The 144179-nt window shown below is 39.5% G+C and overlaps 2 protein-coding genes across 4 annotated transcripts; both read left to right on the top strand.

Moving 5' to 3' along the window:
* The first annotated feature begins 29483 nt into the window (after positions 1–29483).
* On the top strand, positions 29484–111378 carry nxph4 (neurexophilin 4). Of its 3 annotated transcripts, none has more exons than XR_009120057.2 (3): positions 29484–29560; positions 37474–37655; positions 38345–38638. XR_009120057.2 is itself a non-coding variant. In XM_058055125.2 (3 exons), the coding sequence occupies exon 3, from the start codon at positions 107752–107754 to the stop codon at positions 108514–108516; it is 765 nt and encodes a 254-aa protein (XP_057911108.2). In that variant the 5' UTR covers positions 29484–29560; positions 37474–37655; positions 107695–107751; the 3' UTR covers positions 108517–111378. The 3 variants fall into 3 exon arrangements, 2 of the variants coding, with proteins under 2 accessions (XP_057911108.2, XP_057911107.2); XM_058055125.2 differs by lacking the exon at positions 38345–38638 and adding an exon at positions 107695–111378; XM_058055124.2 differs by lacking the exons at positions 29484–29560; positions 37474–37655; positions 38345–38638 and adding exons at positions 46028–46468; positions 107695–111378.
* A 1722-nt stretch (positions 111379–113100) lies between these two features.
* On the top strand, positions 113101–139509 carry shmt2 (serine hydroxymethyltransferase 2 (mitochondrial)). Its single transcript, XM_058055301.2, has 12 exons — positions 113101–113265; positions 122577–122768; positions 125442–125521; positions 125850–126050; positions 129358–129439; positions 130300–130422; positions 132984–133123; positions 133210–133372; positions 133486–133585; positions 134668–134823; positions 137723–137830; positions 138475–139509. The coding sequence occupies exons 1-12, from the start codon at positions 113233–113235 to the stop codon at positions 138600–138602; spliced, it is 1506 nt and encodes a 501-aa protein (XP_057911284.2). The 5' UTR covers positions 113101–113232; the 3' UTR covers positions 138603–139509.
* Positions 139510–144179: the final 4670 nt, after the last annotated feature.

Here is a 144179-nt window from a genome sequence, read left to right as displayed (position 1 = left end):
GCACCACAACATTTGTGACTTTATTCACTTTGTCTAAGGAAGCTTCAACAGTTCATGCTCAAAGACTAGATAGGAAAGCTCCAGCGCTAGACTAGACAGCTTCAATGCCCTGAGAATAAAACGACCTCAATGATTATTGACAGGCATTTTTATTTCATAATTGTATTTATTGGAGGATTACTTACTGCAGTGATTTTCAACCTTTTTTGAGCCATGGAAAGTTTTTTATATTGGAAAAATCTTGTGGCATACCACTAACCAAAAATGTTACAAAATGTCACCACGACCTCACACGTGCATCAATAAATCTATGGGAGGAACAAGGTAGGTGTTGCCACACGGACCAATATTACATTGCTCTGCCAGTCTTTACACCACAGACACTCCACAGTAGCCACGTTTACATGATACAAGTTTTTCTCTTTCCGAATGACCTTTCGGGAAACAATGGTATCCACGGAAAGGAATATTCCAATCTCTTGTCTACATGCACCGTGAAAATCCAACAGAATAGTCAATAGGGCATGCCCAGTAAAACGTAAACATCAACATCACGTGATACCGACTTCCCCAAGTTTTTCTTTCACTTGTTGGAATAACTCCGTATTGACAGTTTTTCGTCTGTCCAGTCTTGAAATTTAGTTTGAATCAAAAACAAACTTTGCTTAGTCCAGTGCCGATTGCTGGCCTCCATTTTTAAAAGTGAAGAACGTCTGGATCTGCGTGTTACGTCATATCTGAGCATGTGCTGAAAGAACGCACCCGGGATCAATTTAAACAGGAAAGGATCAAATTCAATCTTGCTAATATTTTATAATTAAACTCAGGACATGTTTTATATAGTAGATATATATTTTCTTTTTTAATAAAACTGGACTTGTGCATAAAGTATGGAAGGGTTTAGATTCTGTTTCACAGATGGCGCTAATGCATATGAAAGCTGCTTGCCAACCGCCAATAAACAACAGAAGAAGAACACACCCTGACAACTTTCCGTTTGAGCGGGTACAAGATACCTCAATCTGATTGGTTAAAGGAATATTCCATCCCTGTTCAATTTTTTCCGTTTGAGCAAATAAATCAAATGCAATTGGAATATTTGGGTCCATGTATACTATTGACAAAATGGCTATTGACATCATATTTGCAAATGATGATTAATAAATGTTAATTATAAAAAGTGATATTAGATAATTCCTCACGGCACACCTGACGGTTTCTCAAGGTACACTAGTGTGCCGCGGCACAGTGCTTGAAAATCACTGACCTACTGAACCATGATTATGGCGTACCGTTCAACCTCTATGTAAAGCCGATTTCTTGCAGTTTCACTCTCGTGACAGGTGATATTCCAAGAATGCCGCCTGGCAAACAAATATTGTTATGAGCAATGCGATTTTCTAATATAAAACTTGACATTTTAATGCATAGCGGGCTTTTAAATGGGCGTTCCATCACCATCAGCACCCCCCTCCAATATAGATGGATCGTGCCTCTTGCTTTTGGGACAGGGCCTCATCAATCTCACCAGTGGCGCCCCGATACAACAAAAAGGAGAGGAAAGCAAATTGCTGTATTTTTAATTAATGCACTACACTCGCCTCTTTGGCTCAGCATCTTTTCAGTGTAGATGGAGGATGCTGGTTTCCAAAAAATGAAAAAGAAGGAGCTTGCGTCTGTCTGCAAACTTTCAAATGAACGTCAAAGTGAGTCCGGTGTGATGGATGACATGCGTCAACAGCTTTCTTTCAGTTATTCCGCTCTCGGGTCGAGGGTGAGGGCGAGGCCTTGTGTTGAAGCAGCCGTAAGCGCCATAATCACATCATTAATGAGGCCGTAATTAACTTGATGCCAGCCCGCAATGACACATTTCTCATGCCAGCGTGTGTGTAAATGTTAATCTCTTTAAACCAGCAAACATATTTGGTTAGCTTTGAGTGATGAGCTTGGAAGTCATGTAATCGTGTGATGTTTTGCAAATGGGATATAGTCACTAATGTGACTTGTGTGGCACATACCGCGATTTGGATGATCAAACGAACCGTACCAACATTTCCTTTTAAGAGTGTGAACGCACCATTCAGTTTCTGTATTCTACCCATAACTTTCTTCATAACAGAAAAATAATACTGATTTTGATAAGGATCGGATAAACTTCACAAGCGTGGGTGTCCCCTCTCATCAATAGCATGAAAGTATGTTGCTGTGAGCCACCATGCATGTCTCCTAAGCCCCGATCAATAGCACCATCAAACTGTAACCCTCATCACCCGCTGGCATGGATTCTCTGAGGGATTATTGTGTGCCTCTTCAACATCATTATCATACACGATGCAGTGTATCCCCCTGTATGAAAGGCCACCGTCAGCAACTCAATTCATAGGATTTGATCACAAACATGTAGCAGGACACATAGTAGCGTTAATAATGTAGAGTGTTAATAATGGTGATTTTTTTTTATAGGATTTGTTCATATTTCAAACTAATGTTCCCAGCTGAATTAATGGTCGGAGAAACAATACATAGTTACCCTAAAAAAAAAAAACATTGACTGTACAGCAGTGGGTCGCAATTATTTTCTGTCATGCCTCCCCAAGGGACAGAAATTTGTTCACACCCCCCGATTAGAAATACTAGCTGATAATATCTATTCATTTATCTGTACTGTAAAGACTGATGCTGGTGATTGTGAGTGTGTGTGTGTGTGGGGTGGGGGGGGGGCGCAGGAAGTGTTCAGTGTTTTGAAATCATTCAAACTTGCAAAGTCTATTTCCTTGATCAGACGATCAAGTCTGGTGCTTGTGTGTCACAAATTACAATAACATTACTGACACCTAGTGACCAGTGTAGAATACTACATATCATCACATCTTTGAATGTGTCTTGTGAATGCCTTATGTGCACATTTGTAACAACAAATTAGCTATATTCAACTATAAAACATTATGATTTATGAAGGATTGAATTTGTGAAGCAAGATAGAGTCAAGCTATGAAATTCGAAGTACAAAGGAGTAGCGAGGGATTACTGTATAGTCAGTGCTTTAAAGGAAAACCGCACTATGTTTTTGAATTTTGCCCATTTTGCCCACAGTCCTGAGGTAAGACACGAAAACATATCTTTCTCAACTCTGGGCACACCTATGCCACCTACAAGGACCGCTATTGAAACACCTTCAAAAACCTCTATCCATGTTTTATGGTTTTATAGACCTGCTGTAACTATGTAGTAACAGGTACATTCATGATAACATGTAATACTTACAGTATTTAGTCCTTCTTTGGTCCTTTTATGGCAATGGTAATGTTTCTTTTTCATTTGAACATGCATCAGATTACAATTGAATGCATCCCATAATCAGTTCACAGTTCCACATGTCCAAAAGGAGTAGGAAGAAGCAAAGCTTATTAAATCCTACCCTCCATCTGGTACTTTTGCAATCAGTAACTGTTACATTTGTTCACTTCCTGCTTTCCTAATATAGTTTAAATTGTTGTTTTTTTTATTATTTTCGTCCCGTACCGAAGTACGAGGTGATATGACCATACAATGACATGTTGACATGTTGTGCCATGAGGTCATTGCACTCCTCACTACATAAAGAATTATTGCAACCAAAGATTGTCTCATTCCAACCTATTGTTATGCACACGCATACACATAAATAGTAAGTTGAAGAGATTAATTCAATAAACATTGCAATCAAATTAATTCATGTGCATTTCATTAAACTAGTTAGGTATTTGATAAATTTTTTTTTACATCAAAATGTAAATATCTTCTGACTACAGTTTCTCAAATAAAAGAAACTATAGAACTACACACTTTGGAGTAGTCAGTGTACAGCTTGCATAGCAGTGTAGATTTACAATACGCTGAAAATGTGTCAACACACTGCCATTCATGTCTTAATAGCTTAGCTGGGAACACAGGTGAGTAGCAAGATAATTGTGTCATGGTCTGGTATTGCATGAGTGCTGCCGGCAATATGGAGCTGTGGTTCATCAAAACATTTTCCGTGTTTCAAACATATACAGTGATACTCTGAAGAAGAATAAGTTATGGTAGTATAATGTGTGTAGAAACAGCATACGGTTTTTAAGGCCAGCTAAAGCAGAAAAGAAAAGCTCTGTGTGGGATGAAGAAGGAAGCGAGGAAGGAGAGGTGTTAACCTTGAGAGCGGCCATCCATTACAAAAAAAGGCTAAAGCTCTGTCACACTGTCAGTGAGACGCCACCTTCTCGCCACCTGAAAGGTCACCTAGTGCTTCACTGCATGCGCGCGCACACACACACACACATACACAATTTTTGCATTTACAGAAACACACATAGACATGCTCCCATCTGTCGCCCTATCGCTGTACTTTATATGCAACAGCAAGACACTATGTTCATTTTTGTTCAATTCAACCAGAAGACTTTTTGCCCATTATATCTTACATTTTTAGCTCTATTACCATGTATTTTTTTATTTTTCAGTATGTGGCCTGACATAAACAAACACAAAGGGTGATTCTGGGTCTTCTAGGATCACTAGATCAAAGTGCGTGGACAGAATTTTACCGTTTTCCATTGAAGTGGTTAATCGATTTTACACTTTTGCATCTTCACATCACACACAGTACGTTCATCTGTGGACACCATTTTTAGTTTACTTCTATTTCTAATTTAAGGCAAGGAATTTGCTACTCTTGCAAAGAAGAGTAGAAGGTCAAAGATGGAGAACAGGTGGTGTTCATCATAGCACAGAATCATCCATCCTGTGTTTCTGCATATGAACATTAGCCTAATCACTTTTGTTTCAAAACTCTCTTGTAAGTCGGCATTCACAGACTGGTTGACTTCTTCAAAACGTGTAAGTAGCGTGTGTGTGTGTGTGTGTGTGTGTGTGTGTGTGTGTATATATATGTGCAGTGAATCACATTTCACACCGCAATTACATTTTCACTTCAGTGATATGAGAAAGCACTCAGTAGTTAGCATACCACTCATTTGGCCCCTTAATTAGGAGTCGCCATGGTGACCATTGAATCTACACAACAAGGAGGTCTGCTTGGCACAGAATTGACTTTGAACAATGTAATTGCTCAGGTCGGAAGCGGTAGGGAACTTGAAAAAAAAAACATGTTTCGACATTGTGTCATTTGTTTAATTTGCACTCATGTACTGTATAAAGCCATGTTTTATATTGTATAATACTCCTCGAGGATTATGTTTTCCATTCCAGAATTTGTGATATTAATGTATATCATACAAATTTCCCCACTGAGGGACAAATAAAGGCATATCTTAAATCTCTTAATCATATTTTATGGAATAGGCTATTTTCCATTTGAATATTATACTATAATCAGTGTCATCATATCATATTGGATATGTCATAGCTTTCCATTTAGTTATTTAGTAATTTTTAAAGAATATTTTACATATATTCATTCATTCATTCATTCATTCATTTTCTACCGCTTTTCCTCACGAGGGTCGCGGGGGGTGCTGGAGCCTATCCCAGCTGTCTTTGGGCGCGAGGCGGGGTACACCCTGGACTGGTCGCCAGCCAATCACAGGGCACATATAGACAAACAACCATTCACACTCACATTCATACCTATGGACAATTTGGAGTCGCCAATTAACCTAGCATGTTTTTGGAATGTGGGAGGAAACCGGAGTACCCGGAGAAAACCCACGCATGCACGGGGAGAACATGCAAACTCCACACAGACATGACCGAGGGTGGAATTGAACCCTGGTCTCCTAGCTGTGAGGTCTGCACGCTAACCACTCGACCGCCGTGCCGCCATTTTACATATATTATTATATTTAATTTAATATTTTAATACATTTAATGCAGACATTATTTTATTATTACTTTATTGAAAAGTAAAGAACATACAAAAAAATGAAATAAAATATCTAATTTCTCTTATTGCAGGCTATTTTGGGAAAATATAAATATAATACAAATTATTATTACTATTATGATTATTATGATTACGATAATTGAGATTATTATGATTATTATGATTACTATGATGGTTATGATGGTTATGATTATTATGATTATTATGATTATTATGATTATTATGATTATTATGATTATTATTATGGTCATTATTATGATTATTATTATGATTATTATGATTATTATGATTATTATGATTGTGATTATGATTATTATTATGATTATTATTATGATTATTATGATTATTATGATTATTATTCTGATATATGTGTACTGTGTATTTGTGTAAGTGATCCCTAAGACATATTGTGTAATTATTTTTGAATGATCTGTGTTGGTGAGGACTGTGGTCTTCTCCACTTCCATGGACCCACAGCGTGTCCGACATGGCTTCAGCAACAGTTATTATACAGCAGGTATTTCGCGTTCATGTTCACAAAAACAGTCCCCGTGTTTGACTGTTAGCTGAGTGCTAGCAACAGGTTAGCAGTGTAGAGAGTGACTGACAACAGAGTTGTGAGTTGTGAGAATACAACTGAAACATGCAACAAGTGGTCTCTTGGTGTCAGTAACATTACATTGATGAGACAATAGGCACCAGGAAGTACGCTGTCAACTAGTGCTGGGCTGATATTGATCCCAACATTGGTATGAGTATTGACACCAGTGGAAAAAGATCGATATTTAGGCTTCAGTTGGTTTTCTGTGTGTGAGTGCGGTGGTTTCATTCAATATGTTACCTGGCTGTGTGTCTCTGCTGTCGGTCACAGGGCAGAGAAAGCTCATTTTGCTTTGCTTTAATATACCGTCACGTGACTCAGCAGCCACAGGCAACCAAACACCGCTCACCTCTGCTGTTCAGCCCGGCTGGCAGGCAGACAAGCCCAGACACGGAGAGAGCAGGTAGGATGGCAGAAAGAAAGAGGAGCCTGTTCGGTTATAAAATAAGACCACGGCAAGTTGTATAACTTGTAGTAAGGCTGTAAGACAAAAACTTTTATTGGCCTAATAAAGTATTTTATACTTACTTATGAACTGAATTTTACTTGATAAATAATAGAAAAGGCAAATCACATTGATAATGCATCTACCTTCATTTTTAAAAAGTACCGATATCAATATTGGCAATACTGGCCGTGTAGTGACTTGGTATCGGATCAATTTTACTTGATTAATAATCTAAAAAGCAAATCACAAAAAAGGCCCTAAAATTCATTCAGACTTAGTAGATCGATTCACATTGATAATGCATCTACCTTCATTTTTAAAAAGCACCGATATCAATATTGGCAATACTGGCCCTGTAGTGACTTGGTATCGGATCAATTTTACTTGATTAATAATCTAAAAGGCAAATCCCCAAAAAATATATAAAATTCATTCAGACTTAGTAGATCGATTCACATTGATAATGCATCTACCTTAATTTTTAAAAAGTACCGGTATCAATATTGGCAATACTGGCCCTGTAGTGACTTGGTATCGGATCAATTTTCCTTGATTAATAATAGAAAAGGCAAATCACAAAAAAGGCCATAAAATTCATTCAGACTTAGTAGATCGATTCACATTGATAATGCATCTACCTTCATTTTTAAAAAGTACCGGTATCAATATTGGCAATACTGGCCCTGTAGTGACTTGGTATCGGATCAATTTTACTTGATTAATAATAGAAAAGGCAAATCACAAAAAAATATATAAAAGTCATTCAGACTTAGTAGATCGATTCACATTGATAATGCATCTACCTTCATTTTTAAAAAGTACCGATATCAATATTGGCAATACTGGCCCTGTAGTGACTTGGTATCGGATCAATTTTACTTGATTAATAATCTAAAAGGCAAATCACAAAAAAATATATAAAATTCATTCAGACTTAGTAGATCGATTCACATTGATAATGCATCTACCTTCATTTTTAAAAAGTACCGATATCAATATTGGCAATACTGGCCCTGTAGTGACTTGGTATCGGATCAATTTTACTTGATTAATAATAGAAAAGGCAAATCACAAAAAAGGGCATGAAATTCATTCAGACTTAGTAGATCGATTCACATTGATAATGCATCTACCTTCATTTTTAAAAAGTACCGATATCAATATTGGCAATACTGGCCGTGTAGTGACTTGGTATCGGATCAATTTTACTTGATTAATAATCTAAAAGGCAAATCACAAAAAAAACATAAAATTCATTCAGACTTAGTAGATCGATTCACATTGATAATGCATCTACCTTCATTTTTAAAAAGTACCGATATCAATATTGGCAATACTGGCCGTGTAGTGACTTGGTATCGGATCAATTTTACTTGATTAATAATCTAAAAGGCAAATCACAAAAAAAACATAAAATTCATTCAGACTTAGTAGATCGATTCACATTGATAATGCATCTACCTTCATTTTTAAAAAGTACCGGTATCAATATTGGCAATACTGGCCCTGTAGTGACTTGGTATCGGATCAATTTTACTTGATTAATAATAGAAAAGGCAAATCACAAAAAAATATATAAAATTCATTCAGACTTAGTAGATCGATTCACATTGATAATGCATCTACCTTCATTTTTAAAAAGTACCGGTATCAATATTGGCAATACTGGCCCTGTAGTGACTTGGTATCGGATCAATTTTACTTGATTAATAATCTAAAAGGCAAATCACAAAAAAATATATAAAATTCTTTCAGACTTAGTAGATCGATTCACATTGATAATGCATCTACCTTCATTTTTAAAAAGTACCGGTATCAATATTGGCAATACTGGCCCTGTAGTGACTTGGTATCGGATCAATTTTACTTGATTAATAATAGAAAAGGCAAATCACAAAAAAGGGCATGAAATTCATTCAGACTTAGTAGATCGATTCACATTGATAATGCATCTACCTTCATTTTTAAAAAGTACCGATATCAATATTGGCAATACTGGCCGTGTAGTGACTTGGTATCGGATCAATTTTACTTGATTAATAATCTAAAAGGCAAATCACAAAAAAAACATAAAATTCATTCAGACTTAGTAGATCGATTCACATTGATAATGCATCTACCTTCATTTTTAAAAAGTACCGGTATCAATATTGGCAATACTGGCCCTGTAGTGACTTGGTATCGGATCAATTTTACTTGATTAATAATAGAAAAGGCAAATCACAAAAAAATATATAAAATTCATTCAGACTTAGTAGATCGATTCACATTGATAATGCATCTACCTTCATTTTTAAAAAGTACCGATATCAATATTGGCAATACTGGCCCTGTAGTGACTTGGTATCGGATCAATTTTACTTGATTAATAATCTAAAAGGCAAATCACAAAAAAATATATAAAATTCATTCAGACTTAGTAGATCGATTCACATTGATAATGCATCTACCTTCATTTTTAAAAAGTACCGGTATCAATATTGGCAATACTGGCCGTGTAGTGACTTGGTATCGGATCAATTTTACTTGATTAATAATCTAAAAGGCAAATCACAAAAAAAACATAAAATTCATTCAGACTTAGTAGATCGATTCACATTGATAATGCATCTACCTTCATTTTTAAAAAGTACCGGTATCAATATTGGCAATACTGGCCCTGTAGTGACTTGGTATCGGATCAATTTTACTTGATTAATAATAGAAAAGGCAAATCACAAAAAAATATATAAAATTCATTCAGACTTAGTAGATCGATTCACATTGATAATGCATCTACCTTCATTTTTAAAAAGTACCGATATCAATATTGGCAATACTGGCCCTGTAGTGACTTGGTATCGGATCAATTTTACTTGATTAATAATCTAAAAGGCAAATCACAAAAAAATATATAAAATTCATTCAGACTTAGTAGATCGATTCACATTGATAATGCATCTACCTTCATTTTTAAAAAGTACCGGTATCAATATTGGCAATACTGGCCCTGTAGTGACTTGGTATCGGATCAATTTTACTTGATTAATAATCTAAAAGGCAAATCACAAAAAAATATATAAAATTCATTCAGACTTAGTAGATCGATTCACATTGATAATGCATCTACCTTCATTTTTAAAAAGTACCGGTATCAATATTGGCAATACTGGCCCTGTAGTGACTTGGTATCGGATCAATTTTACTTGATTAATAATAGAAAAGGCAAATCACAAAAAAGGGCATGAAATTCATTCAGACTTAGTAGATCGATTCACATTGATAATGCATCTACCTTCATTTTTAAAAAGTACCGGTATCAATATTGGCAATACTGGCCCTGTAGTGACTTGGTATCGGATCAATTTTACTTGATTAATAATCTAAAAGGCAAATCACAAAAAAATATATAAAATTCATTCAGACTTAGTAGATCGATTCACATTGATAATGCATCTACCTTCATTTTTAAAAAGTACCGGTATCAATATTGGCAATACTGGCCCTGTAGTGACTTGGTATCGGATCAATTTTACTTGATTAATAATAGAAAAGGCAAATCACAAAAAAGGGCATGAAATTCATTCAGACTTAGTAGATCGATTCACATTGATAATGCATCTACCTTCATTTTTAAAAAGTACCGATATCAATATTGGCAATACTGGCCGTGTAGTGACTTGGTATCGGATCAATTTTACTTGATTAATAATCTAAAAGGCAAATCACAAAAAAAACATAAAATTCATTCAGACTTAGTAGATCGATTCACATTGATAATGCATCTACCTTCATTTTTAAAAAGTACCGGTATCAATATTGGCAATACTGGCCCTGTAGTGACTTGGTATCGGATCAATTTTACTTGATTAATAATAGAAAAGGCAAATCACAAAAAAATATATAAAATTCTTTCAGACTTAGTAGATCGATTCACATTGATAATGCATCTACCTTCATTTTTAAAAAGTACCGGTATCAATATTGGCAATACTGGCCCTGTAGTGACTTGGTATCGGATCAATTTTACTTGATTAATAATAGAAAAGGCAAATCACAAAAAAGGGCATGAAATTCATTCAGACTTAGTAGATCGATTCACATTGATAATGCATCTACCTTCATTTTTAAAAAGTACCGATATCAATATTGGCAATACTGGCCGTGTAGTGACTTGGTATCGGATCAATTTTACTTGATTAATAATCTAAAAGGCAAATCACAAAAAAAACATAAAATTCATTCAGACTTAGTAGATCGATTCACATTGATAATGCATCTACCTTCATTTTTAAAAAGTACCGGTATCAATATTGGCAATACTGGCCCTGTAGTGACTTGGTATCGGATCAATTTTACTTGATTAATAATAGAAAAGGCAAATCACAAAAAAATATATAAAATTCATTCAGACTTAGTAGATCGATTCACATTGATAATGCATCTACCTTCATTTTTAAAAAGTACCGATATCAATATTGGCAATACTGGCCCTGTAGTGACTTGGTATCGGATCAATTTTACTTGATTAATAATCTAAAAGGCAAATCACAAAAAAATATATAAAATTCATTCAGACTTAGTAGATCGATTCACATTGATAATGCATCTACCTTCATTTTTAAAAAGTACCGGTATCAATATTGGCAATACTGGCCCTGTAGTGACTTGGTATCGGATCAATTTTACTTGATTAATAATAGAAAAGGCAAATCACAAAAAAATATATAAAATTCATTCAGACTTAGTAGATCGATTCACATTGATAATGCATCTACCTTCATTTTTAAAAAGTACCGATATCAATATTGGCAATACTGGCCCTGTAGTGACTTGGTATCGGATCAATTTTACTTGATTAATAATCTAAAAGGCAAATCACAAAAAAATATATAAAATTCATTCAGACTTAGTAGATCGATTCACATTGATAATGCATCTACCTTCATTTTTAAAAAGTACCGGTATCAATATTGGCAATACTGGCCCTGTAGTGACTTGGTATCGGATCAATTTTACTTGATTAATAATCTAAAAGGCAAATCACAAAAAAATATATAAAATTCATTCAGACTTAGTAGATCGATTCACATTGATAATGCATCTACCTTCATTTTTAAAAAGTACCGGTATCAATATTGGCAATACTGGCCCTGTAGTGACTTGGTATCGGATCAATTTTACTTGATTAATAATAGAAAAGGCAAATCACAAAAAAGGGCATGAAATTCATTCAGACTTAGTAGATCGATTCACATTGATAATGCATCTACCTTCATTTTTAAAAAGTACCGGTATCAATATTGGCAATACTGGCCCTGTAGTGACTTGGTATCGGATCAATTTTACTTGATTAATAATAGAAAAGGCAAATCACAAAAAAGGCCATAAAATTCATTCAGACTTAGTAGATCGATTCACATTGATAATGCATCTACCTTCATTTTTAAAAAGTACCGATATCAATATTGGCAATACTGGCCCTGTAGTGACTTGGTATCGGATCAATTTTACTTGATTAATAATCTAAAAAGCAAATCACAAAAAAAACATAAAATTCATTCAGACTTAGTAGATCGATTCACATTGATAATGCATCTACCTTCATTTTTAAAAAGTACCGATATCAATATTGGCAATACTGGCCCTGTAGTGACTTGGTATCGGATCAATTTTACTTGATTAATAATAGAAAAGGCAAATCACAAAAAAGGCCATAAAATTCATTCAGATTTAGTAGATCGATTCACATTGATAATGCATCTACATTCATTTTTAAAAAGCACCAATATCAATATTGGCAATACTGGCCCTGTAGTGACTTGGTATCGGATCAATTTTACTTGATTAATAATCTAAAAGGCAAATCCCCAAAAAATATATAAAATTCATTCAGACTTAGTAGATCGATTCACATTGATAATGCATCTACCTTCATTTTTAAAAAGTACCGATATCAATATTGGCAATACTGGCCCTGTAGTGACTTGGTATCGGATCAATTTTACTTGATTAATAATCTAAAAAGCAAATCACAAAAAAAACATAAAATTCATTCAGACTTAGTAGATCGATTCACATTGATAATGCATCTACCTTCATTTTTAAAAAGTACCGATATCAATATTGGCAATACCGGCCCTGTAGTGACTTGGTATCGGATCAATTTTACTTGATTAATAATAGAAAAGGCAAATCACAAAAAAGGGCATGAAATTCATTCAGACTTAGTAGATCGATTCACATTGATAATGCATCTACCTTCATTTTTAAAAAGTACCGATATCAATATTGGCAATACTGGTCGTGTAGTGACTTGGTATCGGATCAATTTTACTTGATTAATAATCTAAAAGGCAAATCACAAAAAAAACATAAAATTCATTCAGACTTAGTAGATCGATTCACATTGATAATGCATCTACCTTCATTTTTAAAAAGTACCGGTATCAATATTGGCAATACTGGCCCTGTAGTGACTTGGTATCGGATCAATTTTACTTGATTAATAATAGAAAAGGCAAATCACAAAAAAATATATAAAATTCATTCAGACTTAGTAGATCGATTCACATTGATAATGCATCTACCTTCATTTTTAAAAAGTACCGATATCAATATTGGCAATACTGGCCCTGTAGTGACTTGGTATCGGATCAATTTTACTTGATTAATAATCTAAAAGGCAAATCACAAAAAAATATATAAAATTCATTCAGACTTAGTAGATCGATTCACATTGATAATGCATCTACCTTCATTTTTAAAAAGTACCGGTATCAATATTGGCAATACTGGCCCTGTAGTGACTTGGTATCGGATCAATTTTACTTGATTAATAATAGAAAAGGCAAATCACAAAAAAGGGCATGAAATTCATTCAGACTTAGTAGATCGATTCACATTGATAATGCATCTACCTTCATTTTTAAAAAGTACCGGTATCAATATTGGCAATACTGGCCCTGTAGTGACTTGGTATCGGATCAATTTTACTTGATTAATAATAGAAAAGGCAAATCACAAAAAAGGCCATAAAATTCATTCAGACTTAGTAGATCGATTCACATTGATAATGCATCTACCTTCATTTTTAAAAAGTACCGATATCAATATTGGCAATACTGGCCCTGTAGTGACTTGGTATCGGATCAATTTTACTTGATTAATAATAGAAAAGGCAAATCACAAAAAAGGCCATAAAATTCATTCAGACTTAGTAGATCGATTCACATTGATAATGCATCTACCTTCATTTTTAAAAAGTACCGATATCAATATCAATATTGGCAATACTGGCCCTGTAGTGACTTGGTATCGGATCAATACCAATACTGTCAATGCTCATATGTGAGTCTTATATATGACTAAAAAGGTTTATTTTCTATTACTACGTATATCTACTTCATTAGGTAATACAAGTATAAAGATGACTATAGGGGTGTTTTTCATGTTTACAGGGCTCTAATAATGCTACAAAATATATTTAGAATGTCATAACCAGTTTTTCTATGCTGTAGCTACAAAAATATTCCATTTATCAATATTGATTCCGACTTGGCGGAGTCTTGACAGTAGGACATCACATGATGTTTACAAGACATGATGATGAGCGGGAATTAGAGTGCCATTGTCGCAGCTTGAGGAATATGTCTGCGAATCCATGAGCGCGTAATAAGTGTCTGACGGCAAGACATTGGTGCAGCTTGAGAGCGAGCAAGAGAAAGAGAGGGAAAGGTTAATTGTGTCTAAGAATACTTAGGACCGTTTGCATTTTCTGTCACGGTCCACCTTATGCTGCCCTGACCTTTTTGTTTGGCGCCTAATGAAATCATGTAATGCATCAAAGGCAAAGACACACCTTTTCTCTCTCTATCTTCCCCCTCGTACTCGTATATAGTATTCTCGTCTTGGAACTCTGGATGCCAGATTGGTGTGTGGCTGCACTCCTTCTTGTCTCTCTTACTGTTTGCCTCCCTCTTTTGTGGCCCTGCATTAATAACCCTGACACTCACAACAGTGGAGATAAAGGGAAATGAAGATGGGAACCACAGTGTCTCAATATGTGCACTTCATCATATGTCACACTGAAACAAGAGGAGGGAACAAATGAGAAGGGGAGGGTTTGTGTTGAAGTTGTGAGAGAACAAGAGGCGGGAATGTGGCTGTGGCTGTTAGGGGATACAAGAACAGTGATCCATTAAACACAACATCTTAAAGCTTAGAACATATGGACATACGTATGTGCCTTAAATAACTATTAATCAGGGGTCTCAAACTCAATTTAACTGGCGGCCACTGGAGCTAGGGTCTGGGCAAGGCTGGGCCTTTCCAAAAAAAAAAAAAGCATTTATTAAAAACAGAAAAATATACAAACTTTTTCAGTGGTTTGGTTCCGATTTTCTACAATAAAAGCTCTGATAAAACATTCCACTGTTCTCAAATATCTTAATTTTTATTGTTCTGCACAAAATAAGATGAAAAATAAATAAACAAATCAAGAATAAAGAAAATCAATCAATCTGTAATAAATAAATATAATAATAATAATAAAACGGCAAATAATAAAAACTTAAGAAACCACATATAGTTGGTGGGTAGACAAATTATTTTTTTTCAGATTAAAATGAACAAAGCATTATTAGAGCCCTGTAGACATGACAAAACACGACTATAGTCACATTTATACTTTTTTTTAAACATATTACAACTGCAGGGTCTTGAGACACATGCTAACTCGCAAACTAGAGAGCTAGCGACCTAAACGGTAGCCTTCAAGTTATTTCCTTTAAACTTAAATAGCCAAAAACTTACCACTTCCACACGGATAGGGAGGATAACTATTAACAGTTATTTAACCTTTAACATGAACATTAATCAAACGTAATATTTTTTTTATGGATACATGATACCATACAGCATCCATATCAAACTTGCGCGGGCCGCAATAACATTAAACTTTCATATCAAGGCGGGGGCCTCAAAATAGTGTCCTGCGGGCCACATTTGGCCCACGACCCGCGTGTTAGAGACCCCTGCTTTAAATGATCATTTATTATCTCTATCAAGCATTGCATTTTTCTGGGGTTATGTTTATGTATGGTCAACATTCTGATCTAATGCATAACTTTTTCTGTGTCCTTGTGTGGATTGATAGGACTCTTAGCCAGTGTCAAGCACTATAAGTCTAATATAAAGATTTAAATTTGACAGTTAATTGATCCTTCTGTGCGGGGTCTAGTTGTATGCATGGTCAGAATTAATTACTTCCATCTAAAATATTGCATATTTCATGTAAAAAGTCCTTGTCCCATGTGATTCATGTTTTTTTTTTTTCGGTTTGTCGGTTTGTGCTTCTTGACACTCAATACTGTTATGACTAACTGATTGTTGACATATTGTACTGAGGAGCCTGGACAGCCTGTACTTGTCACATGGATGCTGGAGCCTATCCCAACTGTCTTCGGTGAGAGGTCGGGTACACCCACCCTGGACTGGTGGCCAGCCAATCACAGGGCACATATAGACAAACAACCATTCACACTCACATTCATACCTATGGACAATTTGTCGCAAATTAACCTAGCATGTTTTTTTTGGAATGTGGGAGGAAACCGGAGTACCCGGAGAAAACCCACGCATGCACGGGGAGAACATGCAAACTCCACACAGAGATGGCTGAGGGTGGAATTGAACTAACCACTCGTCCGCCGTGCAGTCCATTTTATACTTGTGACAGTGAAAGAGATCTGCAATGTTTATTGTCATCCTCATTAACTTTCAGCAAGTGTTTCATGTACTACTCTTAGATAAGTTACCTTATTTCGACACTTTTGGAGACTTGCATTACAAATTCTTGTTAAAGTTGAAGACACTATGATATTTTATAACCGATAAATCACGATGGGACTTTTTGTTATTTTTGCAAGCGTGTGAAGGAAGTGAAGTTTTATTTTGTAGACATTGTCCATATTCCAGAAGCTGTGTTTCACACTCACAGCGTGAAACATATTATATTGGCTGTTTGTTTTGAAATGTAATTACCGTCCACACTGCTGCTTGTTCGCCTCATTTTAACATCTTCTCGTGGAAGTGGAGAAAAATGAAGGCGGCTAACTGCTAAGAACATGACTCTGATGACTTCCATCTACTGCACTCGAGAAATCAACCAAATAATGCAATTGTCACCTTAATCAGCGTGGTTGTCTTTCATTTGCACGGAGGTGTGCTTGTTTAAATGTCTCATTTCATAGCCACCACGCCCCCCCCCCCAACCCCACAGGAATTGATGTTCCCAGAAAATAGCAGATCGACTATTGTCACAAGCAGATCGTACAGAACTCCTTGCGGTAATTAACAAGCAGAAGCAAACAGGAAGGACACATCCTCAGTGGCTTTTAATTGGAGCAGCATCTCACACCATACGGAGGTGTCGTAGCCAACACCCCCCCCCCCACCCCACCTCCACCCCACACACTTGTTCACTCTTCAGAGCTTGCCTTCAATTAGCAGCGGCCAATCACTAGCCCAATTAAGTGTTTGCTTTGACTTGCTGCCTTGCCAGCTCAGGCTGAGGAATATTCAGTAATGTCCCAATTATATTGACTGTTTGGGGAGGAATGAGGTGGTGGTGGTGGTGTGGGGGGGGGGGCATTAGAAGTACTTTCATCCCATGTAACATTGGAAACATTGCACCATAAGCCAGTATTGAGCAAAATGACAGACCACGCATTTGTTTATATTTCATAACATTGTTTCCTCAGCCTCCCTGCTCGAGTCTATTCCCGAATGCTGGGGAGAAACGTAAAACTGTTAGTGGAACCTCAGCTTGAGTAAATAAAACATTTTTAAATACATCTATTTATCTACTCCTAAGTCAGTCAAACTGGTTATCTTGTTGACCAGTTTTGCTCTGATCAACCAATCAGAACTTTTGGGCTGAGAGGCAACTCTGAAATCTGATTCCCAGCATGTTATAATAACAATAATAATAATAATAATAATAGGCGGCACAGCGGTCGAGTGGTTAGCGCGCAGACCTCACAGCTAGGAGCTAGGAAAAGCGGTAGAAAATGAATGAATAATAATAATAATACATTTTATTTGTATAGCACTTTTCAGAATACTCAAAGAACCTTTACAGTATCAAATATAGAAATAAAATAAAGCTGAATAAAAAACAGAGTACAAAACACATTAAAACACAACATTCAGAACTAAAAGCAAAACGAAAAGCAGGGCACAGCAGTCAGGTCTAAAAAGTCAGACATTGAAAACAGATTTAAACAGGTGGGTTATGAGTTGTTGCAAGGAATTCCAGAGGGTGGGGGCAGCGATAGAGAAGGCTCTGTCTCTCCAGGTTTGGAGCTTGGTCCTACTGGAGGTCCTAGGAGGTTGGAGTCTGAGGAGTGAAGGGGACGCGGGGGATTGTGTGGATGGAGGAGGTCTGTGAGGTATGGGGGGGTCAAATTATGGAGAGCTTTGTAGGTAATGGGAAGGACTTTGAAATGGATACGTTGGGGGACGGGAAGCCAGTGGAGGTTTTTAAGGACAGGGGTAATGTGTTCATGGAATCGGATGGAGGTGAGGAGGCGGGCGGCGGAGTTCTGAATATATTGTAGTCTGTTGAGGGTTTTGGACCGTAGAGAATACTGTTGCAGTAGTCGATTCTGGATGTGATGAATGCATGGATCAGGGATTCAGCGGCAGAGAATATAAGTGATGGACGGAGTGATGAAACAAATGCAGTCTGTTGTTTGTCTAATTGTTTGACATGGAGTTCAAATGAAAGAATAGAGTCTAGGAGGATGCCAAGATTGCGGATGAGGGGGGCCTAGAAGGAGGGTGGCGTTGTCAAGTTGGAGACAGAAGTCATGGGTGGATTTTTGGAAGAGGTTGGATGGAAGATTCGACTAGCTAGCTTGCTAGGATGGAGGCCGTCGGTATGAAAAAAGGATTTTCTACCCCCAAAAAAGTTGAAATAGCCAATGTAGTGAAGAGAAGGAGAGCTTGTGAAGGGTGAGAATGCGACTAATCAAAATGGCCTTGCCGGTTTTGCCAAGGAACTGAAAGAGATTATTGAACTGTACTTTCATGGCATTGATGCAACCTACGTGTATGATTATTCTACGGCTGGATGGGGTGAGAGATCCCTCAACAATGTCAACAAGCTTTGAGTGGATGACGGGGACGGTGGCTCCGGGAAAGCAGTGTTATGGCGTTGAAGAAGCGAATGCTCCTCGTCATGGAGTCCTCCATATCAGGGTGGTCGGTGGAAACAGAGGGCGAGGTGAGGCCGGGCAAGTGTGAACAGATAACAATGGCGGGGCCACTCAGGGTGGCGGTGACACAGCAGCTGGACGGGTAGAAGTTAATGAAGGAGGATGGCGCCGTGGTGCAGGGGTGAAAGTTGCGACGGAGAGGCAACAAGAAGCTTGGGGCCAGGATGGCAGTTTAGCTGGAGTGGAGGTCATCAAGGACTTGGGTGTATCCCCCTGCATCAGGAGTTGGCGGAGGGACAGCGGGAGGGGCATCTGCTCGATCAGGGATGGCGTCACGCAATGTATGTGATATGGGCCAGCACTGCTTATTCCAAAAACGCCCTGGGCAGGTTACATTCACATGGTAACACATACAAACTGAAATGTGACAAAAATGGACAAAGAAATCGAACATACACTACTAGAAGCACTGCAGCCAAGAGACACGTTACAACATGGAGGTAATAGACTCTTGGGAATAAATTCATATAGATGAATGGAACAAATGCTGCTTCTCCTCACTGGAACAGATACTACTTTTTAAAATTTGTAATGTAGGTGAGTACATGTGGTCATGCTTAGGCCAGCAGAGAAGGCCTTGCTGGCTCTGGCTTCCACACCACTGATAATTCATCCATTCATTCATTTTCTACTGCCCTCATGAGGGTCGCGGGGGTTGCTGGAGCCTATCCCAGCTGTCTTCGGGCGAGAGGCAGGGTACACCCTGGACTGGTGGCCAGCCAATCACAGGGCACATATAGACAAACAACCATTCACACTCACATTCATACCTATGGACAATTTGGAGTCGCCAATTAACCTAGCATGTTTTTGGAATGTGGGAGGAAACCGGAGTACCCGGAGAAAACCCACGCATGCACGGGGAGAACATGCAAACTCCACACAGAGATGGCCGAGGGTGGAATTGAACTCGGGTCTCCTAGCTGTGAGGCCTGCATGCGAATCCCTTTTTTACACCGTGCAGCCCACTCCTACAATAATATTCATAACTTTATACTGGATTTTATTTTTATTCATTCATTCATTTTCTACCGCTTATACTCATGAGGGTCGCCGGGGTTGCTGGAGCCTATCCCAGCTGTCTTCGGGCGAGCGATGGGGTACACCCTGGACTGGTCGCCAGCCAGTCACAGGGCACATATATAGACAAACAACCATTCACACTCACATTCATACCTATGGACAATTTGGAGTCGCTAATTAACCTAGCATGTTTTTGGAATGTGGGAGGAAACCGGAATACCGGAGGAAACCCATGTACGCACGGGGAGAACATGCAAACTCCACACAAAGATGGCAGAGGGTGGGATTGAACCCTGGTCTCCTAGCTGCTCTCCCACCCGACCACCTTGCAGCCCCACTGATTATTATAATTATTAAATGTATTGCTATGTATACATATATTGTATATCATACCCCATGTTATATACTACACATATGTAATTTTTACCATTAGTATGCTAATATATGTCCAATATATCCTTTTATACGGCACATATGACATCGCATACCATGCCTCCCTCTCCTCTCCGTTCCTCCGCCAGGCAAAATCAATGAGTCGAGGCCACCGCCATGTGTGAGCTTTGTTTTAGCCCGCCGATGCTCAATGAGACAGAGAGTGTCATTTCTCAGGTCCATCCCACAGGCTCGCTCAAGAGGGAGTGAGTGTGAGGTAATGGAAGTAACAAACAGGCTGTTCAATTAGGGGCGGAACGGTGTGAAATTGCCTCCAAATGATAAAACTCTATCATGGTTGCACACTGGCCTGCATGCTTGCTTTGTACACAAGTATTATTTCCAGTTATACTTGATATTCATGTTTTATACACATATTTTTATTTTCAGTTTTCAAAAACTACCGAACTGATTTTCCTCAAAAATTGGACAAACTCATGGATAAAAAGTGAATCTATGATATTTTAGCTGGTGCAGTCTGCATGCATCTAGACCAGGTGGGGCTGTGCCCCACCATACACATACATTGTCTGTAATGCTGTAAACCTACATGACTGAAGTGGAATAGTCGTAGTATGACAGTTTGTCAGCTGAATCAGCTTTTCGCTTTAAGTTTTTACAGTCTGCGTGTATTTAGGCCAGGTGGGGCAGTGACCCACCAGACATATCCAGCAGATGGCGCAGCAGTGAAACAATATGTGTAATGCATATGATTTCCACGGACAGGAACAATATTCAAGTGTGACACGACCTGGCTGGCAACACCTGAACAAACAATGGCAACATTTATTGCCAACAAGTGTACAACATTGGTTTAAACCAGGGGTCTCAAACACACGGCCCGGGGGCCAAATGTGGCCCGCAGGACACTAGTTTCAGGCCCCCGCCTTGATATGAAAGTTTAATGTTAGTGCGGCCCGCGCAAGTTTAATATGGATGCTGTATGGTATCATGTACCCAGAAAAAATTATTACGTTTGATTAATGTTCATGTTAAAGGTTAAATAACTGTTAATATTTATCCTCCCTATCCGTGTGGAAGTGGTAGGTTTTGGGTTTTTAAGTTTAAAGAAAATAACTTGGAGGCTACTGTTTAGGTTGCTAGCTCTGTAGTTTGCGAGTTAGCATGTGTCACAAGACTCTGCAGTTGCGCAATATGTTGTAAATAAAAAGAGTATAAATATGACTACAGTCGTGTTTTGTCATGTCTACTTTGTTCATTTTAATCTGAAAAAAATAATTTGTCTACCCACCAACTATATGTGGTTTCTTAAGTTTTTATTATTTGCCGTTTTATTATTATTATTACTATATTTATTTATTTATTACTGATTGATTGATTTTCTTTATTCTTGATTTGTTTATTTATTTTTCATCTTATTTTGTGTAGAAAAATAAAAATTAAGATATATGAGAACAGTGGAATGTTTTATCAGAGCTTTTATTGTAGAAAATCGGAACCAAAGCAAAGTTTATTAATTTTTCTGTTTTTAATAAATGTGTGTTTTTTGTTTTTTTTTTGAAAACCTGATGCAGCCCAGCCTCGCCCAGACCCTAGCTCTAGTGGCCCCCAGGTAAATTGAGTTTGAGACCCCTGGTTTAAACCAAGACCAAGCTCTGTCCATTTGTGTCTCTCCTCAATGTGTGATCAGGCTGAGGCTTTTAAGGTCCCAAGGTTTCACTCGGGCCCAGCTTTAGGGAGTTGACGTGATTACCCACTACTTTAGGTCCTGCAGTAACCTGGAGAGAGAGAGGACAAGATTGAGAGAGAGAGGGCTGGAGAGCAGCAACCCAACCTGGCAGTAGCGGCCAAGTGTTAAAATTGTTAGACCTTTATGGAGGTCCGCAATGTACAGAACAATGTTTGGTGAACTGCTACTTCAGATGTTAAAAAATAGTTTTAGAGATGTATCTTAAATAATTTAAAATCCAAGTAAAAAGCTAACTGTGCAGTTTAAAGCTATTTCCCATCCTGACTGTCAGGACTCCTCTGTTGGCCTAATGGATTCAGTGCCCTGCAGGCACTGCCCCCGCTCAGCTCATACATCACTGGATAAAGGTCAAGGAGCAGAATCAGGCCTAGCAAAGGGCGCAAGGATGATAGAAGTAAGTGTGGAAACTTTGTAACTGGCTGAAGAACCACAGCAGAATTTCCAGTCCTGAAGTTGATTAAAGGACTTGCAGACGTGCCAGGGGGCGTGGGGGGTGGGGGGGTTCAATCTTGTCTGTAACACTCATGCACTGAGGTGCAACCAACAGGAGAGAGTTATGTTGGGGGGGAGACAATTTAGAGAGTGAAGTGCTAATTAAGTGACGCTTCGTGACATGACAGCATTATTTAGGCAAGCCTGTAACAAGACAAGGGAGGCATTGAAAGTAGGGCTTTATTGACAATGTCATGTATTTACTTAGTAATCACACAACCAATTTCCGCTTTAATACTTTACGGTGGTGTGACGGATGGTTGGTGGCTGGTGAAAGATGGTTCATGAGATTAAAGCTGATGGCTGAACTTGTGACCTGCAATTCGCTACCAAAACACTAGAAGGAAGTGTTTTTTCGGAGAGTGAGGACCCACAACCTTGTTGACTAGATCTTTAGCTTTTTGTGTTTGGTGCTCTTGTGCAAATTTTTTTGGCATTGAAAGGATACAAAGTCTTTGAAAACGTTTTTTTGTTCAAACCCCTCTGTCACAGATGCTGTTTGATGGTTATTGGACTGCACTTCATACCTTCATATATAAATAGTAGTGTCTTGACAGACAGCCAATCGGACGTTTCAAATGACTATCTTACTGCATCCAACCTCAGCAGCAACGACTCGCTACAAGAGGCCTTGTTTATGCAGTGCAACAGTCTTACCGTGCAGAACAGGGGTCTCAAACTCAATTTACCTGGGGGCCACTGGAGCTAGGGTCTGGGCAAGGCTGAGCCGCATCAGCCCCCCCCCCCCAAAAAAAATACACATTTATTAAAAACAGAAAAATATACAAACTTTTTCAGTGCTTTGGTTCCAATTTTCTACAATAAAAGCTCTGATAAAACATTCCACTGTTCTCAAATATCTTAATTTTTATTTTTCTGCACAAAATATGATGAAAAATAAATAAACAAATCAAGAATGAAGAAAATCAATCAATCAGTAATAAATAAATATAATAATAATAATAAAACGGCAAATAATTAAAAATTAAGAAACCACATATAGTTGGTGGGTAGACAAATTATTTTTTTCAGATTAAAATGAACAAAGCATTATTAGAGCCCTGTAGACATGACAAAACACGACTATAGTCACATTTATACTCTTTTTATTTACAACATATTGCGCAACTGCAGGGTCTTGAGACACATGCTAACTCGCAAACTAGAGAGCTAGCGACCTAAACGGTAGCCTTCAAGTTATTTCCTTTAAACTTAAATAGCCAAAAACTTACCACTTCCACACGGATAGGGAGGATAACTATGAACAGTTATTTAACCTTTAACATGAACATTAATCAAACGTAATAATTTTTTCTGGGTACATGATACCATACAGCATCAATATCAAACTTGCGCGGGCCGCAGGCGGAGGCCTCAAACTAGTGTCCTGCGGGCCACATTTGGCCCGTGGGCCGCGTGTTTGAGACCCCTGGTGTAGAAAGAGGGAAAGCTTTTTGCCTTTGTCATCAAGAGATCATGACTGAATACCTGACAGTAAATAGTTGGGCCCTCTAATTTTCGGAATGAACTGAATCGCGGAAAAGGCCAATAAAAATGTAATCTGCCTTTAAACACAGAATATTGCAGATATTGATATATTGAGAATTAATAGCCGGTATAAACTAGCTTGGTTAGCTTAGTTTACTAGTGCATGCTGGGGCAGCTGTGTGTGTATTTTAGGTAATGTAAACCCAGCATTTTAGAGACGATAATGGATAATAGAGACAATAGCCATAATAAAAAAAGGTGCCTTTAGAAGTAGCTTACATTAATAAAACGATGCGGCCATCCGATATATGCGAGGGAAATTTAATGGAAATGCATTGGGACGGGACTGGATATTTTGTCCGAAATAGGCGAAATCCGTTATAAAAAATCCGATATATGCAATGAATTTTTATTGGAAATGCATTACAGAAAAATTGGTTCTTTTTTTATTTGTCCGTTGTGAGCGAATTTCCGATATATCTGAGTCCGATATATCCGAGGTTTACTGTATACTGTGTATACAGTATATAGTATTGCCTATGAATGACTTTATTGAACAGGGTAAAGGCTATAAGACTAACAAAGCCAAGCAGGTATGATGTTTAAATCCCTATTCTGCTGAAATCAGCACTTTACCGCGGCTGTTCTTCCTCAAGTACATTCCTGACAATGAAAAATGTCTTTATTCTGTGAGTGTGTGTGTGTGTGTGAGAGAGAGAGACAGAGAGAGAAAAAAGAAAGCAAGTGGGCTGCTTCAAGAGTGTTTGCTGCTGCTTACTCGGCCGTAAAGGCCTTGCGCTGTTAGCTTCCTGTCTGCGCTCCTTGATCAATAACCGGAGGCAACAACAAGATGGCTCCCTGCATATTGGGAAAACATTGAGGGGGGGGGGTCTCCATCGTCCCCCTCTATACATCCACCAGCTGGTTCTGCAGTTTGGAACCGTGCACACGTACATCAGCTCCACTTGCATCTGTGGCCACGTATCCACAGACAGCAGGCTGGCAGCAGATGGGATGGAAGGGTTAAAGCCCCCCTGCACCCATTCAGCAGCCACTCACTTGTTAAGATTTATGACTTTGGTGGGGTTTTTTTAATGCATCTATTCAACATTTTCCCCCCGCTGTAGTTTTTCTCATGCTGATGTAAGCTAAAAATGTTAGTGTTTTAAAATACAGGCTAAAGGAAGAAGAGCTGTGATGTTTAGTTGTGTCATATACTGTAGACATACACTATATCCTCATGTATAGTATATATACTAGTGTGGTGTCCCACAATATCGTTTAGAGCAGGGGTCTCAAACTCACCTCAACTTTACCTGGGGGCCACTGGAGCTAGGGTCTGGGCAAGGCTGGGCCGCATCAGGTCCCCCCCCCCCCCCCCCCCCCGCCCCCCCCCCCCCAAAAAAGGCATTTATTAATTCATTTATTAATTCATTTATAATAATAATTTACATGAGTATCACTACTGAAATAAATACTGTATATCGACATACAGCACATGCGGTGCTTCACATATTACTATTTGTTTACAGTATGGAATCACAACTTTACATTGCATCAGTTTGTACGAAAGGTGCAAAAATAACGACAAAGTAAAAGGAAAGATGCACAAAAATGAAATGCCGGCAGGAAAGGTATGGTAGACGGAAGACAGAAGTATGAAGAGGAAAGCTCAGAAAGCCCAAAGGGCTAAAAGAAGAACAGGACAGAATGAGGAAGGAGGGGGGAAACAAAAAGATGGACAAAAAAAATGAAGGAAGATAGCAGGAAGGAATGACAAAAACATGAAGGGAAGGCCAAATGAAAGGTAGGACAAATTAGGGCAGGCAGAAGGAAGAAAAAAAATTGAAGGATAATAAAATGGAAGACAGACAGAAGAAAGAACCAAAGCAAGAAAATAAAAAAGAGAAGAAACTGCAAGAAGTAAGAGGAAGGAAGGTAGGAAAGAAGGGAGTACCAAAAGGTCAAGGGAAGGACATTCAGAAGAATAAAGAGAGGGAGGACAAAAAGAAGAACATACTAAAAGTCTGAAGGTTGAAAGTATAAAGAACATCTGGAAGAAAGACAAAAACAAGGTGAAAAAGAAGCAGGGAAGGACAGAATAATTAGAGACTAGAAGCAGCAAAGAAGTACAAAAGACGGAATATGGGAAGTACCCAAAGTGGGGTACGCGTACCACCAGGCGTACGTCAATTGTCATAACGGGTACATGAATAAAATGAAAAAAACAATTAGCGACTAACTCAAAATTACAAGTGGCTAGAGTTTGTGCAGTAGGTTCTTAAAAGCATCACTCCTGTCATATACAGATAGAAGATCTTTGACTACCATTTTGACAGTAGATTCCTATAAACAACAGATATCCCTTGTCATGTAGGGGATCTTTGACTACCGTTGTTGCATTGAGTTGTTAAAAACAGCAAAGCGTTCCTGTCATATACATGCTCTACGACTCGGATTTTTGCAGTAGAATCTTAATGTAATGTTGTTTATTTATTATGTGTTGACTATAAAACAAAGACAAGCACAATTCAAGCCTTCACAATAAAAGCACTGTGCATTACATTTTGTATAACTGCACCAAACAAAATAACGGTCTCAGAAAAGAAGCTACAAACAACATCAACACTAAGCATAAAATAAATACAGACTCACCATTGGGAGGAGCCCAGAGTTTGTTTTCCAGAGAGAAAATGATAGCATCCTGGTTTGATTTGGGTGACAGTGTGGTACTATGAAATAATGTGACAACAAAGAAAATACCAGCACTGAACAAACACACATACACATAATAACATCATAAAAAAATACCTTTTTGCAGTGACACAAAATATCAGCATTTGACACAATGAACTGGAAAAATATAAGTCTATTTGGGGCAGTGTCGGTTTGACTTTAACTTTTTCTCAGCACACAATTATTGTGCGTTCAAGAACTGCTGGGAATAAATGCTGCACAAAACAATTTTTAAAACGTGCAAAAACTACGTTGTTGGGGATCCCTGATATAGAGGATCTTTCATAAGCATTTTTGCAGGTCCCTAAAAATGTAGAACACTCTTGACATCCAGTGTATTGAGGGGACCTGATGTAAAGACCAAAGTCCTCAACATGACAGATCTTCCAGAATCTGCACCTATTCCAGCTACCTATGAGTTATTTGTTGAATTTTTTTATTTTTTATTTTTTGTGTCCCATCCAGCCATTGTGGCAGATAGTATTGTTGATCTAAATGCCCTTACATGCTAAACAGATTTGCTTTGTGTCAGGAAAGCTAGCTGTATTTGTTTTAATTGATTTCCCTCATGGGTCTCCCACTCCGCTGAACCCAACTCCGTAAGAGTTGATAAATAGTATAGGATAAGTATAGGATAATAAATTGTGATTTATTCATCATATAGCCATATGTGTTGGATCCCAAATCATGTCCAGAAGAGACTGGCCAGTCCAAAGTATATCAAGAAAAGAGGTTCTTCAAGTAGATTTTAGCTTTAGGTTTTCTACAACATGGGTAACATGTAATGGGGTCAATACACGTTTTTTTTTGCGCAAATGCTAGGGATTAAAAAAAACTTGAGTAGACTGGTTGTGACTGACTGACGCTTATTGTGGTGGGAAATGCCTATTAGCAACTCCAGACTTGATAGCTCAGAATTTGCACCAATCTCCCTGTATGCACACTCTATAATGCTACACAGACAACTGTTTTGGTTCCATTACGTATGAAAAATAAACACAGTTAGGACACTGATAAATTGTTACTTACTGCTTGCTCTTCTGATACTTGGACACGACCAAGTAACGTTGGAAAGGCATCAGGCTTCAGCAACAGCTTGTCTGCTAGTCCAGCTCCATACTGGACCATTTTCATGAAACATTCCAGTGTGAAATTACTTTGGATGTCTTTAGGATTTAATGGTCGGGTTGAAAAAAACATGAATATATCTTTGGTAGTGAATGAGTTACGCACTTATTGCAAAAAGGCTGGTGAAAATCCTCTGTATGACAGAAACTTCTGGGCTTCATTTGGCTTGTGGGCCACCAGTTGAAGATCCCTGGTGTGAATCATCACTTTCTCACCACCTCCTTCTATTTACCTTCTTTATTTTTCCCTCTGCTCAGCTCTTGAGGTTTAATCATGCCTGAGGCAGGTTGAAGCTTCGTCTACCCCAGCATAAATACAAAAATAGGTGGCTGTGGAGGTGGGCGGGTGGACACAGACACACACACACACACACATTAATACAAGGCATCTGAATGGAACACAGGAAGTGTCTGGCCCCAAGGTTTCAGGGCCCAGCCAGTCAGTTAGCGCTTGTCTGGGCCGCACTGCTTCTGAATATAAAGTATCATAACCGCTGGCTGAGTCGCCATATGCCCTCGTATAGCCATGCGGCACGAACTAAGTAGCATGCCTAATGCATGCAGTGATGCTGTAACAGACAAGCACCTTCAGACCCCATTGTTAGCGATTCAGGACTGTTTCCATCCAACTGTCATGGGGCTCATTACATGACACTCACACGGCTACCAAGACAATCCAATATATATATATATATATATATATATATATATATATATATAGTATATACACTGTATATATGAGGGATCAGTGAGTACACCACTTTCTGTATCTGTTCACTCATCTAAAGTATTTGTATTCGTATCAGTACTCGGAATGGGCGGGTAATAAACTGGAAGTGAGTGTGGTTTAACCGGAAATGGGCAGAGCTTAAAGCTGGACTTAAAGCTGTCCAATATTTTTTAGTCAGAAATTGATTTGGAGCAAGCAGTTTTCCAGCTGACTTTATATCACTAACCAAACCACCTGAAACAAGCAGACAAAAAAACAAAAAACAAAACAAACACTGTCATGACTGACGCAGGATCGTGCCGGCTGGCTTGAAAAGAATGCACAGTGTAGTTATGAACCAAGTTTAAGATTGCAAGGTGCATATGTAAGGTATAAATAAAAAGGATACAATAAGTTAACATGTTTAAAATGCATAAATATGTTTAAAGCAGTTAAAAGTAGTAATAATTCATGTTTGATGTATAAAATTCTATTGTAAAAACGGAAACCTCCATTGTTGGTGTTTGGGTGTAATACCACAAAGTCCACTAGGGGGTGCTGTCAGCGATGGTGGTATAGAGTAGTTGATAAAACGACAGAGGAAGAATAAATCCTAATGGTGAATACACATCAACTCATCGTGGATTGTCTTCCATACTCTGTACCACAGGTTAGTATAAAGTATAAATAATTTATACAAACAGCTGTAAAGAGTGGAGAAAGTATACAGAATAGTAAACAGAGAATAGTAAACACCTGACTGGAAAGTGGTTTGTTATAAAATGTATTGTAGAGCATTTGAGCAATATGAAATGGCTAATGCTAGCAGGCCTTAATGTATAGTGAATAGCATTTAAATAAGCAGGCTAATTTAAATATGTGAAATGTGTCACTGATATTATTGTGCTAAAGATATGTGAAAAGTATAAATTTTCTGTGAAAATTGTCATCAGATTGACGTGAAGAAAACGTCAGTGTTCAAATGTTTGTTCAACTGATAATGTTAGAAACAAATAAGGAACTGTTAGTTTGATCGTCTTATGAGATCTGAAGTGTTATTATTGTTCTGAGAGGAAGAGTAAATCCTAATGTTAAAGACATATGTCAACTCATCGTGGATTATCTTCCTTATTCTGTACCACAGGATTTCAATTCATACCCCTCTCCAGGCTGGAGAGGGGCAACACATACAGCAACATATTGAAAGGGGAGTAATATTTTATGTATGGTTCATGTCAGCCATACATGTTCTTGTGCACTTGTGTACCTAATGTTGTGGTCAGTCAATGCAGGTTATATGTATTGAATTGCTGTACAGCACTACAACATTTACCCATTTTGTTGTCATTTTTTAAATTGTATTTTTCAAGTATTCAGAATTGGGCGGCACGGCGGACAAGTGGTTAGCATGCAGACCTCACAGCTCGGAGACCAGGGTTCAATTCCACTCTCGGCCATCTCTGTGTGGAGTTTTCATGTTCTCCCCGTGCATGCCGTGGGTTTTCTCCGGGTACTCCGGTTTCCTCCCACATTCCAAAAACATGGTAGGTTAATTGGCGACTATTTTGAATTTGTTCTGGTAAATTCGTTTTTTTTGTAATTTTCCAACAATTTTGGTTTTCTTGTTGGACATTTTCATCTCAATAATACATTCATTCATTCATTCATTTTCTACCGCTTTTCCTCATGAGGGTCGCAGGGGGTGCCGGAGCCTATCCCAGCTGTCTTTGGGCGAGTCCCCTGGACTGGGCGAGAAGACTGGTCGCCAGCCAATCACAGGGCACATATAGACAAACAACCATTCACACTCACATTCATACCTATGGACAATTTGGAGTCACCAATTAACCTAGCATGTTTTTGAAATGTGGGAGGAAACCGGAGTACCCGGAGAAAACCCACGCATGCACGGGGAGAACATGCAAACTCCACACAGAGATGGCCGAGGGTGGAATTGAACCCCGGTCTCCTAGCTGTGAGGTCTGCGTGCTAACTACTTGACCGCCGTGCCGCCCTCAATAATACAAATATAAGAATTTATTTTAGTTGATGTTTCTTCTAAATTGGTCATATTATCATACTGATAGTCTTATAGGACTAATAAGTGTCATCCTATATTCAGGTTCTACAGCATTTCTGTGCAATCACTTCATAATCCCATACCGTACTGCAGCAACCTTTTGTGGATCATTTGCAGATTTATGCTTGTTTCTACTGTGCAAGGTGGCGGTGATCATTGCCCAGAACTGGCACATCGCTTAGTGTGAGTGGGCTTTGAGTTTGTCTTAAAGTTTCCAGTACCCGCGGCGCTCAAAAAAGTCATGTCAAACTTGTCCCACTTGGTGGACTCGGTATTAGCTTCAACAGAGTTGGAAGAGGAAGGCAAAGGAATGAGAAAAGACTGATCGGAAACTTCCCAAGATCGATGTGATTGCACAAACACAAGTGCCATACAGGTGCAGACAATCGCACATTCATGCACACACATGCACACACACACAAACACACACACAGAGAGCTGTGTTTTATGATCCAGAAAGAGTGGGATAATGGAAAACCCTGGAGGGGGTGTGAGGTCTCCCTGTGTCTTCTCCATAGCTACAACTCTCCACTGTCCACTGCCTTGCAATCCATCAGACGCACTGCTGAAAGGCCCTCAGCCAGGCTTCCAAAACACTCATTAAAGAAAAAACTCTGAAAACCCCCTCTCAGGAAACTAAAAACACACATGGCACAGTTATGTTGATGGAGTTCATGATGACATGAGATTAGGCCAATCCAATTAGTGGCACCATCAGTGGCTCGTTAAGCAGGTGGGCCATGCCACACAGATGCGTATTTATTTCTGCCTGTTAATTATTTTCACCAGTGCAAGTGGGGTTTTCAGCCAGGTAGGATACACAGTGTAAATAATTATCTGCAAAAAAATCTTTATTTTGTGAATTTATTTGGCTTACTACATGAGTGTACTGCTGTTTTTAGGGATTTGCTGCAAAATCACAAGTTTTGATCTGAACTTGCAGCTTGCTTTGATGTTATTCATAAGCTACCAGTTGAGTCGTCTTGGTGTCACATTGTGGGTCGTCAGAAAAATATATTATTATATTATATAATAAGATTCTTAACAGTAATTTACTATTTTGCAGATTGGCTAGGAAAAATCTTATTTGAACGCCCATGCAAGTTACAAAAAATTATTACAACTCTACATTTATTTTGTCAAATTCTTCAAGTATACCAAGGATGTCCAAACAGAACCATTGAAGAATGCCACTAGCCATGTATACATGGACCCAAATATTCCGCTTTCATTCGGTTTATTTGCTCAAACAGAAAGACTAGTATACACCTCATTCCGAAAGAAAAGTGCAGATCCCACATGGGTGGAATATTCCTTTCTCCATGTATCCACTGAAATGGAAAGTTGTCAGGGTGCGTTCTTCTTCTTCTTCTGTTGTTTATTAGAGGTTGGCAAGCAGCTGTTGGTGTGCATTACCACCACCTTCTGAACAGGAGTGTGAAACTATCTAAATCTAAACCCTTTTATAATCTTTTCATAAGTCCAGTTTTTCTTAAAAAGAAAATATATATCAATATAAAACATGTCCTGAGTATAATTTTAAAATATTATCAATATTGAATTTGATCTTTTCCTGTTTAAATTCATCCCAGGTGTGTTCTTTCAGCGCATGCTCAGATATGACGTAACACGCAGCTAGAGACGTTCCTCTGTTTTAAAAACGGAGGCGAGCAATCGGCACTGGACTGCTGTGGAAAGTTTGTCTTGAAAGAACTGAACATAATTTCAATACTGGACAGACGAAAAAGTCACAATACGGGGAAGCCGTAATATTGATGATTATGTTTTACTGCGCATGCCCCATTGACTATTCTGTTTGATTACAAACAGAGTTTGATTTTTTTCATGTTAATCGTTAAAAGTTGCTCATTAAGAGGATAGCAAAAGTTAAAAAAAAAAGTTAAAAATGTGTTCTCAAATTCTAGATTCATTCAGTCAGCAAAGCATGCAAATATCGTTCATGGATGTGACTTGCTGCTCTCTAGCTGGAGCTGCTATTGCAAAAAAAAATGGAATTTCTTTTCAATGGAGGGACAACAGTGACAAGCACCTTCCACCACCTAAGCCTCATCTTAGGTTTCTGTCATGTATTTGATATTGAAATGTAAAAAAAAACTATTGGAATCATATAGATAATACATTTATGATACATTTCAATGGAAAAATATTTATTTGCCCTGACTGTACATCACTGGTTCGATGCCAATCATAATAGCACTATGAATGGACAGACATCTTCAGTGTGTCTACAAATGGATAAAAAGTTATTTGTGTGTGAAGGTGGTCATACATTTTCATTGTGTATATGAAGGCCTTGCATTGATTTTATGTGAATGGATGTTTGAGTTTGCTTTATTTGTGTATGTGAATGGACAGACGGTTATTTATGATGTGACCAGACGTGGACATAGTATGTACTTAAAAGCACAAACTTTTTCACAACAGTTGATGTTTGTTTGTTTTTAAAGGGGATGCTTCCTAACGAGCTCCCACAAGGCAGTGTACCAGGGTACCTAGTCTTGTGCAGGTGGGGAAGGCACAGAGGAGCTTGTTAGGACCACTAGTCTGCTACCTCCTGCCCTAGCCTGTTGTGTCCTCACTCAGGACTTTGTATTGCATGCTAATCAGTGCTTTTTGTGACTCTGTCGTTGACTATAAGCAATCTTATTTGTTTTTCAGTCGCCATAGCTGACATGTGGGTCACAGTGTTAAAAATGTCCTCCTCAACCAACACCTTTAATTGTTGTTGGCTCAGACAATTCACTTGGGCAAGAATGTGCTGGACCGCCAATAGCTGATTTTTGTTCTCTTTATGGTGTATGTCTTGTTTCACCCTATTTAATTCCAATCCATCAGCTCACAGAGGTTGTGTTCTTGTAATATGGACCCACCTGGGTGTTCACAGGTTGTTTAACTCATATACTTGTAACTTTCTAGGCGTGTTTTCCTTGTCCACTTAACCACAGCCAGCTATGCCAGGTCACTGGTTGTATTCCCCCTTATGTTATTGTGTTAATGTGAATGGACAGAAAGATGTGAATAAATAAGAATACGTATGTGAATGAACAGGCTGATATGACATAATGAGTGTATGCTTGTGGACAGCCAGATGGTTACTCTATGTGGGTAAGTAAACTGATACATGGCTGCTAGACAAACATGTTTCCTTGTACACAGGAATTTCTATTCTCAGATGGTGATATTTTCTTGTTCTAGTCAGGACTCGAGCAGCAGCATTCTGGATGTACTGGAGCTGTTTTTCAGCTCGTTTCGCGAGCCCAGTGGGAAGTCCGTTTCAGTAGTTTAGCCTGCTGGAGACAAGGCATGGTTTAGTCTTTCTCAATCTGGCTTGGACACTAGTCCCTTGATTTTGGTAATGTTTGTTTTAAGTAGTAAAACAGTGATGATGTTATTGATTTAATATGGCTGTAAAGGTTCAGATCTAAGTCCATTGTTACCCCTAGATTTCTAACCTGATGATTAGAAATCTCAATAATAGGAGTGTAAAAGTGAATATAGAGGTTTTTCCTGGTTCTGGTTCTGTTTTTTCCTGTCTACAGGTCTTTAATAACGGTAGAAATTTATATAAAATGTCATAAACAGGTTTTATCTGCTCTATCTACAAAAATATTCATACTTTACTTTTTTTAGAAATTCACTTATAACGCTTCTCTGGAACCATTCATTCATTCATTTTCTAACGCTTATCCTCACGAGGGTGCTGGAGTCTATGCCAGCTGTCCACCCATTCACACTCACATTCATACCTATGGACAATTTGGAGTCACCAATTAACCTAGCATGTTTTTGGAAACATGGGAGGAAACTGGAGTACCCGGAGAAAACCCACGCATGCACGGGGTTAACATGCAAACTCCACACAGAGATGGCCAAGGGTGGAATTGAACTCCAGTCTCCTAGCTGTGAGGTCTGCGCGCTAACCACTCGACCGCCGGGCAGCCCGATTTTGAGCGTGCCAGCCACAGTGATGACCAGTGTTTGCCGCTGTGTTAAATATTGTTTAATACACATGTGTACCGAACCGTGGCCCCTGTATCGAACCCACGCATTGTTGCACCCCTAATGGAAACAAATTGTATATCCAGTATACGTATATACCATTTGTCTTTTGTTTGCTTGCCCAGTGTTTCTAGTGTGAATGTTGCTCCAGCTCCATGGAGGGCATCCAAAGTCCCTTTTTTGTTCCATTTTTGTAAACTTCCCTTGCCATCAATCCCCAAAGGATGGCCCAAAAGATTGAAGTTATTCCTCTGCAAGAAATCCTTTGTCGGACGGGCATTGTGTACTGCACTGTTGTCCTGTTGAAAAAGCCAGTCATTACCACACAGACAAGGGCCTTCAGTCATGAGGGATGCCCCCCCCCTGCAACATCTCCACATAGCCTGCTATCGTTTGAACCCCCTCCCTGCACAACTTGAAGCTCCAAAACGCACCACAGATCATGATGCTGCCCCCTCCAAAACATCTCAGGGGGATCTTCTTTAGGGATGTCCGATATTGGCTTTTTCCTTGATAATAGTTATGCCGATATTGTCAAACTCATTCATTCATTTTCTACCGCTTTTCCTCACGAGGGTCACGGGGGTGCTGGAGCCTATCCCAGCTGTCTTTGGGCGAGAGGCGGGATACACCCTGGACTGATCGCCAGCCAATCACAGGGCACATATAGACAAACAACCATTCACACGCACATTCATACCTATGGACAATTTGGAGTGGCCAATTAACCTAGCATGTTTTTGGAATGTGGGAGGAAACCGGAGTACCCGGAGAAAACCCACACATGCAAACTCCACACAGAGATGGCAGAGGGTGGAATTGAACCCTGGTCTCGTAGCAGTGAGGTCTGTGCGCTAACCACTAGACCGCCGTGCTGCCCTATTGTCAAACTCACAATTTCCAATTCCGATATCAACCAATAGCAATACCAATGTGTGGAACATCACATATATTTTTTACTGAGCAGTGTTTCTCAATTATTGTCTGTCATGCCCCGCCAAAGGACAGACATTTTTTAGAGCCACCCCGATTTGAAATTCTATACAAAGTGATCGTATGTATTCATGTATCTGTACTATACAGACTGAATCTGAAACTACCAACCAACATGTTGGTAAGTCTGCATTAAAATAAAAACCTCTTGCGACATACCTGACGCCCCCACCTTCATTTGGTCCGAGGACTCAACACCTCCCCTGGTGGCTGCTATCTTGCAGAACTCCAGTCTAGGTCCATCCCCTTGGTGTGAATTTCACTGTAACGCTGAGGAGGAAGATGAAGAATAGCTAGCTTCCATTCAATGTATTACTTTGTCTGTCTGGTTCATGCCTCTACATCCAAAAAGGCAACAGCAGCTCCCATTTTGATTGCAGTATTTGTTTAAACAGAGGAATGGGTCAAGTGGCTAATATTCCTCAAGGGTCCTCAAGGGAATAAGTGTCAGAGGATAAAGAGAGTGGATGTACATTGGAGGTGTTTGCTAGAGAAAAAAAAAAAGTATTCGGTCTCCTGAGAAGCTTATGTGCAGGGGTCATCTTTGACTTGATAATCCTGCCGTCTTGGCCACACACACACACACACACACACACACAAACACCTTGAGTCACACCGTCATGCACACACACACAGAGTCCCATGGGAGTGTAGCGCTATACCTGTCACAGTGCCTACATACCTCCAGGCTGCTGGGTGCTGAGGGGTGGCGGCTTGTCACTGTGCCCGACTAAGAAGTCACCTTTCAGGGATATGAATCTTAATAAGGTGGCGATGAAGGCGGGTTGCCAAGCCATGAGCAGATGCTTGTGTGTGTGTGTGTGTGTGTGTGTGTGTGTAAGTGCCGACAGGTCCTTTTGCTTCCTGTGTCCCTGATTATTTTTGGAAATACAACAATGGCTTCCTGCTTAAGGGGCTTTTATCACCCTTAGTGAGGTTGCTGGTTTTTATTTTGGTGTTTTTACACTGCAGAAATTCGAGACTAAACTGTACATTTGACATTATGGAGTCCAAAATGTTATGCAATGAATGGTTGTCTTTGTTTTCTTTCTAAAAGCACAACTGAAAACATCTGAATCAAATGTAAATAGAAGCAGACATAGGAATGTGATTTGGATGTATTAACAGGATATTAGATGTAATGTTAGGTGTCCAGTCTTGGTGGGGCTGTTGTGATAGCTGATGGAATAGTATGGAATCTGGAATCTGATTTCTTACTCATCATCATCCATATAGCTGGAGATCACACGGTGTTCAGCATTAAAGCATGTTTATCTTGAAAAGAGCAGTTTTAAAGTCAGTGTGATATGATGCGAAGAGTAGCGTCACCATTGTTGCCATGGTAACCCCTTATCACATACCAGGACACGTTGCAGGCTGTGGCAGAATCAGTATTGATCTTTCTTTTATTAGTTGTAGGGCTGCAACGACAATTCGAATAATTCCAGTACCTCGATTACTAAAATATTCAATTATTTTTTCCCATACAGAAGAGGAAGCGGGTACTTGAAGATTGAAGAGGCTACAGAAAGCTACAAGGCAACGAAAGAAAAGGAAAACAAAATATAAAAGAAATGTGGCTAAAGAAGAAGTTCGACACTGTGACACGTGTACCTGTGTACCCATCGTGAAACACCTACTCAGGGCGGCTGACCGATAAAACAATTCTGCGGTAAGATTAACACACTTCACAATTGTCACCCATTGTATTTTTAAGCCGCTATGTTGTGTAAGTTGTGTGGAAAAGTTACCTGTTTGATTGCGCCATAAACACCATTGCGGAAATATAATTTTTCTCATTTATTTGTTTGTTAATTGTGTGAATGTGAATGGAAGTTTGGGAACCACTGTTCTAACCAATTCAAACAAATCCAACATTTAGGCTTGAATGTTGGACAATTAAGGTTTTCCCAAATATTCCCGCATTTAATGTAATTTAATGTGCTAACATCATATCTAGAGGTATCAAACCACTTTCAATGCTACCACAACAAAGATTTCATTTCCCCTTAAATTGTATTTGACCTAAATCCACATTTACACAATATAAAATGTCATTCAAGAAAATAAATGAACAGAAATTAGTCTATAGCCACCAAGTAACGTTAGCTTATTTGATCATATACGTATGTTCCATAATGTGGTGTACATAAAGTGATGCTATAGCGCCATACCTTTTATCTTTGGCCCGCTTCTCCTCTTCTTACTAAATGGTGCACCTTATTGCTTTGACTTTGTCTTTTCCATGTTTTGTTGACACAAATGAACAGCACCATTATCATCATCTCCTCCTGTCATCCAACTAGCAGACTAAACCAACTGATATCCACTCACAATTCCCTCCTTTTCCTCTCTGCAAAGGCCCCTGGAGCCGTCCTGGCCAATTGCCCATATGGCCCATAGCAAGAACCGCTACTGGGGTCTGAGAATAGAGGCCTGACTAAGAGCGATCCACACACAGATAACAACCAATGCAGTGAACAAACCATTGTTATGAAAAATAAATGTCCTGGCGGATAATGTGTGAGTGTATTAACACCACCTACTGATTGCTCCCCAAAAAAGATCTATTAGAGCGGCTATGTGTTCTTAACAAATACAGTGTTGTCCACAGTGTATCCCGGCTTTATCTCAAAGCCTACTGGAGTAGGCTCCTTCATATAAGGTACTAATAGACAGTACACAAAGTGGACAGAGAACTAAAGGGTTTGCTTACAACACATCTAGCAGAAGGCGGAGAAGCGGGGACAACTGCATAGAACACAAACTATAGTCATGGTGTCAGATAAATAGAAGAAAAGAAATAGTAAAGTAAATGTTTAAATACACAATGTGTATTTACTTATGTACATACAATGAGAAAAAAATAAATAAATACTTGTACATGGAATGAACAAAACATTCTGCCTGATTAAGACAGACTTTATTGTTTATTTTTGTGAAAGCAGTTTTATAAATGTATTAGCTGCATATAGGAAATGTGTGTGCTGTGTGACATATCCCTCTAAATACCATGACAATCTCCATTCCCTATTCCATGATACACATCACAGCACCTCCCGTGGTGTCCACATCATTCCACATGCACATTATGTCCCGCCCTGACAGACGTCATCAAATCCAATTATTCCACTTCTCCCTTTGCTCCCCATTAGCGCTCATCTCCTGTTCTCCTCTCAAATTCCCTCTACAGCAACAAAACATTTGAATGACAATGGCGGCCACACTCGCTCGCCTTTCTGAAGGAAAACAGAATGAGCGGGTTTTCATTTTGAGCGCTGAAATGACTATTTCCACTCACAAAGGGGCTCCATTACTGCCAGGTGACCTCTCGTCATTGTGTTGCGCAACCTCCACGCTACGATATCCCTGTGCATGAGCCGAGCATGCACGTGTGGCATCAGAGATGCTCCTGCAAGGAATGGAATGGGTCCACCTCCTCCTCCACTTTGTTTTACGTATCACGGATCATCATGCCCAATTGTTTAATTAATAGTTGCAGTAAGTGTGCAAAAATGATAAAAGCAAGACAAACGTAGTGAATAATGTCACTAGGATGTTATTTTTTTGGGGCGGGATGCACAGCGCTTGTTCATTCATCTACGCAAACCATGTAGCGAGCTCCACCGCTGCTGCTAAGTGGAACAGAGACTGGGAGCAGCTGGGCGAAATTCACCTGCCACTTCCAATGTGGATCAGAAATTGCGCTCGGACCAGAAAGTGTGTGTGTTTGTGTAGATGTGGAGTGGAGGACACAGTCTGCTGTGCAGGTCCTGTAAATCACACACAGAGAAGATATGAGAGAGGGCACTCATGTTTATGTTCTTTCAGTTCTGATAGACACTTTCATGGTCCAGTGGAGATGAAGAAATGGCTGTAAGACACGTTTACAGTCTGCAAAGGGGTCAGCAACCCAAGACACGTGTGCTACTGTTGGGAGGCCGTGGTTTAACTGATGGTTTGCCATCTGTTGGAGGCATCCAGTCAATAAGAAGAATTGTACCACTGTCACAACAGGGAGGGTCAATCCTGCCAAGACACCTCCAGCTCACAGTGCAATGTGAGAACTGGAATACCTGAAAAACCTGAAAGGACAACGGTATGTCTTTTGGAATTCTGCGCATCATCCATAATCCGTATGTGAGACATTAATACATATGGGAGTTTTAAAGATATAAAAACAGCTAAAAAGACACATCATGGGAACAATTTATTTTGCCTATTATTATTAACATTATCATTAACACTGTTTAACAGTGTTAATAGTGTTTATAGTGCATATTGTATAGTGCAAAGTTTGCTTTGTTCAATATTGAAAGATTTCTGGCCACCTTATGTTGTATATTTGTAATATGAGGTAATATGAGCTCATATTGTGATCCCCAGAAATGTATTTTCCTTCACCCTTTCAATGTCTACACCATCTATTTGTATTTGCTTGTACGTGTCTTTTCTGCTGCTACCAAACAGTTTTACTTACTAGGTTCTAGGACAATCTACTATCATCAAATCATCTTTTTAGTATGACCATTTTTTCTCCGACCTTTTTTTATTGACATTGCTCTTACTCTTGAAAACATGTTTCTTCTGCTAATGACTAATGTCCTATAACATTAACAGGACAGAAATGTGGAAAAGACATAATAGATCCCCTTTAACACACAACATAACTAGTTATATTTATATAAAGTGGAAACCAAAGTGGCCAGGATGAAACTGCTTCATGTGTGTATTGCACACAACAGCGAGATGGATTTATGTTCCTCCATGCCCAAGACAGAGGAAGAAACATGTTTTGAAGAGTAAGAGCAAGCTATATTAGCTAATTAGATTTGGCCTATGCACCTTGTTTACAAGCTAACAGTATTATACTCAGAACAAGCTATCAAGAATCCGCTAGTAACACTCACCAAACCACCAAATGTCATCTTACCAGTGAAGCCACTACATTACATAACATCATATGATGACTGTTATCATTCTTATTATAGTCAGCTTGGAAGTGTGGATGGTGACCACATTTCTGAGTATGCTTCAAGTAACAAAATATACTATATATGTCAGCTGTATGTGAGTTTCTAAAAAAACCGACATAGATGTCCAGTGTCATTTGGAAATTAGTCAAAATAAGAAAAAAAGAAGATATGTATAGTCTACTCACATCTACTCACTCACTACTCTCATCTACACACATCTACGACAATGTTAAAAAAAAAAACACAACAAAGTTTGCGTGTGGACACCAGGTTAAAAACGCATCGAAAAATAGGTGTCCATATTTGTGAGGGTCTTAGGGCGCAACAATAATTTTTAAAAAGCCTGCAAAATCATGGCGGGACTGTGAAAAACATATTAATTTTACCTTTTGAAACAGACTTATGTTTGCCAATAAGAAAAATATTGATTGAAACTTGTGACCTGCCGAGACAAGATGCAGAATCCATTCGACCGCAATCATCTGGACATCTTATGTTGAATATGTGCTCACAAACAGCAGGATTCTTGTTTGACATGCAGTCAGACATGTTGTTCATACATGAACACAGCAAACTTCCTGCATACGGTATGTATTATAGTGCATGGAAAGCATACAGCATAATGGCAGCCTGTCATCCAGAAGCAATAAGTCTCTTCGTGGCCCCTGATGTCCCCATTGAAGAGTGTGCAGTGACAGTTTGGCTCACAGGGAGGCAGTGCTGTGTCACACACTGCAAACATGATGGGATGACACGCGCCTCTTACATTAATATACTATTTACATTTAGTCACACATCTGACTCTGACACTTTTGTCCATCTGTGACAGGCACCTCCTCGACACCCCGCTGAGCCTCTCAATGTGATTTGTGTGTCTGCCCGCAATCTCAAATGTTTGGGGAAGAAGAGGGAGAGAGGCTTTTCTGGCAATTTGCTTGTTTTGCTGCACGAGCTATAAAAATGACATTTTTTTTCATAGCTAGTAAATATATATATCGAAGGCAAATAAAAAAAGCAGGCAGACATTCCTTGACTGTCGTTAATAATAATAAACAATAATCACATGAGAAATATATATACACTGTATCCCTGCACAGTCCCAATTCAGCATTCACTGCCTTGCAAATCAGGGAATTTAGGTTAAAATATTATGCATTGTTTTTTTTAATATATGTTTGTATTTTTCCCTCTATAAATAGGGAATTCTTCTGCAGAAAACACATCCCATTCACCCTTAGCCAGTAATATGAATTATATGTGATAATCCAGTTAAAATATACAGCATACATGTACCACCCCACAATTTTCAAGGTGTCCTTGAATGCACCACAGTGCTGTGACTGGCCACACCTTGACTCCAGTTCCAACTTTTCATTGATCGTTTGATGACTGCATTGTTTAGTGGAGGGTAGCTATATGTATATTTTATGCTTTAAATGTGTGAGGCATATTTAGGGATTAAACCTGGATCTTGTCACTTGTGAACAATGGCAACTGAAGAGAGAAGGGGACGGTTGTGGAGCTAAACCTAATCTAAAAAGTTACTTTTATTGATAATGTTCCGTGATGGAAGGAGAACATCAAGCCAGCACCAATGTTTGGCGGGGGGGTGGTATCAATTGCTGGGTTTTTTGCCATTCACTGGTGGTCGGAGGTGGTAACCTCTGTAAAAACTATAATTACTAATTATATATACAAGTATATGTTTATTACAGATGAAAGCTGTATAGAAAAGTATTATTAGAGCCTGTCAGTATAGAACATGTATGATCCTTATAGGACAATTGGACTTTTTGGGGGATTTTCTAACAATGTTTCATTGTTTGATATACTGTACATGCTATGATCATGCATTAGCAAGTACATTGATGTTAAAATGTAATACCATATTGTGCCTTATTTTGATGATTTAAAACATGGCTGAAACTTATTTCTTCAACGCGTTGATTTAGCAGAAGCTTAAGCAACAACAGCAACATAGAAAAAAAACTATGACACTTACAATGTCCGCTTTCATTGGAATGGCTGTGTCTTCCAGCACAAGATGTGTGCTCCCGTCTCCAAGTAAAAAATTATGACAGCATATGAGCATCTTGTTGAGTCTTTGTCGCAAAATTGACAACTAGGCATCCACTCTTCTGTTCCGATTGACACTGAGACAAGTGGCAACGAGCTGTGTTATTTTTTTCATGTTAGCTGCTACAATAACAACATAGCTGTAGCTTGGTTAATATATGTCCAAGTTTGCTGTGTAAATGAGATACTGTTTTTTGATGGTTTTTTTGTTAGGGTTTTAGTGCCAAAATATATAGGTCCCAATGATGTGCATTTGTTAGCTAGCTCATACTAACTCATTTTCTCACGCTAGAATGCACAGAAAAGAGAATGAAATTAGGATTCACATTAGGATTGTGATGGGATAAATTCTAGAAAAAGTACAGTTTTTGTTTAAGGGCCATTGTGCAGTCATCCTTTATTAATCGTAATTAATTGGTTTCCAGACTCAAGTGTGATAAATGAATTTCGGCTGAGACAAGATTTTACCTTTACTTTTAAGAAAAGTACCATGGAAAAATCTAAAAGAAAATATCTGACATTAAATTGCAATATAGTCATTAATTTCTACTACTACATTCATCTGCTCGAGTGAGACTATATGACAAAGAGACTCACTTTATTCACGCCATTGTTCTATGGAGTTAAATTTAATATCGTCCCTTGTCGAGTGCCTACGAGACTGTGAATGAAAAATCTTGTCACGTTTCAATCTTTGAGAGATTTTGTGACACAACAACTGTATGTGTTTGCAGTATTACACAAAAAATCTCAACAAAACTCAGAGGTTAACTCTTTTAGTGAGATTTTTCTTGTTTTGACATTTTACGTAATTTCTCAGGGAATTATCCATGAAGTATTTAGGAACATGCGTCAGGTGTATATCTATGATGGTGTAAAACTTGATGCTGAGCCGCAGTCGTGTTGTGCAGCAGTACTTTTAAATCAAATATCAACATTACGGATACCAAGGTTGCCAATACTGATTGTCATATTGCAACGTTTTGGCACATTTGGGGCAGACATGTAATGGAGAAAAGCAGTTTGGTTGACATGATCTAATTTCAGCGATGCTGTGTTGATCAGAATTACAGCAACTATACTAGTTCAATTGTTCATGATATTCAGGAACTACTTTTCCTTCTGATATTCATTGTAAGTGTCTGTTAAGTGCTCCAGTGCTAAATTGTCCCACTTTTCAGTGTACAGTTAATGTAGCAACCTGCTTTTGGCAACATCACCGCACAAAGGAAGTGGAGCATAGTAATTAGTATAATAATATGACATCAGCATTAATAAACCAGTAGTTCTCAATCTTTATCCAGCAGGTAGGCCTTCCACTGCCAAAGTATTTAGCATGAGGAATATTTCATTTGCATTTGAGTAGTACTTACTGATCAAGTAGTGAGGAGCTAAAGAGTAGAGCAGCTAATGAGGAATCGATGCACATACATTAAGAATACTTACTGAGGAACTAAGGTACATACATTCAGAGTAATTACTGGAGAACTAATGAGTAGAGTAGTTACTGAGGAACTAAGGCCCGTATATTTAGAGTGGTTACTGAACAAGTAATGAGGAACTAATGAGGAGAGTAATTATTGAGGAACTAAGGCACATACATTTAGAGTAGTTACTGAAGAACTAATGAGTATAGTAGTTACTAGGGAACTAGGGTACATACATTTGGAGTGGTTACTGAAGAACTAATTGGTGGAGTGGTTAATGAGGAACAACGCCACATAGTACATTGAGAGTAGTTACTGAGGAACTCATAAGGGGCTAATGTGTACAGCAGTTCCCGCGGAACTAAGGTACATACATTTAGAGTAGTTACTGAAGAACTCATGGTTAGAGTAGTTACTGGTGAACTAGGGCACATCCATTTAGAGTGGTTACTGAAGACATAATAAAGAACTAATGAGTATAGTAGTTACTGGGGAACTATGGCACATACATTTACAGTGGTTGCTGAAGAACTAATGAACTGATTAGTAGAGTAGTTACTGAGGAACTAAAGCACATACATTTAGAGTAGTTACTGAAAAACTAATGAGGAAAGTAGTGGTTAGTGTTATGAGGCCGCAAGGTGAACGAGTGGTTTGCATGTTGGCCACAATGTCAGGGGATCGGCAAGACCTGGCTTCGATTCTCCGCTTGGGCATCTCTGTGTGGCGTTTGCATGTAAATAGCTGTACTTACTAATTATGCCCCCCCTCCCCCAAAGTGATTGAATTAGTAACCCTACATTCAATTCTCTACGCCCATAAAAGGTTTTACCTCTCCAAACCCTCATGCTGATGTTGACTGCTTTCAGATCAACCTTTGCAATAAATGTGACTTTTGTAATTATTAGATTCTTGATTCAACTCCAGAACCTCCCCTTTTCTCTTTAATTGCCATTGTTCACACGACAGAAGCTAAATGCTCAGTCCAGGTCTAAGAGCTAAATTGAATTGGGATGGACAGCCAGTCACAGCACACAACTATGATGCGTTCAAGGGCCACCAGTGCGCCAAAAAGTCAGTGACTCATAAAGACATAAACAAAGCCTTTTTTTAAAACAATGGCACATACGTATATGCTATACATTTGACTTGTGTGAGCACATATTTATAATGGTTTCCAGTTTATGGTGAATGAGTTGTTTTGTGCAGAAAACTCAGGGATAAATAACCCAAAATATGCAAATTGTCGAATCGCAAATGTGTAAGGGTCCACTGCAGTTATTGTGTTTGATTTGATGACTGATATGGGGAGGAAATTCCCAAAAGTATTTGTATTGATAAGCACTGTTTTGATTTGGTATTGAATCAGTAAAAAAAATTGCATGGACCAACATTGAATACAACACAAAATCCTTAACTCATAGCAAACCATTACTTGATTAATAATTCGCTTCCATTTTGGTGCCCCCCCCCCCTGTCCTCCCGCCCCCCAGTCGTCCTTTTGTTTGTCACCAGAAAGTGCAGGTGGGGAAGGAGGGGTTTAGTGGGAGGGGAGGAAGTAGGAGGCTGGAGTCGGGTGGAGTGTGTACAGTGTCTCCTCTCCTCTAACAGCCAGTCATCATCCTAAAACCCAGGAAAGCGCCTGGAAGTGAGACCCCCTACCTCCCGCTGCGCGCAAAACTTGGCGCACAGCGTCGGAGCAGTGAGCGCGGTACGAGGCGGAAGGCTCGGATGTCGCGCACGAAGCCAAGCGCAGCGCAGAGACTCGAAGCGTTGAGAAAACACCGAGGAGCACACTAAGCACAACTTTAAGAGCGTTCTACTCCTCTTTTGAGACTTTTCAACTGACGCTGTTGGGATTGCCGCGCGTCATCTTCTGCGTCCTTCAGTCGTATGCGCAACCAAGGAGGCGTTTAGTTGCGTTGGGTCAGGCGCGCTTAAAGGAAGGTGACATGCAGGTGCTCGGCTGGACCACACTTGTCCTCTGCCAGTGGATCCTACGCAAGGTGAGCTTGGTTGTAGATAAAAATGGACACCCAAAAAGTGTCAGGAAATACTGCATGCGTAAAAGCGCCAACTTTTCTCTAAGTGTGGTGGGTTTGCTTCCGTCAGAAATAACATACTGATGCATTCATGAGGTTAAGGAACATAACACTGGTTCTTCTGTACTGTAAAATCAGTTTTATGTAAGTTTTTCCATCTTTAAGATGACACCGTAAATTCGTGACTAATTCATTCTTTTGTCTTTTGAGGCTGAAGCTGAAAAAGTTGTCAGAATAACAAACAAACAGTTCCCCCCCTCTCATATATTTGAAAATACTTTGTGTCTGCAAGTGTGTTGTGTGCCAGTACAGCCTTATCTTCTATTTATCTATTTGTGCTCCCAGCAACTTCCTTTCATTTTTCCTTCAGAAGTTAAACGCGCCCGTGGCTTGTTTTATTATCTACAGCATCGCCCTGCTCTACTGTGGAGTTAGCTGCTGATTATATGAGGTTAAATGAGTATGTGTGTGCGTGCTGCTATCATAATGTTCCTTATGGCTTTTTTTGTGCTATAGTTATAATAATATTTAACATTGACTTGTGTGTATATTCTGCAGGAAATACACCATACATGCTGCATCCTTCCCATATATATATATACACCCTTCTCACTCTCTTCCATTACGGATAATTTGATTTGTGACTGCAAGAATTCAAAGCACTTACAAAAATATTGACAACTGCACATGCATGCTGGATTTTGGAATGTTTTGCTTTACTGTCAAAAGAAATACAGACAATAAGAACCACTGTATTTTTAAGATTGTTTGGCTTAAAAATGTCACATTAATGGACCTCACATGTTTACCCTTGCACAATCTACCTGAAAAGGAGTAGGGAGAAGCAGAGTTTATTTATCTACCCTTTTTTTCATGTCTGCAGCGATTACTGATCAGATTGTTCACGTTCTTTGTTGAAGTGTGATAATTTTCTCATGAAAAAGAACGAATAAATGAGAAAGAGGTGATGAAAAAATGAATAAATAGGCAAATAAATAAATCAAGAAAATATATTGTAAAATAAAATAAATACAAAATTAAACTAATAGAAAAAAACAGTCCACTCTTTGTACAATGTATGACATGCATGACATTGTTGCAGCAACTGATATTGCTGAAATTGAATTTGAAATGAATAATGTGGTTAGGGCGCAGGCCACACAGCTAGGAGACCTGGGTTCGATTCTCCCTTTGGGCATCTCTGTGTGGCGTTTGCATGTTCTCCCTGTGCATGCGTGGGTTTTCTCTGGGTACTCCGGTTTCCTCCCACACCCACCAAAAACATGCTAGGTTAATAGTTGACTCCAAATTGTCCATAGGTATGAATATGAGTGTGAATGGTTGTTTGTCCAAATGTGCCCTGTGATTGGCTGGCCCCCAGTCCAGGGTGTACCCCGCCTCTCGCCCGAAGACAGCTGGGATAAGCCCCAGCATGGCCGCGACCCTCGTGAGGATAAGCGGTACATGAAATGGATGGATGAACAATTCATAATGTCAAATGAGATTTTGGCTTGATGTAATTCTTCAAATCAATCACTTATGGTGAACAAGTGTCCAATTCCTGATCTTGTTGTTCAGCCATCCTTTGTATTGTTGTGTTGTGTCCCCCTTTACTCCATCAAACTGCTCAAGTCTTTGTGTGGATTTGGTGCCTTTCATTTTCCTTGTGGTCCAGATGATCTTTGGTTAGGGTACTTCCTTTTTAGCATTCCTGCTGCTGTTGTGGTCGACACCATTTGAGGGTGCTCTACTTTTATGGAGGGATTAGGAAGTGATGAGTAAAAGGAAGGGAGGAAATGTATAGGCGAGTGGAGTTGAATAAAAATATGTGCGGTGGTCATTTACACTCACTTAGGGGACCGGTAATTGTATGTTTTTAAATTTGAAGTGGGGGAGAACACCTACTGTAAATGAATGCAGCATTTATATTGAGTGGCAAGCATTCGCCATTTGTACCTCCATTGTTGTTTTCTGTTTTTCTATTTTTATTGCTCTTAATAGCGAAGGCAGTGCTAAATGGAATCAAATTCAGTCAAAATGTTTTTTTCAGGATGGGAGAGGTACTATCATTATTATTATTATTTTTACTTGTAATTGCATAAAGAAGAGAATGATTAATAGAAATACAAAGTATTTGAAAACAGTTGAGACATTTTAAGACATTAAAATACATCTTAGACCCATTTATTTATGTTTTATTACTTGGAAAAGATTTGTGGTTTTACCTTTTAACTGTAAATTAAGTACATGCACCCTATTCTTCTCCAGGAAAAGCATATACTTTGTTGTAAAAGTCTGATCACCTCTTACTGAGCTTGCATATATGATCCTTCATCTTGGGGGTCAAATCCATTCAATCAGCCAGCAGAGCATATACATGTTTTTAATGCAAAAAAAAACACCAACCGCAGACACTGACTTGCTCTTTATGGAAGGACGGCAGTGACAAGTATCAGCTCATTTTCAAATATTGAAAACAAAAGTGAGTACACTCCTCAACCAGTTTTATTTCATTTCAAGGTATAATACTGGGGATACTGATAGAAAATGGATGGTGAAACACTGACTTTTTTTGATTTTTTTTTAATGTTAATACACATTGCTGATGAAGAGAATAGCAAGAAAACATTTTCTACATTTTTAACTGAAAAACATTATTTTTATTACTATATTAATTTGTACTGTATATGAAATACATATATTGAAAAGCATTGGCGTTTTTTTATCTTATATTTTAAGTACATGCATTCTCCATGCATTCTCACCTCCTTGTTAGCTTGGGTATATAATCGGCCATCTTGGCAGCACGGCATTCAACAAATCTTGAAGGCATTTGACTTGTTTGTGAATGTAGTTGTCGCTGGTTTCATTTGTGGGATTATCAAGAATAACGATGTCACACAAGCCATTACACGGACTGTAGAATGTGTATCATAAATGTTTCTACAACATACTATGATTGGCTACATGCTGACCAACAACAAACTCAGTGCACTCGGTGACTGCACTCAGACGGCAGGCAGGGTTTGCGCACTAAGCCCAGAGAAGACGCTTAAGGTTGTCTCATCTTATTTGATCTGGAGAAAATAAAATGTTAAAAATGATTGCAGAAAAACTTGCAGAAAATACATTCATAGTAAACTTTTTGCTCTGCCTCACCTGACTGCACACCAATGGTCTTTCATTATTTTCATCAAGCATGAAAGTACACATGGGCTTCCCAGCATGCCTTGCCGGTTATAAATTAGTATAAAAGTGGTATAAAGTACTGTTTTGCATGTGTATTAGTGTGTCAGTGAATAGTCCGTGTGGTGCCTTTACATTGCAAGTTGTACTTTGTACATGGTTAGCGGCGATATGTCTTATGTTTAATTGAAAAAAAGCAGCATGCCACTGCTACACTGCATTTTCCCATCTTGTGCTTTTGAAAGCGTACACACGTATCTACTGTAAGAGCAAAGAAAGACGTGTGAAAAGCTTCTTTGCTGTTTCGGCGGACCCAGTTGGAACAATAGCATTAGCCGCCATCTCAACCTGACAAAATCCTCTTAGACCCCCCCCCCCCCCCCCACACACACACACACACACACACACCACTTCCTTTCGCTACTGAACAACCAGCATGTGCATGTAGCCCCCTGAGGATATCACAACTACTTTCATTTCATTATGTGTACATGCTCAGGACTTAGCGCCGGGCCCGGCGTCTCCAAGTGGTGCTAAAAAGTGTGTCCACGTGTTGTGGCTTTGTCACACAATATAAGATGTTTTTCCATTGGGGATTAAAGCAGGTGGTTGGTGTTTTTTTTTTTACCCCTTCTGTCTCCCACTGGGTGTCTCTTTGTCCGTCCATCTGTCCATGAAGTTGTCCAATGTCCCAGTTTGCTCTGTAATGTGTGTCAATGACAGCATATTCTCATTCTGCCTTGAGATCTCACATGTAATCTGCCAAATCATCACATTTACCACCGCCTCTGAAAACGGTCCCACATATCAAAGACTCCTTAAAGAAAAACAACAAAAAAATTGTATTTTTACAACAAACCATTTAATTTGTTTTTGTCCCCCATGTCCCATTTTTGGCATTTTAAAGTGAGTCATCGCTAGCTGCTTTTGTGCGCCTCACAAATTCCACCTCGGGCTGCTCGCTGAGAGACGGCAATTTAATTAAAGTGTATGTGTGTTATATGGTATATAATGTGGCATTACAGATGGCATGTGTCAGGTAATAAGGCGATTTGCCAGAAATATGATAGAGGGTTATTTAATTAAAAGATGGATTTGATTAAATAAAAAAAATGCCCAATATTATACAGAGAGCGTGGTCATAGTACATCCCCACGTACTCATGATTCAGCATTCAACCGTGGTAAAAAAAAAAAAAAAAAGAATATATACATAGTTTTTCTCAGAAAACGTATTTCATTAGTTTGCTAGTAAATTATAAATACAAGTAAAATGTATGGCATATACATATGCACCAGTGTTACAAAACACTCTCAGTTTTTACATTTCCTCAAGCAGGTGGGACTTCACACATTACTGGTTGGTCCTTGAACACATCATAATTGAGTGCTGTGACTGGTTACACCGTGACTGAATCCATTGTGTTCATGGATCATCTTACATTATCATTCATTAGTGATGTGTAGCTACACATTTTGGTAATGGTAATGGTTTAATTGTATTTAAACGTGCATCAGGTTACACTGGAATGTGTCACATAATCATTTTGTACTTTAAATGTGTTTAATAAGCATATCAGGCATATTTTGGGTTTAAACATGGATTATGTTGGCGATTGAAGAGAGAAAGGCAGGGGACTGGAACTCAATCTAATCTAATAATGGCATCTGTCACTTTTATGGCAAATGTTGATCCCAAATTGGAGGAGCACGTCAACGTCAAGCTCGCAGGAGTGTTTGATCAGTGCATGAATGAACATGAATACGGATGTACTCATTTCTTTTTTGGTGCATGACGCGCATGGTGGCCTCTGAGTTGCAGTCCAGTCCTGCGCATTTAAAGGCAATGAGAGGCGTTCATTTGATTGGTTAAGATTATACTTGGCTGTGTTAAAACCTCTCAAGTCTTCTCTCCTCTCTCTTTGTGGTTGGGGGAAGGGATGGGTGTGGGTGCGCCGCGCTGCGCCCGACTGCGCTGCTCACGAAAATTGAACAAGTTGAAAAAGTGCACTGGCCACACCCCTTTGGCGCTGTGTAGGCATGGCGCTGGCCAGTTACTCCCATTTGGTCTACAAAAGTAGAGCCCGAAGTCACCATTGCTGAGGATGCTTTGTTTGTTACTGGCGCCATATTGTATGAGAACCGAAACACGCAAACAGTTTGGCCTATGTTTTTCAACAACCAAGTTTCCACTGCAGTCACTTTATACCTCAATTGTGTTTTTTTTTAATACAGTGGAACCTCGGTTAGCGCTCGCCCCCGTGTAGTGTGTTTTTCTGGTAACGTTGGAAATTTTGCATTCACTTGTTAGCTAACAACGGCGTGTGTCTTGTCATGTTATTAACATGCTGCATGAGTGTCACTGACTTCTTAATGTTTGTTTTTTTAATCACAAAACAACCTTGTTAGCAACCAAGTACATATAGTGCATCCGGAAAGTATTCACAGCGCTTCACTTTTTCTACATTTTGTCATGTTACAGCCTCATTCCAAACTGAATTAAATTAATCTCTTACCTCAAAATTCTACACAAAATACTCCATTATGACAATGTGAAAAAAGTTTTTTTTCCCATGTTTTGAATTTATTAAAAATAGAAAACAAAAAAATCACATTTACATAAATATTCACAGCCTTTGCTTAATACTTTGTTGATCCACCTTTGGCAGCAATTTCAGCCTCAAGTCTTTTTGAATATGATCCCACAAGTTTAGCACACCTATCTTTAGGCAGTTTTGCCCATTCTTCTTTGCAATAAGTCTCAAGCTCCATCAGGTTGGATGGGAGACGTCTGTGCACAGCCATTTTCAGATCTCTCCAGAGATGTTCGATCGGATTCAAGTCTGGACTCTGGCTGGGCCACTCCAGGACATTCACGGAGTGGTTCTGAAGCCAATCTTTTGAGATCTTGGCTGTGTGCTAATGTCTACTGTCTATATGGTCAAGGTACATGACCAGTCTACTGAGGTCAAGAGCGCTCTGGAGCAGGTTTTCATCCAGGATATCTCTATATATTGCTGCATTCATTTTTCCTTCTATCCTGACTAGTCTGCCAGTTCCTGCTGCTGAAAAACATCCCCACAGCATGATGCTGCCACCACCATGCTTCACTGTAGGGATGGTATTGGCCTGGTGATGAGCAGTGCCTGGTTTCCTCCAAACATGGCGCCTGGCATTCACACCAAAGAGTTCAATCTTTGTCTCATCAGACCAGAGAATTTTGTTTCTCATGGTCTGAGAGTCATTCAGGTGCTTTTTGGCAAATTCCAGACGGGCTGCCATGTTCCTTTTACTAAGGAGTGGCTTTCGTCTGGCCACTCTACCATACAGGCCTGATTGGTGGATTGCTGCAGAGATGGTTGTCCTTCTGGAAGGCTCTCCTCTCTCCACAGAGGAACGCTGGAGCTCTGACAGAGTGACTACCGGGGCCTTGGTCACCTCCCTGACTAAGGCCCTTCTTCCCCGATCGCTCAGTTTAAAAGGCCGGCCAGCTCTAGGAAGAGTCCTGGTGGTTCCAAACGTCTTCCATTTACGAATAATGGAGGCCACTGTGCTCATTGGGACCTTCAAAGCAGCAGAATTTTTTCTGTATCCTTCCCCAGATTTGTGCCTTAAGACAATCCTGTCTCGCAGGTCTACAGACAGTTCTTTTGACTTCATGCTTGGTGTTTGTGCCCTGACATGCACAGTCAACTGTGGGACCTTATATAGACAGTTATATATCCAAATCATGTCCAATCAACTGAATTTACTGCAGGTGGACTCCAATTAAGCTGTAGAAAGATCTCAAGGATGATCAGTGGAAAAAAGATGCACCTGAGCTCAATTTTGAGCTTCATGGCAAAGGCTGTGAATACTTACATATGTAAATGTGATTTTTTTGTTTTCTATTTTTAATAAATTCAAAACATGTCAAAAAAAACTTTTTTCACATTGTCATAATGGAGTATTTTGTGTAGAATTTTGAGGTAAGAGATTAATTTAATTCAGTTTGGAATGAGGCTGTAACATGACAAAATGTAGAAAAAGTGAAGCGCTGTGAATACTTTCCGGATGCACTGTAGGTTGCCAATACACGGAAACAGGAACCGGAATTCATCTATGGCACCTGTCTATGATGTCATCAGAAGTTGACTCTCAAGAATGTTAAAACAAAAGGGTTTTTTAGGGTTATAGTCCTTTCTCTGGTCTTGTGGGACAGTACGTAGCCAAAGAAAGCATCTTTAGCATGACTGGCCAATGACCATTGCATGTTGACGGAAGTGTGTTGGCTGTGTGATGATGCACAAACCGGCTCACAGTCCAACCCTTTCATGTACAAGTCAACACACTGGCTTCTCTTTGCACCTGAGTGCTGCTGCTGCTGCTGCTTTTTATTTATAATCTTGTTATATCCACTCATCCGTCCACTTTCTTTTTCTCTTCAAATTGTCTTTTTTTGCATTGAAAGCTGTGTAAATAGCACAAGGTACTCAGCCAAAGAATAAACAGGATTTTGTCAAGAAAAAGAGTGGTAAAAAGATTTAAAAAAGAAAAGAAAAAAAATGTTCTTGCTTTCCTGTTGGGTTCAGACGCGCCTCCAGCTGTCTGAGTCGTCTTGTTTTGCTTTGGATTGACTTACTGGTGAATTCCAGTTGGTGGGATTTCATATAAAAGCAAATAATGCTTTTTTTTGTTGGAAAGGAAAATATGGAAATTAAGAGAGGCTGAGGGTTTTTATACACCCACTCTTCTCTCGTCTGTATTTTTTTTTTAAACACAAGTTACTGTAAAACTTGTGCTAGAAACAAAACAGCGTGTTTCATTGATTTTTAGTTAAATGGCTGGCTGAATTAAATTAGCTTTCTGCTTCATTTTTTTAAACATTCTTAGCAAATAGCATCACATAAAACTTGAAATAAACTCAAGCTTGTAAATTGGGAGGGGAAATATAGCTTTTGTAAATTGTTCCCCAGTGCAGGGATGAAAAAAGAATAGCAAGCTTTACAAATAAAAGGCCAGCATGTCATGTTGTGACCGCAAGAAATGAAAGTGATGTGATGGGGTTTAGAGGACGCAGGAAGAGATAGATCCTCCATCATGTACTCTACTGGCGACAACACACACTTTTTATTTGTCCACTACATCACAGCAACGCATTAGAGCACATTGCAGTGTTTTCCGACCAGAAAATTTAAACACTATATTTATACACAATGTCATATCCATGTGAAAACCTCTGCAGTGTCACTCTGCAGTAGTGTCCAAACATGTTCCACTGAGGGCTGTATACTGAAAATCAGAGAATGCAAAGGACCACTTTTTGGACATTTGGACATTTTGAACACTCTTGCTCTAAAACAACATCAGAAAATGCTCAAAAAATCATTTTCATGAAGTCAAAATTTAGCATGAAATTATAGCATCAGATATATTAATTAGGAATTTGCAATGTAATTAATTTTACACTTTTACACATTTCTTTTATATTATCTTAGTTATATTTAATTATATGTCATTCATTCAGAGTCGCGGGGGTGCTGGAGCCTATCCCAGCAGTGTTCGGGCGAGAGGCGGGGTACACCCTGGACTGGTCGCCAACCAATCACAGGGCACATATAGACAAACAACCATTCACACTCACATTCATACCTATGGACAATTTGGAGTCGCCAATTAGCCTAGCATGTTTTTGGAATGTGGGAGGAAACCGGAAAACCCACGCATGCACGGGGAGAACATGCAAACTCCACACAGAGATGGCTGAGGGTGGAATTGAACCCTGGTCTCCTAGCTGTGAGGTCTGCGCGCTAACCACCCGTCATTTTATCTCAATCATTCATTATTTATTTCATATATCATATATATTTATGTATTAAATCTTAAATAAATATTGAAACTTGAATGATAATAATATACATATAAAATGTATAATGAAATTTAATGTAATTAGAAATGTTTAATTCTAAATGTGATGTATGTTATAAAGACAGTAATCCCTCGCCACTTTGTGCTTCAATTTTTACAGCTTCACTTTGTCATGTTCCTATATCAAAAATATCTTAATTAATAAATCATGTGGTTTCATGGTTAAATGCGGCCAATTTTTTTTTGTCAAAAATATGCACATCTAAGCAGTGGCGGCGGTTCTTGTTTGAATGACGCCCTGGGCAGATCGACGCTGCATGTGGCTCAAGCTCCGCTTAAATTGCATTTCACTTAAATCCACATTTACACAATTAAAATTGTAGAAGAACAGAAATGAACAGCAGTTAGTCTATAGCCACCAAGTAACGTTAGCTTATTTGATCATATACATTCCATAATGTAATGCTATAGCACCATACTTTTATCTTTGGCCCGTCTTTCCTCTTCTTTCTAAATAGTGCTGAATTGATGGCTTTGACTTTGTTTTGTTGACACAAATGACCAGCACTATTATCATCATCTCCTGCCATCACCAAAACTACTACCAGCCAAGGTTAACCAACTCATAGCAACTCACAATTTTTATTTTTTTAATTTCATTTTTTATTTATTTTCAAAGTGAAATTGCATATTTGAGACTCTTGGTCTGCAATGTAATTAATATGATATCATAATAACAATTAAATTTGTTTTATTTTTGAGCAATTACTGTTGGAAGTTCCATTTTTTTTACCTTATAATTAACCTGAAGGCTGAGGTCCACAATCGTTTCTTTCCCCCTCCGTGGCGTCCCCTGGAGAATGCCGGCTTGAGCAATTTCCCATAGGGCCCACAGCTAGAACCGCCACTGCATCTTACATATTGTTTGCCCAAAATTAAGTGTTTTCAAGCAAAAATAGTGTCTAAATAAAGTAATAATAAGATGGTCTATTTAGTAATATGTTACACTGAAAGATTTTTTTAAAACTTTTGATGAAATAAATGCCTTTTTTCCCAAACAGTGTGTTTGGAAAAAAGATGGCTACTTTAACAATAGCCTACGAAAAAATTCATCCATCGCCGTCTTCATCCTCCTCCTGGGAACTAAAACCACTCTCTCATCTGATCAGTCTCTCTCGTCTCGGCGCATCATTGCCCTTTGGCTTAAATTTGTCTTCTTCAAAATGCAGTAGGTCACGGCACAAGACTTCAAAATATGATATAAGCATCCACTTCACTCGTCCAATGCACTACTTCCCTAAGCTGCACTCTAAGCCTCATGTGAACTGTAGCTCCTTTAAGCCAAAAATTAGCCATCACTGTATAGGCCAGGGGTCTCAAACTCAATTTACCTGGGGGCCACTGGAGCTAGGGTCTGGGCAAGGCTGGGCCGCATCAGGTTTTCAAAAAAAAAAAAAAACGCATTTATTAAAAACAGAAAAATATACAAACTTTTTCAGTGCTTTGGTTCCGATTTTCTACAATAAAAGCTCTGATAAAACATTCCTCTGTTCTCAAATATCTTAATTTTTATTTTTCTGCACAAAATAAGATGAAAAATAAATAAACAAATCAAGAATGAAGAAAATCAATCAATCAGTAATAAATAAATATAATAATAATAAAACGGCAAATAATAAAAACTTAAGAAACCACATAGTTGGTGGGTAGACAAATTATTTTTTCCAGATTAAAATGAACAAAGCATTATTAGAGCCCTGTAGACATGACAAAACACGACTATAGTCACATTTATACTCTTTTTATTTACAACATATTGCGCAACTGCAGGGTCTTGAGACACATGCTAACTCGCAAACGAGAGAGCTAGCGACCTAAACGGTAGCCTTCAAGTTATTCTCTTTAAACTATAGCCAAAAATTATAGCAAACCACTTCCACACGGATAGGGAGGATAACTATTAACAGTTATTTAACCTTTAGCATGAACATGAATCAAACATAATAATTTTTTCTGGGTACATGATACCATACAGCATCCATATCAAACTTGCGCGGGCCACATTAACATTAAACTTTCATATCAAGGCGGGGGCCTCCGCGTGTTTGAGACTCCTGGTATAGGCCGGAGGGTTCAAAGCATTAGAAAAAAGAAGAAGCTCATCCACCAGAAATTACAATATATTTATATTAGGAGAAAAATGTTTCTGTTACTTGTAGTGAAATGAGTGCATTTGACTGTTTTGAGAATCCCTTCATAGTTTGGCATGAATTTTGAATTACAAGGGCTATTTTTGTTATAAATATGATGTTAGCCCCGAGAAAAGCAGCGCACATTTGCTCTATATCAGACCCTCTTCAGTTCTGTGGGGGTCTGGTGAAGAAGCCCTCTACAGCTGTTGCTTGGGTCCTTTGAGGCGGTCCCAGCTCTTTGTACTGTAGAAGTACCAGTGAGAGCACCACATTACGGTCTGCTGTTATGATGGCAATGATACAATCCTTCATTTAGAAGCCTAGGTACTAGTTGCACCTTACATATGTGTGTGCGTGTGTGTGTATGTGTGCAGAGGATGTGGGAGGAGCAAATGTGCAGGTCAGAATAAGCACCCCTCACACACTTGCTGAGCATATAAATGCATGGCCGCCTACCTCTGTGGACGTTTACCACCATTAGTACACACAGTACCATACTATACTGTGAGTCACCAGGTCTTGCAGAGCCACTGCAGAAAATTGCTCCCTTAGAGCTTGTTGGCTACATATTACAATGCCTGGGTGGTAGTGGGGGGGGGCACTACCGGAATGTAACTCACAGATAAACGAGCTTTGGCTGATCAGTGCTTCAAATGGCCTTGCTATGGAATGACGCTACCATAAATGCTTTCATTATAGCAAGACGCGTTTACTTACCCAAGCCACAGAGAGGATGGGCTGTGTATTGGAAGCAGGATCATTGGACACATTTGACAACTCAACTTCATTTTGTCACTTTTGGAGTGTATGAGAAAGTGGAAAAGAAAACTATCATTTATTAATATCTAGTATATTGCCACAACACAGCAGCAACAGAACCAATGTTGCAATACAATGAAAACCGCTCAGCCAACATTCATTGGGCTGATGAGTTCACTGTATCAGTGTAACATATTGTATAGCAGCGGTGTAGTGTAATCAGCATTTTACAACACATGCAGGAGTGGATAAAACTACCCCATTAGGAGGTTCCCTACAGCCATAGCTCTTAATGGCAATATTTTGAGTGCTAAGTTGATACCAATTCTCGCTGCCTTCAGTTACCTCTTGGATAAAAGTGGTTTCCTTCCTGTGGTCAACAGAAATGCAGTGGCAAAAAGGCTAAAAAATGTATGCAAACATTTTCCGCCGGTTCACATACATTTTCTAATTAGCTTACAGTATAACGCACACCTTGTTGTGTAATTAATTGTGTATTTTTTATCACAAAAATCATTGTTAGCAGTTTGCTAAGTAAGGAAACAGGAAGCAAAATTCAGCTCCTTCACCCACGTATGATGTCATCAGCAGGTGTAGGTAGTTCTTTGCGAGGTAACACAGTTATGCCACAAGTCTCACAAATGTTAACACAAAACACCTTTTTATAGTTTTACAATTAAAACGGCATAAAATAATTCTAAATTCATATAAATGATGAATGAAAGGGATAAATGTATATTTATGGTCTTATTTTTATCTTCATTGAAGACCTGATTGTTGCCAAAGGCATGGTGTAGCAGCAAGACCAACACTGTGTCCACAATGGGGTTTTGCTATGAGTTATTTCTTGAATTCAATAGTGTTTCTCACCTTCTTCATCAAAATGCTTTGTTCTTCTCCATTTTGGCTTATTTTGCAGTCATCATCAAAAGCAAAGGTGGTGTCCTTGTTGATTCCGCTGTGACATTGTGTCTTTTGCAAGAATCACGTCTTCAGTGTAGGTAAAAGTAACCTTAAATTTCCATTTATCCCTTTCATTCATTAATTAAACGCATTTGGAATCGAGTTGCTTATGGGAAGAGTTAATTTGGTTAGAGTACATTTCGGTTAGAGTCTGACCTTCTAGAACGGATTAATGATGCTAACCAAGGTTACACTTTTCTAATGTCTTTGCAGAGCTCTTGTGTTGTGCACAAACATACGTGAAGATAAAGAAGACTTCAATGTAAACACATGTAAACCTTGCAGTCATGTGAATACAAGTCGTTTCTTCATTGTTGTTTACAGAAGTAAACACAGGAAACTACTATTTTTCATTGTTGTTTGTTAGCATGCCTCCTTTAGACTGATGTATTTAAAGATGTGTGGTTTTCCCAGTTTCCAGCCGTACTGTTTTGACGATGAAAACTGGTGTAAAAATGCAAAGTCATTCTCCCTCAGCCTAGACAGTACTGCAGTAGTACAGTGAATACGTTGCCACAATACTGTACATATTGAATCAATTTTGAATCAACAACAACAAACAAGGTTTACCTTTGGGTTTCCTTTTTTGTTCTTCTGTCATCATCACCTCAATTGTTTGTAGTTTGTAAAAGCATATGTGCATGCAAAACAGACAAAGAAATCACACTCATTGGTAAAAAAATATGCACATTTCTTTATCCTACTTGCTTGTTTTCTGGTATTCTGAACATTTCTTCTACATTTGGAGCATATTTGATTTCAAATTAGGTCAATTTTAGAGTTCTAAAGGTTCCACTGTATATTGTTGATTTAGTACATTGTAGTAGTTTTGTTTTGGGAAATATTATTTATTGATCAAGTAAGAGGAATACTGAATTGGCACTTTTAGCCTTGACATTAAATGCAGTCAAAGCATTGGTTTGCCAGACCGTGTGTTGTCCTCCTTTGCATGCCTTCATAAATAAAGAAGCCAGTGGAGAGGTTTGAAGTGGTCAGGCCTACTTTGGATTGCTCCACTTTGGAGGGGTCCCCTGTCATCTTTGTTGATGTGCTCAGTGTGTTAATCTTCCTTCTCTGTGTCCAGCGTTGGAAATAGATCACATCAGAGGGGACTCTTGGCACCGGCGTTCTTTCATACATGCATGATGAGAAGCGCAGCTCTCGGCAGGGACCCGCCAGCGGTGGCGTGGCGCCACGGCCTTGTGGTCAGCTTGTTGCAGAGTGTGTGTTCTGCAGCGGTGCTTCTACTTCCGCTGGCAGCCTGTGCCATCGCGTTCGCTCCCGAGTAACGTCAGCTCATTTCATCCCATCCGTTTCTATAATATGGCATACCTATAGTGAAATAGCTCCATACCTTAATCTTTATTTTTTATCTTTTTTCTAAACTGTGTACCAGATGGCTTCCACTTTCTCTTTTTCATTATGTTTTTTTGATGTTCGTCCTCCGCCATCCCCACAATCAACGCTAAACAAATTGTATTGGCTCAAAATTTGCTTGTTTTTGACATTTAACATTTTTCATAGTGAATAACATATTGGCCTGTGTTATATTCAATAATATACAATATTAGGAATCAAATGTGTTTTATTTTTAAGCAATATCTGTTGTGATTTGCCTTCCAATTGCCCATCATGAACTCTCCTCCCTCCTACTGGGTTTGAATTTAGCCACTTCTTGTGCGCAGTATGGCTGTATCTTCCAGCACAGGACTTGTACTTCCTGTTCAGCTAGTACATTTTTAGTTGTTTGCGTGTGGAATCTCAAAGTTGACCAACTTTTCGCTTTATTGCCAAACCTTCTACTATATACATGTGAGGACTGATTTATAACATAGCATTACGTTTTCCCAACTCTGTAGCTAACGTTATCTCTCTGTAGTGGCCTGATTGTTGCCAGTGTTGTGACATGCGCCTGCTCATTGGTTAGGGTTAGGGTTAGTAAAAATCCAATCCAATGTAAAAATCATCCATTCCACACAGTCCTCTCTGCACTGGACAGCATACACCAGATTATCTTTCCATTGTTGGGTACACCCCTCTCAATACGCTGCATTATGAACCTTGCAATCCAACACGTGTTTCATGAAATACACTGTGTTTTTAACAAGACAGCGGGCACGGTCGTGCATCAGTCACTGACAGTGTTGCTTGCTGGTGATATAAAGTCAGTTCCAAAACTGTTTGTAGTACTGAATGCTGTGCTTTTGATAAAAATACAGTCAAGAAGGCGGATAGATTATTTCCCTTTTTACCATGTTTGCATGTAAAAATCATCCATTCCACACAGTCCTCTCTGCACTGGACAGCATACACCAGATTATTTTTCTGGCTGTAAGGTGTCCGGTCTTTGAGCTGTATCAGCCTTTGTTTCAAAATTTGTTACCAGGTTTGAAGCATACTGGAATGTTGTGTTTGGATTTTTTGGGTAGTTCTGATTAGGGATTGACCAATATGTTTTTTTTGGGGCCGACGACGATTTTTTTCCATCACCCTTAGCCGATGGCCGATTTCGCTTGGGCCGATATTTGTGGCCGATACTGCTTTTGATCCCTCAATTTATATGAAAAAATGACCATGATAACAAATATTCCAGGTCTCATGTTTAAACAAATATTTATTGAAATGTAAACACTGAACACAGTAGGATTCAGCTTTCTTAAACACACATTTAAATGTCATTATCAACTTTAAAAGGAATAAATATTCAACCATGTGTAAAACATTTCTGTCGTAGTTTGAGCATCAATGTGATGACTGCTTCTCCACAGTGTGATGCGCACCCCCCCCCCCACCTCCACACACACAAACACATCACACTGACACAATTTAGTACAATATATAAAACATTTCTCTCATCATTAAAGTTGGTGTTGTGCACGATAAAGACCTCTCATAAGCAGACACGGCTGCTCCAATTCCTTCTGTGTGTGTGTGCGTGTGTGTGTGCGTGCTCGGAGAGAGCGCACACACATAACACGACACGCATGTAAAGTTGCATAGTTGTTCATTCTTGTTCTGCTCAACTAGCGAGAGTGCTTTTATTCGTCTGTTGCGTTGGTATGTGATGTTTTTGGGCTTTCTTGTTGTCACACCATGACTTAAACTGTTATGCCTAGCGATCACCCAGTGAATTGTGATGGGCTTAGTAAAGTGTTAAAAGCAAGCTAACTCTATTACTTGTGAAATCGCGCCCTTGTTGTGATTCAACAGTGAAGGGAGGGGTACCGTGACTACGTGTGTTGCGGGGTCCTCCGTGTTGCCCCCGCGGATGCCTGACTGTAAAGCATGCGGTGGAAAAATACATCAACAAACCCATACACGTATTGACCGATACCGATACAAGAAAAAAACGCAAATATCGTCCCAATATATTGGTCGATCCTTAGTTCTGATATACCTGTACAGTATACGGAATGACCATGTTGTGAGTCAACTCTGGAACCCTGGAATTGGAACACAAACAGCATTATTCAAACCCTGCAATGCAGAGCTGATAATGTTCCCGCTGTCAAGCTTTCAGGTCAAAGAGAAAGAGAATTAGTACCCGGGCGATGACCTGAGAACCTGTGGTTACCCCAGCCAGTCGTTCAAACCCTGTGAGTCTCTCTTGTAAGGACAGAAATGTACATATTACGGACAGATAAGACAGGTGGTATGAAAGGGAAGCGAGGGCGGTCATCTACATCCAAGTTGAAAAATCATCTCTGAAGAGAGGGGGAGGGTTACGACATCATCTCTCTTCCACATACAATGCTCTCATCCCTTCCTACTAGCTCAGTCATTTAGCCAAGCACGACACACTTTTGGCATCAGGTGCGTCCTTGACCATCATTACATCTGAATAGAATACCGATTAAGTGATTCCGACTGTTGTTGACTGACAGAGGCCTCACTTTACTGTTGCTTAAGAACTGTCATTTTGCAGTTTTGCTATAAACGACTATCCATTACAGATAATGCATGTTTGCCGGATGTAGGCATGAAACGACTACATTTCGTTTTCATTTTGTTTAAAGAAAACGCTTATTATATATACACTCTTCATACTCTGTGATTGGCCAGTCACATACAGCGACTGCCTCTCCCGAGATTGACTCTGCAAGGTACAAGGTACAATCCGGAAGTTTAAAATTCACAATGTCTCCACTTTATTAGGTTTTCTTCAGCTAGCCTCTATTTTGGTTTATTTCTACAGTTACTTTGTAAACTTGTTTCGTAACATTAAGTACGCAAATGCACAAGGGCGGCATCAAGCATTCTGCATGTATGGCTAGCATAAGCAGGCTAAAATATTACACCCATCTCAATATGCTGCATTATGCACCTTGCAATCTTACACGTGTTTCATAAAATATACTGTGTTTTTAACAAGACAGCGGGCACGGTCGTGCATCAGTCACCGACATTGTTGCTGCTGGTGATATAAGGTCAGTTCCAACTGCTTGTAGTACTGAATGCGGTGCTTTTGATAAAAATACAGTCAAGAAGGCTGATAGATTATTTCCCTTTTTACCATGTTTGCATGAGTCATCAACTTCACACAGCTCATGAAAATTAACTAAAGAATAAAGTCTCAAGGATCACTTATACACATAAACAGTACACATATAGCTGAATAATAAACAATACATATAGCAACTTCTGATCAATCCATGTTAATTTCAGATTTCAGATTGAACCACATCCACTTCCGGTTTATGTCCCCTCACCGCTCAGAGTACAGATACAGATATAGATTATTTAGATGGGTGAACATATACAAATACAGATAGTGGTGTACTCGCTCATCTGTAGATGAAACGTCTACTAAGACAACCTGAACCAGCCAACCACAACAAAACTTTGGAAACACAATGAAACATAACCATTCCCACGCCTCTCCACAGACACAGCATTAGGTAAAATGTTACATTATTGTTCTTGTATTTTGTAGTGGTGTACATTGCGACAATAATAAATGCCTTGCTCATTTTATACCTGTCTGACTATGTCAATGGAACATCATCATTGTCATCCTCATTGACCATTATTAGATGGAACATATAGCACTTCTATTTGATTTTTAAAAATTGAAAGCTGAAAGAAACCCAAAAAAAATTGCTTCTGCACAATTATTTGTTGTACTTTTGAGACTTTTGAAGCGCCGAAGAACTGGAGTCTGAGGCGAAGTGTTGAATTTGGGAGAAAACTTCATTTTTCTTGCAAACATTAACTTGCACTCTTTGCTACATAAGACATGAAAGCCCCGTCTCTCAACCACAACAGGAAGCGGAAAACCCCCCGTCCCTTGCGCCCACCCCTTCGGGTGGCACCCCCTCCCCTATCGATCATTCCAGGGTGAATTATGTCCCGGTAACCTACCACTACACTTTATTATTTGTTTATTTCTTTTTGAGGCTTAGGACGTTAGTAATTTATCATCATCTTATCACCACAATGTTACAAAATTATTGAAAACTTATTCAACTTGAACTTTCAAGACATTTTCAAGTTTTAGGAATTCATAAAAATGTAAAGAAACTTTAGACTGAACAGTTGTTTACTTCTATGAAACAACAAAAACAACAAAGTAAAAAAAGATTTTGATGGCAAAATAACTACATATATTTGCAAATTTAGAACATAACAGAAAACAACACAAAATAATCATTTATTTTATGATGTTTGAACTATTTACAGATGTGTGCGTGTGCACAAACTATTTATAGATCAACAACAACAACGGCGTCAACAATGTCACCCCTATCCTTCGCGATCACCACAGATCCACAGCCAGACAAACCCGGTGCCAGTGTAAGCTGCCTGTTCCATTTCCATCTGTCATTGCGCAATTCAGCAACTTCTGTCTTTTTCATATAGTTGCTCTGATTGTTTGTTCTGGTGGATCACTGTCAATAATATCCAAGCTGTTGCTGTCGATTGGAGGAAAATAGAACTGTTGCCCCCTACTGTTACAGAAATACATTGCCCACAAGTCTGAAATTCACACACAAGATGTTGATAGACGTCTTTGGCAGTCAGTGATACTTTTTGAAGGAGTTAATAAGTACAGACACAGACCTAACATTTCAACTTCCATGGCGCTGATCAAAATTATTGAGGAAATTTCAATGCTATAGACAAAAAAAACAACATCCTAATTATAAAATTTGAAAGGTATGAATTGGGTTCAAAGTTATCTAGCTAACAGACAGCAATATGTGAAGGGAGGAGAATATACTTTGGCATGCTTAAATAAATAGTGCGGCGTACCACAGGGGTCAATACTGTGACCAACACTGTTCAACCTACGTATATACAAATGACATTTTTATTTTTAACCCACCCACGTGGGGCATGGGGAGAAGGGGGGCTGCTTACCAACGACCCGGTGAACTTTACTGCCGAGCTCATTGCTACCCCCCCCCCGACATCTCCCCCACCTCGCCACCTTCTAGGCACTACTTTACAATTGATTGGGCATGGGACACAGGCTCAGGCCTGATCACCCTGTAGTTGGCCACCTTTCATGAGGGTATCTAGTGTTGAAAGTCCGAAACACCAATTGTTAAAGTACACGAAGTACATGTACATGATGTACAAAGTACATGATGTTTCGCAAAATTGACATCCTTTCCATGGCTGAGTTAAAGTTTCCATGCCACTTTCACCATCCATGCCTCATGTAACGACCATCTATTGGTACAAATGACGTTTTCTATCAAATTCTGTGTATTTACAAATATGGAAAGTTACGAAAGGTTAATAAAACAAACAAGGAGTTAATAAAACAAAACGTCACAAATGAAATAACTATACTAAAAGATGGTTTGATCATTTTATTTTTTATAAAAATAGATTAATCCCTGAACCGAAGTAAAACTAAAATAATGCAATTTAGTAATAGTGGAAACACTACTTATGCACAAATACAAATTGTTGGAGAGGACATTGAAAGGGTGAACAAAAATACATTTGCGGGGGTCATAAGATGAGCTGGAAATCTTTCGTTAAAAATATACAACATCAAGTTGGAGAAACACATCAATATTGGCAAATTTTGTCCTGGATCAAAAAGCACTCCATACTCTCTATGACAGAGAACAACACAAAAAAAAACCTCCAGCATTTCAGTATGTGGAATCAAATTATGGAACGGATTGAGCAAGGAACTCAAACAATAAACGAACATGAGTGGTATCAGCAAACAATACAAGCAGTTGATGTTTGCAAAGTACAAGGAAGAAGAGTCCTGAAACACTGTGTACATACAATAGTATGTCTAAACACTACTAGACTAGCTCATTGTCCCCCCCCCCCCCCCCCCATGATCATAACTATGTTCTGTTCTATTTTATTTATCAATGCTATGCCTAATTACTGCGACCAGCCATTTTCTATACCGCTTATCCTTACTAGGGTCGCGGGCATGCTGGAGCCTATCCCAGCTGTCTTCCGGCGAGAGGCGGGGTACACCCTGGACTGGTGGCCAGCCAATCACAGGGCACATATAGACAAACAACCATTCACACTCACATTCATACCTATGGACAATTAACCTAGCATGTTTTTGGAATGTGGGAGGAAACCCACACATGCACAGGGAGAACATGCAAAGTCCACACAGAGATGCTCGAACCGGGGTCTCCTAGTTGTGTGGCCTGTGCGCCACCCACTCGTACACCGCGCAGCCCCCTTTTATTAGTATTTTTTAATAATCCTAAAAATAATAAAACAAAACAAACAAAATAAAGTGAACTTTGATATGTGGGAAGACGTCGCCAGAGAAATTACAATCACGCACAGGGAAAACAGGCAGACTCCTCAAAGGGGTGCCCAGACAGATTCAAAACCTTGAGTCCAAGCTGTGAGACCAACATGCTAAACACTAAGCCACTGTGTAGCTTAATTCGTTCATTCATTTGTTTTCTATGCCGCTTATCTATTATCTATAAATCTATTATGATTATTGTTATTATATAAAATTAACAGTGAAATCAGCCAAATTGTGGTATTTTAATCTGTTCTGTTTATTGTGCAATCATGCTTCTGGATTACAGCCATATTTTTATAACAAATGCAACAATTTTGGAGTGTTTTTTTTAGAGCATCAATGTATGATTAATGCACTTTTGAGGCCCTGCAGACAGAAAATGTCAACTTTTTTATCTACAGTATGTAATTGATTTAGTCAAGATTTACAAATCACTTTTATTCCTTTTCTTGTTTTCACAGCAGACAGTTTGTTTTGAAGAAAAAAAAAAGAAATGTTTTAACTGATACAGGATATATAGCTGTAGACTTTTTAGTATTCCCTCAATGAATGTCTCAACTTGAGCTTTTTCCACCAGTCCCTATTGCATTAATAGGCGTGTAGCTCAGGAGCCTTCTTATGATTAATAATCACATATCGGCAAAAAAATGAACAATATATATATATATATATATATATATATATATATGATTTGTGCATGTAATGAAATTTCAACGTGTAATCCAAGCGAACCAAATATCATAACTCAAGGCGCAGGCGACAGAGAATGCTCAGGGTCAGCGTGCTTCAAGACCCTGCCACAGATGAGAAGGTGGACGAGGAGTAAGAAGAGGGATGTTTTTTTTTTTTATCCTTTTTAATATTTCTACCATGACTTGTAATGCATTAATTCAGAAACCGTAGTGAATTTATTGGACATTCAAGGCTGGCTGAGAGGAAGGAATGCATTCCTTTTATGTTGACCTCTTCACTAAGCCTCAGTAGACGGCACTCAGGATATGTTCATAAATAAAAAGCTCCTGTGGAAAGCCACTGGACATATGAGATTCCTGTTGGATTTGCTGCTGCTCTTGTTCTCCATGTCCAATGATAATGTTGTCTTGCTTAGGCTTTGGCAACATGGCATGGTTATTTTTAAGGATTAAATCACAAATGTAACCGCAAAAGCTCTTATTTGTTGGATTGTAAACGTTTTTTGATCGTTGTGTGGATGTGTAACTACCATGCTTACCTGATTAAAATATAAACCCAAGCCGCAAATGAGAATATTATGTATTATGATGTCAATGTTAGGTGTTTTTTCAAACTTTTCTTTTTTTTTTCTTTTTTTATTTTAAAAAAATCACAATCTAATCTACTGTATGTAGTAAATGTTAAAAAAGGAGTATTGAGTGTCGAATTTGGGAGAAAACTTTATTTTTCTTGCAAACATTAACTTGTTTTCTTTGTTACGTAAGACATGAAAGACATGAAAGCCCCGTCTCTCAACCACAACAGGAAGCGGAAAACCCCCCGTCCCTTGCGCCCACCCCTCCGGGTGGCAACCCCTCCCCTATCGATCGTTCCAGGGTGAATTATGTCTCGGTAACCTACCACTACACTTTATTATTTGTTTATTTCTTTTTGAGGCTTAGGATGTTAGTAATTTATCATCATCTTATCACCACAATTTTACAAAATTATTGAAAACTTATTCAACTTGAACTTTCAAGACATTTTTATTTGTTTGTTTCCCATCAATTGCTAATATGTTTCATAATATATTTGTTCATTTCCTATTCAACGTGTTCCCTTTGGTCATATTTTTCTTCTCTTGATTACACAAATTATATTGGGTTTTTTTTTTTTGCTTTCTGCATAATTTTAGTCCTGTGAACGTTTACTAGGTGGACACATTTTAATAGGACAGCTTACATGAACCACTGTTAAAAAAGTCCACAATTCTTACACGTTTATCATCAAGCACTGAGTCTTTGAATGCAACAGAATTGTGTGCTGTGACTGCGATTCCATGTGTTCATGGATCACCTTCCATTGTCATTCATTCGTGGTGAGTCGCTACACATTTTGTAGGCTACTTTACATGTGTTTAATAAGTGTGTGAGGCATATTTAGGGATTAGCAGTGATTAAGCCTGGATTGTGTCAAAAACTCTGAACACCTCCCCAGGGAGGCATCCGGGAGGCATCCTGATCAGATGCCCAAGCCACCTCATCCGGCTCAATGCGGAGGAGCACCTACGGAGGCCCTTTCTTCCGGATGACAGTGCTTTTCACCTTATCAGTAAGGGAGAGCCCATTCACCCGACGGAAAACACTCATTTCAGTCGCTCATACCCACAATTTCGTCCATTCCGTTGCTACCCAAAGCTTGAGAGCTCCCTCTTCACCACAGCAGACCGATGCAGAGTCCGCATCGCTGCAGACACCACAACAATCTGCCTGTCGATCTCGTATTCCATTATTCCGTCACTCATGGACAAACTCCTCCACTTGGGGCAGGATCTCATCCCGGACCTGGAGATGGCACTCGACTGAGAACCATAGACTCAGAGGTCCTGATTCTCATGCCAGGCACTTCACATTCAGCTGCAAAGCGATCCAGTGAGAGCTGAAGATAAAACAGAGACCCAATCCTCTCAACTCTACGGTTGCTCCTAGAAATTTTGTCCATAAAAGTCCATACATCCATTTTCTATGCCGCTTATCCCAGCTGGCGGGGTACACCCTGGACTGGTCGCAACAACCATTCACATTTACATTTATACCTATGGACAATTGAAAGTTGCATCTTAACCTAACATGTTTTTGGAATGTGGGAGGATGGGGAGAACATGCAAACTCAACACAGAGATTCGAACCCAGGTCTTCCCGATCTCCTGACTATATGCCAACCACTAAACATTTACCCCCTGTGCAGCCCTTGTCCATAAAACATAATTGGTGATAAAGGGCAAATCCGGCGCGGTACTTCCCCCAGGATTCCTCAAGGAACACAGCCGAATCCCTTCTCCAAGTCCACAAAACACATGTGGACTGGTTGGGTAAAAACTTCCATGCACGCAGAGCTTAGAGTTGGTCAACAACTCAACAGCCAGAATAAAAAACATGCTGCTCCTCTTCAACTATTCGGTGGGTCCTCCTCTCCAGAACTTCTGAATATACCTTACTTGGAAGGGTGAAGAGTGTGATATCATGATATTTGGAACACACCCTTCTTAAACGGGAGACCACCATCCCAGACTGGGGCACCACTCACAGAAAGCACTCTGGAGTGTCCGGCTGCATAAAGGCCCATGTTGACAAAACAGTCCAGTGTGAAAACCCATTGACGGATTAAAAGGTATTTATTTTGCTGGTAGGGAACCAGGAACTCCAACCACTTGTGTCTGATGGTGGCGTATTTAGGAATTGTAAATTAATGTGGCTTTCCCTTATGAGCCTTCGCTAGCAACGTAAACCTAGAAGAAGAGTTTGGGGAATGGTGGGGGAAGCACAGCTTGAGGGAGGGCAGAGAGCTTATCTGGCTTACAGCCACACCCCATATAAGGAAGTCTGCTCCTCTGTGACATCACAAAGGGGCAACTTTTACCACGCCTTCTGAAACCTAGCGTTTATAGCCATCCCAAACTTCTTTCAGGGCTCACTTCCAAAGGTGAAAACCTCATTATCTGAAACTTTGGCATCATTTAACCCGAGAATACAACATTCTAACTACATTTGTAGGTCAGAGAAGTAGAAGTAGGAGCATCATATGTCCGCTTTATGTTATGTTATCTTTCACCCTGGACATTTATAGAATTGGTATGACATATATTTTCCTACAAGGAGTTTGTAGTCTGTCAGGCTTTTGTACTAAAGAGCAGCATTTATTTTGAAATTAGTTTCTGTGAACGCACACTGGCTCTTCAGTTTGTATTTACTTGACTGACTTTAATTTACTGACCAAATGTTGACTGTCGGTACAAAGGTTCTGCGTTTTTCGAAAAAATTCGGCATTCTGGCTCGTTGCTGTGGGCTACCCTTTCTCATTATTAATATTCCCACATGGGGGCTGAGGCATTTGGTTGATTTGACTTGATTTTCACGTGGATCCACTCTTTTGCTATGTGGGTATGCTAGTGGCACTGCCTCCTCCATGGAAACAAATTGATTGTATGACTGACAAGAAGTCTCACGCTGTTCACCATTGTTCTACGGAACAACGTTGCTCTATCTAACCAATGCCGGCTCTTCCCTAATTGCATGACAGTTTTTTTTTTACAAGAAATCTTGTTGCGTTTTAATCTCGTAACACAAGCGCTTGTGATGCCCTTAATGAGATATGTGTAGCATATGATCTCTGAACAAATGTGATGACAAACACTCTATCAGGTGTCATTGTTCTACCTTATGTTCTACCAGAATGTGGTTGTAGTTTATTTATGCTCTCCTGCAGTCTTATTGGAGAGTGGTGGAGAATGCAGACGAGAAGTGAGCACTCACCTCGCTCAGTGTCTCACCCTCACGCTGTCTTTCATCTTACACCTCTCTCACCCACCACCTGCCTGTCAAAACCTTCACAATGAGCTTCTATCTGGCTACCGAGCTTCCGTATCTCACAAAACTCAGTACTGCAAAACTATTTTTTTTTTTTACTAGGGACAATAATATACAGTAATCGTAGTATATAGGAGTATATGTACAGCAATACAGATTTACTATTCACTGACAATGAACTGGGTTGGATATTGTTTAGATATTATCCAATAATGGTGCCAAATTGTTGCTGGTGCTGAAGTGGTAATGGTTTGGTTTATCTAGAACAGGGGTCGGCAACCTTTACTATGAAAAGAGCCATTTTACCCAATGCCCACTGAAGAAAAATAGCCTGGAGCCGCAAAACATATAGTATGTTTAAAACAACATTGGAGGGAATTTGGGGGTATCAAAGTAGTTCAGATAAGAAAAGACGAGTTGGAGTACTCTTGCTAGTTTTGGAGATAAACTTACATAAATGTATGTGTAAACTACTGTAAACGTAAAAACAAGTTCCCATGCCGCTGTTTTTAAATTATCTCGAATTTATTTTTTAGATTTGTAGGTAAGTATTACTTGTTTTTCTTCATGTACTGAACTGGATAGCAGTCAGAACTCACTCAGGATGCATTCATGGTCTCAGACAAAGTTGGATTTTTTAAAACTCATTACAAAAGACGTGCATTTTCCCCACTCGGGTGTTAAAAATATTCAAGCATCGCAAAGGCTATACTGAAACAACTCGGAAAAGGAGTAGGAGTAAGCAGATCCTATTTAATCCTACCCTCTCCATTTTCTAGCAGTTATTGCAGTTGTTCACTTCTTGTGTTTAAAATATACCTTGTTTACCAGTTTAGCTAAGGCAGGGGTCTCAAACACACGGCCCGCGGGCCAAATGTGGCCCGCAGGACACTAGTTTGAGGCCCCCGCCTTCATATGAAAGTTTAATGTTAGTGCGGCCCGCGCAAGTTTGATATGGATGCTGTATGGTATCATGTACCCAGAAAAAATTATGTTTGATTAATGCTCATGTTAAAGGTTAAATAACTGTTAATAGTTATCCTCCCTATCCGTGTGGAAGTGGTAAGTTTTTGGCTATTTAAGTTTAAAGGAAATAACTTGAAGGCTACCGTTTAGGTCGCTAGCTCTCTAGTTTGCGAGTTAGCATGTGTCTCAAGACCCTGCAGTTGCGCAATATGTTGTAAATAAAAATGTGACTACAGTCGTGTTTTGTCATGTCTACAGGGCTCTAATAATGCTTTGTTCATTTTAATCTGAAAAAAATAATTTGTCTACCCACCAACTATATGTGGTTTCTTAAGTTTTTATTATTTGCCGATTTATTATTATTATATTTATTTATTACTGATTGATTGATTTTCTTCATTTTTGATTTGTTTATTTATTTTTCATCTTATTTTGTGCAGAAAAATAAAAATTAAGATATTTGAGAACAGTGGAATGTTTTATCAGAGCTTTTATTGTAGAAAATTGGCACCAAAGCACGTAAAAGGTGGTATATTTTTTCTGTTTTTAATAAATGCGTTTTTTTTTTTTTTGAAAACCTGATGCGGCCCAGCCTTGCCCAGACCCTAGCTCCAGTGGCCCCCAGGTAAAATGAGTTTGAGACCCCTGATCTGAACTGAAAAAGATCATAAAGTTTGAGCATGCTTAACAGAGGATCTAATTGGACAGAATGAAAAAAGCAGCATTAAGTAATGATTTAACTGTATTCTTAAATATGTCTAATTAAATGAATAATAAATAGATGTAGCAGTAATTACAGTAGTTACAATACTGTTTCGTAGTTAATCCTACCTGCAAGTAAAAGGAAGTGAGGACATGCTTGGTGTGAAGGAGACATACTTGGCCACTCCATCACCTTCAGCTTCCTCAGCAAGGTACTTGATCATCTTGGAGGTGTGCTTGGACTCTGTATCATATTGGAAAACTGCAATGTGTCCCAGTTTTCCAAGGGAGGGCTTCACAATGTCGCAGTACATGGCTCAATGAACCATAGTTTCCCATTGCCGGCAGCACTCATGCAGCCTCAAACATTAACTGTAGGCAAGACACAATTATCTTGCTACTTACTTGTATAGTTAAATGCGCTAAATGTGTGTGTCTCCTCATGGTGAGCGAAAGCTATGTCAACTTCCTGCAGTTCTCAGCGGTCACGCCTGGCCTTCAACTCCTTAGCCAGCGTGTCTGATTGAAATGTACTCTTGGCAAATGTCAAATACGAGGAGGATTTCATCATTTCAGGCTTGTAGCTCCGTGTGCTTGCTGTGAGCATTTCACGTTCTGATTTGGTGCTTTCCTGGCTTCTTTCACCAACATTCTCGCCGGGTGTTTTGGATAGAATCATGGCAGCTCTGGCGTGTGAATAATACAAAATACTTGTTTGTTGTTTATGATATGCAGTGAGAAAAAAAAAATGAGGGCTAAGAAGTGAGTGACGTGGCTCAAAGGAGGTTAGAGACACAGCAGAACAAACTGAGCTTGGGTTTGTCCCAAAATCAAGCTCAGTTTTTCCAGTTCCTCGCCCTCATAGTGGTAAATGTTCTTATAGCCTCCCATGTATTACCAATGCTCCCATTATACATTTTAAAGCTAGTATGTGACAGATTGTTACAAATTATGTTCACCTGCTCTGCTTTTATATATCTTTATAATTAGGATGATCAGACATGGAGCAAATTCACTTTAGTCAATATCAGGCTTTGCCTCGAGGCAAATAATAAATAACTAATAACCACAGAAAAGAAGACACTTCCTGCCTGAGCTGTTGCCTTGATCACTTATATAAAAGAAACACACAGGTCCTCTTTTCTAGTTATGGGCATGCACAGCAATGCCAAGCAGCAGTCAATGGGGGCTCTGCAGTGAAGAAGGTCCTTCTGTTACACCGCCGGAATCGTGACGCTCAGGACTTGGTCGCTATTTATTCTTTGGAAAGATTTGTGTAACCATGGCTACGCTATTAACGAAAACGTTCAAAAATTGGCCACTAGATTAGGATCACCTTGTTCTATTTTTACAAACTTCTCACATCCTTGTAGCTCAGCCATACGGTCATGTAGAAATGTGATTATTGGCTCAATTTTAGACAAACTTCCCAACTCTTTCTCTGGCTAATTAGTTTTTTCGTTGGATGTTTAGTTTTGGCTCTATCTTCGTCAGAAGGAGGTGTGCGCAGGGCCGAAATCTACCTCGTCGACGCAGGAGCTGAAAAATAACTTTTTTTTTTTTGCAAACAACTCGTCCTCCTGGCCACAGCGTTTTACCTAACTTGATTTCTTTTGGTGAAAACATAGGAATATTCATCCCCTTTCCAAACATGTCACTTTTATGTCTGAGAGTTGTACGGATTGACTTCTGTGGCCCCCAGGAAGCGACAAAAGCCCAAAATTTCTCCCATTGACTCCAATGTTAAAGACACCGTCTTTTTTTTTCTCAAGCTCTTCAATTGTCCATGTTTTCGACACGTCCTATTACGGTCATTTCTCTATTGATTTGCAAAACGAGCAGATCTGTGCGAAGCCCCAACCCTCGGGCCACTCACAGGTGTCTTGGGGTGTCGATATCTCGAATCGTTTGGCTGTAAGGGAATCATCCTTTTCAGTGATTTGTGCTCATTATTGTCAATATGGCCGCCACCTGCCGCAGTAGAACTGCGTTTACACCTTTTCTCCTCCACCTCCCAGCCCCTCCCTTTTAAAAAGACGTGTTGATGTGGGATTACAATGATTCCCTTTCCAACTGATACCATACATCTCATGTATCGGGTAGATTTTAAAAGTTGTATCTTCCTAATTAAGCAAATTCAGATTTTTAGTTTTAAAAAAGTATATTCGTTCTTTTTGCAGAAAACACATCATATTCAACCTAGGTTGGTAATACCGTAGAACCTCGGTTAATGTACGACCTGGTTAGCATGTTTTTCAGTTAACATCAAAATTATACCTCGGTTTGCATACATTTATTGATTAGTGTACAATGTGGTGTACGTCTTGACGTGTTATTAATACACCGCAGGAGTCCAAATATGTTCTTAATGGATGTTTAATCACATATTGTAGCCTGTTCGTTTTTTTACTACATGGAAACAGGAAGTGCAAGTCAGCTCTTGTTGCCCGTCAATGATGTCATCACTGGTTGACTTCTGTGGTTCTTTGCTCACTAACACAGTTACACCACAAGTCTATATCTTTACAATTATATCATACAATATCTATACAATTTTAAATTGCCCCTCGGGGATAAATAAAGTGTTTTTGAACTTGAACTTCAATTATAGTTTTACATGCATAAAACAATTATAAATGAATATAAATGCTGGATAACATGGATAAGCCAACTTTGAAGCTGACATTTACCTTCGTTTAAGACGTGATTGTTGACAAAGGCACCATGTAGCAAAAACAGCAACACAGACGCCACCTTTGTGTTTTTTGTGTTTTTATTTATATAGATTTATCTACCTAGCACTCGCAACTTTCTTTGTCTCCATTTTGGCTTATCTTGCAGCTGTGATCAAAAGATAAGCAGACACTCATGATGAGAAACGCTATTGAATACAATAAAAATTGTCCATAGGTATGAATGTGAGTGTGAATGGTTGTTTGTCTATATGTGCCCTGTGATTGGCTGGCGACCAGTCCAGGGTGTACCCCGCCTCTTGCCCGAAGACAGCTGGGATAGGCTCCAGCACTTCCCGCGACCCTCGTGAGGATAAGCGGTACAAAATGTATGAATGAATGAATAACTCATGTCAAAACAGGAAGGTGGTGTCCGTGTTGATCTTGGTGCCACATCATGTCGTGTAGAGGCGCTGTTGATTCAGTCTCATATAGCTTGCTGTCGAAGGAACATGGGGAAGAGAGAGACATATTTTTGATTGCATTACTTATTAAAAATGTAAAATGAGTATCTTCATAAAGGCAGCGTTTTTGCTCATCTGGGATTATATAGGTGCACCAAATGCTCCGTCCTAGTTAGAAGGCAAGTTCATTTCACTCAGTAGATGTCACCCTCCCCTCAGCAAAGCATCAGAGCGGACCTGGGCTTTCATGCAGTCAGTCACATAGCAAGTCACCTGGAGAATGTGAAGGAAACGAAGCCTGGGAAGTGACAAACACAAAAAGTGAGGGCAGACATCAGCGCAGCAAAAACTAGAATCACTCAACCAAGTTAATTAGCATCTTGTGCATGGAGCATGATGTATGATGACAGGGCAATACCATTATTGATCCTAGGGTGGAGGGGATGGTTCTATCCCGACTGTAAAGAGCAAAATAGTTCTCAAATAAAGTGACAGGACCTTTTAATGACATTCTCAAAGTAATACAGCGTGTGTCCCGAGGGCTTGGTTATCAGCAGCAAACATCATCTCCCTCACTTGTTTGCGCCACATTTGACAGAAGAGGCACTCAAACGGTCGCTTTTGAAATTCCAGGTTTTCATGACATGAACAAAACAAACACCTTCACCAGGCTTTGCTATGCATCTTAAAATAGAAGAATATTCATTACAGTTTAGATGCAAAATGTGGATAAAGCGCAGAATAGTACTTCTTGGAGGCACACACTCATCCGAGCTCATTAGCATTAACCCTACATTCATACAAAATGCTGTGTTCCAAGTATGGCTGACTGTAGATTTCCAAAACGGTCCGTTTTAATTTATTTCACCTTCACGCCCACTCCACTGTGATTGGTCACACTCCCAAGCGCTCCAGTGTACTTCTGGACTACTGCCGAAACCCACTTTCTAATTATGTTGGTATAAGAGTTCATAATAAACGAATAAACCCTTTCGAGAGCTACTTGAAAAGTGGTTAGGAACAACTGGCAGCTCATGAGCTACTGGTTGGAGACCCCTGACTTACCGCGTATGAACTCTAAGAGTGGTAACAGAGGTTTTCTACAACATCGGTAATAGAAATGTGGTCATGACACATTTTTTTGTGGTGGTGGAAATCCAATAACAGTCGTTACCTTTCGTGTCTGCCGCCATCACACACTTTGTGTATGGGAAGCACTTTTTTTTAGATCTGAATGATCGCACTCCAAGCACAATAATACTTAAGAAAGATTCCTAATAAAAAAACACCAGCCACTGTTTTGTAGCCTGAAACTGAAACCTTGATGTCACTTCCTGTCCGCCACTCACATACACATTAATGTCTAATGTCTAATATTATATTAAATAGTAGTGTAAAATAGTAGTGTAAAAGTCAATACTGGGTGCTATTAATTGTCTAGAAGGCTCTAACAACATAAAAAATGTATTTGGAATATCATAAACAGGTTTTCTATGCGCTAAATACATACATTTCTGACTTATGAATAAGGAATTCTGACTTGGCGGAAATGGAACCAATTAGCCCTGCCTAATCTCAGTACTTACCTCATTCACAGTATCTGTTCCTTTATTGACTAGATAAAGTATAGGATTGGATCATCCCTATAAACCCGTCTTTGCATGCAATGATTGAAGTTGCTACTCTGTGGTCCAGAAGCTCCTCCCCTGGAAATGTAACCATGTGGACTCCATTCAAAGACATCTATATCTAGGGGACCCACTTTTTAAAAAGGACAAACCGCCATGACCCAATTCCCTCTTTCATAACTCACAAAAGCAGACAAAAAGTAGATGTGCATAGATGAAATGAAGTATTATATCTTAGCATTGTCACTTTGGTATCCAGTTAAATGCTATTGAATATTGGAGGTAGACTAAACATTTTGAGAGCTCTATCTGTTCTTGTTATTTTCATGACCCATTTAAAGAACTCATGTGACCCGCCTCTGGGTTCTGACCCAATTTGGGGGGAATCGGTGAGTGATGGCAAAATTAAATTGTTAAAAGCCGTATTTAATTATACTGACAAATATAATGATTTATATATATAAATACATGATGTATTTATATTTGCCTTGTTTTGTTGACTTAGTTGTTTAAAATCAATCATTTAATAATAAAAACAATGGGAATATAATATTATAAAATTCATAATTTATGTCTAAAAATGTTATACTATAATAATAATTATAAAGTGCAATAAGACAATTTTTTATAGTAAATAACAGACCAAAATGTCAGCTATAAAAGGGTATTAGAAAAGTTGTTTTGTAACTCTCACACTTATTTAAAATAAACGCAGATTTCTCTAATCTCTGTTTTGATACATAAAAATATGTAAATCAACTATTTTGTACTGTAAAAGCAAGATAGACATTTATACGAGAAATCAGTGGATCCCCACATATTCACGATTCAGCAGGAGTTAAATTCTAAGACCACAAGTAATGGATATGCCCATAAAAATGTCGATTTTTGACACACGGCTCACTCCTCCCCCCTTTAAACCCTCCTGCCAGTTTCACATTGACGTTGCAATTGAAGCGCCAGAACCTTCCTCTTCTCTCTTCAGTTGCCATTGCTCACTCAGAACACAATCCAGGTTTAAACCCCAGTTGGTCTGAAGGGGTTCTGATGTCCTTCAGTTGTCTGTAATGTAGATGGAAGGATTCCAGTCTTATCTGAGTCAGTTTGTCCTGGAGACTCAGTTGTTTAGTGTTGAAGTAATTCCGGACTGTGATGCTTCCCTGGCCCTGGTGTGAGTGGGCGGCTATCGCAGACTCAGCGGTTAATTGGCCAGAGGTGTTAATTGTGTATTAGACGTTCTGAATTAAAAAAAAAAAAAACAATTGTGCTGTGATGTATATAAGCTAACCATGGTAACACCTTTTGCAACTCATTAAAAGCTTTTAATCTTTACAGTCATTTTCTCCCTTCAAGTCATCAAGTCTGTTTTAGTTGGTTCTATGTATGTATGGAACACACCTTGCCCGGCCACATAAATCAAACCTGCGCACCACCAAGGACACCGAGAAAAAGATTAAAAAATATACTTGTGTAAGATTTACTACCCTGTTGCTTTGTAAAATTACCTGTACAGCGGTCGGTTATAGAACTATCATAAACCTACAGGGAGTATATGCTTACTTTTAGAAAATACACAGTGGATCATTTAAGGTCCAACTCAATTTGCTTGGTTTTCAAATCTATCTTTCTCATAGTGAATAATGGATAAATATCATACAAATTGTCAACTTCATAAAATATTAACTATACAGGCGAAGTCACGTTTTAACATTTTTAACTGTGTTAGATATTATTATTATTACATGTTCTCATTCTAATTGCTTCTTATCTCGACCTGTAAAATACACACACACTTATACACTTATGCTACGTTCACACCGACGCCGAATGACGCGCTTTGAATCGGCGACGAATTCGGCGTGATTTTTAAAAAAATCTCACGATCTCCTCAGATATGTTTATGCTCTGATAAGCTCTGATACGCTCTGATACGGAATTCGTTCCCGCTTTAGGCGACAAATTATTTCCCGAATCGCTACGGCTACTCACGCTTTGATGCCGATTGATCAGGATTTGTTACGCTTTAAATCACGCTTTGATACGCTTTAATACTCATTGATAAGCTTTGGTGCGCTTATCACGCTTTAAATTACGCAATTCGTGACAGATCGCCTCAAATTTTTAAACAGTTTAAAAAATTTTGGCGCTCTTGCCGAATGTCCCGAATTGCTCAAACCTTTATTACGCTGTATTACGGTCTTTACGCTTTCATTAAGCTTTGTTACGCTTTGCCGCCGCTTTGCTCGCCGATTTAATTCGCCATCGATTCGGTGTCGGTGTGAACGTAGCATTAAGTTCTAATCTCTGTCTTGACTTATGACTTGCACGTCTTTACTTGAGACTCGACCTGAGACTAAAGACTTCAGACCTGCAAAACAGACTTTCTCCCATTTCTGCTCATTTATAATCCGCAAAGCATGCTGGGTAACTTCCTGTTGGAAACTCGGTGTGTGTATTGTATTGATATTGTTTTGCATATTTTAATACCTGCATACTCCATGTGGCATAGTGACATTGTTATGATTGGTTCCAATTGGTTGCACCAGGAGTGAAGTCGGTTTGGTTTGAAGACGTCTTGCACCTCCTCCTTCTCCTCGAAAAGTTTTTCCCCCTGACAGATCTCTAAACCAGTATAAGGTCTCATATGGAGATTATAACATAAATTACACAATGGTGAGTTTTCAAATAAAAATATTATATATTGACAGATACACTCTTGGATCACAATCATCGTCAACATTTATTTCATCTCCAGGATGTGTGTTGTCTAGAGATCATCCACTAAATAGAGATTAAGATTTTCATTTACAAATGGTGATAAATATTGTTTTTTGTCATTTACTTTCATATAAATATTGTTTTTTTGTCATTTACTTTCATGTTTAATCCTGAGGGTCAGTGGCCCCTCTACATGCTGGATTAAATACATGTTTTCCTGTCGTTGTTATTAACTAATGTGGATTACAAACAATGATGTGGCTTTGCAAGCATATTAATATTTGTCTGTCCAATTCTCTGGTGTCATGCACACACATTTCTATTTTGCTAAGAATGGATTGCCATGGAGGGGGGATAACAAATGTTCCTCATCCGCATAACAGCCCACCCTCCCGGTTTCATTTACCGCCGCTGATTTAGTAAAGATGAGATTCTGTTGCCAAATGGGTGACTTCGTTTTTCCAATTTGGATTTTCATTGAGCTATCAGACACCAGCGACTCTTTCGCATTCACGCCGCCACGTGTTTTTTAGATTACACTCTGTGGACAAAACCATTTTACACCTGATTCAGAGAGCAGATTAAACAGCCTATTAGATAAAGAGATGCCCGTCCTGTTAATCGCACATGATTTGTATCTGAAAGATTACTGCATGTGGGCTAAACATCTACCGCTTTAAAGGTACCGTATTATACCATTTTTTTTTACCACTAGTCCCACTATAATACTGGACAAAATCGAGCCTTGATGCTGGGATTTAGATATTTGAAATGTTATTTTAGTAAACCTTACGTGTGTGTATGTAGCTTTAATGCTAATAAATCGTATATGCATAAATCATCATGCATATTGCATATCGTGCATATTGGCTGAAGAAAAACACGGAAAAAGTAAAAGTAATACATTTATTCTTCCATTGCCCCTTCATACGTTGAATTTAGTGCCATCACTCTAACATGTTCATTAATAAGGTATGCTGTTTTGTGGTTGAATATGGACTATAATTAGTCAAAATCTAAATGAAGTAAAATACAAATATTAGAAATCCTACTTTGCGGAAATTCACTTATCACAGTCGGGTCTAGAACCATTTAACTCCAACAAAAAAATGATTTCTGTACAAGCAGTTAATGAATGTGAATGAAAATACCTCAAAGTCAGGGCTCTTATCAGCATTTGTTCGGTAAGATTAATTAGATCACTTAATTACAAATCCTAATTAATTAATATAATTTTTTTCAATTGATTCTGATTGATAATGCAAGATGATCCATGGACAGATGGAATGGGAGTCACAACACACAACTATGTGTTCAAGGACCGCCAAACAAAGAGCAAAATTTTGAGGAAAATCATTATCGGTGAACATGTACAAATTTTTCGCTATTTTTAACGTGCATCATCGGTAGAATGAGCGATATTTTCCTTGTTTTTTCTTTTCTTATTCCATGAAGTCATCATAAAACAGGCGTGCTATTTACAATATAAGAATTTTGTTAATTTTCAGTTGGCAGTACACAGACAGTGGTAATAGTAAATGCTGCATTGACTGGCCACAACATTAGGTACACCCGCAGTGGCTTCATCGAACACTTTGCCTAAATATTCCACCCCTCTCAATATTCTGTAGTACGCACGTTGTAATCTTAAACATGTTTCCTACACCGCGTGTTTCACATGAGAGCTGTATACGGCTCGTCATTGCCTGTGTTTTGTTTTTCATCTGCTCTTGTCTAATTTGGCTGGCGAGATAAAGTCACTTGGAAAATTTAGCTTCCAGCACTGAAAGCCGTGTCTTTTGAGAAAATCCGAGGAAGAAAGCTGACAAATGATTTCCCTGTTTGCCATCATTGGATGTTTGTATGAATTAATAATACACATATCAACTTCTGATTAATTAATATAATGTACACATATAGGCCCCCATACAGTTCTGGTTAAACCAGTTTATACCAAAATGGAAATGTGGAGAAGCTAATGTGGGGATTACTGTGTTTGGCAGAACTTCTGACTTTATTTTAAGATATGTAGCAAAGCCTGAGAAAGGAGTTTTTGGTTTTTTTTTTTAATTCATGACGTTATGAACCACCCTCGGCCATCTCTGTGTGGAGTTTGCATGTTCTCCCCGTGCATGCGTGGGTTTTTTCCGGGTACTCCGGTTTCCTCCCACATTCCAAAAACATGCTAGGTTAATTGGCGACTCCAAATTGTCCATAAGTATGAATGTGAGTGTGAATGGTTGTTTGTCTATATGTGCCCTGTGATTGGCTGGCTACCAGTCCAGGGTGTACCCCGCCTCCCGCCCGAAGACAGCGGGGATAGGCTCCAGCACCCCCACGACCCTCGTGCGGAAAAAGCGGTAGAAAATCAATGACATTATGGAAACCCGGAACTTCTCCTTTGTGCAAAGTGACACAATCAAATCTGGGAGATGATAGAGTTTTCTCACCTTTGGTACTCTAAACAAGCTCCCGGGACACAGGTTATTGTTAGAACATCATTAAAAAGTCTTTTTTTTTTTTTTTTTTGCAAAATCGGGGACCTTTAAAGACAAATAAAGGGAAAAGGACCTTATCCTTAGTGACCATTTCAGTTGGGAAAGCTGATGAACGGCTCTGTCAGACAGTTGCAAACAAACAAATCAAGAGCAGCCGCTGGCTGTATTGACTTGGGGGTGTATGGGAAAGTGTTGAGTGGTTTTTGGATTATGGTGTTTGGGAGCTGATTGTTGCTTTCAGACCCAGAAGATCTCTGTGGTCCTTCACAGTCACCCTTCAGGGTATTTCAATGTTAAGTACTACTATTCCTGTTACTGTATTAGAGCAACTGTAGTTGAGTCTTGCGTGTAAAATAACCACACTACGACCTTCTCTATGTGTTTGGTGCGCTTTGTAACAGTACAATTCCTCTTTCAAAGACAAATAGCCCAAACAAAACACGTCATTTGTGAGTCATTGTGAAACAAAAAAATACAGTAATCTTTTGTTTATCGCAATTAATTGGTTCAAGACCCAACCAGGATGAATTAATTTCTGTGAAGTTGGATTCCTTATTTATAAATTGAATATTTTTGTAGGTAGAGTATAGAATACATGTTTATGCCCTTCTAAATGTGTTTTTAACATTATTAGACATGTAATAACACACTTATAGTCACTGTGTTGCTGTAAATGTGTGGGAACCTGAGTGTGGGGGAACAGGAAGTGACATTGGGGGTTCAGTGTTGAATTTTATCTTAGTGTGGTCTTAACAGTAGCCCAGTTTAGGGATTATTGTGGCATAAGATAAATAAAAGCCCATTGCTCCGGCGATAAAGTCTGGTGCTTGTGTGTCTCATCCAACATTACAGTAACATTACTGACACCAAGTGGCCGGTGTAGAATACTAGAATGTTGCACCATCTTTGAATGTGTCTTTTGAAAGGCTTACTTTTATATTTCGCCATTTTTATACCTGAAAATTCTTAATTTTGGCTAAAACTACATATAATTTTTTTTTAGCCAATAGGCCGTATGCAACCATGAAACATCATGATGTATTCATTTGAAGCTATGAAATTCAAAATTTGAAGAGGCAAGGGATTACTGTACTGAGAACATGGATTTGTTTGTGTTAACTAACTCTTGTACTCCTCAACCACTGCACACAACGGGGTGAAAATTCAACAAAACATGCACCCTTGCTCTTTTGCCTTTTTTGGTGCCAAATATGCAACACCCCAAAGTTTAACTTTTGGGTGAACCACCACAAAATTTGGTACACACCTTTAGGAGACTGATGAGCACATGTGTGTAAAATCTGAGCAAGATTGGTTGAAAAACATGGTAGAGAGCAAGCAAAACGTCTTTACAGGTACATTTAGAATTTAAAATGTTGTTTGGCTGTTTTCTACAATTCAAAAATGTTTTATAATAAAATGTGTATATTATTATTACAATATTATATTAATATTTCCTACCTTCATTTTTTAAAATGGTATTTATTTTAGGGTGATGTTTTCTCAAAACATTGAAAAAAATTGTAAGCAGGATACATACCAGACATACTGAGGTGATATAACCAATAATATTGTGTTTTCAGGCAGGTAACCAGCATCACGTCCACACATTCACGCTCCAAACACCCATTAATGTCCCAGATATTAGTGTTTTTAAAAAAGTATATATTCCCTATCATAATGGTGTAGAGATGGACGCTGGGATCTCCACTTTTCCTGTTCCAGACAGGAAGGAAGGGTTGATATCATACTGTGTTGCTGAAAGCCTCAGATGTACATAATGTCATTACTGATTCAGCTAGTAGAGTGCTTTGTTGGGGAGGATGCATGCATGGATGGATGATGTCAAAAATGGGCAAAAAATTAAAATAAAAATATTTAAAAATATCCCAATATTTCATAAAACAAACCGTGAGAGACAGTTGTCTATACTTGAAAAATACACATTGTCATTTGTTAGATTTTGTAGAGTATTTTTCATATAAATGAATAAATGTAAATTAAAGTCAACAAAATTATTCTTGTTTTTTCCAGAATATTCAAACTCTATTCTGGAAATCAACTGAACTGTAATCATGTGATGTTCCTTTATGTAGCTTGTTGGGCGTGTATGCAATGAATACAACCAATCCTGAGTTTGTTGCTTCATTTGGAACTTTTGTGGATGAAGTCAGCCTGATCCGTCTGTGTTGGTTCCTGTTCGCCATGACAACAGCAGACACCGAGTGACATTCAAATACCATCTGCCTTATCCAATAAGTTGTGATATTTTCTATTGGCTTTATTATTGCACATTGGCTTAGTCATGAAAGATATCGATTGTGAGCTGGAGCCCCGACTGGGACTGAAGGTGTTGCAAAACGTTAGTTCCTGCCTTTGAAACAAGCAAGTGTGATGTGTTTACTGATGCTAGAGACATACAACAACATCACCAAAGAAAAGGTGCATTGAGATGATAAGTAAATGATTGCATCTATCCTGTTATTTTTAGCCTGGTAGCAAGGGGGGTATACGTGCTAATGAGGCCTCTTGACCTTACCGCCAAGCCCACAAGGTCACTTCAGAGATGCATTGTGGGAAGAGTGTCCCAGACTGATTTTCGTCAGTAAACATGTTGTACTGTTTACTGTACAACTCTCATATGTAACTCATGCCATGCACTCAGGCAAACTAATATAAATGTAGTCGTAAAAATAAAGCATGTGTGAGACAAACAACAGCAAGATACAGGACATGTTTTCCAACTGCAGTGAAATATACAATGTACAGTTCAACTTTTCTCAAACAAGTACACCTCAAAAGCAGATGAGCAGCTGTTGGCCGCTCGTTGGCAAAGTCATAAAGGTGCGACACAAATAAGTTGAGTCCTTTGAACGCCTCTACAACCGATTTGCAGGTATAAATACTATAAGATACGGTGATCCTCGGTTAATGTCATTGCAGTCGTTTATTGCAGTTTCCTCGAAGTAGGATTAAATTTTAATAAACGGGGTATTTTCATAGTAAAAAAAAAAAAAAGTTAACATGATAGCCACTTGTGGCTTGCTTGTGGGACAAAAACAAGCAAGCTTAAAGTCGCCAGTGAGGTAAAATGTGTAAACAAGGATGATACAAAGTCGAACTAGATTGAAACGTGAGTGATTTTTTGGAGAATTTTATGGACTATTTTTCAACAACAACAGGACGGACTGCCCGTTCTGGTGCTTGTTTATCACAATAAAGCACAGTGAAATATTTGTATTATGTTTTAAATATTTTTTAAACCAATTGTGGTCATTATGTGCATAGAAATAAGCTATGTATGTATCTTTATAGCATATACACTACATCCATATATTACTTAACATTGTTTTCAAGTTTTTAAAAAATATATATATTTTTTTAGGTATGATGGCTTTTATCTTTTAGTGGCCACAATCAATTACATGACCAGACAATTAATAATTGACTAATTTACATTAATCAACAACTAATTGATGGCTAATATTAACATGGGAATTTAATTGCAGTTTGTTGCTCTTTGTTTAATTATCACATTCTTAATGTATGTATTTGTTATGGGTATTCATTAAATGTTGGATAACCTTATTTATTTATCATATATTATCATATATTTTCATGTGCTTTTATCATACAAGCATTACAGGTTTTACCAGCATCCCGTGGGTTAGGCGTTTCCCAGCATGCTTGCATGCAATAATCACTATTTTAATGACTTTAAGGTGTCATTTTGTACAGACAGGTTGAAATAGTTAAAGCTGCATCATTTTTACTTTGTTACTTTGAGTCCTGTTCAGGGTGTACCCCACTTATCAGCCGAAGTCAGCTGGGATAGACTCTAGCATACCCCTGTGACCTTAGTGAGGATAAGCCATATAGAAAATGGATGGATGTTACTTTGAATAAGAATATGGCCCCTTGATACTGATATTACTTTATTGTGCAACTCTTTCATAAGCACGCTGTTTGAAGTTAATAATTATGTGATGTGGGGCGGGGGCACATTTGGCCCACGGGCCTTAACTTTGACACCTGTTTAAAAGTTATTTAAACAACATGGAGTATGGGGTATAACAGTTCGCCCTAACCACAGTATCGTATGTACCTCAATTTTTAGGTTGTGGCTCAGTTAATATTTAGTACAGTAAGGAGAAAACTACCCTCATGTCCTCCTTCACTACATCCATAAACCTCCTCTTTGGTCTTCCTCTACGCCTCCTATACCTGGCAGCATCCTTCTACCAATATATTCACTATCTCTTTCACTGGCCTCTCTGACTTTATTTCTAAGGCCTCGAACATGTAATGTCCCTCTGATGTACTCCTTCCTGATCCTATCCATCCTGGTCACTCCCAATGAGAACCTCAGTAACCAATCCAATCCACTTTATTTATATAGCACATTTTCTAAACAGAGTTTCCAAAGTGCTGCACAGACTAGTAAAATTAAAAAGTAATAATCTAAAACTAAAAGATCATTTAAGAAATAAAATAGTAAAATAGATATTAAAATATTAAAAACAAGAAACAAAGCAATAAAAGTATAAAAAAATAAAACCAATTACAATAAAAACAAAGAACTAAAAGACACAGGACTCACTCCGAGTTAAAAGCCAGAGAATAAAAGTGGGTTTTAGACTTAAAGCTTTCGATGTTGGGGGCCTTTTTTACTTGGGAGGGGAGAGAGTTCCATAGTTTGGGGCCGACCGTACTCCTTTCTGATCCTATCCATCCTGGTCACTCCCAATGAGAACCTCAGTAACCAAGTAATAGTATACAAGTTTGAAGAGTGTGAATGAGTAATTATTCTGTGCATTGGTAGTTTTATTGTAATCCATCAGGCAAGATTTGAAGGCAAGTGTCTTCCATAGTTCTGGGAAGTTCTTAGGTGTGGGATTTTAAAGATAAGCGAAGTAGATGATGAAGGGAAATGTGTAGAAAGATGCAGACGCTAATTGTTGACTGGAATTCTCCTGTCTTCTCTTGCTTGGATGATTAATTCGTCTTCTAATTAACAGAAATGTCTCATTTGGAATGTGATGCATGTGCGGGGACGTTGGGTGTGCGTTTGTGTATGTGTGCACATTAGTGTGTGTGTGTGTGTGTGTGTGTGTGTACTGTCTCTTTGACCTGCCCTCGCTCCAAGTCTCCTGGCTTGTTAGGAATGACAGATTGGCGCTTTCCTGGAACCTGCCCCCCCCCCACACCTCCACCGCCACCCGCTAGGCCCACTGTATCTTCTACGCATCCCACCCATCTGCTCTGGATGCCGGCCAAATCCTTAGCGTGGCTGTGTGTTTGTGTGCTGAGCTTTTTTTGTTAGGTCGTCGATAATTTTGCTGAATGGAATAAATAATAGCAAGAAGCATTGCAGAGCGGATTCAACCCTGCGCTTTGTCTAATGGCCAACAGGGGGAGACTTGAACCCACAACCCGCTGGGTTTCTTACCCCCGCCAAGCATAAACAGAAGATAGGGATTATGTTAAGATGATTATTCTGATATTCTGAGATATTAGGTGTTTATATGACATAGGGTGTTTATTTTAGAGTGCAAATTGAAAGTATTTACTTTTTCCATATTTTGTTATGTTATAGCCTTGATTAAAGTCTCTCCAAATTCTACACAAAATTCCCTAAACTCTACACATAATATGGTAACATCCCTTGCCTTTCATAGTATGAATTTCGTGACTTCAATTTGACAGTTTTTCAAGAATATATTAATAAATCATGCTTTCTTGGTTGAATTTGGCATATTATTATTACAAAATTTGCATATTTAAGCGATTATTTGACCTACATAAGGCATTTTCAAGAATAAAAAGGCAAAATACAAGTGTTATAGGGTTGCTAGTTAATGTCTAGAAGGCTCTAATAATCCATGACTCCATGTATTGTATTATAAACAGGTTTTCTATTGTCTAATTATAAACATATTCCATTTATAAATAAAGAATGCTACTTTGTGGAAATTCACTATCATGGCCTGGTCGAGAACCAATTAACCGCAATGAACAAGGGACAGTTAAAACACAGGCAATTATGTGCAAAATATGAGTTGCCCAGGTCGAACAGGAGGGTTGACAGGTATGATTGCAACATATCAACAGTGAGTATGAAGCAAAGGCTGTGAGTACTTAAACAAATTGTCATTATGTGGTGTTGTGTGTAGAATTTTGACAAAAAAAAATGAATTTATTCATTTTGGAATAAGGCTGAAACATACGAAAGGCATGTGAAAGCGAAATTTGAGGTCACTATTAATTTCCTGTTGGCGACTCCAAATTGTTCATAGGTATAAATGTGAGTGTGAATGGTTGTTTGTCTATATGTGCCCTATGATTGGCTGGCGACCAGTCCTTGGTTTTGGACCCAGGTGCTTATGTTCGCTGTTTGCAACCCCCGGGGTCCAAAAAGATTTGTTCCATTTGGTCCACAAAGTTCCATTAATATCCAAGTTTCTCTTCGATGTTTCTTTAAGGGGTAAAAAGTGAGAAAGAGAAATGAATCGACTCCCTTTGATTTGTCACATCACATTTAAAAAGTGTGGTTGTGTTTACAGAGCGTCTATCCCTAGGACAAAGGAGAGATGTCCCGTCTAGTCATTTGATGGTCCTGCCTGACTGTTACTCACCAGCCTTGCTCTTCTTCTCAGCCTTTTATTGCTGCACAAATAGCCAGCAAGTTCTTAATGGGAATTAGCAGGGAATTGTACTTTACTGAAAATTACTATCAAAGTTTTATTGATTCTAGTGTCCCTGTGCTTCATAATGCATCCTAGGATCTTTTGGTATGCTATTAGTAATAGCAGTCATTTATTTTGTTGTTTTATGAATATTTTTTTATTTGTAGTCAGTTTTTGTATTTCATTCAATCTAAGTTGGAAATAATTTATACATATGTTATAATACAGGTAACAGCTAGTACATGTTTTTATCTTTATGCTTCACTCATTACGTCTTTTCCACATTTGTTGGCGGTCTTTGAACACAGCATAGCTGCATGTGAGACCCAAAAGTGAAACTACTGTATAACTTAGACACCATAAGCTAGCAGTAGCGTGTGGAGAGAAACATTCATAGAAATTGATTGTGCAATATTTTGTGTAACCCAACTAACTAATTGGCGGCACGGCGGTCGAGTCGTTCCTCTCTTCCTCTCCATCTCTGTGTGGAGTTTGCATGTTCTCCCCGTGCATGCGTGGGTTTTCTCCGGGTACTCCGGTTTCCTCCCACATTCCGTTAATTGGCCACTCCAAATTGTCCATAGGTATGAATGTGCCCTGTGGTGTATCCCGCCTCCCGCCCAAAGACAGCTGGGATAGGCTCCAGCACCCCCCACGACCCTCGTGAGGAAAAGCGGTAGAAAATGAATGACTGAATGAACTAACTAATTGTCCATTTCCCCCCACAAAGGCCCCAAACAAGCTGAAGCTCATTGGTCTTGATTGTGTTCTTCAGGGTTGCGGAGCAAGAGAAATGACTATTTAGTCTGTAAATGATTTCATCCTTAGTTGGTTTTCAAGTTGATGAAAGAAAGTCTGCAGATCTAAGGAGGGGTGAGCAGCCCAGAAAAATAAGGAGCAGCCTGTGGGTCACCTCTCAGGAACACAGTGGATTCTATTGTGTGTGGGGAAACAATCATGAGGTGGCGTGATAGTAACCAATGCAAGAAGATAGAGTGTGGGAATCATACTATTGCAATACTTTTCTTCGCTCTACTTTTTTTTTTTGGTCTGTCATGATCCTTTGGTCTCTCTGAAAACCTCATCAGCACTCCCTTCTTCTGCAGAGGTGAGAGTGTACGCCATGACACACCTGCATGTAGACGATAATACAGTACACACTCATCTGGCAGCTCCAGAATGAGAGCAAATCCTCTGGTCAGCACTCTGCGTCCAGATGGTGCATGTGAAAGATCTCAGCTAGGGGTCCCAACGCTGTGCCCTTGAATGTGGGTGATTTATACCCCAGCAAAGGCGTGTGAAAGGCAGCACGAGGAGAGGAAACTTCCCACCGTAGCCTACACTGTACATTGTGTGCCTCTTTATTTAGGAACCACCTTTGTCGCTGTCATTGAGTATAATGAATGAAGACGAGTGCAGTAATTGGCTGCAACCAGCAGAGGCACAGTTGAGTCAGTCTCCATCATTTTGCTTCTTAAAAATACATAATGTTTAATACAGTATTATCATATTTCATTCTTCAGTTAATTATGAATAATGTTAATAATTGGGGCTCTAGGTTGTCGTCATGCATGCATGGGTTTTGTCCGGGTACTCCGCCATTCCAAAAACATGCTAGGTTAATTGACGACTCCAAATTGTCCATAGGTATGAATGTGAGTGTGAATGGTTGTTTGTCTATATGTGCCCTGTGATTGGCTACCGAGCAGACCAGGGTGTACCCCGCCTCTCACCCAAAGATACCTGGGATAGGCTCCAACATAACAGGATAAGCGGCATGGAAAATGGATGGATGGATTCTTTAGCATGGTGAGCTAGATAGTTTTCGGCATTTGTGCATATAACGCCACAACACATGCTAAGTGTTAGTTAGCATGTTAGCATTGATATCATGCTAATAATACCATAGTTGTGTTTTTGCACTTTTCATGGGTAGACACAGTATATGAACACTTAGCTTCATCATGTTAGGTGTTAGCATTGTTAGCATGCTGATGTTAGCATAGTAGCATTTTTATCAATTTCCATAGGTAGACCATATTATATAGGGTGTTAGCATTGTTAGCATGTAAACCTAAACATACTAGCATTTTTGTGATTTTCACGAGTATGAACTTAAGCAGGTACTTAGCGCTTTCAGGCTGGGTGTTCTTACCGTGTTAGCACGAAGGAGAGTCAGCATGGCTTCAGGTGGATGATAAAGTGATCAGACAGTGGAACGGTTGCCATGTTAAGTCATGTTGCATGCTAACATAATTATAATAACACTTGTAGCATTTTCAGAGGTATGCACTTATACAAGCAGCCCTATTATGCTCTGTGTTAGCATGCTAATGTTAGCATTGTCAGCATTAATTGAGTCATTCAAACTCTTCTATGGTATCTTTTCATTGTCGATTAATCTAAATGTGTAGATGAAATAAATGCAGGACTAATATTCATGGTGGAAATCATAATAAGGAGGTGGGGGGGTGATGGCGGTGGTCTGCTCTCTCTGAGTGCTTTTCTTGTTTTCATTATCGCCGATGTGAAAATGTTGAAAAATACCCTCACAAAAGTAAGACACGCACACCAAAACGTTAATGGGTTCACTCGTGGCTCATACCACACCCCTCTACTAAGTTTGGTTGAAATCTATTTTTTGTACTATGAAATAGAACATGAAAATAGAAAGGAAACTGTGATGTCCTTGGTGGAGGTAATAACAGTTGCTTCACCCGGAGAGACACAAGTATTCTTTGCTATTCTATAAACAAATAATTGTTTGTGCGCTTAACGTGACAATGAAAAGCAAAATGTCACAGTGCCCCCTCCCTATTATTAGTACCTCTTAGAGGTTGTATAGACATACTCTTTACTTCTCTTCGATTATTGCTTCAATCAGCCCCTGCTGAGGACACGCTGACCCAAGCTGACAAAGCAAGACGTTTCAAAAAAGAATTAAAATATGAAGGAGGCTTGAGTCAAAATAGCTAATATTAAGGGTCAAATTGCTAGGTAATCTTTTAACCAAGGGATCAGATAATGAGGTTTGTGCATTTGGAAGTGAGCCGAGCTCAAAACACTCGATTTTTAGAGGTGTGGTAAAACTGTGCCTTTGTGATGTCACAGAGGGGTGGACTTCCTTATATGGTTCATAGTTAGGAAGCACTTTAAGCGCGTGGGCAATCATAGCGGAGTGGGTCGAATAAATTAAATCAGCACATTTAGACCGTTTTGAAAGCAAGTACAAATAAAGGAAGCTGGAATAGGTGCAGATTCTGGAAAGTCTAAAAGGTTTTCTGTGTGGGTCGAAAAATGAGCATAATAGGTCCCCTTTAATGGAGTCCTTTTTTGGCTCCTCTCCTTAAATAGAGCTGGTTCTTTAGGCTTCTTAACAGCTAAACAGATTTTTTTCATTGCTTAAATAAATACCCAGAAAAATGTATTTTTAATGTAAAAATTAGGGCTGATCATGATTAATCACATTTTCTCCATAGTAAACTTACAATTAATCACATTTAATCGCAGATAGAAATAAGTTTATATAATAAGCAGGGGAAATCTCTTTGTGCTAAACGATTCGATATGCAACTACAACGATAATTACATCAAATTTTATGTAAAAGGATATCAATGGTGGAACTATAGGCCATTATTCAAAACAATACGGTCATATTCCTCATAATATTACAATAGTATTCTCACAAAACTGCTACTTTTTCACATTAAAATACAACTATAAATTAAATATGAGTAATGCATGTGTTTTTTTTTCCGGGTACTCCGGTTTCCTCCCACATTCCAAAAACATGCTAGGTTAATTGACGACTCCAAATTGTCCATAGGTATGAATGTGAGTGTGAATGGTTGTTTGTCTATATGTGCCCTGTGATTGGCTACCGAGCAGACCAGGGTGTACCCCGCCTCTCACCCAAAGATACCTGGGATAGGCTCCAACATACCCGCGACCCTCGTGAGGACAAGCGGCATAGAAAAAGGCTGGATGGATTCTTTAGCATGGTGAGATAGATAGTTTTCTGCATTTGTGCATATAACGCCACAACACATGCTAATAATAGCACGTTAGCATTGATATCATGCTAATAATAGCATAGTTGTGGTTTTGCAGTTTTCATGAGTAGACACAGCATATGAACACTTAGCTTCATCATGTTAGGTGTTAGCATTGCTACCATGCTGACATTAGCATAGTAGCATTTTTATCAATTTCCATAGGTAGACCGTATTATATAGGGTGTTACCTCGTGAGGAAAAGCGGTAGAAAATGAATGAAGAATGAATCAATATTATTATTAGAAATAGAATAAGATATGTATTTTTTTTGAGGAAAAAGAGGTGGTTTAGTCCATTTTAAAAATAAGATGAGGAGCCCATCCCTGGAGTATACAAGCAGTGTGTGAGGAAAGTGTGGAAATGCATGAATCGTCTTATTGAGTGTGAGACTGTGAGAAGAGTTGGAAAAGGAAGATGGGGGGGCGGGGGCAGGTAGTTATTCTGGTGACTAACTCTGCCACGCTCACGTGGTGCCCAGTGCCAGTCCATCCGTCATCCAGCTCTCCCACTGATGAGCGCTGGAAACAAATCTGAGAAAGTCCGCTATGTATTTTTCCCGCCTGGTTGACTTGTTGGAGTCGTCACAGGGACCCCACGTGCCCCTGCACCCCGCACACCACCAACACCTCCCTTGTCTTCTTCTTCATCTGAGCTATTCATTACGCAGATAGTTTGTTTGTTTTCATCACACTCCCCTTTGCTTATTCCATTCCTCATTCATCTCCAACGTGTGAGGCCATCAATCACTGTCACGTTGGCGTTCAGCGTGTCACTCACGCTGCCACACCTTTCTTGTTTAGTCTAACCTCCATACATTTCAACACAAATAGCTTGGCAGGTGACGAGGACAAGCGTTTTTTTTCTCTCTCTACAATCTGATTCAAATATATGTTTACACGCTTACAAATGAGAAATTGAGGAGCAAGACGTCAGGAGCCCGACTAGCCCTGCTGGCTACATAGCAGACTCCTGCAACACTTATTTAGATGAAAGATTAAAGCTAAGAGTGCCAGCACTCTTATTTAAGGGAGGAATGGGAGAGCTGTCATCTTTTGATGCATTGCCTGCCATCCTGAATGCAAACGAGGCACCCTCACTCAGCAAATACCACCAAACTACTTGACAGCCCCCCCCCCCCAAAAAAAAAAACTTTCCTCAGGTGAATCGATCAAGGTCACAGTGGAGACGAGCCCCTCCCAAGTCAGTATGATAGTGTACACTAGATCAGTGGCTATGGGACCCACCATCACCCACCTATAAACACCAACGTTCACAGCTCAACTTCTTAGATGTTCATCCATCCATTTTATACGCCTTCAATCCTCACGAGGGTCATGGATATGCTGGAACCTATGCCAGCTGTCTTTGGGTACACCCTGGACTGGTCGACTTCTCTGTAACACAGCTGCACAGTGGTCGAGTGGTGTGCGCGCAGGGCACACAGCTTGGAGACGTGAGTTTGATTCCACCCTCAGGGATCTCCTCCATTTCCTCCCACATTCCAAAAACATGCTAGGTTAATTGGAAAATTAGAAAGTGGGATTCGGCAGTAGTCCAGAAGTAGTCTGTAGTGCTTGGGAGTGTGACCAATCACAGCGAAGTGGGTGTGTCCGCAGGTGGCCGGTTGGTGGAATAAATTAAAATGGAATGGAATAAATTTTGGAAATCCAAGGAAAAACAGCTGGAATAGGTGCAGATTCTGGAAGATCTAGAAAGATTTCTGAGTGGGTTATTGTGTGTAGCTGCTCTATAGTCAATAGTAGTCCACATGTCAATGCAAACGGCCGAAAATTTGCATAATTGGTCCCCTTTAAGCCCTACAGATGCTTCAAACACATTTAAAGCATAGAATGGGTAGGATAAATAAATACTGCTTCTTCTTATTACTTTTCAAACTTCCATATCATTTTTGCCAATCATATTCAAAAATAAACTAAACCATTCCCACATAAAATGTTGCAGTCAAACTGAAGAACTTTCAAAGGCGTGGGACTTGCACCAGATTAACTTGTGTCCCACAGTTAGAGGTAACAAGGCAAGAATGGATGAAAAAAATCTCCAAAGCAACATCAGTGCTAGTTGTCGCTGCATGAACGCATACATGGCATGGTAGAGGATTTCTACATGTCCCTCTTATTGCCTTCTGGTGCTATCCGCAATATTTTGCAATATTGTGGGCATATTACACTTAAGCTGGCACACAATACCTTCATAAATCCTTTTTGTGGCAGACACTTTCTTTCTTCTTCACTTCTTTAACTAAAAATTATTTCACAGCCGAGCGAGTCCTCTTGAAATAATATTACTTCTCAAGAAAGTGCTGTTATTCTGAGTTTTTTTTTTTGTCTTATTGCACTCATAATCTCAGTGCGCATGGTGTCTATGTATAATAATATTGTCTTTTTACATTTTGTCCCTTTGCACTTTCTGCTCATATTGTCTCACAGACGTCCTAGGCTTTCTCTGCTCTCATCCCTCTTATTCATTTTTGTCTCCCCGGCTTGCTGTTATCTGTCTGGGCTCCATTTCTCTGCTCCCTGACACTCCCTGACTCAGTAGCTTTCATTTTCATGATAATCCAGTCACACCAGTGGACTGCGAAATCGCTTTGACTGCCTTTTCTCTCGTACTCCCTCAATCCATCCCCCCCTCTCTTACCACTTTATCACTTTTTTACCCTCTGGTTTTATTTTGCTTGGTGTAATTAAATGACATTTTTAGTGCTCCCTCTTTTTTTTATATGTGTGTTGGGGGGGGGGAGCAGGGTAAGGAACAAGTTTTTTTTCATGATTTGACAGTTGTCAAAACAGAATGAAATCATTGGCTGTAAAATTGAACATGTCTGAGCCACTAGACCACACCACTAGGACCTTTACGTGTCCAATTTAGTTTCCAAATGCATTTTCCTACGAATATTACATTGGATCCCCATACACAGTTTTTGCTTTTCTAGCAAAACTGGATTGTTTTTATTTGTGCGAAAACCCAGCATTTTGTACCAATAATCTCCATAATTATACTTTTTATTGGGTGAAAGCAGTATCATTGTCCCTACGTTGGTGAAGCTGGAGTTGCACAGAAAATAGTCAGAGGCAATTGTCAACTTGTTTAAGGATGTGTTCTTTATTAGGAATGGAATATTTTCCAATCTGTTGTAGACAAGTGTTTGTGCTATCACAGAAACTTAACACGCTCATAAGACCTCTCACTTGGAACGAAATATGGTTTTCTCTGCGTACTCCGGTTTCCTCCCACATACGACCAGCATACCCCAGCGACCCTAATGAGCATAAGCGGCATAGAAAATGGATGGATATAACTCTTGTTTGAAGTCACTTGTAAACTGTCCTTGAGACTGTTAGAATATAAGAATCCAAATGGATTTTTTCACTCTGTAAAATCCAAAGAACAGTGACATTGACACCCTTACTCACACATCAGTTGATCAGTTGATCAACCCAAATTACAACCAAGTCACTTATGCTCACACTTCTAGAATGTGGAAACCCAACCCCCTGACCACAAGAACATCCAAAGAACTGCAGGTCTCACTTGCCTCAGTTGTGGAGTTTGCATGTTCTCCCTGTACATGCGTGGGTTTTCTGCGGGTACTCCGGTTTTCTCCCACATTCCATGAACATGCAAGGTTAATTGGCGACTCCAAATTGTCCATAGGTATGAATGTGAGTGTGAATGGTTGTTTGTCTATATGTGCCCTGTGATTGGCTGGCGATCAGTCCAGGGTGTAGTCCAGGGTTGTGAAATGTACAGTTCCTACATTGCTCCTTATGTTAAGCTCACTGATCCCGATATAAACGGTACAAACCAGACCGAAAAACTTAGCCACCTGCAAGTATTGTCTTGTAATAATGTAGCATCCCGACAGTGGAACACATATTCTGACACTCTTTATAAACTTTATAAATTGCCCATCAGAACACGGCAACTGCAGGGATCCGCTCCAAACAAGTTTCTCCATCACGCTCCACACCAGCAACATAACATTTCCTCATTATCCACCAATCACAATCACGGTGAGGTGCATTCACGAACACGGTAGCTGGTCGTTACACCAACTTTATTCGCTTAAATGAATATATGACATCACCACAATTGTGGATCAATCATCAATCTACTTCAACTGTAAGGGACTTTTAAGCCTTATAAAATCTTCTTAGTTTTATGCACATTTTGTGTGTTCTGTATTTGTACTTCATAGTGGTATGTATTCCTTAGTCATCATTTTATTCATATCATTGAAGTACTATTTATTCTCTTCAATATACTGAACCCCCAGTTGAGTACCTTGGAGGTGGAAAAGCACTATACATACAAGTGAAAGACCAATATACCAATATATGTTTGTGCAACATTATATTGTTGGCCACATGCTGACAAATACAAGCTGGCAGGCGCCATGATCCAACTCCATGTGCACCCTATCCTTTTCCAGGAAATGGTTTGATACTTTGTTGTAAAAGTCTTATCACCTTCTGGTGAGCTTGGATGTCTAATCCATCAGCTTGGCAGTCAGGTTCAGTCATTCATTCAGCAGGGCAGGCAATATCTTTCATGCATTTGACTTGCTGCTAAATAGCGGTCAGAAAAATATAGCTGGCTTTTCTGCTCAATGGAAGGATGGCAGTGACAAGCACCTTCCAGCTCACACATGTCCCCAATCCTATAATATGCTGAAAGCGTAGGCAAGACTTGCGCACTAAGCTGAGAAGAGAGGTTCACCACAGCCTCATCTTGGATTTCTGCCCTGTATTTGGTCAGGAAATGTTTAAATTGTAGGGAATTTAAGCGAGTATCTACTGTATAATATACAATATCTATCATATATTATATACACGGCGTCACGGCGGTCGAGTGGTTAGCACGCAGACCTAACAGTTAGGAGACCAGGGTTCAATTCCACCCTCGGCCATCTCTGTGTGGAGTTTGCATGTTCTCCCCGTGCATGCGTTTTCTCCAGGTACTCCGGTTTCCTCCCACATTCCAAAAACATGCTAGGTTAATTGGTGACTCCAAATTGTCTATAGGTATGAATGTGAGTGTGAATGGTTGTTTGTCTATATGTGCCCTGTGATTGGCTGGCCACCAGTCCAGGGTGTACCCCACCTCTCGCCCGAAGACAGCTGGGATAAGCGGTAGAAAATGAATGAATGAATGATCCTGTTTGGAATGTCACCAGATTTAGCTACAAAGTCGGCAAGTTGGCAACAATGACTAGTACATCCCATTTTTCCTTTCACATACATTTGTAATGTGTAGGCATTGCCTAGCAACAGCCAGTCCATCAAACAAAAACACACAGAAACTGTCCTAAAGTTGCTAAATTTGTTTACGTTCCACAGCAGCCCCTTTAGGCAGCAAAGAATGAATTACAGTATCTGCACCCAAAGCCGGCATACATAAAAATCCCCATAAACATAAACTGTTCACCATGAATTCATGTCCGTGGCCGATAAAAGGCTGAGTAGATGACGTCTCACTCAAGGTGGAACTGAAGGAGAACTTGTTGAAGAAACAATAAGTGGTCTTATTGCGGGAGTTGAACCGTTCTGACTCTTCCCCGTGACAGCGGATCAATGCGCCTGCAGCTCAGATGAAAATGAATTGATTGTGACCAATAAAAGTCCAATTAAACAAAGGAACAAGGCTGGCAAAAAAAAGCTGTGAGACAGGCAGCCCTCATCGTCTCATCAGTCCTCAGGGAGGGAGGGAGGGCGTGGAAGTTACTGATGAATGCGGGAATGAAGTACATCGGATACCTGGATGGGTGAGGGCGCAGACATTGATCCGACACTTCCTTAATGATGAAAAGAGATCTTAATTGTGGCAATATATCAGCTTTCAGCAGTCAATTCTGAGCTGGTGTGACCTTTTCCCATTTAATAATAGTGTGAAGCTCCATCCTGCGCTCTGTCGCCTGCATGCATGCACACCTCATCCTATTTCCTGTCATGTCTGCTCTTTCTTTTCTCACTCTGAGCCACAGTCATAACCTTCCTGCATGAACAATCCTTACATTTCATTCGCCAGGTAGCTTATAGGCTTTCTCAAAGATGCTTTTTGCTCAGATGAACCTCTAAATGAAGTTAAAGATGATTAATGTTCCCCATTTCCTGGGAAATGTACACGAGCTCCTCACTCGCTGCTCTACTCATCGCACTTGTGCACTAATAACATTTTCCACGGCATCTCCCTCTGTCTCACAAGCTCTGTAATTTGATTGTGTGCGCTATGATTGTTCTCTTATTGAGTTGCTGCTTATCATGCATATGTATAAGTCCTCCGCCGTGCCTGTTCCATCTTCTGCTACAATATCCTCCAGCATTCTTACAAACACGGGGCTCATTCATAACCGGCGGGCAGCCCAATTTGCCTTTTTGACATGTGTAACGCTTCACGGTGAGGAATGGTTGCGGTTGTGGCGGGCCCAAATGGACACAACGGGGATTTCATAGCAGTGGATAGCTTCCGAAGACGTTTGCCGTAAATGTTTTTAACAGTTCTTTGCTCTACAGTAATCCCTCAATTAACAGGTTTTAATTAATTGGTTTCAGACTTGACCATGATAAATGAATTTTCACAAAGTCAGATTAAACGAAATAACCCCACTTTTACAGTCCTAATACTCAATATAGTAGACTTACTAACAGAGAATAAGACAGAAAAGACTCACGCATCTTAGCATTGGGAGCGTTCCTTGCTCTTCCTCTTTTACTTACGGTTTCTGTACCGTACTTCCTGGGTGGCTATTGTCTCATTAACACATTCATTCATTCATTCTCTACCGCTTATCCTCACGAGAGTCGCAGGGGGTCCTGGAGCCTATCCCAGCTGTCTTCGGGCGAGGGTACACCCTGGACTGGTGGCCAGCCAATCACAGGGCACATATAGACAAACAACCATTCACACTCACATTCATACCTATGGACAATTTGGAGTCGCCAATTAACCTAGCATGTTTTTGGAATGTGGGAGGAAACCGGAGTACCCGGAGAAAACCCACGCATGCACGGGGAGAACATGCAAACTCGGCCATCTCTGTGTGGAGTTTGCATGTTCTCCGCTGTAACTGGTCACACTCCCAAACTACTTTCTGACCCCGTGCATGTGTGCTTTTTCTCCGGGTACTCCGGTTTCCTCCCACATTCCAAAAACATGCTAGGTTAATTGGTGACTCCAAATTGTCCATAGGTATGAATGTGAGTGTGAATGGTTGGTTGTCCTATGTGCCCTGTGATTGGCTGGTCACCAGTCCGTGGGTGTGCCCCTCCTCTCGCCCGAGGGCAGCTGGGATAGGCTCCAGCACCCTTGTGAGGATAAGCGGTAGAAAATGAATGAATGAATGAATGAATGAGTGGGTGGACTCGAAGGAGTTTGTCTGACATTTGGTGGTTCATTTTCATACTCCCTGATATATGCAAGAGCTACGGTGGCCTTTAAGGGTCAAAACCCGTGTGACTGCGTGTTTTACTCTGTATGCCTCGTCATCATCATCATCACAACTTTCCATCAGCTGCAAAAGTTTTCTGACAATTTTTGTGACTGACTAAGCAACCAGAGGGTCAGTCGGCCTTATGTCACCTTATAAGGCAAATATCCTTTTTGTTAAAAAAAAAAAAAGTCTATATAGTGTATGGATTTTGTGTCCAGAGAAAATAGCTGATATTTTTCTTAGGAATCCTCACTGTTTAAATGGATTTACTGTCAAGAACACACATTTTTGTATTTATGCTTGTAAACTGCATCTATTGCCTACTGTTGGCATGAAAAGAGAAGATGGTACCTTCCAGCTATACTTTGTTTGCAAAGTTGCTGACATTGGACCTATATGACATGTTCTCCGAACGTGCAGAGACATCATCACATCATGTCGCCAGTTAATTGCAATTGCTGGTTAATTGCTAATTAAAATAAGTGCAGATATCACAATTGAATGCTAGCCTGGTCAAAGCTGCTGAAATACCTTTATCATGGATAATGATGGCATTCCTGCACACGTAATAGCCAGGTTTATTTCTGTATTATTTATTTTTTATATTATATTATATTATATTATATTATATTATATTATATTATATTATATTATATTATATTATATTATATTATATTATATTATATTATATTATATTATATTATATTATATTATATTATATTATATTTATTCATTCATTCATTTTCAACCGCTTATCCTCACAAGGGTCGCGGGGGTGCTGGAGCCTATCCCAGCTGTCTTCGGGCCAGGGGCGGGGTACACCCTGGACTGGTGGCCAGCCAATCACAGGGCACATATAGACAAACAACCATTCACACTCACATTCATACCTATGGACAATTAATTCGCCAATTAACCTAGCATGTTTTTGGAATGTGGGAGGAAACCGGAGTACCCGGAGAAAACCCACGCATGCACGGGGAGAACATGCAAACTCCACACAGAGATGCCCGAGGGTGTATATTATATTATATTATATTATATTATATTATATTATATTATATTATATTATATTATATTATATTATATTATATTATATTATATCTATTTATTATTAGTATTATTTATTTATTTGTTGTATTTATTTATTTGTTGTATTTATTTATTTCTGTATTTTCCATGCATTTCATGTGTTGTGATTTAGTTGTTTAGGTAACATTAGGTTGTGTATCAATTGCATATAAGTTCCAACTTTCACCACACTCAAAGAAAGTGCAGTAACTCATATGTAACCCGAGGAGCTCCTGTAAAACTATATTCTATTAAAATAATGTCTTTGTTCTCATATGATGACTTTTACAGTTATTCAGGAAAATATATTAACTAAAATCCATACTCCCATGAGTCGGATCGACTAGAAATTGTTCACACCGCTATAAAAAAAAAACACACTGTGTAGTTTTAAGCTGTTAAGCATGAATCATCGCAAATTTTTACCACATCACGGGGGCTGAAACTTGAACAAAAGTGGTTGAAAAGCACGGCCGCCATCTTTGCAAGGATATCTGTATTCTATGTTGATGATTTTAATGATGGTGCGAGCGGTGGTGGTTCTGTTGCCACATTTTGAGAACTGATTAGCGCTGTACCAGCAAGCAGTGTTGGCCTGACAGATGGCAACACGCGGCGCTAAAGCGCAGCACTGCTGACAGCACATTCATAAGGAAGTCATCATCACACATTCCCTGCACAAACTCCCAGGATTCTTTCCTGACGCTGCAGCTTATTTTTACCTCCCGTAGAGCAGTATGTTCTAGTAATGGGAAACGACATTCCTTTTACTGACTCGAGTTCTGATGAGTCACTCACTGAAGTGAATCGGGTGCTCGAGTCAATTGAGTCACCCATCACAGAAAACATACCATTTTGGAAATAAAAGGAAATGCAACTTGTATAGGTGCAGATTCTGGAAGATCTAGAAAGCTTTCTGTATGGCTTGGCATGTGTAGCTGCTCTTTAGGAGTCTACAACTCAATACAAACGACTGAAAATGAGCTTGGTATCTTTGAATCCAGTTCAACACTAATCCCCTGATTCCATATCTTTCCAGTTTATTAATTAGGATGTTGTGATTAATTGTGTCAAATTGATTAAATCCATAAATACTGCAACTGAACACTCCCTCTGGTCTAAGGACTTTCCTCTATGATTTCTATTAGTGCCAATATTGTATATTGACAAACATGGAATTGGGATTCTTGGCTATGATTTCCTTTCTTTCCTCCACTGACATGACATTTTGGATCTTTTGGTTCAATATTTACAAAGTATTCATTGGAAATCTACCTCTACCTACTACTACTACCTCTTTCATATCATTTTTAACAGTTCCATTTATATAATAGATCAGCTTTCCCAGTACCATTCCTGATAATACTGTTCAGAATACCCCATGTTGTTCTAATCTTGTTTTTATTTTTGTCTAGTAAATTACAACAATGGCTGCACATATTTTTATATGTTTTGTAATGGTAATGGTAATGGTTTTATTTCATTTGAACATGCATCAGATTACAATTGAATGCATCACATAATCAGTTCACAGTTCCACATGTCCAAAAGGAGTAGGAAGAAGCAAAGCTTATTAAATCCTACCCCTCCATCTGGTACTTTTACAATCAGTAACTGTTACATTTGTTCACTTCCTGCTTTCTATAATACAGTTTACTTTTACAATGAGTAACTGTTTCATTTGTTCACTTCCTGCTTTCCATAATACAATTAAAGGTTGTTTTTTTGTTTTTAAATAATGTACCTCGTACCGAAGTACGAGGTGATATGACCATCCAATGACATTATGTGTACCATAGTAACTGTCAATATAGTAATATATAAAGCACATCATGTACGTTTTCTCTGCTTCTTTAAAGATCAATTTCCTATATAATGTGTTTTTTTTTCTTTCATGAATTTTGCAAGCCTTTAGTCATCCATGTCTGATTCTTCTTTTTCTTATAAATTACTTCTTTTAAAAGACATTGCTTATCATAGCATTGCATATCAATATTAAGAATATTGCTTCATCAACATCATTTTCCCTGTACACACACTCCCATCTCTGTTCATTCATTCATTTTCTACCGCTTATCCTCACCAGGATCGCGGGGGTGCTGGAGCCTACCCCAGCTGTCTTCAGAGGACTGGACTGGTCGCCAGCCAATCACAGGGCACATATAGACAAACAACCATTCACACTCACATTCATACCTATGGACAATTTGGAGTCGCCAATTAACCTAGCATGTTTTTGGAATGTGGGAGGAAACCGGAGTACCCGGAGAAAACCCACGCATGCACGGGGAGAACATGCAAACTCCACACAGAGATGGCCGAGGATGGAATTGAACCCTGGTCTCTTAGCTGTGAGGTCTGCGCACTAACCACTAGACCGCCGTGCTGCCCCGTCCTCCTCAAAAAAGCATTCATTCATTCATTTTCTGCCGCTTTTCCTCACGAGGGTCGCGGGGGTGCTGGAGCCTATCCCAGCTGTCTTCGGGCGAGAGGCGGGGTACACCCTGGACTGGTGGCCAGCCAATCACAGTCTACTGAATTCAATAAATAGCAAAACACTAAGTTGGTGTCCCTGTCTTTGTCTGAAGGTAAATGTAACCTTGAATAGTCATTTAAGGTTAACTCTGAGTTAAAGTAACAATTGCACAACTAAGAACATGTTCCATAACAGGGTTAAGTCCCAATTCAGTAGTAAACTTGCAACTTTTGAATGCCTCATTCATGACTTGCACTTCCTAGTATGGACTCACACTCACTTTGCCAGCATTGCTGCTCAGGCCTCCCGTACCAGCATGGAGGGCGGTGAGGGTATACAGATTATCTTCAGCGGGTCATTATCCTTGTCACTAATCATTTATCAACGCCTGCCATTTATGTATTTTTTGTGATAATTCCATCGGTCAATAAGCATTCACGTACTCAAACATCAATCAACATCGGCAGTAATCCCCTCTGCAGGCGTGGTAATGAATTGCCAGCAGAAATAGATACATTCATTTTATGACTGAATGCATTAGCAGGGCTGAGTGATGCACTGTACTAATAGAAATATGGACTAGTGTGTTAGATTGAGTGATTGATGACAAACCTGTCACGACTAAAGACAAGCAAGGATGTGATCACGGACTAGTCTTGAAAGGTTTGGGGTTGGATTCTCTGGGGAAGCATACCTTGACAGCTGCGTGTGTTTTCACATGCATGAATATGGATAGAAAGCATGAGTGTCATGTGACTGATGAGACATGAAAGATTTGTCGTCAGTCAGACCTGAGAATAAACCAGCATGGCTGTAGATTAAACGCAGAAAGCTGTCTAAACAAACACACACACACACACACACAAACACACTACTATTGTCTTACACGCTCGCTTTGTTTGGTAGTCTGGAACAACAAAAATTCAAAAATAGATGGTTTTATTTTATTGAATTTGGGGGAGATGAAGCATGGAAACGTTTAACAAATTTGATGTCTGTAGATTTGATTTATGGGGTGATTTATTTAATATAAGTTAATTATTTAGTTAGATTGTTTGCTATTTTAATAATGGACACTAATTACTAGATTTGGGTTGCTGGCCCCTCTTTGGATCTCAATAAAGTGAGTTACTGTAATCCCTCATTTATCACGGTAAATTGGTTCCAGACCTGATTGTGATGAATTCATTTCTGCAAAACTGGATTTCTAATTTTTAAATGGAATGTTTTTGTAGGACAGAGAAGTATGTTAAAGTGTTGCAGGACATGTATAAGGACTGTAAGACAATGGTAAGATGTGCTGTGGGTGTGACAGAAGAGTTCAAGGTGGAGGTGGGACTGCACCAGGGATCAGCTCTGAGCCCCTTCTTGTTTGCTACGGTGATTGACAGGCTGACAGATGAGCTTAGACAAGAATCTCCATGGACTATGATGTTTGCAGATGACGAAGATGATTTGTAGTGAGAGTAGGGAACAGGTGGAGGACATGCTAGAAGAGTGGAGGTTTGCCCTGGAAAGGAGAGGAATGAAGATTAGCTGCAGCATGACGGAGTATATGTGTGTGAATGAGAGGGACCCAAGTGGAAGAGTGAGGTTACAGGGAGAAGAGATACAGAAGGTGGAGAATTTTAAGTACTTGGGGTAAACAGTCCAGAACAATGGAGATCCAGGTAGGATGGAACGGGTGGAGAAAAGTCTCAGGCGTGATGTGTGATAGAAGAGTTTCAGTTAAAATGAAAGGAAAGGTATACAAAACTGTGGTGAGACCAGCCATGTTGTTTTGGTCTAGGGACAGTACCACAGAGGAAAAGACAGGAAGCAGAACTGGAGGTAGCAGAGATGAGGATGCTGAGGTTCTCATTGGGAGTGACCAGGATGGATAGGATCACAAACGAGTACATCAGAGGGACATTACATGTTAGAGGCCTAAATATGTTTTTTTTTTTACATTATTAGAGCCGTCTTGACATGAAACCATCATCTTTACACTCTTATTATCCAATAGAGTAGACATAACAAGAGAAAATAAGCCATATGAGACATTGCTTAAAACTTGTGTTGCTGTAGATGTCTTCTGGTGCTAGGTTACATGAGCGGGAAGGGGACAGGAAGTGACATTGTTCAGAGTTGGGTTAGGGATTATTGTGCTTATGTAATGGCTGAGTTGTAGGAAAAATTATTTAAAAAAAAAATAAAGCTTTTTCATCGGCGGCACGGCGGTCTAGTGGTTAGCGCGCAGACCTCACAGCTAGGAGACCAGGGTTCAATTCCACCCTCGGCCATCTCTGTGTGGAGTTTGCATGTTCTCCCCGTGCATGCGTGGGTTTTCTCCGGGTACTCCGGTTTCCTCCCACATTCCAAAAACATGCTAGGTTAATTGGCGACTCCAAATTGTCCATAGGTATGAATGTGAGTGTGAATGGTTGTTTGTCTATATGTGCCCTGTGATTAGCTCGCCACCAGTCCAGTGACATAATTGATGTATACTTCCCATCAGTAGTGACAATAAGTGTGTCATCTATTAAGTATGCATCTGATACTCCTTTTGTTTTTCTTCCATGTCAAGGTCCAAGGGTTGGACAAGAGAGTGGACTTCTCAGAGCTGGGCCCGGTGGGCTCGGCAATGAAGACTCTTCCTTACGGCATGTCTGGAAGCACAGGTGGAGCATCACCTGGAGGGGCGGTGAAACCTCCTTACCAAACACGAATCTTCACGTCCTCCTTTGACCAGACGCCCATGAAATCCAAGCCGCCCACCTACAGTTTCTTTAACCCCTACGACACGACCCGGAATCAGTCCTTGCTGGTAGACCAGACGGGCTACCGCTCAAAGCGGAAGCCCTCTCTGAAGACGGCTATGAAGACCAAGAAGATCTTTGGCTGGGGGGATTTTTACTTCAACGTCAAGACTCTCAAGTTCAGCTTGTTGGTGACTGGGAAGATTGTGGACCACATCAATGGAACGTTCACCGTGTACTTCCGTCACAATTCATCCAGTCTCGGGAACGTCTCAGTCAGTATTGTTCCTCCAACTAAAGTAGTGGAATTTGAGGTCCTTCAGCAGCAGCAGTTCTTGCACCCCCATAGTCAACAGGAAGTCCAGATCCAGGACACTCAGCAATCTACTATCGACCCCAAAGAGGTGAAGACCTTTAACTGCCGAGTGGAGTATGAGAAAACCAACAGATCCAAGAAGCCCAAACCCTGCCTCTACGACCCGTCTCAGACGTGCTTCACGGAGCACACTCAGTCGCACGCCGCCTGGCTGTGCGCTAAACCCTTCAAGGTCATCTGTATCTTCATCTCCTTCTTTAGCATCGATTACAAGCTGGTTCAGAAGGTGTGCCCGGACTACAACTTCCAAAGTGAGCACCCTTACTTTGGATAAAAAGCGACAGAAGAGACACCGATGGGAATGATAGTCATATTGATTATATATTGATGGAGCAGGGGACATCTTCTTGCCTCTAAGCTGCTGTGAAATGTGGATTGAAATCAAGTATAATCAAAGTTATGGATGCTTAGGATGAGGAGGAGTCCCCCCCCCTCCCTCTACTTTCTGTTTTTTGCAGTTGTTTCTGTAAATATTGATCCCATCCTCAGCGCTGTTCTTGTTTTGAGATATTTTTTTTCTCAGTATTTTTACCGTATTGACCTAAATGCAAGAAGGTTTTTTTTTTCCTTAGACGGAGTCAGAAAAAGGCAGTTCTTATTTTGGGGGGTATTCGGGGTCTGGAGATCTATACATGTAAACTTGCGCCAAACAACTTCTCCCCACGTGAGTCAGAGCTTTTCTTCCTGTTACTCACACACAGCATTTTTGATACTAATTTTAACATAATGTTGATCAGCGGTGTTGGGAGTAATGGTGTTAGTAACATTGTTACTGTTTTCCTGTCATGGGTAATCTAACTCATTACAAAATAGTTACCATTACCGGCGTGAAATGCAGTGCATCATTATTTATGCACCAATATTTAACAACTGTTATCCACTGGCATTCATAAAGATATAATGTTTGAGAATGAGTTGCGTCTCTTGAGCAGCGCTTTGAAGTGAATATGAGAGCATAAATAAGAATATAGTGTATAAGAACAAGCTGTCGGTTCTCATCATTCACTTCCAGTGCTCATGATGCTAAAAAATAAAAACAACAATTAAAAAAAATGAAATTACCGTAATTCCCAGATTATAAGATGCCACTTTGTTCAGATGCTTTGAACACAAAATGGCAAAATAACGAAAAAACTACAATTCCCATGATAGAGTACCAAAACAGAAAGTAGTGCATACCGCAGTAGAAGCTAATATCACATGTTTTGAAGTCTTACACAGCAATAGTGTTTTGATCTGACAAATCTTAACTAAATTTGATCAAGTCTGGAATTATGACAACTTCAACATGGAAAAAGAGGATAGTGATAGCTGATGGTAGACGCACCCGCCCAAAACATTCAGTCCTTTGTCTGAGGCACAGTATCGACTGTCGAGGAAATGTGCCGAACATAACATCGAAGACTCTGATGTAGCGAATGGTATCTTTTTCAGATTTCAAAAGGCTCACTCCGTCTGTTCGAATGTTCGCCACAGCAAATTGCGGGACAATGCCGTGAAGCAGGATTCCTTATTTATGAATGGAATATTTTCATAGTTCTAGGATAGAAAATATGTTTAAGACCTTCTAAATATGTTTTTTTCGCATTATGAATGAAATAATATTCACTTTTGCACTTGTGTTAGTCAATATACTTGACATAAAAATATAAATTTGACACTTGACACTGGTTAGCATTTACAGCATACTTGCTGGCTAAATCATCCCACAGCGACTTAACGCTCAAAAGGTAGCTAAGGAATATACAAGAAAAGTACCAACACAAGTTTAGAATAAAAAAAACTATGTTAACTAACTAACTAACTAGGTTATGTTAACTATGTTAAGCAGTTCATTTGACATGGTTGCCGGGGAACTTAAATTTTGCACCAGACGGATCCCTTTCCTGGGAAGCAATGCATGAGGGGAAACCGTTAAAATATATTTTTTTTATTCTAAACTCATATTGGTTCTTGTCTTGGATATTTCTTACCTAACTTTTGTTTGTTAAGGTGACATGTAATGATTTTAGCATTCTTTCTCAGATGACACCGTGAGTAATGCTGTTTTACATAAAAATATAAATTTGACACTTGACACTGGTTAGCATTTACAGCATACTTGCTGGCTTAATCATCCCGCAGCGACTTAACACTCAAAAGGTAGCTAAGGAATATACAAGAAAAGTACCAACATAAGTTTAGAATAAAAAACAACAACTATGTTAACTAACTAACTAACTAGGTTATGTTAACTATGTTAAGCAGTTCATTTAACATGACTGCCGGGGAGCTTCAATTTTTCACCAGAGGGTGAAATGCATTGCTGGAAAGCAATGCATGAGGGGAAACCGTTAAAATATATATTTTTTAAATTCTGAACTCATATTGGTTCTTGTCTTGTATATTTCTTACCTAACTTTTGTTTGTTAAGGTGACATGTAATGATTTTAGCATTCTTTCTCAGACTGTTATATTGAGTAATGACGATTTCCGATGGGTTGACAAGCCTGTTGTGAGTTCCCTTATAGCTTGGGATTGGCTCCTGCCAAAGAAAGAGCTACCGTTTCTTCACTGATTTGCGAGCAGGCACAGGATTTAGACAATTTGTTGTAGTTTCGGAGTAAAGGAGATGCCATGAGATTAGAACATGCCCATAAATGAACCGCCTCAGGGTTCAAAGTTTAAGAAAAAATATGTGGCTTATACACCGGAAATTACGGTATAACTAATTCTTTTTTGAATTTCCAACACCACAGTTACGGTGCTAATGTTAAGATAACACTATTTAATGAAGCAGCATCCTTCCAAAAGCAGGTCTTGAGAAACAGGGTTGTCTTGTCTTTGGGGTCTATAGATTTATACATTCAAAGATTTTCTCCCAGCCATGGTTAAAAAAAAAAAGAGGGGTCGCCTATATTCAGGTCAATACGGTACTTTATGCAGTTGAGAACAACCCTACGACTTCAACTTGGACTGTAAGGGAGGCCGCCATGAATGTATGGCTTCTATAGTGTTTTTGTAGACTGACTGTTGTTCATGCCCTGTGGCCCCACATCTCAATTCCCGGATAGAAGAGAGACTTCAATGTATGAGAAATGCTATGCTGAATATGCATAAAATATGCTGTATGAAAAAGCACATTAAAATATTTTAAACCTTCCGCCGTTTGCAGCGCAAAGTGAATGTCTTCTTTCTTTCTCAAAGCCAGAAGCACAATTACAAGCTGTGGAAGATTTGTCAAGAATTTCCCTGTTATCTGGACAAGGACAGCACATGAAGAGTGAAGTTACGTTTCATTACGATTAGGGATTTGCAGGCCAAGCTTTGTGAAGATATGTCCTTTTAATTTTCTACAACATATTGAAGGGAACTTTGTTTTGCTTTGGAATTTCACCATGAAGCCTGAAGCATCCCAAAGATGACGGCACATTGGGAGTGCTTATTAAAGACATGTTGGATTTGAGAACATTCCGATTACATACTGTATATGCAGACATTTAAGTGGAAATCAATATGCTACACTAATATGCATGTAATATGACTTTGCTTTTCAAACCAGATTTCATTACATTATTTATATTGTGTATTATTCATATTGTTTATTATGATTTTGTAATTCATTCATTTTCTACCATTTACATCCTTCACAGCTTCTGGAGCCTATCCCAGCTGTCTTCAGGCGAGAGGCGGGGTACACCCTGGACTGGTCGCCAGCCAATCACAGGGCACATATAGACAAACAACCATTCACACTCACAATATTTATGACTTAAATAACTAAAATAACATAAAGTCAAGCTGCCATTAGTCGGTCTTTCACGCTATGGACTGGTTTAGTTTTTTTCTGTGTAGTTTGGATATAAGAGAAAGACCAGGAAAATAAGTGGAACGCCCTCAACCAGTTTAAACAGGAAAACAGCCTCCATGCCTGCTGGTTTGGAGCAATTTATTATCATACTAATCCTGCCCTACACTGTAAAGCTGTTTTAATTAACTGTATATTTAATCATATTATACATTTAATTTCATGTCCAGTCTTTCTGTCACGGGGTGCCAAACATATATACATAAACATATGCACGTTCCCTCAAACAATTCTCATTTTATTTTAATTAATTTTAAATATTTTAAATGCCTGTGTTTATTCAAATACATTGCATTGTTGTCTTCTACACATTTTTAAACATGGTTTATAACATGTTAAGATTGTGACTTTATTCTCATTTATTCCTATAACTTTAAATTTGTCACTAAAATATACAGAGATTTTTTGGGGGGTGGAAATGTGGAAAATTGTTAAAAATGTTACTTGGTCTTCCAAATTTTTGTATGTAATAATTTGACTTGATTCTCATAATATTATGGTTTTATCTTGAAATATTATTTTTTTTGCTACAAATAGAACTGATTTCTTGTAATATTGCAAATGTATTCACTTTTAAACAATAAATTAATTCTAATAAAAATATGAATTAGTCATACTAGAAGAATACACATCAACATGATATATGTAACATATAATATAAAGTATAAGTATATATAAAATATGAAGTAAGAATGTAAAATATAACTTTTCTTAATATTGCAACTTCATTCCTGTAAAAAAAATTTTGACATTTTTTTTCAGCATTTGTTTTCAAGTAAAATTGTGCATGTTTTTTGTTTTACTTAATTCTCGTAAAAATAAAATAAAGTAAATAATTATTTTGTGAATATCATTTATTTTTTTAATGTGTGTTTTCGGGTTTGTTTTTTTTGGGGGGGGGGGGGCAGCCCGTAAAAGAAAATCAAATTAAACAAAATTTAAAGCGACTGTAATCAGACTGTGGTTGTTTCTGTTGTTTCTGCGTGTAGACTACATTTCCCATCAGACCTATCGCTGTATGTGACGTCACTTTCGGGTGCCGACAACCCGCTCAGCCTTTGGACTGGAAGAGTGTGATATCAGTGTGTGTCATTCTCTGCTCCGGGCTGAGCTGCTTCTTCCACTGGCCTGCATACACAAACCATGCTGTCTTTCGCTGTGAGACAACTAGCCCGGGTAAGTGCTTCACTAAATGACGATGTTTTATTCCTTTTTCATTATGATTTTTGGACTGTTTGCTTGAGCTTGCTAGCTTGAATAGTAGAGTTGTTCCAATCATGTCCGGTAACGAGGTGATTCTTAGACACCTGTTTTTTATTGCAAGGTGTGCCGCATTTACTAAATTAATTAATAGAGTAGTAAATTTTCTGTCCTTGATTTGGCCTATTTGGTTTAACTATTAAGGAAGCAAGCAAGCTTATATAATGTGTCTCCGTTTGCGAGCGGCAGCCACGTAATGATGCAACAGCCACTGCTGAGTTTCATCATGACTACCTCTGCACTCTGGTTAGTCACCACTGTCTGATCTTTAAACTTTATTGCAACCTTTTACAGGCCGGTATCCTCCACAGTAACATTTTGCAAACTTTTGTCATACAAAAACGTATTTTATTTTTTCATGAAATTCATATAACATAGAAAATGTACTTATACTAATGAATGATAGATTGATGAACAGATGGAATCAGTCAGCGTGTAGCCTTTAACCTGGTTGTCAGGCCAAAGCTAGCACGTCTATATACAGTAATCCACACTGCTTCCACCAAGGACTTACTATCATATATAAACTTTTGTTCACCTGACTGCAAGTCTTGGGGCCAGACTGCTTCTGTAGCCAATCTTTTGCCTCACAGCTTACAACAATGATGTGTTCAAGGACCGCCAAACAAAGTACGAAATCTCAATGCTTGTTGAATAAATGGTATCAATGAAGCCTAAAGACATGAATTTTGTTTTGGTGATACAGATATATGTAAGTGTAGTGTTAGTGTAGCAGCAGTGGCAGAGACAGAATTTTTTCAATGTGGTGGTCAAGGTGCGTTACCACAAATTATTAGACCAGCCTTGTTTCTTGAGTTATTTGTTCACTTTATTGCCTAGTACAACCAAAGGTACCTTACAAAAAATAGCGTGCAAGAGTTTAATCCATATTTTTTTTGATAATAACCCAAAAATGTTGTTTTTTTTTTTTTAGGAAAAATATTTTTAAAAATTGCCGAAAATAAATGTGTTGTGCTGTGAAGGGTGTATGGCAAATGTGATTAATTCAACACCGACAAAATAGCTTGAAAATAGACTGTCCCCAAACATTTTTAAGGGGTGGCCAAACTTTTTGACTCACAGAAATGCAGAATTGGTCAGAAGGCCAGAGTATATATTTGATACATGTACACTAGTTTCAGCTTTAATTCTATCAGTCCATCTGAAAATATTTGTCGTATTTTATTTATTAAAGTGTCATACAATCTGCTATATGTGTGTCCCTTTTTGATTGTGATCACTTTAAACATCAGACCACATCAAATAATGAAATTAAAATTCTGAATAAGACATCTTGAATGTTCATGAATAAAGGATGTACAGTGACGACCACCCCACTAGCCATCTAGCCATTGCAGGTATTAAGTTATTGGTACCCCCATGCAAGTCATGGTTTCACCTTGGCCACCCCAATGAAAAATATCTGACTCCGCCACTTACGTATATTGTGTGATAAATTAAATACCTTGGAAGACCCTGGTGGGCCGGTTTCAAATGTTTGGAGAACTGGATGTGGCGCCCCGGCCATAGCTTGCTAACTCCAGGATGGATGAACTACTTGTGGTTTGGTCAGTCATGCACTGTATTTCACGTGTGTCCCTTGTCCTCAAATGTTCAAAGTGCAAAAATATGAGCCTGCAAAACACAGTAGGCAAGCCCAGCAAATTTGAACTGATAATGGAATTGTTGGTTATGTAAGTGATAAGGCAAAAAGCAACAAAAGGGCACTGCAATGAGGACGTACACTTAAAGGGGACCTATTATGCTTTTTCAACTTTTCTGACCTTTTAGCGTTAGAATGTTGCATTTATGTGAAACAATATGTTTCAGATAATGAAAAAAGTTTGGGGTGGCTCAAAATGCGTGGTAAAACTGCCCCTTTGTGATGTCATAGAGGGCCGGATTACCTTATATGGTTCATAGTTAGGAAGCGCTTTGGGTGTGTGACCAATCACAGCAGAGTGGGCAGGAATAATTTAAAACAGACCGTTTTGGCAGGAGGTACAAATTGAAGGAAATACAGCTGGATTCTGCCAAATTAGAAAGTTTTCTGTGCAGGTTATTGTGTGTAGCTACTCTATTGGAGACCACAACTCAATACAAAGGGTGGTAAAATGAGCATAATAGGTCCCTTTTAAGGGGTGCTGACCACATTAATTTGCTGCAAAAAGTAAATTTGAAAACATAGTATACTATGCATGTAATTAATAGTTGCATTTAAGTAAATAGCATAGTATTACAAATAAATTAGTGGGATTTGTTGCTTGAAAACTAACTTGTCACAATCCAGCCTCAAAACTTGCAGTGAGGTGAATACAAGTTAATACTATATGATGGTAAGTTGTTGGAATAACAGCAGGCAAGCAGTGTGGATTATGTAGACACGGCTTGGAGAAAGCTAGCTAGGACGACCCAGCGGCCTATGGAACAGCAGAGCCACGTACCACGGTTAGCAGCTTTAGAGGGAGATGGAGGCGGCCCCACAACTGATGGAAAAACTTGGCATTAGTGGAGAGTAGTTATACTTTAAATGTCTTTAATCTGTCTTTAAGTCTTTAAGTATGTGAGGCATATTTTGGGCTCAAACGTGGATTGTGCTTCTATGCTTGAGCTCAGGGGTCGGGAACCTTTTTAAATAATAGAGCCATTGGAGTCATGTAATATTTTTATTCACCTGACTTGCCATCATGATGGTCTTTTATTCGTTTGATTATCTTGTTTTCGTCGGAAAAGTTAATTTCTTTGCATCAAGCATGAATGTTTTGTTAAATTTGCCATCTGTGTATGGCTTTCTGTTCCTCAATATTGCTAAAGTATCAGCAAGGCTAAGCTTGTCTGCTCCATGCGTGGCGTTATTGCATTATGGAAGGTATCACTTGGCATAAACTACCGGAGGGACAGCCATTGCCGGTAGAAAATGGACAGAAGAGTGATTACAATACATGATAATGTTATATTTCTGTAACGTTTTACTTTAAAATGTCAGCAAAAAAAAATTACAATGAATTACAACTTGTAAAATTACTATAAATTATTTGTGGTGTAACATATTACATCTTTTCTGTGATACTGTGACTGTATTCTCAACATTATACCCCTCAATTATTTTTTTTCTAATTCAATGTTTATTTTCTGAGCAAACATCTTGGGTTTGTGGTTCAGAAGTGAAACCACTGGAGTTTTGGTTGCCGTGGTTTCTTGACGGAACTGGATACTGCAAAAGGAGAAGTTGCAATTGCCTCAGTTCCATTTTGTGTAAGTGCATGCGAGTGCATCAGTTCATTGTTGTCATGCTAAACGACAAGACCACATGAGCCCGCCGTATTTCAACTTTTGTCACTGCGTCTGTGAATACATCATGTGCCTTTTAATTTAGCCTTATAAATTAGTCCTCATTTCTCCTCCATTACTTCCAAGCGCGTGCATACATCTGCTTCCTGTTGATGCTAATTGCTTAAGCTGGCATTGCAGGGAATGTTCTGAAAGGACATGAGACGTCTTTCTTTTCGGTAAAGTCATGTGGTGTCCTCACACACCCATGTGCATGTTAGTTCCCCTTCACGCCGTTTCATGTTTGATCAACACGATTTGACCCCATGCGTACTGGCATTAAAATAACTGTTGTTTTTATTGACCGTGAATAGAATTTTGTATAATGTATTTACATTGTGGCTGGGAAACTTCATTCATTCATTTTCTAACGCTTTTTCCTCACGAGGGCGGGGTACACCCTGGACTGGTGGCCAGCCAATCACAGGGCACATATAGACAAACAACCATTCACACTCACATTCATACCTATGGACAATTTGGAGTCGCCAATTAACCTAGCATGTTTTTGGAATGTGGGAAGAGAAAACCCACGCATGCACGGGGAGAACATGCAAACTCCACACAGAGATGGCCGAGGGTGGACTCGAACCCTGATCCTCTTAGCTGTGAGGTCTGCGCGCTAACCACTCAACCGCCGCTGGGAAACTTGATGTAAAAAATGTTGATGATATCATTTATAATATGTATAATATATGATATAATATAATATATAATGCGTGAATATTTTTCATTGATTTTAACATTTTGGAGTATTTTGGACCATTCTCAAGGTTCCAGTGTGGGCCAGAAGACTTGACTGGAAACACAGCAGCCTGAGAAAAATAAAGAGAAAACTTTTTTTTCCAAACCTACTACTCTAATTTCAGTTATGTTTAGAGATAAATGTAATTTCTCACCTTCGACGACCCCGAACTTGGCTTTTTTATTTTTATTTTTTTTACGAATGCCAACCATTATCCAGCAAGGGATCCCATCATTAAAAGCAGCATCAACAATCTGAATCCACTGTTTCACCAAGCTAGCTATCAACTCTGGAGGTATGGATGGCAACCATGTAAAACGATCCAAAGCCGATTTCAGGTATGCCCATCGTGGCACAGCAGCTGCATGCCATGACAGCACACAGTCGAGTGAAGATTGGCTTTGTTGGCATCGTTTAAAGTCCTGATTGTCACTCTGACAAACCCCCTGACCCACATCCCGTGTCGTCGCTCTCCCATCACTTCACGCCTCTTCAACCCCATCCGGCTTTTTTTCCAGTGTGCGGTGTCATCCCCACTGAATCACAAAGGCAATTTGTACTGCCTTCCTATTAGTTGGTGACAGCGCAAAGGAAAGTGTGTCAGACTGACGGATGTCGCTCCTTCTCTACTACTGCCTTACATAGCTTTCTTTCCGTCTCTCTAATCTCCTCTGTTTTTCTTGTTTTACTGGCTGATTGTTTGCTATGACCGCTGATAGACGCCAGTCATCTGTAAAATTGACTCGCCTCGAGAGACACTTCGGGAAATGGGCAAAAATAATACAGAGGGAGGATGAATGGATGTTTTTTTTAGTTTTGTTTTGTTTTTTCTCCCGACAAAGGCAAACTGTAGTCACATCTCTACCAAGTCATACAGTCAAACAAAAAAGCGAAAAAAATAACTTTTGTTCTTAGTGACAAACTCGTATTGAAACCATTGAAAATAAAAATGTTGCCGTACAGTAATCCCTCCTTTTAATGGGTTACAGGCCTGACCGTTATAAGTGAATTAATTATCAATGGAATATTTTCATAGTTAGCATGGAAAACCTGTTTATGGCCTTGTTAATATGGTTTTTAACATTATTACATTAAGCCCACTAGATCGGGTGCCACACAATCTTGTGAGAATGTGACAAGATTTCTCATTCAGAAAAAATGTCTCGTGAGCACTAGGCCTTGAACAGTAATAAATTCACACAATAAATATAATCAAGTCATAAAATCACACAATAAATGAAAATGAAATTGACTGTATTGCCATACGGATGTATGTCTGTTTTCCTCGTCTCTTGCCTCCAGACAGACAGGAAGAGAGTTCACTCTGTGCATTTGTTTCAGGAACTTGGCACGTTTGTTCAGTAGAACGGCATGTATAGCATGAGGCCTTTTTTCAGTCATATAGTCTTTTTGCCTGGGTGGATGGAAGTGGGGCCGTTGCATAAACACAGAGTGGCGTAGTCAAAATTAAATTGGTAGTTTGCAATTGAAATTTGCAATATATATACGTATAAAATTAAGCACAGCGCAACTTGCCCTGCTGAGGTGTTCAGGCGCACTTTTACATTGAATACGGGTGCTAATAAAAAGTGCCAGAACTTTGATAAAGGTGACAAACACTATTGAGTTCAATAAGAAGTCAGAGCAAAGTACAAAGGTAGTGTCTGTTGCAACAGTAGGACCCTATGATCTCCGCATTATGGGAATTGTGGGTGGAAAAGCGGTATTGGCCAATCAAAACGCAATCTTCTGTTAAATGCAGAACCTTGTGGAAATTGACAATGTGAATGAAATGCTGTCCTTCTGAGGAGGAACGTTTTTGTCAGAAGGTATGTTCCTGGTGGACTGTTCAATCGTTGTGGAATCGCACACACTACTCCGCCTAAATATGTAAAAATGTTGGTGATAAAACTTAAAAGGACCTATTATGCTCATTTTTTGACCCTTTTGTATTGGGTTGTGGACTCCTGCAGAGCAGTTGCACACAATAACCCACATAAAAAAAACAGAATCTGCACCTATTCCAGCTGTATTCCTTGGATTTATGCTTACAGCCAAAACAGTCAGTTTTAACTTATTCCGTACCTCCAGGCACGCCCACTCTTCTGTGATGGATCACACTCCCAACTACTTCCTGATTACTGCGAATAACACTTTGTAATTTAGTAGGTATAGAAGTTGATGATAAATGGAGAGCTAATTGAAAAGTATTAAGGAGCTACTAGCAGCTCATTAGCTATTTGCTGAGGACCCCTGATTTACTGTATGCAATGAAGTCAAAGAGTAGGCACCACTGGTGCTCCTCCAACCTCGCCTGCTTGAGGGGGATCACTGATTGTTGGACACACTTTGTCAGAAGCAGCGATGGTGCCATGTAGCTCAGAAGCTGGAACGTGAGGGCGCTGCGTTTACAAACTGCAGACAATCTTGGCACAACATCGGTAATGGAAATGTGGTCATTACACTTATTTGGCGGGAATAGCGTTTTCCAGACAGTTTGGCGAATATTTGAAGTTCATCTTCACATGAACAGCTTTGGGAAGGGCGGGGGAAGAAGAGCTTGTGGGAGAGCGTATTGTGCCTACACCTACACCCACGTCCACGAGGAAGCCCACTGTGACATCACAAAACAACAGTTTTGCAACTCCCTCTGAAACAGAGCCATCCCAAACTTCTTTCAGGACTCACTTTCAAATGCGCATACCACATTATCTGCAACTATGGAATCGGTTAACACAAGAATAAAACATTTTAACTACATTTATAGGTCAGAAAAGTGGAAAAAGCATACATAATAGGTCCCCTTTTAAGAAACGCCGTTATGACCTTTTCCAGACTGCTAGAGCTCAATCAAACGCTGTTAACACGTGGGAAATCAGTTTCTCTCACATTGAACTTCACAGGCTTGTAGGCAATGTATTTCTGTCCCAGGGACAGTTCTGTTTTCCTCCAATCAGCAGCAACAGCTTGGATATGAAGACAGAAATTGGTATATTGCGCACTGTGAGAGTAAAATGGCGACGTATATGAAGAAATCCACACTTGCACAGAATTTGTCTGGCTTTGGATCCTGGAGCGACGTTGGTGACACCGTTGTTGTTTAAAACATCTTTACATAGATGATTATTTTGTGTTATGTTGTAAATCTGTGAATAAATGTAGTTATCTTTTCATCAGAATCTTTATTTTGTTCTTATGTTGTTTACTTCTATGAAACAACAAAAACATGTTTTGAGTTTGAAAGCCGACTGCCCCCATGCTGAAGCAGTGGAAGGTGCAAGCCAGCACTAGCGGCCATTGGGGCACCAACTTGTACCATACACAATTACTCATTTGACCCTGGAAACTCAAAGAATTGATGATGAGCCGATCAGCTTGCTTCCAAAGGGGCTTCGCTGTTGCATTGTCCCTGGTTGGTGTTGATGTAGCCTCCTCCTTTTTTTCCCCCAAGTTTTCTTTCAAGTTCACCTTGAACCGGAAAGAGTAATCTATCGCCTAAAAATAGTCCAAGGGTGACACATTTGGTGCTGTGTCTTGGCACTCGTGCTCAGATAGAATGAGTTTATCCTGCGATTATTAATTAATCTCTTGTAACAGTCAAGGCTGCGAGGAAATTAGGCGGCAGAGCGCAGGGGGACTGACATGGGTTTGTGTAAAAGCAGCTCTGTTCTGTTTGGAAGCAAATTTGATGATAGTTGAAAAAGTCCAAATAAAAATGCCACATGGGTGCAACTTGGCCAGGATGCTTAGCTGCGGAAAGGATGGTTCGGGAAGGGAAAGCAGGTTTCTGTGTCATTGCTGTGTCCCTCCCTCCCCTCCACAGACAGCAAAGGACAGTTTCCGTCCAGACAAGACCTGTCACCATAACAAATTTTGCTGGCGATAATAGTCCCACAACTTATTGCCAATAAACAATATTATTGTCAGCATTATTTTTAGACCATTTTTTGTATTAATGTAATAACATATGGCATAATAAGGGGAATACACTGTTGGTAGTTAGTGTGGTGGCTCATTAAAGCTGGTTTTAATGCAGCTGATGACCATTCCAGTGTATCACAAAAAAACTAACAATATTATGCCTATGATAATATCACTGTAATGGGAGACAAACAATGCAATTTAAGTGTATGGTATGATATATGGTATAATCAAAGTTCTGTATGTAGCTTTGTATAACATTGTAGTGTAGTTCATTTTGGGTACAGTAGGGCAACAAAATGCAAACCCTAAAACTGCTTAGTAAAACAAAAAAAACAACTCCAAACAGAAAATACTCTTCCCCAGACTGGCACGATCCAACGTCGCAGCAGCAGAACTCTGCAGGCCATATCCAGATTAGATAAGCTGGAAATGCTGAATCTGTCCTCCGTCCTCTCATGCCCTCCTTGGGTACACTGAGGCTGTAAAAGTCTTTTTGTGAAAATGCTGATTGTTGCATGATGAACAACCATGTAGATAAGTCAAATAATGGAAAACATGCAAGAGTCCAATTCCATTATGGTACATACAATATTACTGAAAGGAGTTAAGTACATGAAATGTGTTGGACTAGTCTGAATATTATGTTAGGCCACTTAGCTGCAAAAAGCACATTTTTTCAACAGCATACAGTATTAATAAATCATGTTGTTTTTCATGGTTGATTATGGCATATTGTTAAAAAATGCAGATTTTAGCAAACGTTGCATATTTGCTGCCTAAATGAGCATTTTCAAACACAAAAGTCAAATATAAGGCTTTCAGAAGACTCATTGAAAGGCGTTGTATTTTACACTGGCCACAAGGTGTCAGACAACCGGAACAATAGACTGTTATTGCAGTTTTTTTCTGATGGCCCAAATGTTATATGGCCGGCCATCACAAAGGGAGACAATATCTGTGAGAAAACTACAGAATCCAAATGTTTCTGCAAATTGTGCTCTTAAACTTTTGATCGACTGACAAAAGCATGTTTGCATTTGAATGCAGCGTTCAAGAAATTGTCTTTTCAAAATGTGTTGTCTCTTGCTCTGATTTTAAGCTCGACTTGGAAAGTTCTTGAGATCTGCAGATTTTGGAGTGTGCCTGTTTAGACGGTGTCTGCTGTTGTTCAACCCTACCTATTTTCAAACAACCTATATCTGCACACTTTTTTTTCCTTCCCCCCCAGCCTCTGTGCCAACGTGCCCCAGCACGCATCTGTGTCCGTGGGCAACAGTCCCACGCCGCCAGTCGCCCTGTGGATGAAGACCGGCCTTGGACGGGCCAGGAAAGTCTGTCTCAGGACGACCCGGAGATGTGGGACCTGCTGCTGAAGGAGAAGGACAGGCAGTGTCGCGGCTTGGAGCTCATTGCATCCGAGGTAACGTTAATCAATGATTGCCGAACAGATCAAAGTTCCCAGTGGCGGATGAGATACAAGGACTGCCACTGTTGATAAATACACTTTTGTGGGTCAGTTTATCTCTGCATACTTTACTGGTGTTAATCATTTCAAATGTGTTGTGCAAAACGCTCACACAGTAGTTAGCTTTGGATCAGTTTCTGTTTTCATTCTAAGGCTGAAATAGGAAATCTTACTTGAGTGCAGGCAAGGTGTTATGCTGCCTCCTTCCCGCCTCCTTGTTACCGGCTTCTTTCTCGGCACAGTAGTTGTTCAGTGAAGTATATCAGCCGCCTCTCTCCACACAAAGCCACACCGCTCTGCCGCAAGATAAGGCTGATATCTTTATTCTTCCTCCTCCCCACTTCCCGCCCGCAAGCCTGAGGAGCTCAGCGCGTCTCAAGGCGGGCTGTTTTTAAAAGGCAATCCTGCTGGATTTTTCCACAGGAGTACATGTGCAATGTTCTCTTTGCAGCACACACGGCAAACGTGCAAACCTGCACAATCCAGCAGAACTATAATCATGCTCAGTCTTGATTGGCACTGTCTGGATCCCACATGATTACATGCCCATGTCATCTCATGAGTCCAGACTTACTCATGGCACCATGGCCACTACGTAAATGGAACACGGTATCAAACTCTACACTACGCAGCAATAAATAATCCTCCCTTTTGCAAGGATTATCATTTTAATCTGAGAGAGCGCCTTATTTGTTTACATGATCATTTATTTTAGTGGTGGTTATGATTTATGATCCTGGGTGATACCACCTTTCTTGCTAATGTTTTTTCATATAAAGTCAAATAATATTATAGGCATGATCCCTGGAAATGCAGCTTTAAGAGAGCAAAAAGTGGCAAAGTAATAATAAATCCTGCTTTGTGTTTATGTCAAGTTTGTTTTTCTTTAGCACAAATTAAGTTTATTTTCTATGCCGCTTGTCCTCATTGGGGTCACAGGTGAGCTGGAGCCTGTCCCAGCCGACTTTGGCCGAGAGGTAGCATACACCACAGACCGGTCAAATCGCAGGGTTGAAAAAGAAAATTGAATTAGAATTTTTAAATGAAATATGAGCCAAAACTGGACATGAATCCAGAATTTGCAGAGAAGGAAGAGTAGGGAAGTGTTCATATGCGTTTATCTGTAGAGGTGTCATTCATTTCATATCAATCATTCATTTTCTATACCGCTTATCCTCATGAGGGTATGCTGGAGCCTATCCCAGCCTTGACTTATCACCAGCCAATCGCAGGGCACATATAGACAAACAACCATTCACACTCACATTCATACCTATGGACAATTTGGAGTCGCCAATTGCGGGAGGAAACCGGAGTACCCGGAGAAAACCCACTCCAACCCAGGTTCTCCCGATCTACTGACTGTGGTCAGTATGCTAACCACTCGTCCACTGTGCGGCCCATATCATGATTTGTGGTTGCAAATACGATGAAATGTTGATATGGGTTCATGTACAACAATATGATCCAAAACAATTCACTAACTTTAAACTGATTCAGGTTGAATTAAATGAAATCTGTGAATAATTAATTGTACCTGATAAAACCTGACTTAAACTTAAATTTGATACCTCATTCACTTCTTTACAAGTATTAAAGAAGTTAGAGCAAATTTCATACTGGAAAATAGTTCCAATTGCGTTGTCAAGACAAAAGCTGTGATGTATCAATGAAATTTCATATGGAGATAGATATCAAAGTTAATTTATATCCTACATATCTTTTTATCTTGTCCTGTAGCTCCGATTCATGAGTTTGAAAGGCTCACAGTTGGACTTACCTTTGAAGCACTCGTATGATTTGATGTGGTGTAAATCCAGTACAATCGTGGCGATGACACCACAGGCAGATTCAATTGTGTATAGTTTCAGAGGAGTCGGGTAGGGTAGTAGTAGGGCATCTAGGGTCACTCTTAACTGGACAAAAACTCACAAACGTATGCACTTTGGAGAGGGCGTGCCAGGAAGTGCCAGACTCTTGGTAACAATAACAGTCGCCTTTACATGACATCATATGTGCGCCACACTCAAACACGAGTAATGTTTAAAAGTGCTAAAAACACACATCTATATAAAGCCAGCCAGGCTTAAATCCAATACTTTATTTCCTAGTATCGATTCAGTCGATTGATTAATTATTCGGATAATTCGAATACCTTCATTTAAAAAATAAATAAATAGTTTTTTTTTCTTGTTTCGAAGAATCACTTGCATCACCCACACAGAGGATGAAGAAGGAAGCGCAGAAGGAAGACGCAGAAAGATTGAAGTGGCAAGAAAAAGAGAACAATAAACAGAAAATGTGGCTAAACAGCAATTGGAACACTGACGTGCATCTGATTATTCCAATATTTAGTTAGATTGACTCATGTTATGACTTTCTAACCCTGTGAAGTTGTGAATATTTGGGTTCACAGCCAGTACATAGCCACTACTGAAATGTACCTCAACATAGTACATCCTATCTTGTACAAGGTCACACGTGTTGAATCCATACTGTTGTTCCATTGGCGCCGCCAATGTGATAAGGCAGACTAGTATGCTGTATCACCCTAACACGCTTTAATTTGCACCAGTGTCGACTTCTCTGATTAATTGACATGCTTGCTCGTATGTGCTATCACCTCAGAATTTCTGCAGCCGAGCTGCTCTGGAGGCTCAAGGCTCCTGTCTCAACAACAAATACTCTGAAGGCTACCCGGGGAGAAGGTAAGCCACCTCATTAGCACTGCTACTGATGACAGATTCATGAGGTTGGACATTCTAACACATACTGTACATCTTAGTCACAGCTATGTGAGGCTTCTTCATTTCCGCATTGGAGACTCAAACCAAGCATGGTTTTCATTTGTGCTTGTGATTGTTTTCCCTTTTAATGAAATGAAATAAAAGCACAATCCCAATGATGGGAGTAGTTTAGCCATCTGTGGCTGTCTCATCTGTAAATCCACTCTTTGAAACAAGGGTCGTTTAACATCTAATAGAGATAAAAAAAAAAGATTTATTATATAATGCTGTTGCATCTGCTACTCCATAGGTACTATGGTGGAGCAGAGGTGGTGGATCAAATTGAGCTCCTGTGCCAAAAGCGAGCCTTGGATGCTTTCGACTTGGACCCGGAAAAATGGGGGGTGAACGTCCAGCCGTATTCTGGCTCCCCAGCCAACTTTGCTGTCTACACCGCCGTGCTCAACCCCCACGACCGTATCATGGGCCTGGACCTTCCTGATGGAGGACAGTCAGTACTTTTATACTTATACTATACTTTATACCTATACTAAGTGTGTACACCAGGGGTCTCAAACTCAATTTACCTGGAGGCCACTGGGGCTAGGGTCTGGGCAAGGCTGGGCCGCATCAGGTTTCAAAAAAAAAAAAATGCATTTATTAAAAACTGAAAAATATACAAACTTTTTCAGTGCTTTGGTTCCCATTTTCTACAATAAAAGCTCTGATAAAACATTCCACTGTTCTCAAATATCTTAATTTTTATTTTTCTGCACAAAATAAGATGAAAAATAAATAAACAAATGAAGTATAAAGAAAATCAATCAACAGTAATAAATAAATCTAATAATAATAAAACAACAAATCATAAAAACTTAAGAAACCACATATAGTTGGTGGGTAGACAAATTATTTTTTTCAGATTAAAATGAACAAAGCATTATTAGAGCCCTGTAGACATGACAAAACACGACTATAGTCACATTTATACTTTTTTTATTTACAACATATTGCACAACTGCAGGGTCTTGAGACACGTGCTAACTCGCAAACTAGAGAGCTAGCGACCTAAACGGTAGCCTTCAAGTTATTTCTTTTAAACTTAAATAGCCAAAAACTTACCACTTCCACACGGATAGGGAGGATAACTATTAACAGTTATTTAACCTTTAACATGAACATTAATCAAACGTAATAATTTTTTCTGGGTACATGATACCATACAGCATCCATATCAAACTTTTGTGGGCCGCACTAACATTAAACTTTCATATCAAGGCGGGGGCCTCAAACTAGTGTCCTGCGGGCCGCGTGTTTGAGACCCCTGGTGTACACCTTATATTACCAGACATGCCAAAATTGTACCTACTCCCTCCGCATTTTGACCTTTGAATACGCTTGTACATTTCATTTAAATACATACTTTAGTCATTATACAGCTTGTTTAGCAGTATAGATGTACTATCCACTGAAAGTGAGCCAACACAGCCATTGTCAAAATGGCTGGCAACACATGTGAGTACCAAGATAATGGTGGTGGTGGTGGTGGTGGTGGTATGGTTCGGGGCTGTTTGAGAGCTGCTGTTCACAGAGGGCAAAGTTGACTTCCAACATGTACTGAGAGATTGTGAAGCAGCATGTGACCCCCCGCCCCCGTCCCTTGGGAAACTGGGCCACATTAGTTTTCCAACATGATAAAGAGCCCAAATACACTTCCATGATAAGTGTCCTGCTGAGGAAGGTGAAGGTGTCGGACTGGTCAAGTACTTTTTCCCCCCACACCGGAACCCAATTGACCATCCTCAAGTGGAAGGATGAAATACAGGAGTGTAACCTTTCTTGTTAAGGGGGCATTATGCATTCATATCATGCACCGGCACTTTTTGCACACGGCATGGGTTGTTAGCTGTGTGTTCAGCCCTCAACCGGAGAAGTGGATTGCACTTTGTCAGACCTCTACCCTGAGACCTGTCCAACTTGGGCGTCCCACCTGAAGACTGAGCTACTGCTGTTATAGCTCTGAGCGGCACTGAGGCACGTAACCCCCCACCCCCGACCACAACGTAGCAATCCTTCAGGGGGAAACTGACAACTAAAAATGAAACGTAAAAAAAAATATCCTACATCCAGACTTTAACAACCAACAACATAACGGCAACAAAAAATCTAAATAAAAATTTTTCATTATAAACGGGGCTGCATGGCGGGAGAAGTGGTTAGTACGAAGGCCTCACAGCGAGAAGACCCGAGTTCAATTCCACCCTCTGCCATCTCTGTGTGGAATTTGCCTGTTCTCCCTCCGGGTACTCCTGTTTCCTCCCACATTCCAAAAACATGCTAGGTTAATTGGCGACTCCAAATTGTCCATAGGTATGAATGTGAGTGTGAATGGTTGTTTGTCTATATGTGCCCTGTGATTGGCTGGCCACCAGTCCAGGGTGTACCCCACCTCTCGCCAGAAGACGGCTGGGATAGGCTCCAGCACCCCCGCGACCTTCGTGAGGTCCAGCTGGCGTATCCACTTGGTTTTAGACATGGCAAAAAGTTGACACGCATATTAAATGATAAAGTGAAGTCATATTTTAGAAATACACATACTATGAAATCCAATAAATGTGTTTATCCAACTTTTTATGAAAATATCATGCTGTTATGGACGTCTGAACGTTTTTACTATACGCCACAAATTGCGTAAAAGTATACACCACGTTTTTAGATTTTTGAATATTTTTGTCTGCACACACACTTTAGTGTGAGAACCCTCGTGAATGCCATGCCCAACAGATTAAGGCAGTGCTCAGATGACACTGGTGCTCACTCTGATATTCCCACTTTAAGCACCGTTTAGACCAGGGGTGGGCAAACTTTTTGACTCGCGGGCCGCATTGATTTAAAAAAAATTGGGGGGGGGCAGACTATGTATATGTAAAGTATATGTGTAAAGTACATGTGTAAAGTGTGTTGTAAATTAAATGTATTATTATTATTTAATTTTCTACCGCTTTTTCTCACGAGCGGGGATGCTGGAGCCTATCCCAGCTGTCTTTGGGCGAGAGGCGAGGTACACTCTGGACTGGTGGCCAGCCAATCACAGGGCACATATAGACAAACAACCATTCACACTCACATTCATACCTATGAACAATTTGGAGTCGGCAATTAATCTAGCATGTTTTTGGAATGTGGGAGGAAACCGGAGTACCCGGAGAAAACCCACGCATGCACGGGGAGAACATGCAAACTCCACACAGAGATGGCCGAGGGTGGAATTGAACCCCGGTCTCCTAGCTGTGAGGTCTGCGCAATAACCACTCGTCCGCCGTGCAGCCATTATTATTATCATTATTATTATTATTATGTGCTTGTGTCCCTTTTTTCAGGAGCACTTTGTAAACAACAGACCACATCAAATAACGAAATTTATAATACTTTGGAAAGAACGAGCGGGCCGTATTCAAACACTTAGCGGGCCGGATGTGGCCCCCGGGCCGTAGTTTGCCCACCCCTGGTTTAGACACTATGAGATCTACTTGCCTGTGTTGTCAGCTATTACAAAAATAATGTCTGCGTGTTGACTCATTTTCATTAGCTAATAAATCTGTACTGCTATACAAACTGTACACTGACTACTCTAATATATGTACTAGATGAATTGTTGTCCCTTGAGATGTTGCTGGAAATGTGGGGTGTACTGCAACTGCAGAATGGACGTCCTCCTTTTGTGACTTGCATGTTTCTTTTATTGCGACAATATTTCCTACATTGTTACATTACAGCTTTCAACACTCATGCTCTTTTTTTTTTTTTTTTTTCTTCAGCCTGACCCATGGCTACATGTCAGATGTGAAGAGGATCTCGGCAACCTCCATCTATTTTGAGTCCATGCCCTACAAGCTCAATGTAAGTGGAGAGCCTCGGCTACGTAACGCAGTCTAGATAACTTAACTAACTGAACTCAAGATAAACTTTAATGAAACTCAGTTTAATATGCAGCAATTTCCATTCCCAATCTCCTTATCTCTGCTCCAGTGCTAATTCATGTTGGCGTTAAAATGAGCAGTGCATCAGATCGGTATCAGTATCAGTTTGACTGTGGGGGTCATCAAGGTGTGCTGGTGTTACATTTGCTGAAAGATGGCCCTGAGAGTCAGTGTGATGTATGGGCAGCCGGCACCCCTTTGTGGGGAGAGATAATGGGAAATCGACAGGCCGGCCAGCACCGGCGGCTCTGTCCTCGCGACGGTCAGCTTGATAGAGCGAAGGGAGTAGCCGGCATTAGATGTGCGCTGCAGATGGGAGATTGTCAGCTTGTCTAAATAAAGCTTTCTCCCTTCTTTCGCTTGTCTTTTTGTCTCACTTTTTTCTATCAGCCCATCTTTTCCCCTGCCGCCTCAAACTTGGTCTTATTTGACTCCCATCTGATGTGACTTATTTCAATAAAAAGAGCATGAAGTGTCTCCAAAGCCAGCTTCGTATCAGCGCTTGAGTGGGCACTTGAAAGGTTGCATTTAGGGTGCATTACCTCAATTGCACCGAAGTATCTTTTTAAATAATTCCGTCCTCTTTCTAAGGTAGTAGCTTCAAATGTAGCGGCGCCGAATGGAAATAATCCCTCTTTGATGTTGTTTGCAAGTGAGCCTCAGATATCTACGTTTTTTTTTTTTTTTTTCCTTGCCTACTTCTGCCCTAAATCTTTCCTGGCACTCTTCTCACTTCTTGTCTCCTCCCCTCCCCTCGCTCTCCTCAATGGGCCCCCTCAGCCCGCGACAGGACTCATCGACTACGACCAGATGGAGATGACGGCCAAGCTGTTCAGGCCCAAGCTCATCATCGCTGGCACCAGCGCCTACGCCCGCCTCATTGACTACGCCCGCATCAAGAAGGTGCGCACGCCTTGTCCGACCTTGACCCCTGTCTGTCAACACCCTCTTTGCAACTTCTGTGTCAAAAGTTAGATCAACTTTGCAATATCCCGGATCAAAGACGCCGGTCGAAGTGGGACAGTAACCCAAACTTTCTGGTAAATTTGTCTCAAATGTGTACAGAAGAGCTAGACGTCATCCATCTTGCAGAATTTCCTTTAAGGTGTTTATTGTCAAGTATTATTGTGCAAGTACCACTGCTGGTACTTGAGCAAAAAGGCACAATCTCAAAATTATACTACTACTGTAATAACACAAGGTTTGTCTTTTAAGTATATCTAATGTTTTTTTTAAGCCTAAAGTTTAAAAAAATCTATATATATATATAAATATCAATGATCTCCTGTAACATCTAAATGATCTGTAAAAATTGGATACCCCTGATCTAAATGATTAACTCCACAGCCTGAGAAATGTTATGAGACAAGTCAAAATATTATGGGATTAAAGTCAACGAAAATGTACAAAAAGAAAGTCAAAAAGTAGTTGGAAAATTAAAAAAACAGCAGAAATGGAAAAGAACTAAATGACAAAATATGAAGGGGAAAAAGTTGGATTTTAACAAGAAGTTCCAATTTTACAAAAATAAACTTGTAATATCAAAGAAAATGCCAATTTAGTAGCTTAGAGTTATGTAAAATGGTAATGAAACAATTGTATAATTGTAAAACATAAACATTTTTTACGTTTAATATTAAGGTAAACAATAATGTTGGAATTATGGGGAAATTAGGTTGGGGAAAACTTACAATAAGGAAATAATGTCAAAGTATTATTGAAATAAAGTCTTTATATCATAAAGAAATTTTAGGAAGATGTTTTTAAGAATAATGTTGAAACATTTGCCAGATTAAAAAAAAACAGCAAAAATGGGGGACATTCTTGTGTTGTTTCCTTATAAATGTACAGCAAAATCTCAGATTATTTCTCAATATGGCCCAAATACTCCATACTAGGAAAGACCATACGGTCAAAATATTATAGTTCCAGTGTAAAACCATTTCCAGGGTTCCTCCATGATTCACCTACTCAACTATAGTGGACGATACTCCAAGCAAGCAACTTTCAAGCACACAAAGTGCACAAGAGACCCCGTTATGTGTTGTTACTGCTTGGTCTTTGTTGCACAGCTCCACTTTAGCGAGGTACCCTCAGATGGAGTGTCCCACCATTGCAGCGCCGTGTGTCTTTATTAAGATCCATAACAGCTCTGCCACTAGACCTGAAGTGCAGCCATATTTCTCCACCAACCCGCTAGTGTCTCTCAGTGGAATCATTCACTGTTTTATGGTAGAAAGATTTTCAGCAGTCTTAGCGGCACATTCTTAGGACGTGCACACTCCAACCACCACCACTCCTCCACCAGGCTGGTGATCATCTCCCCGTCCTTGTCAACCCGTGCCAGTAATAAACGTGTTCTGATCCACTTAAGATATGAGAGGGGACAGCAGATTTTCATGATAATGCATATTTACTGGAGCGTTCTGAAAAGATGCAGCGCTCTGATCTCTCGCCAGCAAGTCATTTGCATGCGCGCGTGCAAATGGTGCCTCTTTTTCCGTAAGTGTTGGCAAGAGAAGGCAAAATAAAATTAGTGGTGTTGTAATATTTGGGGCCCTCAGGAGAAGGGCTGATCTGCTTAATTGCCAACGGTTTTCTTTTGAAATGCTTTTGTCTTTAAATAAATCTAATGAGGTCCAATACAAGTTACACTGTATCCATAAATATGGTTCATACTGTCTAATATTTTTGACGCTCATGCAACTAAAATATTAGACACACAGGTAGCACTCAGTATGATGCATAATTATGTCTATGCAGTAATCCCATGTTCATGACAGTCAACTCGTTCCATGGGGCCCCCGGCCGAGACCAATAAATTTCCACAAAATGGGATTCTGTATTTATAAATGGAATATTTTCATAGTTGGTTCTAAGTACAGACCTCCATACATGAAATTCCACCATTACTCTTCTATTACCCAATATAGTAGACATAAGAGAAAATAAGATGTAAATAAAGGAAATAAGCACATATGTTGCTGTGTGTCTGGTGTTAGGGGAGCTGAGTAGGTGGAGGACAGGAAGTGACATTGTCTGAATGCATATGTGAATGCATTATTTTACTTTATGTATCATTTTATGCTATGACATGCTTAATGTAGACAAAAATATGTAGAATAATACATGCTTAAAATAACTAAAATATGAGGCATGGCTCAGTTTTATGGTAATTATGGATAACGATAAATACTATAAATTCTATAAATAAATACTATAAATAAGACTCATCTTCCTCTAGCTTTTTTGGTAGGGAAAAATACAGTTTTACATCCCTGTTAATACACCACTTGGCTGCACTACTGGCTGCAACCACCAGAGGCACCATTAAGTTAATCTCAGCTATTGAAGCAGCAGCTATTGTCCCATGCCATAAAAAATATTAAATTATCTCCATTGATTGTGGACGATGCTAAGTCCAAAATTAGTTGATTCCAAGTAAAATGTGTTTTCCTCCTCAGCTGTGCACGGACATCAAGGCCTACATGCTGGCTGACATGGCTCACATCAGCGGACTGGTGGCAGCCAAAGCCATTCCGTCCCCTTTCGAGTACGCTGACCTGGTCTCCACCACCACTCACAAATCCCTCAGAGGAGCCAGGTGACATGTTAATAACGACCTACGTGGTGATGCTCGACTGTTAAAAACACCAGCAGAATGTTCATGGATTCTTCTGTTTGGTCCAGAGCTGGTCTCATCTTCTTCCGTAAGGGCGTCCGCTCCGTGGACAAGAAGGGGAAGGAGATCATGTACGACCTGGAGGACAAGATCAACTTCTCGGTGTTCCCGTCCCTGCAGGGTGGACCTCACAACCACGCCATCGCTGGTGTAGCTGTGGCACTCAGACAGGTCAGGAAACCAAATATTTCATCAAGTTGATGCAATCCTTTTTTTATGCTGGTTACATTTACATCAGCGCTAGTCAAGTATTGGGATTAAAACTACATCTTTGTTGTGTGCAGGCTCAGTCTCCTATGTTTAAGGAGTATATTGCCCAAGTTCTTAAGAATTCCAAGGCCATGGCTTCTGCTCTCCTCGGCAAAGGCTACACCCTGGTATCAGGTACTTGACTTGTAATTCACAAGCATCTTAGCAAAGGAAAGGGCCACAGGATTGTACTATTTTACTACAACCACGTAAAACCACATATTCCCATTAATCCCATTATCTTCAAATCAGGCAGATTTTTGGATAGAAGTCTTGTGTTGCATCTCATTACGTTTGTTCTATCTATGCATCAATTGTCAATACCGCTTATCCTATGCTGGAGCCTATCCCAGCTGACTTTAGCCAGGAGGTGGGGTACGCCCATTCACGGGGCACTCACATTCACACCTATCGACAATTTAGAGTTATTAATTAACCTAACCTATTTTGGAACGTGTGAAACCGGACTACCTGGAGAAAAAGTCCAAACAGAGATGCCCAAGCAGAGTTGTTATACACGTGTCTCTTGAATGTGCGGCCGACATGCTAAACACTTGATCACCGTGCAGCCTCGATTGTTCTCATGTTCCTAATATTGTAGCTCCGATCCCTGCTTTTGACCGGGGTTACGTTCCACAGCGACAAGCAAGTGTTGAAAATACTTGTGTAATTGATACACAATCCAGGATTAATATGTAAATATACCTCACACACTTATTAAAAACATTTAAAGTGTAAAATGTATAGCTACTCACCAATGATGAATGATTTGAGCCGAATTGATGGGTAATGGTGGTGCTTCCGTAGCCAAACAAACTAATAATGCAGTACACAACCATGGTGCATTTAAGGATCGCGGAACAATGTGCAAAATCTGCTTTAGAAAAACACTTTATTAGTGAAGCTGTGGGCTTGTTAAACAGGAGTACATATATACTGTATATACAGTACATTTTACACTTTTTATTTACATTTATTTTTCGACTTTTGGTGGAGAGATGTTTTTCATGGGAAAAATTGCCTATTTTTGCAGGGAAAAAGTTTTTTGGGAATTTGCAAGAATCCACTATTTTTTATCCAGTCCATGCAAAAGATAGCCAAAAACATAAAGCTAAGAGGAGATGACATTATTCCAGTTACATGATGTTGCTCTTGTTGATCAAAGCCCAGGTTGAGATGTTTCCTTCTAATCAAAATGTTTTAACTGAATGTTTCAGGGGGCACCGAAAACCACCTGGTTCTGGTAGATCTGCGACCCAAGGGCATTGACGGCGCCCGGGCAGAACGGGTCCTGGAACTGGTTTCAATCACTGCCAACAAGAACACCTGTCCTGGGGACAAGAGCGCCCTCACTCCTGGAGGCCTCAGGCTCGGTGAGGGTCACAAACAAACCACTTGGTTATGCTGCTGCGTTTAAAGCACCACCGTACACTACATGGGCTCCATTTGGACCTTAATGAGGTTTTACGTAGAGCAGGAGTGGGCAAATGTTTTGACTCACGGGCCGCATTGCTTTAACAACATTTATTTTTACACATAACAGTCCACCTGGAAGTAATGTATCTGTAAAAGTGTGTCCCTTTTTTTTCAGGTGCACTTTGTAAACAGTAGACCACATCAAATAACGAAATTGATAAAACGGCTACTTAAACCATCAAAAGTTTGGCTCAAGCCATGATGCCAGGTTGTATGTTAAGTTTAAATTAAATACTTTGGAAAGAACGGCAGGGCCGTATTCAAACACTTGGCAGGCCGGATGTGGCCCCCAGGCTGTAGTTTGGCCACCCCTGACATAGAGCTACAAGCAAGAAGGGGGGATTTAGACAAAATCACTTAGAAAATAACAAACTGAAATTTCACCTGATCCAAAGTTTAAGACCACAGACTATAAAAGCCAAAATCTGCTCAAAATTGTCATTTTCTGTCAGGCATTCACACGGTCATGCCTCCTGGTGGTCGGATCATGGAGATGCATAAGCAGGGCCTCTCATAGCGTGTTGCCGAGGTTAGAAGCAGTCAGGCTTTTTTTAAATATCCTGAGAAAAAAGTCAAGTGGTAGACCCCAAAAAAATGAGCCGGAAGATCCGATTGGCTGTCCGTCAGGACCCAAATGAAGGCCCAGACTGCGCAATAACCATCAGATGCCATCTGTGAGGAAAACAAAAAAAAATAGATTCAAAGACCTTGTCCCCTTCAATGCCACAAATCTGCCCATTTAGACTTTGCCAAGGAGCATCAAACATGGGACATTGAAAGGTGCGTCAATGTTTTATTCTCTGAGGGGAAAAAAATGTAACGTTGCTGGTCCAGATGGCTTCCAACGTTACTGGCAGGACAAGGAGATCCCACCTGAGATGTTTTCTACCCGGCGCAGTGGGTGCTTTTTTCATTCTGTGGCACACTGGAGCAGGTTGTGCAGGGTCGTCAAACGGAGGCTGGTCACGTGTCGCTGCAGTTTTTCTACAGGAAAACACTGCAGTTCACAATGCTGGCTTGACCAAAGACTCCTTCAGGGAGACTAACGTCACTCTTTTGGACCATCTCGCATGTTCCCATGATTTTAATCCCATAGCGAATATTTGGGGATGGATGGGAAGGGAAGTTTATAAAAATGGCCGTCAGTTCTAGACTGTTGATGCCCTTCGTGAAGCCGTCTTCCCAATAGTCTCCTGGAAACACTCATTAGTCATTACTGAGTTTGACTGAGATTTTTTTTATTATTATTATTAATTATTACTTTACAAAAAATAGTAATGGACAGCAAGACATCATTGCTTCAAAAATTGAGTTGGCAACAATTGGTTGTTGATGATAAAACAAAGAAAGGTGGTGATTTAAAATTTAAAAACATTATCTACATACCTCAAAATACAACAACCATTACAATACAATACAATAAAATACAATGCAAACAAACAACCCAGATTAGGCACAGCAAGTGAAGACTGGGGCTGGAGCTGGTCATCGGTAAAACCTTGCTTTTTAATGCACAAGATTAGACACATGCAATCCAGAAAATGATATGTAAATGTCACAAAAAAGTGGGCTAATAAATTGACAATAAAAGCACAAATACTACGGATTTCAGAAAATAACAGATGGAATGATACTGCACTCTACAAGAAGGAATGAAGTCTGTAAAATTAAATAATTAAATTAAAAAAATACAAAAATTGTGAACTATAATGATGAAAATGGTAATATTAATGATGGTAATAATGATAAAGATTATAACAATAATGGTAATAATGATAATAACAATAATAATATTACAATGATAATAATAACGGCAAAACAAGACAGTGGCATGACCATGTTTATATCTTGCAAAAAGGGGTAGGCTTTTATAAGCTTTTGCTTCAGCCTACTCCTTTTGGGCTTGTGATCAGATAGTTGAATACAGATGTAAATAATGGAGAGTTATATTTTGATTGGTGTGGGAGATGCACTGTGGTGTTTTGTGTATTTGCCAAAATAAATATAAAAAAAAAATTCTGGTTTAGAGAGGGTTTTTTTTTTGTTTTTTTTTTTTACTTTTGATCAACTGATAAGCAGCCTATTTTAGTTTAATTGTTGTTTTCAAGAAATGACTTTTTCCAAGTGCTTTTTGTAACTTGCTTTTGCATATTGTAGCTTTACTTAAAACCTCATTGAGATCCAAATGTGCAAAAGGTAAAATCTAGCTATTTTTCAACTGGTCTTAAGATTTTGATCGGATCTCTATGTGTTTTTTCACCTTGAAAAAACAAATCCGTCCTTGCATACGGATATGAGTCAGCTACACTGCTCTGAGCAGGCCATGATTAATTAAACATATTTAGCTTTTTAATCATCTTCCAGGAAGTTCACAAGCTCCTCATTTACACTGCCCCATTTTTTTTTTTTATCATAATCTGACGGCTGGATCTTTACCTCCCTATGCAAATGACATACCTTTTCTTTTGTTGACGTGTGATTATCATTGTTATGATTTGAGTGACTAATTTCTAAACTTTAATTAAGATAGACCATTTAATTCTTCTGTCAAGCACTGACAATACTGTTCCTACTTCATATGTGGGTGGTGAGTAGAAGTAGAATACAGAATGATGGAGTAGAGTGTAGCATAGTGGTGGTAGCATCGGGTTCAGGGGCTGCATGAATGCCTCCAGCACTTGTGGAGCTGTGGTTCATTGAGAGAAATATGAATTCTCAACATTTTCTGCCACATGGTGAAGCAGGGAGTCATGTTTGAGTATCTGATGCCATGGCGTTTGTGTTTGTGTGTTGCAGGCGCTCCAGCTTTGACATCCAGGCAGTTCAAAGAAGCTGATTTTGTTCAAGTGGTGGAGTTTATGGACGAGGGCTTCCAGATTGCCTTGGATGTGAAGAAAAAGACAGGTGAGCAAAGATGAAGGATGTTGCAAATGAGTCACTTTTCACGCCGGTTACCATTCAGGAACTACCAGTGGATGACAGAAATCCAGGAATAATTGATAGGTTGGCGTATCTTCCCATTTTGTACATTGTGATCATTTAAGGGCCCGATTGACAAGGTTGTGAATGCTAAATCCGGGATCGTCGTCCCTTGCTACATCGTGGTTCCAATATTGCTGCCTCGCTCTGTCACGCTTTTTCAGTATTCTGGTTATTAGGAATCGGTAATGTTACATTGATGAGACATGGTGAAAAAAGGTACTCCTCCCATTTGGTGTGGCAGTGGTATGTTTGTCTTCTTACCTTCTTCACCACCCAATTTCAAACCTATTTTTAAGTTTAGAGCCAAGGTTCAAAACTTGTATAATAATATATAGGCTAGGTTGGGGGAAAAAAGTTACATATATATGGGATAATATAGTGTATATTTTCACTGCCATGTCATAATCAGCCCCATATATCGGTTAGGCTCAAGTACACCAGTTGTCATAAGGGGTGCGTGAATAAAAACAAAAAAAAAAAAATTGGTGCCGTACACTCAAAAGTATAGCTAAAAGCGAAATTAGACACAAAACAGCCTATCACCCTCGTTGGTTGTTCCTGTGCAGGAAAGCTCCAGGACTTCAAGAACTTCTTGCTGGAGGACCCCGAGACAGTGGCCCGAATTGCCGGTCTGCGCCACCGTGTGGAAGCATTTGCCAGGCCTTTTCCCATGCCGGGCTTCCATGACCATTAGGGTCATTAGAGATGCAGCTGGACACAATCCTTTCTTTTAAAAAAAATAATAAAAATTAAAAAAAAACAAGGCTAAAAAAAAAAACAAGGCCTCCTAACAATAAAATTTTTCAGATTTCATAGAAGAGATGAACCTATTTTCTATAGTTTTTTTGTGTTTACATGGACCTGTCAAACTCAAACACTGACATTCAATTTGTCCACTACTAAGTCTTAATGTTTTGGAATTCTTAATGTTTGAGAGCACACCGTTATGACATTAAATGAGTTTTACATTATCATGCAGTGGTACGGAAGCTACAGTCTATGATTTATGAGGCCATTTATGATCTACAAAGAGCACTTGTAGAGCTCTAATTTCATCCAAACATAACATCCAAAACTATTTATCCCACAAATGCTCAAGATCCATAATGTTAAACAAGGTTTTTCATACATTTTGTATGAACCTTGTAACAAAAAATTACTGGAATAAATCCTAACTTAACATTCAGTGTAGATAAACATGTTATTTTTATTAATAATAGCAAGAATTAATTTTCAATTATACAAAGGCATTTATTTACTTTCTCCTTTATGAGTATGGTCTTTCTTTGAGGACGACTTCAAGGTGGTGTTTTACAATGTGATTTTTTTTTTCTTTTTTTTACTTCTATGTAGTTGACAGGTGACCATAATCACTGCATCAGTGAGCAAATCAGGTTTCTCTGTGTTCATTTACGGTAGGACCAATGTTTCTACCATTCTTTGCAAAGCATCTCCAGGCCGCCTAATTACCGTATGTGAAACTAGAATAGCGTATATGTTGGCGAATCCGCCAGTGTCTGCTATTGTCTTTATCCCTGATATTGTCTAAACTGACTAAACATCATTTGAATTACTATAAATAAAGTCAGACAAAATAAGAATGTGTGTTGGGTCATGGTATAATGCGGTATTAGTACATAACACGACATCTCCAAAATGTGTATATTTATATGAAACATTGCCAAGATGTTATGTAGCAGTAACTATAGGGGTGTTATTTCATGTCTACAGGGCTCTAATCATGTCAAAACACATATTTAGAAAGTCATAAACGGGAGTCGACCCTGGCTTTGCACGCACCCACGGGGCCGGAGGATCTCTGGCGGTGGGGGCTTGACCTGGCTGCACGGGGCGGGGTTTGCTGGGTGGTAGAAGGCAGTCTCTCTCCTTTTGTCATTCTCAGAGTGACAATTACACATTCACATACACGAGCACACTTACACACACATATATGAATATATACATAGAAGTACACACCTCCATATGGACACTCACAGCTCATGGGTGCTTCTCTACACAATCTACCATCTTATCCCTGATGTCTATATGCTATTATTACAGTAATGATGTCAAGCAGTGAGATTTTAATTACTGTAACTGTATGGCTGTACTTGTGTTTACTATCACGTTACATGTCTTCATTGTTACTATTGCTACTGGTAAGTTGGACTGTTTCATTTCACTGATATCATCTCCATTGTGACCCTTAGCCATCATTGACATTTAACTGGTGCAGTCCTGTTTGTCACTGTTGTTCTTATGGGAATTCTTGTTGCTGCTGTTTTTGTTTCTCTCTCTCTACTGCACTCCCCACCCCCCATCCCACCCAGTTTCTCTTCTTCTTTTCTGTGTTTCTTCTTGCTCCGGTCCGGTCACTCCAAATGCGCATAACAAAAACATCAAGTAACAGCAAATAAAATGTCATGGTACAGGGAAGTTGTAGCCAACACCTTTCCTGACACAGAGCAAATCTGTTTAGCATTTAGATCAACAATACTATCTGCCCCAATGGCTGGACGGGACAAAAAAAAAAAAAAAAAGTCATAAACATTAGTATTGAATCATAAAAAGGGTGAACATTAGGCTAAAAACATAGCCACACTAGCTGTGCTATTATTTTTTCACTGTTATAAACTCCAAAGCTTCAACTGCTGCAACTTGTGAGAAGTCTTAGGCAACTCGACCAAGGCCGCAATGCAAGCAGTCCTTAAAAAGAGAATTAAAAAATGTACCCAGATGAGTTACAACATGTAAACAAGAAAAAACGCGGTGAAAAAGTCCTGTCAGGCTGTAACTGTCATAACTGTCTTCTGTGTTTGGCCATCTGCTATGTTGTCCCCTAATGTTAGTCATATATCAAGGACTTAGAGCACACACACTGCTTCTAAGGACAACATGATCAAATCCCGTTACCTCGCGAGCTGATGTGGCAATAAATCACGCCTGTTTAATGAGGAGCGGGATAAATGACAATGTCAGCAATTAATAACGTGTGTGTGTGTGTGTGTCGCTCTGTACGACGTGACATAATTAAACCCTGTACAAGTAAGTCTAAATATAGAGCAGTCTGGGGGTTATTGAAACACAGGAATAATTGTCTTGTAATGGTGATGCTGTTTTAGATGATGTAAGAGGCTTTACATCCATCTTAAAAAGTACAGTCATCACTCGTTTATCACGGTTAATTGCCTACAGACCCTACCGTAATAAGTGAATTTCCGCAAAGTAGGTTACAATATTAATAAAAATATTTTAATAACCAGATTACTGTTTTTACCATTATTAGAGCCTTCTTGCTATGAAATAACACCCCCATAGTAACACCCAGTCTTCTGCGCACTCTTATTATTCTATGTTTATACCCCATTGATCACTGCAGGGATACAAGAGGGCTACGGCTTTAAGCTTGGCATGCTAGTGAGCTAAATAGGTAGCCTCCAATTTATCTATTCTAATCTTAAAGGGTTTCAAATGAAATGGGGAGGATGGCACTATCAAAACTGAACGTCCTGGCCAGACTATGAGCTTAGCCTAGTTACCATGACGATAGAGCTGCTTTAAGAGCTACCTTCACTGAACACACAGGTGTTCCCGATCTCCTGTAAATAGTCATTGATGTTCTTCCAGGAAGTCCAAAAAGGCATTTCATTTTGTTGCATTTGACTTCTCCATAATGGGAATGCATCTTTAAGAATGGTGTTGGAGTGCTGTGTGGTGACGCAGATTGCGGACTTCAGCTGACTCGGCATCTCCTACAGGAATGACACATGCATGATTGATTGGCTACAACTATTAACTCATTGTAAATACAATAAGAATAGTAATAGTAGTATAGTAATAGGGCTGGGTGGTATGGACCACAAATCATATCCAGATATATTTAGGTAGAATATCGATATATGATATATATCCTCATTTTTTTTCCCACATAGTGAGTTTAGACAAAAGTCAAAGCCAAATATGCATGCTAAGTTTTATTAAAATATAAACAATTTTATAAAACGAGATGCTTAAATCAAATAATATCTTATCTTTAAATCTGCCCTGTGATTGGCTGGCGACCAGTCCAGGGTGTACCCCGCCTCTCGCCCGAAGACAGCTGGGATAGGCTCCAGCACCCCCCGCGACCCTCGTGAGGAAAAAGCGGTAGAAAATGAATGAATGAATTATCTTTATATCAATATAGAAAAAGTTAATGTAATGTTGAATCTTCAATGCAATAATCCTGCACTCACGGTAGTATCTTTGCAGCCGGGTTAGCGCCGTTAGCGCTTCCATCGCACCTTCCCCATGACAACAGACGGTAAACATGGTTTATACAGCAACCTTTATACCGTCTTTTTTTCACCGTTCTCTCCCGCAATGCAGCTTCTCCTCCTTCATATCAACGCGGGGATCTACGATCGCTCCACGTAGCGAAGGGGAGCTCAAATCTAACAGCTGCTCCTGAGTGTAAACAACGGAGAAAGCAGCATGCTATTTATTTAGCACCCTTGTTTAAGGGGTCGGTATGGCACAAAAAACTATAAGAAAGTAATAAATAAGGTACTATTAAACGCTAAAAAGGCCGCAGAAGATGAATGGCACGCTTGTTTTTGATATTATGCTTCAAAGAAATTATTTAAAATATATTTTAAAAATATCGATATATCGCCCAGACGGAGTCAGGTCAGGTCTGCAACCAGACTTGGTTTCTGGGGCTGGAGATTGTAGATTCAGGAGCGTATGAATGGATCGCCGCATGAGCAGCTATTCTTTCAATGATCTTCCCATAATATTTTGGTGAGAATCATCACATACATTGTAGATGTTCTTAGATCTGATTTTTTCCTGTCTTTGGTATACTCGTAGTGAGAGCTTTTGAGTTTGCCGATGCAGCAGAATTCCACACAGTGCAGGCTATTCTCACACAACAACATAAACATGCCATGGGGATATTTAGAAATTTATATAGGCAGGATGCTACCTGCTAGCATCTTGATATATTTTTATTGGCTTGTGCTGCCCTCTTTGTTTTTTTTTTTTGCATTGATCCTGTACCATTTTCACAATGAATCAATCAGTGGAATTGAACCCAGTATTATTTCCAAAACTGCCTGCCCCGCCTTACCCCCATTTATATTTGAGTTCTGACAGTTCTAGATGTCGATGGGCTTATCCGAGAGAGAGAGAACATTAGCTGATGAAAGGCATCTCTATCTCCACCACCGCATCGGTGAATGTGCCCAAGGCCACACTAGCCCGACATCGCCGCGGTTGCCTCCTGTTTTTGCACCATGTCCTATTTACTTATTTATCCGGCCTCCCCGCCACCCTTTCAAACCGATGTCTTATCTCACCAAATAAAAGTTAATCCCCGTCTAAAAATACCCACTCGTGGAGTCAGTCGTTCAGGAGGAAGACGTGGATGACACTGGGACGACACGCGTTCGTCACATGGTTTCTTGTGTGATGCCAGGTTTTGGTCAATCCAAACAGACAAGTACTTCCATATTGAAGTGATACTCGGTATTATTCATGAAGATTTACACACCTCCCTGTATTTTATTTATATGTACATTTATTTGCTCAAAATATTTGAAGGAGATATTCATGTATTGTATTGTAGTAATACTTACATACTTCCATTGAAGTTTCCTTGTGTATAATTCATAACTACATCAATATGTAAGTCACATCGTTCTGTTTTTAAAATATATTGTTTTTCAATGGGGCTGCACGGTGGTAGAGTGGTTAGCGCGCAGACCTCACAGCTAGGAAACCTGAGTTGAATTCCACACTCGGCCATCTCTGTGTGGAGTTTGCATGTTCTCCCCGTGCATGCGTGGGTTTTCACCGGGTACTCCGGTTTCCTCCCACATTCCAAAAACATGCTAGGTTAATTGGTGACTCCAAATTGTCCATAGGTATGAATGTGAGTGTGAATGGTTGTTTGTCTATATGTGCCCTGTGATTGGCTGGCCACCAGTCCAGGGTGTACCCCGCCTCTCGCCCGAAGACAGCTGGGATAGGCTCCAGCACCCCCCCATGACCCTTGTGAGGATAAGTGGTAGAAAATGAATGAATGACCCTTTGTATTGAGTTGTGGACTCCTATAGAGCAGCTACACACAATAACCCGCACAGCAACATTTTCCAGAATCTGCACCTATTCCAGCTGTATTTCCTTTGATTTGTGCTTCCTGACAAATCGGTCTGTTTTAATTTATTCCACCCACAGCCCCTCCGCTGTGATTGGTCACACACCCAAAGTGCTCCCTAACTATGAACCA

The sequence above is a fragment of the Doryrhamphus excisus genome, linkage group LG18, assembly GCF_037039965.1.
Source record: "Doryrhamphus excisus strain RoL-2023G ecotype Guam linkage group LG18, RoL_Dexc_Guam_v1.1, whole genome shotgun sequence".
In the NCBI taxonomy this organism is placed as follows: Eukaryota; Metazoa; Chordata; class Actinopteri; order Syngnathiformes; family Syngnathidae; genus Doryrhamphus; species Doryrhamphus excisus.
The sequence above is the reverse complement of the archived record's forward strand: the minus strand, read 5'-3'. Positions and strand labels throughout refer to the sequence as shown.

Bases quoted from the DNA above. Each gene is read 5' to 3' on its own strand.
- shmt2 (XM_058055301.2), top strand. From the start codon at position 113,233: ATGCTGTCTTTCGCTGTGAGACAACTAGCCCGG. The intron at 125,522-125,849 runs GTAAGCCACCTC...GCTACTCCATAG, and splicing joins GAAGGCTACCCGGGGAGAAG to GTACTATGGTGGAGCAGAGG. The intron at 126,051-129,357 runs GTCAGTACTTTT...TTTTTTCTTCAG, and splicing joins GACCTTCCTGATGGAGGACA to CCTGACCCATGGCTACATGT.
- nxph4 (XM_058055124.2), top strand. From the start codon at position 46,415: ATGCAGGTGCTCGGCTGGACCACACTTGTCCTCTGCCAGTGGATCCTA. The intron at 46,469-107,694 runs GTGAGCTTGGTT...TTCCATGTCAAG, and splicing joins GCCAGTGGATCCTACGCAAG to GTCCAAGGGTTGGACAAGAG.